General features: G+C 40.3%; 5 protein-coding genes and 4 non-coding genes across 10 annotated transcripts; 5 read left to right on the top strand and 4 right to left on the bottom strand.

The window, feature by feature from the left end:
* Window positions 1-32280: 32280 nt before the first annotated feature.
* Window positions 32281-40385, bottom strand: eif4eb (eukaryotic translation initiation factor 4eb). Its single transcript, XM_071903058.2, has 7 exons — window positions 40286-40385; window positions 38896-38999; window positions 37095-37190; window positions 36862-36925; window positions 34904-35017; window positions 33271-33410; window positions 32281-33164 (listed from the first exon to the last, which is right to left on the bottom strand). Exons 1-7 carry the CDS (start codon window positions 40301-40303, stop codon window positions 33050-33052), a joined length of 651 nt encoding a protein of 216 aa, XP_071759159.1. The 5' UTR covers window positions 40304-40385; the 3' UTR covers window positions 32281-33049.
* A 34-nt stretch (window positions 40386-40419) lies between these two features.
* metap1 (methionyl aminopeptidase 1) lies at window positions 40420-56157 on the top strand. Its single transcript, XM_071903053.2, has 11 exons — window positions 40420-40550; window positions 44481-44532; window positions 44781-44890; window positions 45942-46002; window positions 52037-52128; window positions 52254-52337; window positions 52485-52623; window positions 54087-54218; window positions 54931-55074; window positions 55174-55239; window positions 55787-56157. Exons 1-11 carry the CDS (start codon window positions 40437-40439, stop codon window positions 55951-55953), a joined length of 1161 nt encoding a protein of 386 aa, XP_071759154.1. The 5' UTR covers window positions 40420-40436; the 3' UTR covers window positions 55954-56157.
* A 2868-nt stretch (window positions 56158-59025) lies between these two features.
* LOC139914686 (alcohol dehydrogenase class-3 chain L) lies at window positions 59026-66891 on the bottom strand. Its single transcript, XM_071903054.2, has 9 exons — window positions 66765-66891; window positions 65832-65933; window positions 63169-63310; window positions 62994-63081; window positions 62382-62601; window positions 61137-61397; window positions 60662-60797; window positions 59406-59544; window positions 59026-59123 (listed from the first exon to the last, which is right to left on the bottom strand). Exons 1-9 carry the CDS (start codon window positions 66780-66782, stop codon window positions 59099-59101), a joined length of 1131 nt encoding a protein of 376 aa, XP_071759155.1. The 5' UTR covers window positions 66783-66891; the 3' UTR covers window positions 59026-59098.
* A 2951-nt stretch (window positions 66892-69842) lies between these two features.
* Window positions 69843-76152, bottom strand: LOC139914684 (alcohol dehydrogenase 1). Its single transcript, XM_071903052.2, has 9 exons — window positions 76052-76152; window positions 74528-74629; window positions 74157-74298; window positions 73424-73511; window positions 72884-73103; window positions 72248-72508; window positions 71020-71152; window positions 70539-70677; window positions 69843-70178 (listed from the first exon to the last, which is right to left on the bottom strand). The coding sequence occupies exons 1-9, from the start codon at window positions 76067-76069 to the stop codon at window positions 70145-70147; spliced, it is 1137 nt and encodes a 378-aa protein (XP_071759153.1). The 5' UTR covers window positions 76070-76152; the 3' UTR covers window positions 69843-70144.
* A 9380-nt stretch (window positions 76153-85532) lies between these two features.
* LOC139914688 (serine palmitoyltransferase 2-like) lies at window positions 85533-112760 on the bottom strand. Of its 2 annotated transcripts, XM_071903056.2 has the most exons (13): window positions 112477-112760; window positions 108915-109109; window positions 107125-107279; window positions 106142-106290; window positions 104676-104800; window positions 101501-101594; window positions 100700-100805; window positions 99077-99296; window positions 97316-97442; window positions 90424-90559; window positions 89709-89838; window positions 87783-87803; window positions 85533-87662 (listed from the first exon to the last, which is right to left on the bottom strand). In XM_071903056.2, exons 1-13 carry the CDS (start codon window positions 112624-112626, stop codon window positions 87486-87488), a joined length of 1785 nt encoding a protein of 594 aa, XP_071759157.2. In that variant the 5' UTR covers window positions 112627-112760; the 3' UTR covers window positions 85533-87485. The 2 variants fall into 2 exon arrangements, with proteins under 2 accessions (XP_071759157.2, XP_071759158.2); XM_071903057.2 differs by having other exon boundaries at window positions 87526-87803.
* Window positions 112761-128834: 16074 nt separating this feature from the next.
* trnaw-cca (transfer RNA tryptophan (anticodon CCA)) lies at window positions 128835-128906 on the top strand. Its single transcript has one exon. It is a non-coding gene; the product is annotated as a tRNA-Trp (tRNA).
* A 1561-nt stretch (window positions 128907-130467) lies between these two features.
* Window positions 130468-130539, top strand: trnaw-cca (transfer RNA tryptophan (anticodon CCA)). The gene has a single exon. It is a non-coding gene; the product is annotated as a tRNA-Trp (tRNA).
* A 1455-nt stretch (window positions 130540-131994) lies between these two features.
* Window positions 131995-132066, top strand: trnaw-cca (transfer RNA tryptophan (anticodon CCA)). The gene has a single exon. It is a non-coding gene; the product is annotated as a tRNA-Trp (tRNA).
* Window positions 132067-134079: 2013 nt separating this feature from the next.
* trnaw-cca (transfer RNA tryptophan (anticodon CCA)) lies at window positions 134080-134151 on the top strand. The gene has a single exon. It is a non-coding gene; the product is annotated as a tRNA-Trp (tRNA).
* The last annotated feature ends 10028 nt before the right edge of the window (window positions 134152-144179 follow it).

Genomic DNA, 144179 nt, shown 5'->3' with positions numbered 1-144179 from the left:
AAACGCTTTCTATTTCTTTCGAGCTTTCACTTGTCACTTTTGATCACCGGAGTCATATAGTGGAGTTGAGTATTCATTCTGCAGTTTTCCCTGGGAATCTCACACACCGAGGCCCGACTGTTCTGCTTTGTTCATCTCCTGATATAATGGCGGCATGAATAATGGAATTATTTCACATGAGGGAGTTCACATGTAGATGATTAGTGCCGCAGTATGAGCAGAAAATCCCATAACATATCTCGCATGATAACATCTATTTGCTTGGCTGACCTGGAAAGACACCTCAGCCAACCCAATGATCCTTTTTGCATCCGCCTAATTAATGCATAAACAAATGTGCATGCGACTTAGTGAACTGTGTGTGTTTACTAAGCGTTAAGAGTGATTTACCTGCCATTTGATGTTAATTCACAAAGGGAACCAGTTGTGATGCCATACACTGAATGCACAAAATATTAGGGTCAGTTTTTTATGAAGTCCACTGATGAGGTGAATCCAGGTAAAAGCCATTATCCCTTATTGATTTCTCTTATTAAATCTACACCAATCACAAAGGTAGAGATGTAGAGAACAGAGGCAGATGAGTTAGAGAAGAATTTAAGCTTTGAGACAATATCAGGAACTCTGCAACCCAATATGAGGAAAATGTCCCGAATGTTTTGCACATTCAGTGTCGACAGAACTTAGCTTATTTGTAATGCACAGAATATTCACAACAACAAATACTTAGCAAGCCAAATGCATTTTCCGTTCCAGCATCTGTGGCATTCTGCACACCCACTGCCCACCCCGCCGAGTGCAAAATGTCAGCGGAGTTATCAGGAGGCTGTTGGGGATTCGGAAGTTGAACCGCGCTCTCCTGGGCTAATTAGCGCCTGTGCATTCAAACCTCGCCAATTAAACAGCTCCTTTCTGCACCACTGGCCATGCCTTTCCTCTGAAGCGGTGCCTTGTTGAGCCATCAACAGTGTATCCTGTCTTCCGCCATGTGGCTCGCCGTACGTCTACCGCGCTGCGGGGCTAACGAGGGATGTTGCTTTCCCCTGCAGTCTCTGGATTTAGACATGCCTAGTTAATACTTAAGTCTGTGTTTGTTCATACTGATAGACAGCGGGGAAGGAGGGTGCTCCTACACTGCAGTCTCCTGAACTGAAACCAACACAGTCTCATAGAGTTTCGTGAAATGAGCACGAAGTCGTACACGCAGATTACGCGTGTGAAGATTACGTTCCTCCACCATGACTTGGATTCAGTGACAATAACACAAACTGGATTATGTGACAACAGCATGAATTGGACATTTTCTTGTGTTTGTGAAAGGTTTGGCTTTTCACGAACGACGAGACGGTTAAAGAGTAACTGAACCCCAAACCCAAATCTGTGGTGAAGCCTGACATCTAATGGTGAAAAGTAGGGTACTGCACTGGCCAGCCAATAGCAGAAGGCCAGTTCAGTACCCAACTTTTCAGATTTGGGTTTGGGGTTTAGTTACTCTTTAGGCAAGTAAAACAACTTTGGGTACGGTTAGGGAAAGGCTTTGGTCATGGTTAAGTAAATACTTGACCCTGTAGAAAACATCTTGGCATGAGTTGGGAATTGAACCCAGGTAGTCGGAAGTTGAAGGTAAACTTATTTGCGCCTCCTGACTACAACACCCATACTTCCACCTTGCTACTTGTATGTCAGACTACTTCTTGTTTCTAGTCGTGCCTCCTTCATGTAACCCTTTTGTGGCGGGAAAACGTATTTCTCTCACTTTTCATGCACGGAGCACGTATTTGCATTCGAAGCCATGGTGCTCATTTCAGGAAACCAGGCTCACCGAAACACAAAGGCGCTCTATGGAAGACTTCCAATAAGGAAGACTGTCGTTATCTCACTAATTGTGTCGTCTTCTGTGTATCATTATTCACATTTATTGTACATGATCCTCCTTGCCACTTTATATTCTACCTCAGTAGTATTCTTGTTGAAGGACAGCCACGCAGTAATCATATTGTGTAAAATGCATGCTTGAAGAGATGCTATTTCTTCATTTCAATGGCTGCTTAGGTTTCCAGCAAAAGGAATAATCAGATTTTCCATGGCGTGTCGACCAGCATTACATTTCCCAACCAGTCTTGGCAAGCGTTCTGTAGAATAGCAGATTTTTTTTCTCACCCTCTCTCTTGTTGTTGCTTATAAATCAAAGTGTTACTTGAAGGACACTCACCATATTAGGTTTCTGTCTAATTTTAGTCTCAGGAGGTAGAACTCATCCATTTTTCATGGTATATACCACCACTGATTCATAGGCCCCTTCCCCATTCACCAAAATGAGATTTGTCTCAAAATATTACACCCCCTCTTCTTTCACCCCTTCTAATCGGCTTACCTTCTGCAAACAAGTTACATGTAATGTGCTGGGCTTCAATATTACATGACCATTTAGTACCAAGTTTTAGCAGTTGTGTATGGGTGCCAGCCAAGGCTTATTAAGGCTAGGGTTAGGGTTAGGATTACCAGTAAAATCCCAGCAATCATATTAAAAAAGCCCAAAATAGCCTACAGCACGTACAAGATTTTATTTTAGCACAGAAAAACTCCAAACAATGCAACATTATATGGTTTTCTTTGGTTTTTTAAGGGTTCAGCTATGCACCCCAGCGGCTGCCTCCAAAGCTTTGTGTCTGTCTCAATTTCAGATGGCACCAAACCACAACGGCAAAGAGGCGTCATCGCTTCGAAAGGTCAAGTGTTAACTTACATCTATTCTCTACCTCTAAAAATAAGAGGGGGAAAAAAGGAGCCGGTTGAAGTGCGATGCTCTCTTGTTGTCAACATTTTTATGTTTGCCACAAAACTCGAGGGAGGCATTTGTACTGTCCTCGCAGGGGCCTGTTGCAATTATGTGGTGCCCATATCGATCCGGAGTATTGACTAAAGTCAGTCCTGGATTTTAAGATTCAACAGAGGCTTCTTGGGATTTCAGAGGAAATAACAACAATGAAAACTACTCCCATTGTAAAACAGCAAGGGACCTCATAAAGGAGGCATTTTTATTTACTTTAAGAAGAAAGAAAGAAATAACTAACTACATGCTGCCTCTGTGTTGCCTTGATAAGAATCAGTGAGTACAGCTGCATCCAGTTCTTTGAGCAGAGGTAACACTCACAGGTATAATGCAGTAGGCATTATGTATTGTGATTCTTATAGTAGAGATTTTATACTGAAAAGAACCAAGGAATACAGTATCAGCCCCCATAGCCCTCATACATGAATACAGGGAGCAACACACATTGAATTTCCAACAATGTCAAATATATTCAGCAACTGCTTTCACAAATAAATCACAAGGTCTGAAGATGCCATGAGGTGCTTTCATGTTAGTTTAGGAGTAAAATCATTTGAGTATAATTTGGAATTTTCAGCTGAGAAATATGGAGGCTTATAAAAGACTTTTTACATTTTCAAATATAAGTTCTAAATACAACTAGCATTTACATTTCTGCAAAAGAAGTTTGTGAAGTTTTTAAAAAGATGTTTAATGGAAATATTTTACGTGTAATAAGTCATTATATGCACATTTGTTAAACTTTGCTTTTGACTTACCTATTTAAGTCTTGCTGTATGAGGGGGATATACTGTGTATTTAAATAAAACGGCTTTGAAATTGATTTTCATAACATTATGTTTGTCTTATGCTTTGATAAAATTATAAGATAATAGAAGGCTTAATCTAAGGCAATATTTATAAGCCAAAGTCATTGTCACTTTGCAGAACACATACCTCTATATAGCCCATGAACAGTCTACTGCTGCCCTATTGGCTGCCCTAGGGATCCATAGTCATGACTACTATTTGCTCTCATTTTCAACATTTAGTCTAAAAACACACATTCTCTTCCACTTACAAACTACGACTATTTTGTCTGTATTCAGCAGCACATTTCTAGGAAGTAATTTCGCCTGTTAGCAATTATTAATAGGAATCTGATAAAGGCATGGATGTTGGTGGATCCCTGGAGCAGCTAGTTTTCGAGACAGATTTTTGAACTCGTATGGATGTATGTGTGCCAAAGCTGCAACATGTTCTCCCTGGCTTCAGACTGATTAGGGTTTAAACTGAGGCAAGAGCAAATTAAAAAGCTGGGACAACAGTATTTTCATTCAAGGCTTCTGTAGCTAAAAAAAATCCAAATAACAGATGGAATGCAAACGAATCATTTTGCGAGCTTGGAATTATAAAGTTCTGCTGACTTTGAGTTATTCACATATTCATGATCTTTGACTTTATGCTTGTGTGGTGTTATTTTTTTTTAAATAACCTTTTCGGGTTAAATAAAGATAGATAGTACATAACAGTTAAATCTTTGATGCTCAGTTTTCAGAACTGCACTCCAGATTGAACCTTACTACTGTAATACCTGCACACTGATTGTGAACACAGACTGAATCTAGATCTCAGCTCACATCACCATGTAAGTGCATTCATCAAGCTGAACAATTTTTATTTTTTTTTTACAAAATTTGATCTTATTTTGGAAGAAATAGCAAAATAAAACGACACAATACCGACCGACGGTGTAATATCTGACCTACATAGGGCAGGTTTTCTCAACCTTGTTAACGGGTGAGAAAAAAAAATCCATTCCACCCTGAAGTGACTTTCATATATGCGACTGTTACTTTGACAAAACTCCTCCCAAAGGCTTTTAAATTCCACAGAAGCCCCCTGAGGCATGATTTCCATCCGCCTGAGGAACAAAATGTTGTCTTTCCACTTCTTTTTTAAATCAGTACGCGAAAGAGGAAAGAGCTTTTTCAGCTTTGCCTCAAAAGCTATTATACTCTATGCCTAAAAACCGAAGACGAATGCCGTTTCTTTTTATATACGCTTGAGCCTAAACCCATTTTTTTAGGACACGGACACAGCTGATAATATCATATCAGTGTGTATTGGCGGTCTGACCCTAACTATCGTTTTCCTGAAGAGCCGGTTAGTTAGTGTCGTCTCGCTTTACATCAGACCCGCGGCGAGGGATTAGGCGGTCCTCACTGGCACTGAATAACATGGGAGGATTAACACTTTCCCCTGTCACCAAATCATTCTGACGGATTAGCAATCTCCGCTGTCACTCAGGCGAATTCACTCCGGCTTAAAGTGAATTCGAGTCAGTGTGACAGCTAAGGTGACATTGGAGTTGAAGGGAGCACAAGTGATTTTCGTCAGCCCTTCCGCTCGGACAGTGTCAGTCCTTATTTCCCTCTTTTAAGCCTCTGCTACCTGGCCGCTCATGTTTCTGATGGAGATTAACAGCTTTCAGTAATGTCAGGTATTATCCTACCATCAGTAAATGAGCTATGTATCAAAAGTTCACTGAATTCATTTTACACTTTGAGCACTCAACTGTTCAATCGCACAGATGGCATCATGTTAATATTCAAAGTGAGCCATGCTATCTGCGTAGAAGCTAAAACTTAAAGGGGCAATGAGTAAGATTTTTACTGCCCCATAGCACAAAATGACCATCATATATCTGCAGGGTGTTAATAGGGTTGTTGATCAATACCAATAACTCAACCATTATTTGACCAGCTGCTAAGATTTCTGGCTTTCAAATCTCACTTTTTGGCTCTGTTTTGGAACAAAAACTCCCCACTAGGGATGGGATGATATGTTTATCTCATTCGATACGCGATATAAGTTTCACGTTTCGATACAACCACGATACGATGTAATAAATAAAAGTTCAGTGAGAACAAAGTCTGACTGAATTACGTTTATTTCTGAGCCACAAATCTTTCTAGCGATGGCGTTGGCTGCTATGTAAACAACAATTTAAAAATGTCATTACAAAGTGCAAATAATATAATTTCAATGGAGAACACATGAAATTGTGATTGGCAAGCTGTCTCATTTGTGATTTCTACAGCAGAATAAAATGGAGCTAATATCGTGATTCATTTTTCTGCCCCACGATACGTTTTGTCATATTTTTGTATCGCAATATATTGAATTCTGATATATCATCCCATCCCTACTCCCCACACACTGGAGTTTCAAGAAACACTGTCTTTACTATTTTTGTCAATCACAGGCCACTGTAGTTTAAGGGTTTTATTGATGTTGTTGCAATTCCCACTGCGCGCCAATAGAGTTTGATAAAGGTCACAAATCACTCAATGCCCCTTTAAATACAATCTCTTTCTCAAGATGTAGCAACTAGATAATCAAGTTGCTGCTATCCCTGCAGTGAAAGCACTGGTTTCAGTAGATGTAGATTCCTATCAACAATCCTGACAGAGTCCTGAGGCTCATTGTACCTGAAACAGAAGCACTTCTCCTGTGATTTGTTTACGCCAGAATGCCGAACTTACTTTAATGTAACAGCATCAAATTAGTGTGTGAGCTTACTGAATGCTTGCACAAGATATTACCTGCCTTTTACACCTGATGCATAATTGGCCGACTGCAGGTAGTACAGCAGAGACTGGCAAATACGAGCCCCCTTTGGGAACGGAGCGGGTTCGGACCAGTTAAATGTTCGCTAAAATGCGCCGAAATCCCTTGGCTAACACATTCAGAATAGGACACATGCACGCATAAATATTCCAAAACACTCTGCACAGTCTGAGATCCAGTTGAAAGTCTTCTAACTTGCCAAGAAGGAAATTTTCAATCACTGTGCACAATGGCTAGAAGTTATTTTCACATCACTGTATACCTTGTTCGTTCTGCCTCTCCAGGATAGAAAGATTTCTGAGGTTTGGATAGAAGTTCTACTATTGTTTTAAAACAATGTTGCGCTTTCATGTAGTCATCTAACCGATTGTTAGCCTAAAACGCGCATTCCTCTGGGGAAAATGAAACTTGAAAGACCATCCAGTCAAGCGAGCGGCACAGAAAATCACCCAGGCCCACTCCTTTGTTTGGCATAGTGAAGCCATGCATTTTTATTATGCTGTGGATTCTGTTTCTGTGCAACAGCTAACCCATCTCCACATTATGAACGCAGCAAATTGTACCATTCAGGGGAAAGCAAGCAAATGCCAGAAAATCAATGCGGAGAAGCTGAGGACAAAGGGGGCCTGAGTGGAAAAGCCTGTGTCTTACAGAGGATGGAGATCTAATGGTGGCAGGCAGCCAGTGCCAGTCATTAACACCTCATCTATTTTTCTATCAATGAAGCCCAGAGGAGCAAAGGAACTTGTTACAGCTGCTCTGTTTACTGTATTGGAGTCCATTTTTCAAGAAATACTACTTCTGTGATTTGTACTCCTATTTTTTAAGTATGCAGTCCTACTTTTTAATTGAGTTAGTTACTGTGATAGTTAAATGAGTACAATATGATATGTTATGGCCCAATCCAGACTATGTAAAGATGATATTCTGCGGATTAAAGGTCCCATGTCGTGTAAAACAGGAGTTGGATGTGCTATCTAAACATGGTGAAAGTATCAAAATGCACGGTCGCCAACTAAATCCACACAATCCATATTAGAAAAGCGAGCCTCTAAACGAGCCGTTTGGACTTCCGTAACTTTGTGGCGTCACAAAGGTTCGCTCATTATCATTTTTGTAAGTAATAATAGACTAACAAAGTGTTTTTTTCAAAGCGGTTGAGCGGTTGCCATTGTTTATTACAGGAGAGTTTTCCCTACCTGTAGCCGCCGGGCCGCGGTGTCTCACGTTTCACTCTTGAAGCGGTTAGCCAATCAGAACAGAGGGGTCGTTAATATTAATGAACCTTAAAGACACAGCGACAGAAACAGCCTGTTCTTGGTAAGGCTCAGAGAGATGCTGGAAAATGAACGTGTAAAAATGCATTGAGAGTGTTTTTGGTACATGACACCACACAAACCTCAAGACATAAAATAAAACACTGAGAAGTGGAGAATATGGGAGCTTTAAGATCTGCACGTTTCAGCTGTTCATATTCAGAATTTGGGGCGTGCCTTCATGTCCTTCCCATCCGTTTTTTCCTATTTACTCCTATACTGCTGAGGCATTGCCTTTAAATAGCATGTGGCTTTAATTGAGTTTTGTTTAGGACAACAGAGCACAAAGATTGAATTAGAAACTTGCCCTCGGGACATTAATTTGATAAAAACATAATGACATATACTTTACCAGATCGGAATGAGGCTGTTACCCATTTTTACAGCTCAAACATTCACGGTAAGAATCTGTTTTATATCAAAAATGGGTTTTATATCAGAAGACGAGCTTCTTTCTGTTTTCTTCTCAACTCACTGACAAGCCACTCTCTGGTTGCGTTGCTCACTGAAGGTTGTCTTTTCCTAATCTCATAAATTTGTTCTTGTGCAGCGCCCTCATGGTCACAAGCGCACAGTAAGAGCACTTATGATATTTGGAAAGCAGCACAATGGAAACTGCCCTTGGTCGTCCATCTTTGCACATTGGTGTCTGGCCAATATATAAACATACTTCCATTAAGAGCTGCAGCAGGATTTGGGAGTTAGAGGAACCTAGGCAACCTGTTGGCAGCAGGGAAAGGGTGGGTGCTGCCTCTAACTCTGCAAATCATCGTCCAAAAAGACGGCACAGCTCAGCGATCGAGGCCCTGTCCGTGCTGAAACGCTGACTGCACCCAGTTAGAAAATGTTCTTGGCACCCACCGTGCACCCCGCTAGCGCCATTTCCTTTAACGATCCCTTAAAAAAAGTCGAGCACATGCAGCAAATGGCAGGACGCGTCATGACAGCTTAGTTGCAGAGAGCTGTCAAATGGCTTTAAATATCATTCTGACTTTTCAGACACCAATCAACAGCGGACGGCCCAACTCGTTTCCTTCAAGTTTTAGTTTCTCAACAGTTCATATCCTGTTTGATGCGTCTGGCATTTATTAGTATGCAGATTTCTTGTTTTACATTACAGGGGAACGCGAGACATATCGTAGGGTTTTGGGTATGAGGAGAAAGATGCATGCAACAGAACTTAAGTCAGAGTGAGAATCCGTGCATCATCCTAATTTTTGGGCCCATTTACAGTCTAAACTTCTCGTATTTTGAGGAACTCTTTTAATTAGACTCTTCTCTCTTGAGAACTCTGACTCCAGTAAAACTGAAATGAAGTAGCAGTGATTCTACCTGAGTAGAATACTTCAGCAATCTCTCTTCCTCTAATGAAACCCATGGTGAGTGACTGAGCAATCCATGTCTCTAAATGGAGAAGGGGCAAATTCCATAGTCATCCTCTCCTTGGCATCACCGGTCAGTAATTAGCTTCAAACTTTTCTTTAGAGCAGTACAGTTAAACCCATCAAACAAGTGAAGCTTTGATACGTATTCTCTGCCCTAATCTCTACCAGAGATTTCAGATTTTAACAAAGCCTCTTAGCCATTCTAAACTCACTGTAAAGCAGAGCCTCTAGTTACGTATTGCTTTTATAAAATGGCACCAACACATCTTTGTAATAAAAACAGAATACAAATGTGAAACAATTATTTTATTTGTAATCCACGGTAATTAAATAATAATTTAATATTATTTTTCCGCTAAGCAGTATTGTTCTTGAACAGCAGCTAATCAGCATGGTTGCTAAGCAACACATAAGCACCGATGTGAGTGGTGATTTTCAGCCTCCGCATTAATATTTAAATGAACTGTTAAGTGGACACAGCTGTGTGTTTATTGGGTAGTTTAACGTGTATCAGCCAATCAAGACCTGAGGACTGGAACTGTCTGTTTTATGTTTACTGTGTCAAGCTATACAAAATCCAGAGTTTGCTTGCTAATCCTATAATTTTGTGAAGTCTGCACTTTCAATTAAGTCTAGCAACAGAGCCAGGAGTGAATGGAAGGAGACTAATGAAACTGGAGGGCGCCTCTCCACCATAGGCTCCCTTCCCACCTGGCATTAGCATGCATCTCGCATCTGGGTTGCATCTAGACATTTAGACAAGGATTACATTTACACCTGACATTAAAGCGCGTCTCTGGCATACACAATGAAATTGACTGGCTAAAACGCAGATTACAGCGCACGTCACTTCCTCTGGTAATATTTATATCTCTTAAATCTGACAGTGAACACCTCATCCCATGTGTTCCCCACATCCAGCAGGATCTTGACTTGACAAGTGTGTTACTATCACAGCTGTCTGCTGCCTGCTTGATTTGCATTCAGTTAGATTTATTTCTATTTTGGTGGTTGCTATATGTGGATTGAAGATGCATTTGCATGTACATGTACATGTTGTTAGTAAAGTGACCAAATGTGTCTGTGGTCTTCGCTGGTTTTGGTTATTGGATCTTCAATGCATCTTGGCTGCATTTAGACCAGGATTTTACGCTGTTTTACTCTATCTGATTACAGAAGGGAGGTCACAGTATCACTTTATGGAAAGGTGCTTACTGAAATTGCCGAGTTTATGAGTCCATTAACAACAGAACGACAGTATCACTTAATGTATATAGCCTCTATCTCACAGGAGGTTTTTAATGTGAGAGAGTGATGCTGGCCCACTCACAGCATGCGGAATAAGGGACAGTCCTCATCTGCATTGGATCCATTTCCGACACCGCCATGCTAATTAATCCCCAAAGCAGCTGACAAACACAGTGAGAAGTAATGCTAGCACATTTCACAAGATTAGGGAAATGCAACACACTCAGGATGTTCCCTCGTCAAATTGTCACTGTCCCAACTGCGGCTCTCTGTTCGTTTCCCTCGCTCCGAAGTGTGACACTCTCCAAAACACTGTGTTCTTATTGCACTTCTCTGTGCTCAAACACTCTTTCTTTTACTCCTGTATATGCCTGCTAAATTGCAAAGAACATTCAGTATTAGAGTGAATGCGTTTGCTCGGCATACAAACATAAATGTCAGATGGAACTAAATTTGCCTGGCTCTCGTTAATGCTGCACTAGGCAACATATTTATGTATAAATCCACCCGTCTAATCAGCATAAATCACAAAGAGAGTCCCTTCCTCCCTGAGACTCCTATTTGATTCTACAGACAAGAGACTGTTTCTACTGAGAGAGAATTTGTATTTCCATTATAAATATAGGACTTTTAGGGCCTAAAATTAGATGCCTCACCCAGAGTATGAATTTTGCATTATGTTATATACCTGAAAAGCTTGCGCTGTGTTGGAAGTTGGTTTAACAAGTCTTAGGTCAATGGAGTGAAAAAAGCATCTTCTCTGCAGTTGTCTGTATTTTGGCCAAAGTTAAAAAAAATTCAATCTGAAGCATGTATCTATGTCTGTATCTGTATCTATGTTTTTATTTTTTCAATAAAACAAAAATATACAGTATGTGAATGGTAGTTTTCGTCTTTTTTGTTTAATTGCAGGGTAAAAAAGGGAATGAATTTTCAGCAGAGAAATTTGAAGCAGTCCAAACTTTAAATTAGCTGAGGATGTATTGAAAAATTAACATTGATACATTTTAAAAATAATTTATTTATTGTTTTATTATACAATACCTCTTGCAAACAGATGCTAAATACCTGTTCTGAACTTCTATCATTGTACCTTAAAAAATACCATCTCTACCAAAAAGTACTGAACCTAGAACTGAGACTCAATAAAAACTAAACAAAAACCAAAGAAAAAATAGACTTAAACTACTACTAAACCCACATTGAAAACGAACTACAACTAAACTGAAATTGAAATAAAAACTGGAAACTGCATAAAAATAAAACTAATGGCAAAATTCCAATGACCCTGATTCAGAGACAGTTCTGCATGGCTGCCTTTGGTTCCGCTGCTCGGCGTTGACGCAGACAGAAGGACACAGCCATTGTAGGGCGTGCGGCGGCGGTGATGGCATCATCCTAAATAGCCAGTGAAGCTGCAGCTCTGGCTGCGGACCAACGGCCCCGCGGGCCGGGAGCCTGCTCTCGGACGGAGCGTCGGCCCTGGCATCGGCGCAGAGCGACAGCTGAGTAGCTGCGGGCTCCGCAACTGTAAACGCTCACACACGGGCCTTGTGCTATACCGACTGTTTAATGGCCTTTCTGTTCTGCGGAGTGCTTGATAATGATGACAGGGGCCGAGCGCTGCGGCTATACGGCTCGCTGGGCGGATTGTATTGACAGCGTAGTTACTACGCCGTAGTGACGGTTCCCTGGGAGCCCGGCACCGCCTGCTCCGTTTCCACCCCGAGCAAACAGCGCTGCACGGGTCTGTGCTGTATTTATTCGCTCTGTTATTGAGCATTCTTAACTAGATGGCACCCAGTAGAGCGCGTACCTCCACCAACACTATGCAATTGTCAAGATATGCCAGTTGCACATGTTGGATTTTCACCAAAAGTTTATTTCTTCCTCCACATTAAACGATGTACATATTTTCATGACTGGACCTGAAATGGGACATGATCAGGGCGGTTATGTCTAAACTGGAAATGAGCTCTCCAGTGTCCCCATGTTGTTTGATTGGGCCAACAATGGAGGGTTTGCCTCTTCTTCTGTCTGCTGATTGGCCACAAAGTTTGACGGTCTTACGTGAATCCGTTCAGAAGTTGTTTTTTTTTATGAGAAGCCACGCCTACTGCCACGCCCCCTTTTGTCCAATTGGTATGAAAAGTTAATCAGTTCTTCCTTGCCCCGAAACCAATCTTTACACAAAGTTTCATGCAAATCCATTGATTAGTTTTTGAGATATCCTGCTAATAGACAAGCAAACAGAGATGGAATGGGGCGAAAACGTAACCGTCCATTTCCATTGATGGAGGTAATAAAGCCAGACTGACCACCTTGGATTTGAGTGGTTTTTATTTCTGAAGCCTACAACAGAAAGGCTTTTTGCTCCTTGCATCATTTATGACAGGCAATTATGAGCTGTTTTTATTACCCCGCATGGAGATGACAGGATATCATTATTATTTGGTGTCATTCGGTTGGGCCAGTAAACGTGATATGTATGTTTAACCCTCATGGACATATTTCAGTCTGCTGTGTGTATTGAATGTATGTTTTGTCGATATCAGAGTGATAGAAATGTAATGCATGCTCACAGTCTGCTATCTTCAGACGGCCTGCAGCAGATAGAAGCAATAGAAGATGCTGTCTAAATTTTTTTCACTGGTACACTATGCCTTCAAATCAAAATATCTCATTTATGTCGCACTCTCCCACTCACATACCACAACTCTCCCTTTCCCCGACTTCATTTTCTGCACCAGGTTTACTTTATTTTATGCGTTGTCGTTTATGCATTTTAAATGACATTCCAAAATGCCTCCCTGTTGACTTGTGTCGCCATTTACCCGCGGTTAATCCAATTCAGTTGCGTCTGTCACCTTTTTTTGCTCGTTTCTTTGTTCTTTTGTGGCATCTTTATAAACAGCCCAGGGCTTTTATTTGTGTCGCCCACAACGATCTGTAATTTATTTCCCCCTTCCTTATGTGTTTTTATCATTTTTTATGTGTAACTTAACTAAATTTTGCAGTAACTGGCGATGGAGGGAGGCAGCGGGAGCGAGGTCGAGGGAGCTAATGATAGAATATGGGCCAGATTCAGGCAGGACTCCTGGAGACGCAGGGTTACAACCCTTACTGCTGCAATAAATACCAAAAAGGAGAGGGATGAAGATGGGGGCAGGAGGAGGGTAGGAGCCAGCATGTACTCTTGACATTCTGATATCAAATCTGGCTCTTGGCTTATGTCACATGTAATTCCTCTCCTTTCCTGTCTTCTTTCCTGTCAGTCTTTCTCCTGCACTACCCAATGACGCAGAAACGTCATGTAGAGATACGATAAGCCAATTATTTGACCAAATTTTGGGTTAAAGAGTTTGACTTGGAGATGGAAAATAAGCTTACTGGCATGTTCTTAGCCAGGGGTGGAAAGAGAACCAACATATCCTCAAGTAGAAGGTATTTTGCTGAAATTTTACTTAAGTAGAAGTAAAATTACTGCAGCTAAAATCTAGTTATGTAAAATTAAAAAGTAGTAGTAGTAGTAGTTCAAATGTAGGCTACTCTGAGTAAAAGTTACTGTAGCTATCCAGCTAGCTAGCAAAGCTAACAAACTAGCTAACAACCAGTCAAGCACAAAGCAATAACACTGTAGCCAGATGGATAGCTTTTTGGCTAATGTGAACTAAGCTGGATAGTGGATACATCTGAGCAGTTGATGTTACAGTTAGTTAATGTTTCCTCCACCTGCTTAAACACATTTAATGCAGATGCAATTTATGATTAGTTTCTCATACAATGCTTATGGAAAGGCTACAAAATGTGTACTCTGTAATGGATGTGATTTTAAATGTAGCAACCTACTGAAACCTACTGAAGTAAAAGTAAAAAGACTTTAAAAAAATACTCAAAAAAAGTACAAGTAGCCTACACAAAAAAGCTACTCCATGAAAGTAAAATGTAATTTGCTATGTTCATTGTAACTCAAAGTACAGTGTATTTAACTTGTGTTTAAATGCATTAAGTATGTAAACAAACCTTTTATAGCCCCAAAATACACATTACAGTTTGTCGTAACTCCAATTTTTGTAATTTTCATGTTTTAACTTTAACTGAAGGATTACATGCTTCCTCTGCGTTGAGCAAACTGTACAACTATTTGGCTTATGAGACCCTTTCAAACCCCCATTGGATAAAATGAAAATGCATGGTGGTCAAGGCTGTTTTTCTAGAGATACAAGGTTTTCAACCAACAGCAGCAATATACTGTATAATTCCCAGTTAGCTGAGAGACAGTGTCAGTCCTTGTATAAACAGCTCAGACAATGGAATTCAGAGGGAGAAAATATCTTCCATAATATTAAACCGCTATGTTAATGAAGGCACTGCTTAAACAGAAGGCACCATGCTGCCACTACAGATTGCGGTTTTAAATAATCTGTAAAAGTACAGCAATAGGATTCGAAGGACTGATTGACGTGAACTTTTCTCTGGGTATGGGAACACCACAACGATTTGAAAACACTGCTGTGTTGAAAGCCTTCTCCATTTTACTGGCAATCATAAGGGAGCGTGTCCGCCAGAGACCTGTCTGTTGCTTCATTTTCTCATTTTCAATGGAAAGGATGCGCTATTATGGGTTCTTCACATTGCCAAGAGTCGAGCGTGTTTATATATAGCTGACAGAGTGACAGGCACTTAAAAACATTTTGACTTTTAGCACCTCAGAGGTGTTTTCGGTAGTCACAGGAACCACGAGTAGCGCTTCGTTGTAGTATCTGCTGGGTGCTCAGTGTAAGTTGACTTGCATTGAGGGGACAGATAACCTTATTGGGTATTAATATAATATAGCTGCAAGGGTTCAGGATTAAAAACAACACAGCCCCAGAATGGCCACTTCGCTCTTAAAGGCTCTTAAAACATGTAGCATTTTATCCTCAATAAATCAATAAATAAGAAGCAAGAAAAAGGAAGCGTCTATGGCAGCAACAGATGGCAAATTTCTACCTAAAACTGGTGTAACTCTTTATAGGTGCTGAGTGTAGCATTTTAACATAAATAAATCATTACTACCATTGCCAAATTTGCTACATTAGTGTAATTACTGTAAACAAATGAGATAATCACCGGGAAGATTGGCAGCTTCTACCAGCCTCCTACACTGCACTGTGTGTCACCAGGTTTATGGTACAAAACAGGAGGAGGGCGCTGTTCTTCCAGAGCAAACAGAGCGAAAGCTTTCAGTGTTTCTGGCAACAGCAGATGGTGGAAGGAGGAAAAATCACTTCCAACATGTTTATCCTCTTCAGTAAAGCGCAAAGAAAATAGACGCACAGAGAGCGAGGTTTATGGAGGAGGTTTCTGAAAAATGTTATCTTAATTTTGAGGAATGCTAGCACTAACAATACCACTGGTGTGAGATAGAGGCTACCAGTCGTCTCCACTGGTGCCATTGTTTACATATCACAGTTAATTTGGAAAAAATATATATAAGCCTCGAAAGGTCACATTAAATGGGTAATAAATTAGTTAATGGGATCAGCGCAGTGTGCGGACTGCATATTTTTTCAGTGTATTTTCATTGTGTTTGTGTTTGATGCGCGTGCCTTCAGTGACTTTTCCATTATATGATAAAATGTTTAAAAATGCTACACATTGCACCTTTAAAAAAGAAGCGATGTATCCCCTCATCAACCAGCTCCAACCTTGGGATTCCTGTTCATTTGTGTTTGTGGCAAATTAATTAGCGAATGTATTGTGTGTGTGTGTGTGTGTCTGTGTGTGTATATATATATGTGTGTGTGTACTACCAATATATTGCTTTGCCTTTTATTACTGATATTAGGCTTTTATTCAAAATCAGATCTGGTTTTTGCTTGTCGGTAGCTTTAAGCCAAAAATACCGGCGTCTGTATCGGCCTTCAAAATCCCATATCGGTCAACCCCTAGTGTGTATTTACCGAGAAAGAGTGAGAGAGTGTGTTTGTGTGTGCAGGGGGTGCAACATACCTGAGCAAAAAATAGTCTCTTTGAATGTTCGAGCATAATTCTGCTCTTGTGAATTTCCCACGCACCACTGTTACATCTGAATCAAGTGCTGCAGACGGGGGGACCTTGAGTTTGTTGAAACTGACGCCTACAGAAACCTCCATCTGCAATGCTAATCATACTCTTGCAAAGGGCCCCACAGAGCCGCCTCGTCTTCCCTGTTGAAGCTACAAACCCCAGTCTCCAATAACAACCGAACACTCCATCGCTCGCTGCATAGACGATGCGTCGCGGGGCTGGAGAAAGCCCGCACTGCCCTGTTACCTTCGCCGCATCCATATTCAGCATGAGACCATGGAGACTGAGAGAGAGAGGATGCCGACTGTTATCACCGCCTGACTGTTTGGTGTGGTTGACGCATGTGTGATGTTTCTATCTTATGCCGCCGTTTGTTGCCGGTTTCATGTACTGTATTCATGTCCTTGGCGCTGCGGCTTCGACATCCAAGAGAAATGTCCCTGCAGTGATAAAAAGTTTATCGCATTTTATCTTATTTTATTTCAGGTGTTTTGTGATTCCCATCTATCTGTCACTCCCTTCAGATCCTTTTATCGTCACTGGGTGAAAAAAGCCAACCTTGTATCTCCAAAATGTCAACTTTTGCTGAAAAGTTGACAGTTTTGAGATAGAAGAAAGAAGACAGAAGAAAACAGCCTTTTTGTTAGCTTAACCACCACACATTTTTGAGTTTTTCAGCATATTTGAGTTATTTCTGAAATGGTTTCATAAGCCCAAGGGTCATAGAATTTTCTCCACCCTAACAGGACAATGTAATCCTTCAACTGAAGTTCAAATATGAAATCACCAAAATTGGAGTTGCTAGGTTTTCACATGATAACATGATAATTGTGTTCTTCACTTTTTGAGTTTGGTCTTTCAAACCTCTCTAAAGACTTAGGGCCCAATCACACAGGATGCGTTTTCAGGTGCGCTGCTTTTACGTTGCTGAATACTTCGTGTATTTCTGCGCTAGGCGTCTCGAGCACTAAGTTGAGAAAAGTTCCACTCAGAGCAGAAAGGCGCCCTATGTCACTGTTGGTTTGTTCTTTACTGTCCAATCAGATCAACGGAGAGGCGGGACTTCTGCAGTGACTCTTGTAAACAATAAACATGGAGGGTCAACTTCACAAACTGGAGTTACCACGATCTAAACCGAAAACAGCCAAATTACTACTGTTGCATTCCAAATTTCTGTAACTTTTTACCATGAATTTCTATTGTTTAAAATTCTTGTATAATTTAGCTAAATCACGTTAACCTTACTCTAACTTGCACAATAAACAACAGCTGGCTGAGTGACTGACAGCTGATCCTCTGTGGTTGCCTAGCAACAACAACACAAAAACACAGCGGGCTGCTCTGCTTTGTAGGCTTCAACAAAAAATGTTGGTGCAGCACAGCTTGAGTTGTTCAGCCTTCAAAATGCGTCTTGTGTGACTAGGCATTTATACTGCAACCACGTCATGGGAAACACGGCTTCCTACTACAAAATACCGTTCACGTTGGCTTTCAGCTGGTAAATAGCTTACTACTAGAAAATAATGTTCAAATCAGCTTTCAGGCGGAAAATACTGCTTGGAAACTTCTGACGTCACCAGCAAGAAAATCGTGCAGTTTGGTGAAGGGAATGACGTATTCATTTCAACTAATGTTCATCACATAAAGCATTTTGTGATCACAACTCTTAAAGCTGCAATATGCAACTTTTTCACATTAAAATACCACTAAATAAGTAGGATATATTATACATTATGGGCGTGCCCAGCGGTGAGCTGGTTGTGGCTATCAAGGTGAGGCTAGAAGCCACAGAGCAGGGAAGTCACAGCAACAGCAACGGAGAAAAACAACAGTGAGAAAAAAAAGTACAGCGAAGCTAAACATGCACCAGACAAGACCTGTTCAAAAACACGGTGAACATCAGTATTACTTTTCACAGCTACAGCTAGATAGGTGAGATGCAACCAGATGTCACTCAAAAACATGAAATGAACACGACTTGTTAACACCAAATTACATGTTGGTGGCACGTAAAGTGTTAAAATTCTGTTTTCCCAGCACAAAATGGTTATGTGAAGGAGACACGACTATAAACAGGAAGCAGTCTCACATTGAAGTAGTGCAGTTGGAAAGTCAGGGTGTTGTGGTCTGGGTGGTGGATGGGCGGGGGAGTTTGCCTTCAATACCAGCGACTGCAATTCTCAGCTTCTACAAAAGAAATTTCTACCGTGAGTCAAATTTAAATTTTTTGCATACGTTTTTCTTATTTAGCATGACCAAAGCCTCTCCCTAACCTTAACCAAGTTGTTTTAGTTGCCTAAACTTAACCATAACCTTAACTCTAACCTTAGCCAAAGTTGTTTTAGTTTTCTAACCATAACCTCAACCCAAGCCTTAACCAAAGTTGTTTTACTTGCCTAAACTTAACCATTACCCAAACTTTAGCTGAAAATGCCATGTCTAACAGAAACCAATTCGTGTTATTGTCACGGATTCAAATTTGTGGTGGAGGAATGTAATTTTCACATAATTAGTTTCCACAGCACGTAAATATCTGCATTTCAGAGTTCATGCTCATTCCACAACTTTTGACATAACACATGAGATGTTGGTAGGATGTTAGCCAGTTTGCTATAGGTTTGCTACATGCTAGCTAGCAGTGCTAAATTATCCCACAGAGTTCATCAGACAACTCATCAAGTTGAGAGACAAGTGTTGGGGAGTGAACTTGACCAACTGAGGGGGAGGAGGGCGGGAGTAGCAAACACTTCCTGCCTCAAGGTGAAAAGTTTCATATTGTAGCTTTAAAATGCCATGGTAGGACACAATTACTTGCCAGATTTTTCATTTGTGGTCGACACTACAATGTTTGGTTTGCTGTAAAAGATGAACTCAAGCATATCACCCACTAAGTGCATGGATGCTAAGTGTGAAAAAGCTGATCAGGAGCAACGGCAAACTTCAATTGTGGCATCTTGTCGACTTCAAACGAGTTCAAACACGTGAGCGCTTCCGAGTCCTTGCTTCCGTCGAGTCGTTCTGACGGTTATTCCCATGAATACAGCAAAGACAAGCACCGTGAGTTACTTCCCATCTAATTGCGGAGCTAACGTGAGAAAGAAAAAAAAAATACAGTATGTTTGAGGGGGAGGAAAAAAACAACAATGGGAGTGGTGGAAACAGTCCTACCCTACCTTCCTCCCTCCATTATCTCATTCCCATCCCCCTCTCACCCTTAACGAGGGATAGTTTTCTCCTCGCCTCTCATCTCTCTCCTCCCCTCCGCTCCTCTCCCCGTCTCAAGGGACCAAACACACCCCTGACAGGTTGCCATGGAAACGCCTCACACATGTCTCACAGACATGCACTCACTCTCTCCCTCTCTCTCTCTTGCAGCGGTAACGCCTCTATCCTCTCTCTCCTCCATTAGCATCCCTCTTGCTTGGAGACAGCAGGGGCGGTAGTTCACTCAGCCCTAAGGTATGGCAAAGTCTGTGCACCTGATATCATTTGCCACTAAGAACAACTTACCAAAACCTGCTTATATGCACTACATATCCGCGGAGAAGATATCATAATGTGGTCAGTGTGATAAATTATTAGTCGTATGTCAACAAACTATCAGCTTAGAGGGAACATTGGTCCTCAAAGCTCCTTTCATGGGACTTTTATTTTGTAGATTTGGCTTCCAAATGCGTTTCTGGCGATTTTGCTCGAACTTTGCTCTGCCATTACGACGCTAAAAACTACAAGATCAAATTTGGACTCAATTACCGTAGGCCTGCCATACCCAATTAATGCCAATGGAAGACAGAGAGACACAGTAGCGAAGTCCCTTGGCTGGAGCACTGCTCATTTATAATTCAGTTCCATTGCTCATATGTAAGGGTCAGGAGAAAAGCGAGTAAAGTGAGGGTTTTTTTGCGAGCGCTCATCCGCATGAAAGGATACATCCACACCATGTCTCACCCCCCCCCTCCCTCCCTCCCCAGGCTTTTAGGGATCCTTGTCCACTTTGGGTGGAAAAAACAAATATGAGTCTGTTCTATTGCAGGGCCACTTTAACTCTACAGCACCAGCCACCAACTTCATCCACCGCATGTCTCGTCCTTGCTGTGCAGCTTCATGGAGGATCTTATCGGCCGTACGAGGCGCGTTGGCGCTGGGAGAGGATTATCTGGCATCAACATGTCATCCAATCTAGAGCTGCAATCTATTTACTGTCCATCAATTATCTTGAATGGAAACTACATCCAGGCTCACATCCACAGCCATCGCCATCAAACTCCATTCAGCTCCATTCACCATCTTTCATCCATGTCAATTTTACAATTTTTTTTTTTTTATTCCATTCCATTTTTTTATTCCTGCCTCTTTTCACCCCAGATTGCTGGGAAAAGTGTCGTCATCCACCCAAACTCATCACACATACAATGTATGCACCACATTTTATTCCATCACTCCCAAACTCATCCTCAGCTTTTTTTTTATCTCCATTCATTATTATAGACCTCACAGGGACCTCATCAGGTATTTTTTCCTGTTAATTTAATTGCTTGCATCCTGCCAAATCCTCACACCTCATTCCCAGATAGGGACTACGCCTATAGTCTGCTGTGTAGACTGATGAAACCAAGTGTCAATCTCTTTTCCTGTGAGTTAATAGCGAGTTAATAGGGAGTGTGCTGGAAAAGATTTATATTAATCTGGGCAACAGATTGAAACCACTGGAGCTCAAAATCCTATTAATGCCAAGAGTATTAAAGCTGAGCTATTTAATGCACAGTGTGAAGTGTCACGAGTCTTACCTTTTACCTGCTCCTCCACATGCCAAAATCCATGCTCAGGTTTGCATCACTGAGTGGGTGTCCAACCAAGCACACACACACTCTAACAAAACACACACACATACACACACAAACACACTCACACACTTGCAGCGACTGTGAACGCCGGTTCAAATCCTCTCTCTGAGTTGCTCTCCGTCCACTCTGTCCTCCATGGGAAAAACAATGTTAATAAAATCCGCTATTTCAAAATCTCGTTTTCTCTCAGGTTACCGGGCGGCTCATCCTTCCTGACGGCGGCACGGGCTCCTGTCGGTTTAACGAGGCATCGGCGAAGCGCCGGATGACGGCGGGGAGAGAGAGGTAGAGAGAAACAGAGAGAGAGAGAGAGAGAGAGAGAGAGAGAGAGAGAGAGAGAGAGAGAGAGAGAGAGAAAGCGAGCGAGAGAGAGAGGATAGATAGAGGGAGAGAGAGAGAGAGACATGCGTCAAGCCAGCCAGATACAGCTAAAATGAGACTAACACTAAGGCAATTTTGCCTTCAAAATAAAAGCGTAAAAATAAAAATTTAAATAGCCTAATACAAATTATAATAAAACAGATGTATAATAGCCTAATAATAATAATAATAATAATAAAAATGTCTGGGATCACATGGGAACCCCCATCTAAACCAGTATCAAAACTAGGGTTATATCAGATATTTTTGCACTGAAGGTTCCTATAGCCGATATTTTGTGCTGATATTCAATTAGGCTTTTCAAAATGTTACCATTTTCATGCGTAAAAATTCCAAGGTATTCAGTGTTTCCCCCCAAGGATTTTATTCTTGTCAGGGTGGAAAAGCCCCTGAAACAGCATTTAGACCATGGGGAACTGAAACTCTCCATTGAAACCCAGGATAATAATAATTTTAAGAAGAAGAAGAAGAATAGGCAATATTCATGCATTGTTGTGCGGAATCTGATCAAAATGTCACATTAGTATCAATTCAGGATAAGGGCTTCCCATAGACAACCAGTGTAGTATTGATCAGTTCTACAATAAACATGTAATCAAACTGCATATCATATCAGAGATCATATATTTTTCTAACAGATTGATTTTTGTACATGTATGTGGTTGTGATGCCTTTTGATGATCACTGACTGGTCATAGTTTACCCACCTTACCACATTTACCACGACATCACTGGTATTACTCAAAAAACATTTAAAGAGTAACTAAATCCCAAACCCAAATCTGTGTAAAGCCTGACATCTAATGGTAAAAAGCATGCTACTGAAATTGTCATCTGCTATTTGCTGATCTTTGGTCCCGGTGATGTCACCACCTGTTGTATCTGTATAGAAGTTGACATCATTTGACACAAAAGATCAGCCAATAGCAGATGGCCATTTCAGTAGCATGCTTTTTACCATTAGATGTCAGGCTTTACACAGATTTGGATTTGGGGTTTAGTTCCTCTTAAACACCTGTTCGTCACTAAGGGTTTTATTTTGAAAGTTTTCACTGGAAGTCCTACTATATATTCTGGCGGGCTTGACGCTGCTGAGAGGAGCCTGGGGAGGGATGATGGGGATCCAGTCTCCCCAGTCAATCAGCCTCTCTCTGCCATAACGGTGAACAGCACCTCACCCAGCCCGACCTCGGCACGCAGCATGGGGCGAAAAAAGAGCCGAGCACCCGGGGGACCTATTTTGTTTCTTCCTCCACTCCCCCTTTCCCCCATTTCTACTTTCCTTTCACCCTACTATCTGTGACTTTGCCTCTATTTTTTTTCATCCAATATCAGCTGTTATCCACTTTTTTCACACCCTGCCCTCGTCTTTATTACGAATACACACCATTTTCCCTTTTCCTTCCCTTTTTTAATCTTCTGTGATATGCTCTCCCCCCCTGTAACCAAATCACAGGGGATAGCAGGCTCGCATCATGTGGCACAATGAAGATCTGTGGTGTATGTGAGTGTGTGTGTGTGTATTCTTGCGCTTCTATCCTTGTGAGGACCAAAATATCCTCAGAAGAATAGAGGTATGAGGAGAATCCTTCAAAGTGAGGACATTTTGCCGATCCTGACTTCTACAAGGGACTAGTTTAATTTAGTCTTGGGTTTAGAGTTAAGATTAGATTTAGGATTGGGTTTGGGTTAGGATAAGGGTTAAGGTTAAGCATCTAATGGTGAATCTTAAAGGACAAATCCACCCTAAAACACTTTAGCATTCTTAGAAACAGCTATTGGCAATGTACCGCACATTTCTTGGTCCACTTTGTTTGGTATTTTTCTCATTCCTGTGGATAATTGGCCAAATGGAACAGAAAGATGTTTCTCTCTAAAGCATCAACGGTAAACGTCAGGTTTTGCTGTCAGTCCCTCAGATCCAAAGAGCAAGGGCTTCTTTCTAGAGACCACATTTTGCATCAACAATCACACGGGGAGAAATGCATTGTAGAAGAGGCAGAGAGACCAATTTCTCCACCCACAGTGGCTTCAATAGACCAGAATGCAATGCAGCTGCATGACATGTTTTGAGTAAGGGCCGCAACTCTCACTTTTTCTTGAAAAAGTGGAAAAACTCTCTTGTTCTTACTATGCTATTGCTATTGCTCTCTCCACCTGCATGTATAACCAACAGCTGAATTCAACAAGTTCAGGCCCGTCAAAAGGCATTCTGGGAAACGTAGGAAATCACAAAAAGAAGTAGGAGTCGACAACGCAGGTGGAGCGAAAGTGGGTACACCAAAAAAACAAATTACAACACTTCATCACAAAATAACTCCTGGAATGTATTGAACGTTATAAGTTGACGAAATCGAACAGCGTTAGTCAATAGAAGGTCCTCACAAGTATAGTAATACGAACATGTGTGTGTGTTTTGATGGGGGAGGATGGCAGGAATATTGATTCTGCTGCCTTCATTAGCATGTACCTGTGGGGCTAACGTCTCTATGGGGTTCCGGCTAGACAACCTAACGCTCGGTTTCTCTCCCCACGGTGAAAGACTGGCTTGCCACTTCCCTCCTGCGCTAGCTGACACTTTGGACTGAGATGGAGACCAAAATAGAAGCAGTAAAGACACAACCGCAGACCAAAGAGAAATAGGCACAGCTCTGGAATTCAAGACACCCAGGCTGTTTTATAAGAAGAAATAAACCTGCTGTGTCTTAAGCTATTTACGGTTTTCCTTTTCCTACAATTCACTACACTTACATGGAAATAATACACTAATATCAAGATAAAACATTTCTTTCTTTTCCTGTTTGACTGATTGATGCCTCGTCCTTGTCCTCATCTGTTTTAATCACATGAAATGAGTAGGAATGCATTTGACAGAGAAATCAATCATCCCATTAGCTTTTTCAAACTGACTTGTGACCATTCATTTTGCAGAACTTAAAGGAGTGCTCAGGAATTTCAATCAGAGAAAATGAGTATTCTGTTTTGCTGTTCATTCTCAAAAATGCTTTGTTATTGGTAGCAATGCTTTTGTTCCGTTTCCCATTCAAATAACTCTCTAATCTACAAAACAAATAGAAAAGCAAAAAAAAAAAAGTATAGGCTAATAGAATGCATTCAAAGACCAATCCTTAACAATAGGACATAGGATAACCTCTCCACTGAAGGGACTGGAGAATAAATCATTGCTAAATTGATTTACAGAAGGATCAGTGCTCTTGATATATAAATAATTACAGTAGGACACAGCTCGTTATGACTCATAAATATAAAGTCATGTAAAATGTTGATTTAAATTTGTATTTTGATTTACGATGTTCTCCAAAAATGGTCAAAATCTCATTTTTATGCTTGCCAGAAGGATGAGTATCTCCATATGCTGATGTGTTTAAGAGACTGTAGGATTTTCATTAGGTCCTTGTTGAACTGCCATGTCTGAAATGACTGATAGTAACCTCTATAGACCAGCTGCACCCCCCCACACACACACATACACCCTCCCTCGATGATCTGGGAAATGAAAGATAAAAACATGAAACAGTATATTCCTAATAATAATCAATGCATAATTTGGCCCTAAAACTATTTTTATTTCCCTCCCCCTGTGCCAGCTGTGGTGCTTTCTTCATAAACAAGCCTCATATAGAAAGGGATGAAGGCTGTCTGGGTGGCACATGAGATTTCAAGCAGAGGCAGGAGTATTAACCACTATATCACTGGTCATATGTGCTGTAACATACAGTACACCAGCGCCTGCAAGGAACATTTCAGCATTCCTTTATTTTTTACGCTGTTGTGGTTCGCAGATTGTTCAGGAGAGAAGACCAGAAGCCGGTGGCCCTCTGAAATGACGAGCTGCTGGATTTTCAACATGCATATGCAAATCATTTTACCGCCAAGGCCTGCCTCATGATGACACAGTGACAGTGATTTGTATTTCAGGGGATGAGGATTCAGATCAGTGCTATAAACTGGTTATTTATGGATTGGTGAAAGAGTGAAAACTAGTTTACTGCTAGTTTCAAGCTCACTGCATGTTTTGTTTGTGAAGCTGACCAACAGCTTAAAACCCAAGTATATCCATTGTACATTGGCAATTTCCAGTAATTCCCAACATCTAGGCTAAGCTGATGACAACATCGCACAAATGACAAAAATCATGAAGACCCAAGAAAACCTACTTAGGTCTATCCTTGATTTTTGTCACAGAGGAGATAGCGCCATCTACTGAACAGTAGAGGTAACTGCCATAGATGTAAGTGAATGAAGCTCAATGAGCATCCAAAATGAATGGAAGTCTATGAACATTATCCCCTAAATGGTCCTCCTCATGGGCAAACCAACATGTAGAAGCTCTCCACCTAGTGGCAAGCTTAAAAACAAAGAAATTGATTAGCGCTATTTTGATCAATGGTAGAGAAATAGGTAGGACAAATAACTATACTAAGTATTAGGGAGCTTATTTAGCAAATTCAACTGTGCGGAAAACAAGATAGAGTGTTACCACATCCTCAAATCAAAATGTCCAAAAAGCCAAATCCAGACACTTTCACACCAGCCATGGTGTTTAACAAAATCATGTTTAACTGAACCATTAAGAAAGTAGCAAACTAAACTAAGGTTTAATGGAAATTTGTATACAGAGCAATGAGACTTTGAAATGAGCATAAAATAAGACATTTTGGAACTCTCGTTTTAGTCTTCCTTACTGCAAATGCGTGCGACAATGGTCATAATATGCACTTAAACTGTTCATTATCATTGTGCTCTGAGTATTGTACAATTCCAATTGCACTTTTATATCTCCAGGTAAAACTGTGTACTGTCTATGCCTCGAAGGAGCACTTGAACCAAAACAAAGCCGATTTATTGTGCATATAATCTCACACATTTCAAACTTTTATACGGTCTTGCACAAATGCACTTGTTTGGGAGTCGCTGGGAGATAACAACTATATGAAAAAGTAATCAGAGTGCAGTTCATGACAAGTTTCTCTGTGGTGGGAGTTACAGAAGTTGAATAGTTAGAGGCTGCATCAGTTGGTGAATGCAGGCCAAGTGCTCAAAGGCAGCGACTGACTTCAAAGTGTTTGAGGACGGGGCGATGAAAAACAAGCAGCGATGAAACATGATTGAAGTCAAACAGATTTTATTGCCGCACTTGTAACCTATTGGAAACATTGTGTCTTTCTTGGATCTACTAGTGTGCTAAAGATGAGCTGACACACTCAAAAAATGAACATTGATCCTCTCAGGTATTGAGAAAAAGGTTATTTTATCTAAATACACACAGTTTCAAGAAAATACAGCCAACATAAACGTGTGTGGTTTAATATCAACTAGACTGAAACAGGTAAAATGAATGAAAATAGTTTTGAGTGTTAGCCTGTTATTGGATCCATGTAACCAGATAACATACAGTTTAATTATTTCAGTTTGATGGAAATTCATCATTTAGAAGCTAATAAAATTAACATATTTGAAACACATTGCCATTATTAGCATTAATTGCATCCATTTAAAATCATTGAATTTATTTTAGCTCGAGGCATACTTGAGTTTATTTCATAAATGATAATTTATTTCATACTGTTAATTTAATGAAGTTTTATAAATCTTATACTTAAATTACAGTTAATTAATCCAATTTAATGGTAATTTGTCTTACAATTCAAATGCATACAAAATAGAGCAAAATTATTTTTTGAGTGCAGACCAACTGAAGTGGCTTCTTTTGGAAGGATATTGTTGGGATAAATCATCTTCAGGTTATTAAGTGAATAGGAGTATTTAAGGAATTCAAATTAAAAGAAATTACAACCAAATATCAAATGAAGAATATAGCAAAAATCCTTGTGGAGAATCAATCCCACTGAAGGCTGGGACAAAACAGATTTCAAATGTATTATGGATGATTGCCTCTTTAGGTGAATACAATTATTTTCATCTATTCAAATAAAGACAAAATAAAAATACAATGAAGTAATATCTGTGTACTTTTATGAAGACCTGGAGAACTGCAGTAATAGTTGCCCTGTGTAGTCACTGGAGGTACCCATATTAAATATATATGCATTCATGGTAGTATAAAACGCTTTGGCAAAAGCAACCACCAAGTGGCATATTGCTGTTCGACAAAAAACAAGTACCCACAAAAAGTATGTTTTGCAGGAATGAAGAAAAAACCCTCTCAATTACCCCTGTGTGTTCAAAAGGCACTTAACCCCCAATGGTTCCAGTGGAGCCACCAGTGGAAGACTGTGGTTGTGCTGGGCAGCTCCCAGGTGCTAAGTGATTGAAGACATTGTGTACAGTTCTGTCATTCCAACTTGGGATGAATGAATCATAAGCATTTTGAGTTCTCCACTTCTACTATACGGTTCCCTCCTTGTGTTGTAGAGTCAAACTGCAGATATCCATCCAACAGGAGGATCCTTGCCATTGTTTTTCACCTATAAGAACAAAGTGAAAGAGCCAATAGATTGTGGGTGGGGAGGTAAGTCAGTGACAAAATGTTATCTGTAGGACAATATTTACGTCTGTGAGTGAACACAGCAAATTACATATGACCACTGAATCTGTCAAACTCATTTGTGTTATTATTACTGGCTGATTAATCAATTAGGCTATTACATAACTGTGTGCGCAAAGCCCATTAAACTTCACAAGAGGCCATGCTAATTATTTTCAGTTTATATGAACCCTGCCCGTTGTGACTGCCCCATCCTTTTAATGTTAGATGAATGAGAAGCTCTAAATCTCGTTGATTGAATATCTCGAACTCATTGACAGACCCAATTGTTTTAAAATCATCGTATTAATTAACACAATGCATACTAAGCGTCAATATTTTCAATTAGCCATGGGAAAGAGGGAAAAGGGGCAAACTGGTATGTAGCAACGACTGAAGGGGCAAAAGTATGATTTTTACTGCCCCATATAACAAACAGACCATCATCTATCTGTGTCTATGTGAAAAACCATGTGAATTCAAAACACATGTGCTTTTTGGACACATGTTGGTTTTTATATGTGTGAAATTTCTCATTGACATTGTCACCTGTGAATTGTCTCCTTGCATTTTTCACATGTTAAATAAATATTGACATATCTAATGGCAGGTGAAAATGTGAAAAAAAAAAGTTCACAAGTGGAAAAAAACCCACTTCATCTAGAAATTGAAACTCAACTATTACTTGGCCAGGTGCTGAGATTTCTGCCTTTCAAAACTCCCTTTCTGAGTGAGTACTCTGTTTTGGACCAGAAACTCTCCACCCCTTAGAGTTTCAAGACCCCACCCCCACCCCTGGACCTGCACTTTAAACTGTTTAATGCTGTGAAAGTGTGTTTTTAAAGTGTTTTTTAAAGGAGGGCACTGAGCTGGCAGGTTGTTCCAGAGACCAGAAAGCTCCTTACTCCTCAGCCTGGACTGTGAAACGAGACAGAGGGTGACAGAGGGTTAAAAGCTAAGAGACACACTGTAACTAGGTGCTAGTCCAAGATGTGCGTTAAAAGTGATCAATAAAATGGTAAAATCAATCCTACACTGCATCGGTAGCCAATGTAGTGAAGATAAGATGGGGGATAATATGCTGTCTCTTTGTAGTTGCTGTCAGGAGACTGGCTGTAGCATTTTGGACTAATTGTAATTTGGATGGACATTGGCGAAGACAGGTGAACAGGGAGTTACAGGGAACTGGGGTAATGTATGTGTCCCCCATGGATAGGATCAATACTGAAAACATCATCCATAACATACACAACCCTGCATTGTCTGATAACTTTGGTTTAAGCGTGTTTGTGCTTTACCTTTCATGTGGCGATCAGGATCAGCTATATGTTTGCTATATGTGTCCAGGCTTTAAATGTAATCCACGCACTTTGGATCCACAAGCCCACAGAGTAGGCTAACTGCCCCTCTGATTACTCCCCCCATTCATTTAATCTGGGTTAACAAATCCCGCCATTGATCCATACACTAGTGGGAGAGAAACGAAAGCCTCGACAGACCCTGGGGAAATTGATCAGCCATCTTCTGTGTCTATACAATACACATCAAATAGAATGGTAAGCTGATGAAGCATTAGGCTCCACAAATGACTGTGGCTTACATCACTTAGTTCTAAGAGTATTACATGTTATAATGTCCTAATTACGGCTGCTGGCGACGTACACCAAGCACGATACTGCCTGTCTTTGATCTTAAATCACTAATCCCACTTCTGATGGCACCGCTGTTTTCTATACATTACAATTCACATGCTACAGAGAATCAGAATGAGGTACAGCATGGAGGTAAGGCATCAGAGTAACACAAAAACACAACGTTGTTATTTCTTATTTGATTTAACATTGAGACTATAATTCATCGTGTAGATTAGTTTAAACTTCCCCCTTCCCTTCCACACACACAATATATTTGAAGGATTATAGATGCTGCCCAAGTGGAATTGTTTGCTGTGATTTGCCACTGTCAAAAGCCCAAAATAGGAAATACCCAGACAGTCAGACAAGAGCGAAATGTAATCCAGACAAGGCAGTGCCCTAAATCAATGCCTTTTAAGATGAAAGCCTGTAGGCTGCAGACTTAAGGGTGTAAACAAATCCATCCCTGGACTGGCTAATAGTCTCACAACAACTGCCTGTTTAAATTCATGGTTCAAAGTTAAATGGGGTTGCAGCTCCCTCCAGTGTAAAGTGATGGACAAGATTGAAATCATTACCTATACTAATACCCGCCTGGGGCCACAGAATGAACAGAATTACCCAGAACAGCCTCAAAAACATGTCAGCTCCATAAATATTTGGACATTGGTAACGTTTGATGTTTTGGCTCTGTGTGCTATCGGTTTGGATCCCAAATGATAAAGGTGACTGCGAGGTTAAAAGCTATTCATTTTGTGTCTTCCTGTGCCGGGCTATATCCTGTTGTCCAATTGCTTTGACAAGTCGTCTCACATTGGAGGGTTTGGGATCTTGACAAGGCCATTTGATTGGAAAGCGAGGTGGCCCTGAGGTTATAGAGGCCGCCTGGAGTCTGAAAAACTGTGCCTGGTTCAATTCCCCACGTTAATTGCATTCATGGCTGCCAAGGTTAGTCTCTAACCCCATTCACTACAGTGACCATGTCAGTGGCCTTGTGTTTGAATGTCTGCACAAACAGTGGGAGGTTGGTTTTCATATAGCAAGACCTAAAAAAGACGTTAACTATAACTTAAAAAGAAGTTTATACTTTTACTATTACATATTGATCTTTCTACTGGGGCTCGGTTTTCAATGAATGACAACCTGTGTTGTTTGCTCTGAAGTTTAAAGACTAAAAGCGATCGTTCAATCTTTCATTTCTAAAGATGCAACATTTATTTCTTAAGAAATCCACTCTAAGACAAGATTCAGGTTATTCCTATGATATTGGATCGATCAGTATCAATTTGAACTCATGAACAAGTCTCATCAAAACTTGAAAATCAAGTGAACTAAGCTTAGCGCTGGTTACATACTGTGTCTTGGCAAATACTGTAACAAGTGTAAAGAGTTTTACTATGATAGTTACTTCTAATGTTTTAGCAACACCACTTATCGAAACGACAAAGGGTGTTACAAGTCATTAGTTAAGAGTCTTGGATAGCATCATGACTACTGAGTGACCAGATCAGAAAACAACAAATCTTACTGATAATCTCATGTATTATGTGACAATTGAAATGTACTGATTACTGTAAATGAGTTTAATAAAAAAGTGTGGATGTGTGATAAAAATGTGCTTGACTCTCCATTATAAATAAAGCATTCTAATGACTGTATATTAGATGAGAAGATTTAATGAGATTGTAACTAGTTTGAGTTTGTGATGAGTGTGTCATTTGTGCAGGTGAGTTTTTTTATTGTATGCATTGATTGTAATTGTGGTTATTATAACCACCAATGTGGTTATTGGTCGTAGTCCATTGCGCTTTTGTGGGGGCCTGCTGATTTCATGATGTTGGCCTACAATAAGTTTTGTACATTGGTATGATTGTGGTTATTTTAATTTTTAAGTTAATTAAATGCATGATATTTTCGCTGACCTCTAGATGTCCTGTATTGCATCAGTGGGAGTGGGATGTGATAACTAGAATAATTGTTTGTTGAAATTAGACAATATACCAGATTAGTGTAGCAGGTTATAATGCAGTTATAAGTATTACCATGTTTAAGCATGGCAAATGAAATAAGCTAAGAAGCTGAAGTAACTTTTAATTAAACTGTTAGTTGTTCAAATCGCAGTACTTTGGTTTTACTGAATCAAAGAGCTTTCATGTAAATAAGAGGTGGTGTGGATCCCTCTTTACCTTGCACCAACACCGTTAAAAATGTCAACAGGATACTCGTTACTGGTGGATAAAAATCCTCACTGTTTTCTGTCTTCTAAGGAGAGAGAGTGCAGAAAGGTTTTTTTTCTTCCTTTTTTGTCTAAGGAGAGTGGGTGGTCCTGTCACCTTTAGTATTCTGATTCAGACAGTGGGGAAGAAATAATGGAGAGAGCGGAGAGAAAGCTCTGGCAGAATTCAGCTATCTCCAGGCACAGAAAACTGTTTGATGGTGTACCTAGTCTTTGTTCCTTAGGCTCTGGCTTTAAAATGAGCTGAGGAAAAGTCAGCTCAAGTCACAAAAACTTTATTTAGAGAATTCCTCATTTGTGTTGCTTTCCATTGTAAGGCAGATAAAATTCAGTCTAATAAATTGATACCCTGCAATACAGCATCACTGCGAGTCGAATATCAAATCATTTCGAACAAGGAATGTACAAATTACAGATTGCAAAAAAGTATTCCACAATATAACAGCTACTACTCAATTGCAAAACCAATGTTTTAATTATATTAACACTCAAATGAATATTTGAGTCATGAAATACTCTGAAAAGGCTGATTACTTTCAATGGTTCAAGGCAAATAAGCATAAAACAAAGGTCTAAAGCTAATATGCAGGCAAATTGATATAATAAATTAAAAGGGTTTAATGTCATTAAGGATTACAGCAAATCAATGATGCTGTAGAAAAGGGGAGAGAAATATACATTTTTTGCATTTCAGAATTCCCTGCCATTAAAAAAAAAAAAAAAAAATCAACATGTAATTTCTTTAGCAGAGCACCCAGCACGCTTTGCCTCATCTGCTATTAATACCTGTCATTGTTAGTGTTTTGGAAGTTGCATGTTCATCGGGTGTCAGTGGATTTTCCTGTGGTTTCAAGTCCCGGAGCGGGTTATGATAACATTTGGTATGTAGTCTTGTATTGGGTTCTTTCCAGATTGCATTACGCAGTCTTTGCAGCAAAGTAAACATATGCACCGACAGCAAAGAGGAGACCGGGAAATGGACGAGGCACGTAGGGCGTTTCTCAGACGACAAACTTGTTCTTGGTGGTTGAGCCGCTTTTGGTAGCCGTGTCCGCGTGAGACTGGTAGCCGATAGTCATCTTCATGGGGATCCCCAAGCGCTCCTTGTAAACTCTCCTGTTGACACACAAGAATGACACCGTAAGAGGATAAAGAGCGTGATATCGCCCGTATTTACAAGTGTTTTCAGGTTCCTCTGACTGGAACTGAAGACCTGCCTCACCCTATGTGCGTTACGGCGTCCCGATTCTCGTAGTCCGATGTCCAGACGGCTATTTTATCTCCTTTTGTGCGGATGTTGACCACGGCCCCGCAGACCTCGTCGCTGTAGTCGTCAAAGGCCTCTCCGACTAAGCACAGGAGCTGGTGAAGTGATGGGGCAAGAAGAAGAAGGAAAAAACAGACGTCAAAACATGAAGATTCACATCTTGAAGTGTGATTTGCAATAGTATATCCCTATTCTCATGAAGGCTGAAGGCCTTGGACATTGTTAGTTTGTCACGTTGATCACAATGGATCAAAGAGATTCTTTTGAGGTTCCTGCTTTCATTTGCATCAGCACTTTTATCAGGTTAACAGCACCTCAGCGAACATTTTCAGGGTATCCTGATTTTTTTTTATTCATTTTTCAGCTTTAGTAGGATCAGAGTTGGGTAGTAGTGCATTACTTAGGAGCATGTTAGTAATATTACTTTTCCCAGTAACAAGTAGTGTAACAAATTACTAATTTAATTTAAGAAGTCGGTCACTTTTTTATCTGCCCCTCTAAATATCAAGCTGAGGATGAATTATCCAAAGACTGATTATCCCCAGGGGTAAGCATGCCCCCCCCACCCCCATGAAAACACCATTATAGGAAACCATTCAACCAACATTCAGAGGTAAAGATAACTAAAAAGAATAGAATTACAGCATTTTATCCACATCATTTTTATAAATTCTTACTGCTAAGGGTAAGCACCTTGTCAATGTCTACATTCTTTTTTCTAACTTATCACCAATAAAGATGATGGCCAGAACTGTGACTGAATGTAGACTGTTGAACCAACCAGTTTGACTGAAAAGACTGCAAACCAGACAACAGACTAAAAGCCAGTCACAGAAACAGACTGACAGAACAGGACACACAGATTGGGGTGATCAGTCCTTCAGGTCAGCATCCTCTTCCCTCTCCACAAGTCCATATTAAAAATGATCTATGTTGGCAACAAAACATAAAAACAAATTGCCTTCAGAGATGATGAGTAAGCCCAGGCTTTTAGCCCTGCGGTGGACAACTGGCTACTGTACAGCATCAAAGAAGTCCTGTTTGCTAACGGGCATTCCATAGCTTGCTAGAAATCCGTGCCGCTGTCAGCGAGCTTCACAGCAGCAGGTAGATGGAGCACAGCAACATCGGCTTGACTGGAAACTTAGCAGCTAGCCAATTTTCACCAGCTGCCAGCCGACTGTGTTGTGTTACCGTGTTGTCACACCTGTCAGTCGAGGCAACAGCGGATTGCTCTTACATATGATGGGAACTCTTTCTACTCTGTTCGCTAGTAGAAACACACACACACACACCTCGCACTACTTTGATTTTATAAACCAAAACAATGACAAGAACACTGAACATCAACTCTATCCGGTTTCTCTGATCATTCACACAGAAGCGTACACAAAGCACTTTAGTTACCCTCATTTTTGAAGGTAAGAGAGGATGCAATTGGCCATTTTAAGGGTGTTAACAGTAGTGTAGTCATAGAGATATAACAGTGTTATATCTCTATGAGTGTAGTAATATTAGAGTAGTGGAACTCATTACTGCTCCCAGGAAGCAATAAGTAATACTATAACTTTTGAAATGAGCAAGTTACCGTTTCCAGCCAGAAGCGGTCCAGGTCTAATCTCCTCTGTTGCTTGTTGAGCGTGATCAGCCAGCGTCCGCCACGCTTGTTCCTCTCATCCTCCCACATGGGCTCGATGCCGTCCTGGAGCAACAGTTGAGATCATTACTACATATCCGCACAACAAGGGACCAAAACTTTAATACCCCTTTAATATGTGTGCGGCAATTGTGAGATGTGCACGCAAAGTGGGGACTCGCAGTTCTAAGAACATGTTTAACCGTTTTAACCGTTGCAATGTTTGGTAAAAAGCTACATTCTATTCAATTTTTATGTAAAAATGTAATTAATTTTCTTTAAAATTTTAAATTGTAGTTGGGTTCAGAAGTGACAAACTGAGGTCCCCTGCTAGAAGCTCTGGATCTGCCAGCTGGTGGATATGGAGTTTCTTAGAACAATATTCTGCTAGTTCGACACAGAAACTAGGAACAGAAAACACAGAAAATCATTCTCGCAATTTCAAAAAACCACATTGATCTACACAAGTTACATAGCATATATTGATGAGCCATTCGACTACGGTCATATTTCACCACTGCTTCTTTGTTTTTTACTGCAGCCCCCTCAAATGCTGTGTAATTGGCTGCTGTTGTGCACCCTCCCACCATTCAATTCACTAAACTTCTACCCATACTTCTTATTTATCAGAACAACCACTGAACTCTGACATGTGATGAGTTCAGAGTTCACTCACTCACTTCTGGTTGTGCTTGAATAGCCTCATGGTAAATCAGAACGCTTCTGTTTTAGATGAATATCTATTAAGTGTGAACGATTCAGTACAATATTTTTGTTTTTGCAATAGCCGCGTTTGATTCTGTTCTCCTAATGCAATTTTGTTTATTGGTATGCTACAAATGTTTTGTAGGAAATGTTCAATTTGCTCTCAATTTTTCTCTGAGCAGCATATCAATTTGAAAGGTTTCATTTTTTTTTTCTTATCAAAAATTGAAATCAGAAACATCCCACCAAGTTTGAATATAATGACATCTTAAATTTTTCATACTCAAAAGACCTGTAATTTAACATCTGAATGACATGAAAATTGTTGTGAGAGTTCCATGGACAGGCCTTTGCTAACTTTCCAAAAGGCTTAGAGATTGGCCAAGATGGGGCCAAAATATGAATTCATGTGGTGTGCAAATGTCAGTCCCTTTAAAGTTCACTGTTGAGTGGCATGTCAGCCTGAAGAATTGCTCCCCCTCCCACACCCGTTGAACAAAGAACATCTGCTCCCGTTATTCCCAAAATGGTCACATTATTTTAGGATGAAACAATTTAGTTAAGACCTTTTCTATAATAAAATCATTCGACAACCGTCTGAAATGGTCAACTCCATTTGGAATGCAATACTCTCACATTCTTGCTTGTGCATCCTCACACTGTGTTACTACGACAACCCATTATGATTTTATTTTCTAGTCCTTGATGCATTGGAATTGAATGTGGCTCATTGCTGCCATACAACTATACTGTTGCAATTTTCACACACGTGCAACATGTCAGTGTCCGTCGCTGCTCTCTGGCTAACTACCTAAAATTAACCCAAGTCAAACTTAAAATTGTCTTGGTGAGTAGCTATGTATTTGGTGTAAATTGTAGTGTATTGTTGCAAATAAAAATTGTCTACATTTTTTTGTCAGATCTCATATCACTTACTGTGAATATGTGAGATATTTCACTCTAGTGGGAAGATGTTCATTAAGGCTGGAATAGACTGATATGATCTTCCAATTTCTAAAGGTTCTTTCAACGTCAATGATTCAACTTCAAGTAGAGGAAGAACACAACAATGGAAATGTGGACACTGGAGTGTTAAATAGAAAATATTGACACCAGAGATTGACGTGCAAAAGTTACACAATGCAGATTTAAAGCACACTATGTGCATTTTAACTCGGCATTTCCTGCATAGACTTCAAGCTTACCTTAAAAAGGGAGTAATCACAGCCTGACATGAGGTTGCTTGACAACTGGATATGGTTGTAGAGTCTGAAATGAAGCGAGCTCTACATTAACAAAACATGCTCATTCATCGCTTGCTGATCTTATAGGATTTCAAAAGCAAGGCATATTGGTAATGACATTTCACTGCATCATTCACTCCATGTAATTAGAGGAAAAACAAAAGGAAAACAGAAAGAGATTTATTGCTTCTTACGCCCAGAAATCTTCAACTGTGTCAAATTTAGAGATGAGTCGAAGGTTGGCCTGCCATGTTTTGCTCTTGTCATTCTTGAAGAACCAGAGAGACCATCTGTTGGGTGAAACACAAAAGGGATTTGCATAAAGTTAGCAAGCCCTTAATTAAACACTTGGTAAACAAAAGTAACCCTGGGCCCATGAGCTCCAGAGCAAATGGGGAACTTATGGATGCAGCTGGAGGCAGTTGACACAAACTGTTCAGTAAATCATGCCCTGTCACTCCTATGGTCCAATTAATCGTGAGGCGGTGTCATACTTGTTCAGTGTTTAATCCTCCTATAGCTCCGCGCCTAGCATAAGCTCTTTAGGTGGAAGAATAATTAAGTTAACACAGTGCGACTGTTGAAACCATGATGAAGTCATTTAAGCAGCTAGCCTGTCAATGGTTGTGGGTGGAGGGGTAGTTTCCAAATCCAGATCAAAGACAGGAAAAGAACCAGGGATTTGCACATTGAATAAGCTGACTGATAGATCAACTTTTACCATTTGTATTTTCCTTGATTGCCTTCACCTGCATTGTATATGCATAATAGACTGTCTGTCTATTTTGTATTGGTTTGTGTAAATAGAAAAATCCAATATAAGTAAGGTTTTTGCATTCCATACTGCTTCAGTGCATGGGACATTTGCTAAGTCCTTGTTAACCTGTCTGTTAAAACATTTGGATGCTTGATCAGAAGCCATAATTTGAAGCAGCATGTTATGCAGTCCCTGATGGGACTGGTGACCTATCCAGGGTGTTTTCCTGCCTTTCAATGCATGCTGGGATAGGCTCCAGCCCACCATGACTCTGAAAAGGAGTAAGCAGGTAAAGACGATGAAAGAATGAATGTTATACAGTAGGCTAATGTTGTTTGGACTGTACTGGAACAAGCTTGATGTAGGCAAACCCTTTCAAATCATGTTTGAAATAATACTAATACTCAAATCAACTTATCCAAACCAAGGAAGACCAATCTAGGCATTTTAGTCATTTTGCAAAACCTGCACTCCACACTGCACGTCGGAAATGTGTTGCACATACGACTGAAATTTCACTTTTGATCAATCTTGAGCCTCTACATTAATGCCTTTCCCCATAAGCTGAAAAAGGATTAGCAGCTAAACTAACCACTCAATCGAACTGAAAAAGAAAATGTGGTGTATTGGGGAGAAAGCAATGTCTACTACCTCTGTTTGGGCATTTTGATGTTGCTTTTGTTGTGTGCTGTGCACAGACATTTTTGTAATTTGTTCAGCTTCCTCTTAGTGAACAGAGCACCCATTGTTTTTGGTGAATGGCCACTTCACATCTATGTGAGCCAGTCCATTCAGTTGTGTGGAGGAAGGGTCATTCTATTCTTGAACTATGCCCAGCGATTGAACAAATGTGTGATGCCCAAGTCACCAATTTTTTATGGAAAATCGATGACCATGCGTGCTGTTTTCCAGCCCTGCTCTGCTTCACATCCAGAGGCATGGTATGAGGTTGGCAAATTTGGATGCCGTCATCCAAAAATATTGAAAATGCAATTTTTTATAGCAATTTGAACATACAGGGAGATCATCTAATTTGATTTTAATATATTTTGACATGTCTGTCTGGTCACAAAAGTAATAAGTCCTGAAAACAAAACTTTGTTGCATGACTTTTGGGTGCCATTGAGTGAAGGTGATTCCACTGCCTGAGACCTTTTGACATTCTACCCAATTCATTCTCTATGGACTTTGGACTCGTACGTACTGTACCCACGAAAGGCAGAAGGCCAGACCCTGACCTGTTCTGGAGGGGGTGTTTGATGTAGGACTCTGGGCTCACAATCTCTTGTCCAGTCTCCTCAGCTCCATCTTCGTCACCTTGGGGTGGACTTGGGTTGGTTTCCTAAAAAAGGGGGTAGAGGTGGGACAGTTACAAAACATTGGGAAGTAAGCCTGTGGTCTTTGATTCCAAATATAAATTTAAGTGCCTTCACCTGCTTGAGAACTACTCCTGTACATGATGTCTGATCTCCAACAATGATTTTCACTAACTATCCTGTCTGTTGTGTTGAGTTAGACATAAGTTGGTTAACTTGGTTAAGCTTGCTAGCTTCACCATGAATGGCAGGTACAGCTGTGCTGACAGCATTGAATAGATGTCAAAACTGAACTAGAACCAAACTGACTAACTTCACGTAACCAACTAGTCAGGGGTTTATTGGCATGCTCAGTTGGGTTAGTAACATCGTTAGTACACTTGTATGGTTATAGTTAAAGTCCGTGATCATAGCGTTAGCTTATGAAACACGATATGAACAGCTGTTACACATTTCACTGACTGTAGAAGCTGGCGAGGTCGATTGCCACCCACTAGCGCTAGCAGCTAGCTAATGTTAACTTTTATTAGGCCGTGGTTAGCCCCGAGAAGTGCCTTTGACAGAATATCACGCCAAACTCTGTTAAAAAATCTGGTAGTTGCCTTGCTTAACGACAAGGCTCCATAACGTTACCTGGTATAAGATGACTTAAGACCTTTTGCGAATTGTCAGGAGCCAGTCTTAAGTTCGGCATCCATTCCATACACCAAGCAGCACTTATGCCAATAAAAAAATAACTTTTATGATTGGTTCCCCTCGTATTCCCACAATCCTCTTCCACCAAAGTAATGTTAGACTGTGCAGGGCAGTAACGTTGCAGAGCAGCATTAACCAATTCTAAAAGTTGAGGTGTTATTAAAATAAAGTGCTACTTGGTGGATTGTCCTACACGCCGAATTTACCAAAGGACCCTACAACTTCGGGAAAGTATCTTTTACCAAGTACGTTAAGGTCATTACGTTTACTGACAGCCAAGGTAACATTAAACTATCAGATTTTTTAATGGAGTTTGGCGTAACGGTCTCTCCGCACGAGAGAACGGCAAGTCTCAGGGCCAAGGCCGTGACTAGCGGTAACGTCAGCGTAACTTTGGAGATCTCCATACAAGCATTCCTGTTTTTGTGCTTCGGTCGTGGCACAGAGGGAAAAACTTCAAACGAAGTCAAAACAGTACGTATGATACTGACCACGTGCAATTTTCATTTGAGGAGTTATGTCAAAGTTGTACAAAGAGTTGCCTATGATCTCATGTTGTAATTAAAACAACAGACCCCGCAAATGTTTTGCTATGTTCTTTAGAGAAAGTGCTCACCGGTTCGGCGGTCGCCATCTTACAAATTTCTGTTTAGAAAGCTGGTGCTCATTGGACCGAGCTGTCCAACGTGACGGCCCTGCTTCAGACATGCGTTGTGAACTGCAGCTGGCTGCCTCTCTGCGACTCCACCCCTCCTATAGACGAAGGCATGGCGAGTACCGAGGCAAGGGAGTGTGAAACAGAGGGCTGCAGCAAGGAAGCCAAACTTCAATGTCCCACCTGTATCAAGCTTGGTATTCAAGGCTCATACTTCTGTTCACAGGTACTGTTGCTTTTCCAACTCGTTCAGTTTTAATATTGTTTGTAACCACACACTGGGGCCCTGTGTTCCATCACGAGGCAGCTAACTGTCCAGCTAGCTAGCCATGTGCAGGTGCTTGATAAACCGCTGATAACCTAACAGTTAAGTGTTGACAAATGCTTTCAGTCTGTCTAGACGGGTGTCTGCGGATGAATAATGTAGTAACTGATGGTAACTGATGCTGTCTGTAACAGTAGGCCAGAGGAGTAACCTTACGGCTAACTGCTGGCTGGTTAGCTAAACGACTGTTAGCTGTACGTCACTGGGCTAAATAACACATCTAAGTTGTTTCGCTAGCATTAACACATCACATATTACAATGTACCTGTCATCTAGCAACAATGTTATAAGGTTTCGCGATCATATCCTACGCCGAACGTAACGTTAGTGAATTTGAAAATTCAAGAGATGCAGAGTTATTTTAGCGTGACAGGTCACTTATGGTGCCACGATGTTTGATCCTAGCCCCGATACATTCTTTCCTGTGTGGAGAACCAGTAACCAAAGACGACTCAAAAATCTGCCAGTTTAAAGATGCATTGCTTATCTGCAAGGGTGCATACTTGGTAGAACAGTGTAGAACATGACTCAATGCCTTTTACGGATTGTTAGAAGCTACTTTCCAGTTCGGCATAGAGATGATCTACTAAACAGGGTTTTTTTTCCAATGAAATGTCAACTTTTAGAATTGGTACGCCTGTTATCACCACAGTCTTCTTCCACCAATACACACTGTGGTTGTTGAGGTTTTATTGTGCCGCCTCGTGAATCTATATCCTGAATTTACCAGAAGACCCTAACGATTTATATAAAGGTCTTAAGTCATAGTCTATCAGGTGTGTACTTTTGCCAATAAGCAAGCCAACATTAAACTAGTTGGGCGTGATGCTCACGAGACATGTCTGCACGTCAATTATGAATAACGTTGTGGCAACAGACCAGCAATAGACTAGGCCTACTGTAACGTTAGTTCAGTCAAACGTTTTATAAATAGAGTTAGCTTGGGTGGCAGGTCAAGTAGTTGGGGTGCCACTATGTTTGACTCCAGAGGCATTGGTATGAGAATTGGTGGGCTGTGAGATATTTTACTCTTAGCACTTTCTCCTGAAGATTATAGTTTTTAAACATAAGACTAAATTTAGTTATAATTTAACAGTAAAATGTACAGTCAATTACTTTCAAACCAATGTTTGTGAATTTGAGCAATTCTTCCAAATGTAGCTAGAAACCACAGAGCCAAGGCACTATTCTGCAATGCCTTTGAGAGACAAAATCTTAACCTATTCCACTGAAATTTAAATTGTAAATTCACTTTGTAGACTTTGGAATGCTTGAGCCTTTCCATCGACCTTTACAGCATTGGAATGAAAAGAAAGCAGCAAAGTGTTTGGCATGTTACTTGTTAAGTCACCCATTTTTTTCAAAAGTTTGCCTTAAAGCAAAATTCTGATGCAGTGTGATTGGCAGACAAATAAAATGTACCCATCTCTCTGTGAAGTCATTGCTGTTACTATTTCTTCTAGTTATTATTTCAAGTTATTGTCAATATTGCAAGAATTGTCTCTTGATAGCGCCATCAGGAAACTCTTTACTTTTGCTACTGGCTTTGGGGGGGACAAACATATTGGCTAGCAAACAATAGAGCTGAGGGATAAATGTCAATCAGCTAGTTTAAACTTTTCATATTCTGGTATCCAGACTTGCCCTAGAAATCCAAAAACTCCTTCCAAGCAGACCTAATCAATGTTTTACTGTTAGGTAGGGCTGCACAATTAATCGTATATTAATCGCGATGTCGATATTGGCTTCCACAATTAATTGATTGTGGCCGCGGGCGATTATTCACGCTGGGTTTAGCTTGCTCTGGTGTAGGGCTGCAACAGTTAGTCAATGTAATCAAAACTCAAATTACTTGAATTTTGACCCAGTTTGCCGCTGATCTTTCAAAGTGCGTATAAACTCTTCCATTAGCTTGGATCCAAGTGTAGTATACAATGAAGCACGGGTTACGGGGTAAAATATTTCCTTTTTAATCTCCGACCAGAGACGCAGTACACAGGCAAACGTACTACTTCCTTATTTACACTAATTCTCCCGCGGGTCCTTATGGGAAACTTCAAAATAAAAGCCCACAAACACCCAAATAGACTTCTTACAAAATAAGTGTCTTAGAATACAAATGCCCAAAAACTAAGGCTACAGAGGTGATGGTCCCGGAAAAAAAAACAACGGACCCGGTGCACCGGAATCACAGGTTCAAAGATTTGTACATTTGAATGTTATTTTATTTATAGGTTTATAAAATACATTATGAATGTGAAGGCATTTCGGTTAACTTAAAATGCTCAAGTGCAATAAAACAAAATGGATGAATAATCATGATAAATAATCGTGATCACAATATCGAGCAAAATAATCGTGATTATCATTTTAGCCATAATCGTGCAGCCCTACTGTTAGGGTATGCTCTTGTATGTGACTGCCTTGCTAGTAGGGCTGGGTATTGCTTGGTTTGAACATTTTCAACACTGGTATTGGTATTGGAATTGCATATTAATACCAAACAAGATATTTTTTGCTTTTCTGTTTAGTCAGCATCATTTCAGCCTTTTTTTTTTTTTTATAAAGCCAGCTTAATTGCTTCTGCAAATGGGTGCATGTCAAAATTTTCCTTAAATGTTAATTATGTTATCTGTTTAAAATGTAGTTCATATTGTGATGTTTAACTTTTTTAGACTGTGCCATCTAATGAATCAGTCTGTTAATAAGATGCACTGTGATGGCGTTGAGAATACTTGGAAAGATATACTTGGGTGTGTCAAAATGTACCCTGAAGCAGTGTTTTTTTTTCTTTTTTAGCTGGGTGTGAATAGGTTGTGTGTCTATGAAGCCAGTGGCCATGCACGTGTATGTAGCGCACATTGTTGCTTTTCCCGCTGCAATGCAAAATTGGAATAAACTTGCTTAAGTAAAGAATGTGCAACATTGATAGAAACGATGCATAACTGCAATTTTGTTTGCAGCTCTTTATTTACGGCATGATTACAGATTACCACAAATCGACTACAATCAAAGCAGAATCAAACGCAATCTTTTTTTAAAGCAGCCTGCCTTGGCTGTAAAGCACTGTGGAGAAACCCCGAATACAAACTGTCCCACTGCAGCCACAGTACCTTCACTTAGTCAGCCTTTTGATTGCTCCGCTGCCACATAAACTGCTGATGAGATAGTTTAGCCCACCATGGAGTGCAATTTGCGCTACATCAAGAACAGGAGTAGGCTATTTAAACTTGAATTAATAACCAATCATTTCAGAAGTACCACATTCTTGAACAACCTAAAAAACATGTCTGGTGTCAGCATGGCATTCAAAGGTTCATTCGTTGCATCACCTGACAGCATTGTTTTGGGACCTGGCTGGGTTCTTTCAGAGCAGGTAGGCCAAGTGTTAGAAGGTCAGGTGTGTTGAGGTCCAGCGTCAGGCGTAGCACCCCTACCATCCTGTCAAGGCAAGAATCAGCATAACACCAACTCAAAATTTTTCAATAACACACCATTAATCAACTCCTTGAAACTCAACTTGAAAACGCATTGTCCGTTCATTTTGCCCTGCTTTCATGTGTCAATATTATGTACATTTTACCACTAATATTCAAATTTCAGATGAGTTTCAGTCAAATCGTAGTCGAATTTGATTTTTAGGGGTTAATTGACAGCTCTACTGCCTTTTGACCCGTCACTTGGCATTAAGCTGTCTCGATTTGTTGTAAAACAAAAAAAAGTGGATGATAAATCCTTTTCTTGGTTACTCTTGCTCTCGCTTTCTCTTGCTCTTTGACTTTCTGTCACTGTCCCTCCCCATTTAGAGGTTTTCTCTCTGTTCATTTCCAGGAATGTTTCAAAGGGAGTTGGGGGTCTCACAAGTTGCTGCACAAAAAAGCAAGTATGTATTACTAATCCCACCCTGTCATTCATCATTGTTCTTTTTAGATGTAATGGACTGTGCTGGATGAATTACATTTAATTAGAGCTAGCAAACCATGAAGATACAAGTTGGGATTGTAGGAACCAAGAACTGAACCAGTGCATGCCATTCGATGGGAGGAGGTTAACAGTAGATTGTAGCACTTGACCGTGAACTGACAGAGTGGTGGCAGATACTTTTGGACACCTTGTGTTGTGTTTCATTAGAGGAGGACAAGAGCCAGAATGAGCCTAAGAACTGTGTGGAGAAGGACACCAACACAGACCCATGGCCGGGCTACCGCTACACAGGGAAACTACGCCCTTACTACCCGCTGGTAAGCCCTTGGTTGTTAACGAATGTCATTTCACTCATCATCCCATCCATGATTTATGGTTCAGGTAATGTAAAGTAATAGACATATCACAAGTAAGCATAAAGATTAACTTTCCAATTTATGAGGATATTATACATTGTGGATTCAACTGCAGTGTATAGGCTTGCTTTATATTAGAGTTGCACTGACAGCAATTTTTGAAAACTGATATGAGTACTGAGTTCTTCATCAAGATGATTGGCAGATATGTGTACCGATCCAAGTCCTACTCAATTTACATTGTCATGTCACCGAGTAGTGGCTAATTATAATTACAGGATCACAGTGCTTCAGTTGCATTTATATATTTATTTCATCAAATGATACACTGAACATTGTATAACAATCCTCAATCAAAAAAAAAAAAAATGGTGCTAACATAATAGAGAATTGTCTACATAACATAGGCTAGATGATAGCTTCTCAAATACAGCTTATTGATGGACTCAAACAGCTTATTCAGAATTGTTCAGAGATAAGAGAACAGTTTGGTAGGTTACGCCTAATAAAACAGAATGGCACTTTACAAATAGCAGTGTTACAGTTTTCTCACTTCAGGAGAAACTTGCTCCTCCTGCCAAAGTAACGTTGTCCCAAAGAGCATGTGACTAAAATCGATATAGGGACAGATTTATTTGCCAATCTGAGTACGCGTACTTTGGAGCTGAATCGGTGCCAATCCTGATACTACAGGTACTATCAGTGCACCTCTTATTTGTATGATTGGATCAGACTAGTGGATTGTGTTAAGCTGTCTTTGGCCCCTGGAAGGTGATTATGTTACAGTTGGGCAGGATTCTGGATTCTTGCCATTTGCCAAAACCAATAGGTAAACTGTGTGCACCTAAATCGTTGAATGCTGTTGATTCTCATGTTGCCCATTGCTTTTGTGTCAATTAGATGCCGCTAAGGTCATAAAAATTCTGGCTTGCCTCAGCTGTTGTCATATGGTTAGGCTGATGTGTGTGAATTCCATGTAACCTTTCTGCCCTCTCATTGGCTCCTGGTGTAGACTCCCATGAGGCCTGTGCCCGGTGACATCCAAAGACCTGACTATGCTGATCATCCGCGAGGTAACCACTCTTCCTTCACACAAACACATTTTCAGTTGATGTTTATCCTTCATCAGTAAGGTCACTAGTTGGGTAGTTTAACCATCTTCTCTAAAACTCACTTTCTGAACATGTTACGTGTTCTTTTTTTCTTGCGTGGGAGGACTTAAGCTGTAATTTAAAATGTAAAAAATGTGATTTTCTTGAGCATTTAAAGACTATGTCTCCATTGAAATAATCCCGCCTTTTGTGTGTGGAAAAAATCTGAATAACTGAATAAACACATTCACAAAAACACATAACAGTTGACCACTTCGACACAAGGTCATTCGCTGTCTCGGCAACAGGGCAAGGTAAGTCTTTTGGCGCTGAGCTCATTGACGATGACTGCCAGTTTAAGGACATCCAGTTGTCGCCGTTTGAAGTGGCTTATAGAAATCTGCTACTCAAAGAAGATACAAACACGTGGGGGTGGTTTTACAAAGAAAGTTTTTTATCTGCACACTGTGGAGCTCTTTGCTGCCAAGTTGCCCGAGCTAACAGTGTAGAAAATGGAATCCTACCTATTCACGAATCAAGCTGCTGCACAAACACCCAAAACTGCACTGTGCTCCTTATTTTTACAAAGATTGAATGCTCCTTAAGTGAAAAACTGATGTTTAAAGATGCTGTATTTTCTATTGACTACAATAGCGAACATGAGAGCAGAATTCACAATATTGTCAAAGATTCATTTGTACATACTAGATCTACCATGACGGCACATTTTTTTTACTTTATTTTCATGAACGTTGGAGATTTATTCAGTGAGTATTTGCAGTGGCTGTTTACAGTACCATTTACAGTTTGATGCACTGTGGGCTCAATTTTCAAAAATCTGTGTGAATTGATTGTTGCGGACAGTCTGAAGATTCTGTGTTTAGGTAGGTAGTTTGGTGTCAATTGAACATAAAATGTGGGAGGAGTTAGGTTAGTTTTACAGTTTTTGGGGAAAAAAAACAGTGAATACACTCAAAATTGTCTACAGGCTCCAGTGAAGAAAAGTTTTGTGACACATTGACAGAGTCGTTGTGAAAAGGTCTGCAGGATGTACCACTGATTTATTGCAGGTTTTTAAAATTTTATATTTTGATTGATTGCTGTAGCGCCACCATGAGTACTATTCCAAAATGTAGTGGGTGTCGTTTGGTATGGGACTGGACCTGTGTGCAAAATTTGGTGCATTTTCATTCATGGGAAGACAGTTTTGGTAAGAAGAAGATAACATAGAAAAACAAGCGGGGCCGGCCAGCTCTGCTGCCGGCCCCTAATTACTGTGACTCATTGCTGAGTTATGTGATAAATGATATCGGCCCTTATGGCATATCTGACTGAGAGCTGTCCAGGGTTCTGAATGTAGCGCATGGCATCAGTGACTCGGACACAACCTCAAATGCAACATAGTGTGCAAGACTTTAGCTAGAAATTGTTTATATCCACACAAAAATGTTCTCAAAATCATAATTTGCATATGCATGACCAGTACAAGTGAAACACGGCTTGATTGCTTTGGCAGCGCTGTTATGCACTTCCTACTCACTGTGTGCAGTTAGTGAATAACATGAAAGCTACCAGTTGATAGCAGCCCATTTGATATTGACACAAGATAACCATGGCAATCCTTTTTTGGTAGTGCAGCTGATGGTTTACCACCAACTTCACAGGTTATAGTTACCAAAACCCTGAATTCCATTGGGAATCTCCAGTGTCCTCCTACAGCGCCTACAGTCACCAGTCAGGAGGTTGGAAGTGCAAGAGGTTAGCGTAGGGAAGATTGATTGATTATTTAAAATGAATATCCATATGGACACTTCCTCATCCATATGACCATTTCAGGTCAATCTAGTGATGGTGAGGATCAGGCTACAACAGTATGACAATCAGAAACTATTCCAGATGTATCTGAAGCAAGAGGTAAAGATCAGAAAGATAAGTGTGTAATAATGATTTTCACATATTATAGGCACACTGTTATCTGAAGTCAGCACAGTTCCAGTATTTTATTCATGGTGCATCATTTTTGTCGTATTTGAAAATGCAGCTATTTCCTGGCTGGTAGACTCCTTTCATTTGTGGCTTTATTATCTGTATTCTCTATTAATTTCCATTTCAACCTATTTTTGTGAATTTGTGCCCTCTAAAAATCTTTGGTGTACAACGACCCTGATTGTGAAAACACCCTACTTCCCCCCTTGCAATCAAATCTGTTGATGAGCATAGCTAGTGGTCCATCATTTTGGCAGTTAGCCTCCCAGTATTGATGTGAATGAATCCAAGGAGAATTATCTTGTATTGGGAACAGTGAACAAGCAGCAAAAATAATTGCCACCCGGTGCACACAAACAGAAGTCTGCTTCATGATTCAGCCTCACGGTGATGAACTGAGAGAATAACGCTCAAAATCTACCCGAGCAAACGTAAGAAAAGAGTGTGCATCCTCAGCACCATGCATCCTATAGTGGAAGTTGATGACACCCTATATAAATGATCTGATACTGTTCATTACTACAACAGTTGGTGCCATTGGATTGTCATGGATTTGATAACGCACAAGTACACATTGAGAGCTGCCGCCTGTTGAAGGCCTGTGCCAGAGTGTTACAACATTCTGGACATCTTAAATTAACAGTGCATGAATACGCAGATCAGTCGGTGTGACAAGTTTCACGACAGCCAGGAATATTTGCATACCCAAGACACTTCTCTGTCCTCCAAGCAGACCGAGACCCATGTTACATCACTGTGCACACTGCTAAAGACTCAGAAAATGGACAGAAGAATAAGACTTATGAAATTGAAACTGCAGTGTTTTTTCCCTTGCATTTGAAAGCGGATTATTTCAGCACTAATTAGGCTACTTATTATTAATAAATTCTCAAACGCAGCTCTGTTATTTCTGTTCATTTTTCATTTAGCCTAGGTAAACACACTTATTCCATGGTGCAATTCACCATCTTTTTTATCATTACTTTGTTCTGAAAAGTAAACATGGTAAACAACAGAAATATGATATGACATCCAAACACACAGTCTGCAAATTTATTCATGTATTTGAACCAATATTTAACAAAAAAAATGTTTGTAATTTGAACAATGCATGGATGTCGTCGACTGTCCTGCCACCGGTTTTTGTGTGCATGGTAGGAGAGGGTTATGTGAAATGGCTAGTTGTCATTTGGCAGCTTGTTGGGTCCCTAAAAATTCATTGACCTTTCTAGTGTTAGGCTGGACTAAATCAAATTTTTCTTTTCACAGAATAAACAAGGTCTTACATTAATTCAAAAAAGTTTCCAATGAGTAATATACACTCCTGTACATTTCTCTAAAAGCTGGTTCAAGTCTAGTGTAGGGATATTTTAACCCTGGACTGGAATATTGATTTTGGTCTGTTGAACAGTCCCGCAGTGTCTTACTGCACAATTACTGCCATATTGTGGTCATACCATCCGTCTGCTATTTTTGTGTTAATTAACAGACCTTAATTGTAACCTGGTTCATTTACATGGCAACCTCCACATCCTTATCGTCTGACTGCGTATGACCATATCCAGGTAGTCATGGTTACAGTCTCCTTTCATTGTCCTGTGATGCACATGCAGAGAATAAAGAAAGATTGTGTCACTACAGGCTAATTGCTCCCACCATACCGCTGTTGTCAAGCCTTCGCCAAATCAAGTGTTTTTTTGTTTTTTTTTATGGTTGATTATTGCCATTATAATACACATGAGGTGAACCTCAATGCTACAAAGACATCATGTTGTGCACACTTTGATTTTCTCACTCCTGTCTATTCTTTTCTGAGCAGCAGAATCAGAGTGTAAGTAAGCCAAATTGATTGGTGCTCTCACACTGTAGACTCGTTGGTAGTAAAGGAGGGCTATTTTTGACTATTGCCACACAAACCTGTCTAAAGTCCATGTTGCTAGGCAACTGTTCATGTTCGTCCAGCAATCATCTTGTCGTGTTAATAAATTATAGATGAGTGAAATGTTGATGGCTCCAATGCTTTGGCCAACAGGCATTTCAAAAATTGTCTCATTTAAGCTTTTCAGTCCAATAACAACTGAACTGCATGTTATGTTCTTGGTTATTAAATAATTGAAATTTGAGTTGACTTAATCAGTGCTAAGCACTGATGGACTGCACTGGCGCCTGTGCTGCTTCTGCTGTCCAAATACAATGCTAGTAACAATCTTGCCCTCTTCTCCTGAGTCGACAGTGTGAGTCTAGTTAGTCTGCCTCTAGCCAGGTTTGATGCTATAGTGTAGTCCCTGCTAGTCCCTGCTCTCTAGTACCGCAGGACGCTTTTAGACACTTTTAGATGTAGTTTGTGCGTAGGAATTTGTTTTTGTAATGATGCCATCATTATCACTCTATGATCCAGGATGGTTACTGTGTTTTTTGTTTGCAAATGTATTTGTTACTGCAAAGAAATTCACATTTTGTGTTACTCAGACTTCATTTAAAGGTTGGCACTAGGAGTTTGATTAGGTCTCTTCAATACATCTCAGTGGGATTTAGTGTGTATTCACCTCAGAATGCTTGAGTGCAGTGCTGAATATGTGTTCAAGTTCCGTTCCTGGAATTTCAAATCTCAGGACCCTTGTCAGGAGGACCTTTTAAGAACTTCCACTCAATTAACCCACCATTCCACTGATGTCAAAAATGACAATATTACATTAATACGTAATGAAAGCTCAGCATGAAGTCTGAGCCATGTAGCTGTTACAAATGTGTCATAAATTAGAATTCATGTAAATTGGTATCTACTTCCAATGTAAAGCCCCACTGAAATATGTGAAGGAACTACAGCTTGGAGAGGAAGTCTGAATAACACAGGGTGTCCTTGAGGTAATTTAGTTCAAATGAAATAGGAGTTTAACTGTAAAAAAAAAATTCTAAAAATGTAGATTCATATTTGAATGTTATATCTTATGTTATATCTATATTTTAGCACATTTTAGCAAAAAAATTTGTCAATACCCCAATGTATTTCCAATGTATTTTGAAATGCTCTTGATTCAAGTCGAGCTGAACATATTTTTTGTAGGTGAACATAGGCTACCATAGCAAAGTCTGACTGATCCCTTAATCTATAATATGATACTGAGGTCGGCTCAACTGAAAATTATACATTCAGAAAAGATGATCATGCCCAGGATGTTTTCCTGGGCAGGATCACTTTCACAGTTTTCCTGGGTTTTTGGTTACATTCAAAGCACTGCTGCAAAATACTGCCCATTCCCATTTGGATACCAAAATGCAGTTTGCCTTTATCCCTTTTAACAAGTCGCTTGTGAGTCTCTCATGTATTGTCATTGGAGCAGCTCAAGATTTAGGAACAGGCCTTCACATTATTCCCTAGGTTTTAAGCACTGAGCTTTTTGCTGCAAATGGCCGTTTGCTCTATGAAAGGCGTCTATTTGTCTGTGTTCATCCAAGAGTGCACATCTATTTGGGGGCATTGTGATCTGATGAAGCTGCCAGGGGTCAGACACCACAGCAGGTAACGGTTAACTTTAAGGGTGGATACACACTCGACTCCTCTTACTTAAGAAAATTGGGTTTGAATGGCCAGCATGGTGCTTAATTCATTTAAGGATTCTTGCAGTGTGTCTCCACCCCTTTTAGTATGTTGCATCTGGTCCCACAAAGACTCAGTATTGTGGAACATACATTGCTGCAAAGTCATAAAGACATTCAGGCATGCACACTTAAAAAAAAAACATTTCAGGCCAATCCCTGGAGGGACTGACTCATGTTGCAAGGATGTCGAGATGCTTTTTGCCACCTCGCGACCAGATGATTGAGTTGTAGCTTGTGAAGTAAAGACACTTGATTGGGAGAGTATTAATTAATTCAGCTGTGACAGTCAAAGGTGAGGCCATGTCTGAAGACTGACGGATGACGACAGATGTTTTCCAAGGCCCAATGTGAGTCAGTTTAGCAACGTCATTGAGTATTGACATTTGAATGATTCCACTGGATGTCGTCTGTCCTTGTTTCCTCCCCACAGGGATGTCTGAGTCGGAGCAATCTTTGAAGGGGACGTCGCAGATCAAGATCCTCTCTCCCGAGGACATCGAAGGCTTGAGAGTGGTGTGCAAGGTCAGCGTCGCCTTCTTATGGTCAAGTTTAGTTGGTTTGCTGTTTGAAAGTGAGAACGTTCTCTAAGATTCTTTGCTGTTTTCCACGAAATGCAACTTTATTTTTGACAAGTGTGTTATTTGTAGCTGGCGCGAGAAGTCCTGGACATTGCAGCTATGATGGTGAAACCTGGTGTCACCACTGAAGAAATTGACCACACCGTGCATCTGGTACACACACACACGGACACATGCACACACATGTCCTTAGATTTCATTCGTTCATTCACCTATGTGTCGTTCATTCACCTATGTGTTTTTTTTTTCTTGCTAACTTGTTGCTCCCCTCTTCATCGCCGACCTGCTTTCTCTGTCCAGGCTTGTACAGCGAGGAACTGCTACCCCTCCCCTCTCAACTACTACAACTTCCCCAAATCCTGCTGCACGTCTGTCAACGAAGTCATCTGCCACGGCATCCCGGACAGAAGACCGCTGCAGGATGGGGACATCCTCAACGGTACGCTCACAGCACTGCACACTGTAGAGCTATCAGCATCAACACTTCACACGCAAACGTTGAATAATTTTAGATTTGGAATATGCAAATAGATGGAAGAAAGGTGTCTCTGGTATATACTATCATCTCATAGTTGAGGAATTTTGGCTCTGAGCAACCAGCTTGGCTTGAGAAAGAAATAATTTTGGAAAATATTAAGGGTTTGCAGGAAAATACTTGCGTATTCCAGTTAATTTATATAAAGTTTAAGCATATTTCAGATGTTACATTTTCTAAGTAAAGTTAGAAAAGTATCAGCATAACTGAAGTCTTGCTATGCGCAGCAACAGGCTTGTTGTCATGTCTTGGGTCTTTGTTTTTTTCCTGAAATGTTAGCGGAAGTCATGGCCTTTTTTGGTGAATGAGATAATTATCTTTCACTGCTTCTTGACTGATTGTTATGGCACAGAGATGACACATTACGGTGATTTGCTTCCCATTAGCCACCGTCAGTGTACTTCAACTCCCTGATAAATCTATTTCATCGCTCGTATTTTTAGCCATTATGAGATAAATTGTAGACAATAACCAATGTACTTGCTGTTTTATGTTTCGAAGTGTTGGCAGAGAATGAATTTAGATCACCTCAGTAGTTGGTTATCATGTGCTTCCTCCACAATAGATTAGGCCTGTTTTGTTCCACCATGTATGTTTGTTTCTTGCATGACAAGTGTCTGACATGACCTCAAGAATAGTTTTGGTAGTAGCAATTTTTTTGTTTGATTTTTTTTTTACCATTTTTTGGCAGTTCTGTATATTCTTCTGCTTTTTTGATTAGTAAATATTTTACTCTAGCAAACCCAAGAGTGGGCCCTATACTTCTGCCAAAGTCCCTAAGAACAGCCATGCTAAGTTTGGATGTGGAGAAATGTTTTATTAAAGAGAGTGGAAGAGACTGGCCCTACATGACAAATGGTTGTATTAGCATCCAGAAATGGAGTCGGCAGGAGTTTGGCCAATTTTAGCCCCTTCATGAATATTTCTGGGAGGGAGATGCCTTCCAACAGCCACTCCCCTCAGAGCATCTGATGGAGTACTTGCCAACAACTCTTCTCTCGCAGCGTGGTCCGACAAGACAAATCGTTTCATTAGCCTTTACCAATGGGGCTTCGCTAGTCAGGTCCTCCGTTGTCTGTATTTCTGCTTGAGTGTGCTGTGTGCAAGGTGCCCAATTGCCTGCTAACAATTGGAATTTCATCTGTAATTTTAAATGGGAATATTTACTATGGTCTTACAAATGGCTTGATGACCTGTGAATTCATTAAAAATGAACAAAGGCTCGACATAGGTTACCTCTTCACCTACTGCATACAGACAAACATATTTTTTCGGCAGATTAATCATATATCGATATTTGAGATTTCCAGTTGAAGTCATGTAACAGAATGACTCTTGCACATTCACCCTTTCACTCTCTTCCGCAGTGGACATCACCGTCTACCACAACGGTTTCCACGGAGACCTCAATGAGACCTTCTTTGTCGGCGAGGTGGAAGAAGGAGCCAAGAAGCTGGTCCAGACCACCTATGAATGCCTTATGCAAGCCATCGACTCTGGTAGGAGCAGAGGCTTCATTTTCCTGATAATGCGCCCACACAGAACGCTGTCCTACACGGCTTTCAAACGAATGCTACGCTAGTGTGGACGTTCTGGTAACCCGACCTCTCTGGCGCATTGCTTTTGTATGTTTGTACTGTCACTTCAACTGTTCTGGTGATGCCTTTTGCTCTATTGGATCTGCAGATGTGAGACTTTCCAGTCATAGAAAGTTGATGTACAGTGTATGGCAGCCGGGTTACAGGTGTTTCCTGTCCAACTTGTATGATCACCACAACTCTAACTTCCTAAAGTAATACTGTATGTGATTAATGACATTTTACAGTAGTAATTGACCATTTTCATGCCAAAACAATCAGTTTTCCCTCTGAATTTTCTTGGAAAAGTCACTGAAACAACATTAAGACCATCGGACACTAAAAGTCCTAATTAAAACCCATAATAATAATGATAATAAACCATTTCTACTATAAATATGTAATCAAACAAACTGCATCATATCCATATTGGAGGTGGATGACATTGACTGGATGATATCAGATTTGTAATAAAAGGCCAATTTTGGCCCAATATATCGGCAAACTGATATATCTGTGTAACTGTACTTTAAATGGTTAAGATGGCTTATCGAGCTACTGTAATTTCTTCTGTCCAAGCCTTGTTACCTTCATGCTTTCTTCTTTACCCACTGGTCTTTCGTCTGTCTTACAGTGAAGCCTGGCATTCGCTACAGAGAGCTAGGCAACATCATCCAGAAGCATGCTCAGGCCAACGGCTTCTCTGTGGTACGGAGCTACTGTGGCCACGGCATCCACAGACTGTTCCACACTGCTCCCAATGTGCCACACTATGCCAGTGAGTAGCCACATACCCTCCGGGGTCGGTTTTTTCAAATCTCTGGAAGTTGCTGTTGAAATTCTTTTCTTGATTGCTTGATTGATTTCATTTTACCAGAAAACAAAGCAGTTGGAGTTATGAAGCCTGGCCATGTGTTCACCATTGAGCCCATGATATGTGAAGGTAAGTGTAACTGCCTTTGTATGTACCAGTAATGATAATTGGCATCATCATCTTCATTTTGTAGCCCTATTTAAAACAGTTCACAAAAAAGCAAACATCATGCTTCTGAAATATATTAAAACAAGTAATGGCACCACAAGATAAAAAAGATGAGAATAGAGGGTTAAAAATAATATTAAAAAAAGAAAAGGATAAAAGACATCACATTAAAGCAAGCCTATAAAAATAAGTTTAAGAAGTGATTTAATTGATGATAGTGATTCTGCTAGTCTAAGCTCCTCAGGCAGGTGATTCAGAGCCAAAAGCCTGGTCTCCTTTAGTCTTCAGCCTAGACTTTAGAACGAGGATCTGAGGCTGCACACTGGCTCATAGGGGGTTAAAAGGTCTGTGAAATTGCTTGTAACTTTAAAAGTGATCCGCACAATCTTGAAATCAATTGTAAACCTAACCGGTTACCAGTGAAGGGATGGCAGACTTGGGAGTGTTTCTTTACACTGCTCTGTTTAATTGATGGTGTGTAAGCCAACGCCGCTGCGTGTCGTCTCAGGTGGCTGGCAAGACGAGACGTGGCCGGACGGCTGGACGGCGGTGACCAGAGACGGGAAGCGCTCGGCTCAGTTCGAACACACCCTGCTGGTGACGGAGACCGGCTGCGAGATCCTCACCCGCCGCCTGGAGGACAACGGCCGCGCCCATTTCATCACCGAAATGTAGGCTGGGCCGGATCGCACCGAGGACTGGACTCACCAGACACTATGACAACCCCCCCAACCTTTGGATCTCACACACACACACACACACGCACACACACACACACACACGCACACACACACACACACACACACACACACACCTCAAACAAGAGGCACCTGTGGCTCTCATTGTTCTTTCAATTAAATATTGGTTGCTCAAATGTAATGGAAGTACTTGAATGTGTCTTATATCAACTGTGGATTGTTTTATTAGTGAAAACTGTATTCTCTGAAGGAAAATGAAAGTATTTATGAAATTGGGTTTGGCTCAGTCCCAGAGGTTTGACTTAGGACCTGATTTGGTTTGACTGTTGAGGTGTTGGACTAGACATCAGGTGCCTGCTTTGACCTCTGACCCCTGGGGCTATGTCACCCAGAGCTCTTACTGGCTGGCTAGTTGTTGTCAAGAGTGTGGAGCTCAGGGCTAATTTGACTAGCACATGTTGCGTTGCTTCTTTTCTCTCACCCCTCTCTGCTAGCTTAATCAGACTCATGAATTGACCAGAGATGAACTGAAGAGAACCAGCTGTACTACAAATGATAGGGGGCGGGGGGTTCCAGGAAACAGGCTCAACAAGTCGCACAACCTCAGCAACTGGCATTGATTTTCTTAAAATCAAGAAAACTACAGCTGACTACCATACACTCCCAATAAGTCAACTTGATTGAAGTTTTGGCTTTTAAAGCACCCTCTGGCAGCCATATTGGAAGTCCTCAGATCTTGGCTAAGCATAGTATCTGGTTAGCTAACATCATTGTCTTCACACATTTGATTTGCAAATTAGCTAATATGACCAGTAGAAGCTAGCATTAAGGGCTAGTAGTCACATGATACATTAACATAAACTGGTTTGCTAAATTAGTCTGCTGGCTAGTTGGCTAGCTAGCTAGGTAGCAAAGCCAAAAACCAACAGTTTGTTCAAGTTAACTTCTCAAGCTACAACTCAGTGTTTTGGAGTAGAGATTAGAGCTAAAGACAAGAGTAACCTACTGAAAACAAATTACCATATCGGACTATTCACTTTTACTTACTGAATGGACCTACACTCACACCACAAATGTTTTTCAGGTATCTTTCTTTCTGGTTGTTATATATTCAGCCATAATTTCCGCACAGCCAATTCTTCAGTCGACCTCCAAGATGGCGTCAGCTATTGTTGCTATGAGATTTGTGACGCAACTACAAAAGCCTCTGTAGATATCCAAAACGAGAATGACATTGAGCCCAAAGTCATTCAAGTGCTGAACTTGTTAATCCTGCTTTGAGGAATCCCCTTTCGGTGTCATGTTTCAAATAGCCCTGGTGTAGCGTATTGAGCCTTAATGTGTGAATTTAGGATTTAAGCTTTGCCGGATATCTCGAGGCACGTAACCGATGTTTTCTCAATCCAGTCAGTCACTATTTACTTTGATATGGGGATTTTCTGGTATGAGCAACATTCAATATTTCTACATTTTCAGAGGACTAATGTGATTAGTTTCTCTGCCATCTTTTTATTTCTTCTTATGGAGTAATAAATGACTCTTCTGTAGCGCTGCGTGGGTGAGTTTGTACTCAGACAGTTTGGTGATCTAAATCCCAGTGTGGTTTAATTCATCAGCCTTTCATTATTGGATATTGTAACCCAGGTGCCTATCAGGCTTGTTGCCTATTTGGTTTCAGTGGAGTACACTGACAGCCTAACAAGATGAACTTTTCCAGCGTGGCCTAGCAAGGACAGATATGATTTTGATCCAGTTTTATTCACTACAAGTTAGACTGGTGTGACTGAATTAATTGGTGAATAATTAGAATTCACAAAGTGATAGTGGAGGCAGTCACACAGATGAGTGATATTCACAAACTTGCCTGGATATGCTGGTTCAAAACTTTGATGCAGCTTATAAAGCATTTAGTCAGTCAGTTGATTTCTGCTTATTGGAGCACTCTCTTTTTTAATAGTTAAAATTAATCAGTACTGACTGACTAAATGCTTTGTCGGTTATATCAAAGTAGCTTCCCAGACTCACTTATAGTCTAGGACCAGGGTAGTACATTGATGGGGTGAGTACAAATTTGAATTGTAAATTGTGTGTTGTTTTTGTGGTTAATTAATCCCATCAAGCTAAATGGACCCACATTCATTTAAGCCATTCATTTCAATATTTTATTTGGGTCTTTTTCATCCCCGCACCAGAGTCCTTGATCTGTTTTTGCCTCACAGACATCACATCAGTGATACTAGAAATATTGAACATTAAAAGTGTTTTGTGTAGTTTGGTTTCCACAGAAGGGCATGAACTGAGCTGAACATGGCTGTTGGCGTGTTTTAACTTTCACTTAAAATTCAGTTCGGGAAGTGGATTTTCTTCAAAAGTTAAAAGCCTTTATCCAAGGCTGTTATATCCAGTCTGTGAGAGAATCGAGACTGATTTCTCTCGTCAGTTGCAGTTTGAGTCAGCATTTGTACTAGTTGGAATTGAATCTTAATTGACCCCAACCTGGATAAACTAAAATTTCCATAAAAAGGTGCGTTTTGTACGTCATCCTTATCAAAAAATAGCTCCGTGTCTCTACCCTTTTGACCAGGTCAGACCATTTTCCTACATAAAAGATTAAAACCAGCCTTGTGCTCAGAGCCTTCAGGGAGAACCATCAAAGGATTCTTTTTTGCAAATGTATAAACAGGCTAGGCCTAATCTGCAGTGTCTCAACAGGAATTAATGTCTTCACCGTGCTTTTCCACATCTTCATGAGGCCTCGATGTCTGTGCTGCTCGTTAAAAACCAATCAATCTGCGATCCTCGCTGATTAAGAACTTGCCGACGCTGATGCTGTTTGGTTGTTTGTGGCTGTTTCTCGAGTACTAGTATTGTATTATTCATTCAGTCCAGATCAAAGAATATTTTTCGCTCTGAATAATTTTGTTTTGGTTCCTCTTTTTTTTTTTTCCCCTTCTCACAATGTTCTATGTATAATATGTTCCTGCAGGGGGGAAACACTGATCAAAGAGATGTCTGACTGTGCATTGTGCAAATAAAATTGACTCAAACAGGGAATTGAAAGATTATTTATTGAACTGGGCGGAGTGACGTCATGGCTTTCTGCGCTTCTCTCAGCTCTGCGTCTAGAAGTTGAGGACGACGCGAATGCTGGATGAGGCAAATGAGACGTGACGTTATGGATGTGGCACTTCTCAGGCCTAAAATATAATACTGACACACATACTGCTCGTCTTTGAAGGACGTGCAGCCTCTCAGGGGGGCGCATTATAAAGCCCTGTGTTACACCACTCGACACATCTCGGTTTTGTCCTCAACAGAGGGCAGCGGTGACGCACGCAGCCTTTGACAGACACCACTCGGTGGGACACGAGAAGGCTACGCACATTAACATAACAAACGGCTCCGAATGCATCTGAAAGCGAGGCTTACCATTTCCCGGCGTGCATGAGATCAAAACCGTCAATGATCTTTTCAAAGGGGAGCGTGTGCGTCACAAACTCGTCCACCTTCAGCCTCTTGTTCATGTACTCCTCCACCAGTTTGGGGACGCTGTCGATACTCTTGTATCCTGGGAAAAGTGCAGACTTTTAAGTGACCTCATTTCATTGGGGGTATTGCAAGAAACCTTTCATCTGCCACAAGGTAACTTTTCAGGAACGGAGAGAGAAAGACGAGTTGATTTTTTCGGCAACACTTTCTATGAAGCCAGTGTCTATAATACATTATAATCATACTTTTAACACATTATAATGCCATCATAATGCATTATAAGTATAGTTATAATCATGCATAGACAGTTATAATGTTTTATAACATTATAAACACATTACTTACAATCTGTTATAAAGCTTTTTCATTACCACTTAAATGAAAAAGCTTTATAACAGATTATGAGTAATGTTATAAAACATTATAACTGTCTATGCATGATTATAACTATACTTATAATGCATTATGATGGCATTATAATGTGTTATAAGTATGATTATAATGTATTATAGACACAGGCTTCATAGAAAGTGTTACCTTTTCTCTTTGTTGCCTATAGGTTTCATTCTTTGGAGGAACATCAAACTCTGGGAAGAGAATCACACTGATATACTGGGGGCATGGTGGATACTAAATGCAACTCCGTTTCCCCTCATTTCATCAGAAAGATTGAAACAAAAGATAGCTCAATGTGAAATACTGAAAGACATTGCTAAACTGAAGCCCTTTAACCCCCTCCTTTACTTTAAAGGGAAAGGGGTGTTTATGCAAGATGTGCTTAGTAAAACTCAACTGTGCTTCTCAAACAGAGAGAGTAAAAATACAGTCTATGAGTTTGAGGTAGAAATAATTGGTGGGGATAATTCATCTTTCTAATATTGAGGCGGACATGTCTCCCCCCCAAATCTCTACCTATGCCTATACATTTTTGACGGTTGACTTCAATGCATATTTAATGGTTTGGCATCGAGCCGGAATCATTAAGCATTTTGCGGAATACTGATTTGTTTGCTTCTTAGAATTATAATCTGTGACTATCAATACTAAATTATTGATGGCACATTATTCACAAAGTGACATGAGAAAACGCTAAAATCTAACTAATGGGGAGATTTGAACGTCATGGGAATCACTTGTCTGATGAACTGTCAGACTATGAGGAATTCTAAAGACGAACTCCTTCTACTGAAATGTACCTCCGAAGGCAGTGCCTTTCCACGTGCGTCCTGTCACCAGCTGGAAGGGCCGGGTGGAGATCTCCTGTCCGGCTGCCGCCACGCCGATGATGACGCTGGTACCCCATCCCTTATGGCAGGCCTCCAGTGCTGCCCTCTGCCACAAAAAGACCAAAGATATTAAATATTGGATAAAATATTATATTATATTAAATATTGGATATCGGCCTAACCCTAACCCTAATCATGACCCAAGAGTCTGCATTTTCATTCCAACCAAACACTCTTGGGTCATGAGGCCACATGGTTAAGAACCACTGTACCGGATGACAATCAGCTAAAAAATACCTTTAAAGATGATCATGTTCTGTGTGGTCCATTTAAATTTTTTTCATATCCACGGATTAATTATTTTAAGTACAGAGCTGGTCAACAATGTGAGATTACATTATCTGTGTCATCGTAATCTTCCACTCTTGATAATAATTCATCTCACCATGATCCCCACATTGCCCACACACTCAAAGGAGTAGTCCACCCCTCCATCTGTCATCTCTACCAGAACCTCCTGGATGGGCTTGCTGTGGTCCTTGGGGTTCACCGTGTCGGTGGCTCCAAACTCTCGAGCGGTTTTAAACTTGTCAGGGTTGAGATCGACGCCGATGATCCTGGCTGCCCCGGCCGCCTTGCAGCCCATGATCGCTGCCAGGCCCAGCGCTCCGAGACCAAACACCGCACAGGTTGACCCCGCCTCCACCTGAGGGGCCGAGCAAGGCGAGACACAGTTACAGGTCGGCAGAACTCTGCTGCTCACATACAGAATCCTGGATAATACACAATAAATCGCACTTTCTGTATTTATATAACAAAATTCCAATAAATAAGAAAATGAAAACACAATGTGAAAGAGATAAATTACAACGTAAAACAATGATTATGTGGATGTTAGGACCTTATGTAAAAATTAGGCTCAACAGGTATTAGATTCGTTTTAAACATGTTGACAGATTGTGAAGCCCTCAGGTCATCAGGCAGGCAGGCAACATCCTCAACATCTGGCCTTTATGGAACGCAATGGAAGACGTCACTTGGTATTGGCGGATTGGCAGAAAATGGTGAATGAGGACCTCCTGTGGCTGCCTGTTCTCATCCTCTGCTTGGGCAGTTAGTAGCTCCCTTGTCTTGGAGTCCGTCCAATTTCCAGACATTTTTGAAAACAAAACATTTGCTCACTTCGCCGGTTTTCAAACTTTCAGCTCTCTGCTCCAAACAAATGCTGCCATGAGAATGAAATACATCACCCCAGAGTCTCTTGTGATTGGTTCCCTCGCTCTATGTGAAAGCGTATTACGCAAGACCATCGTAACCATTTGCAAAGGAAGATTCCTGGGAATTTCACTAGGTCTTGAGGGGGGAAACTGACAGATTAACCTTTACGGAATATCGAAAGTGTGAAAGGCGCTCATTTTTGCCTGTAACTCAAAAACATATAAACAGATTTCCATGAAATTTGGTGGACAGATAGGCCTTGGGCCAAGGAACAATTGATTTGATTTTAGTGGTGATCCGGATCTGGGATTTCTGCCATCGTTTTTTAAACCATAACTGTGAAAGGAATTATGTCTTTGGGTGTAATAAGCAAGTCTAACAAGAACAGCACTGATAACATTGACACTGCAATGACCAGTACCATACATATGGAAGAGAATCACTATTATTGGTATCTTAGCGGATAACTGACCTTGGCAGTGTTGAGAGCTGCTCCATAGCCGGTGGTGATGCCACAACCCAGCAGGCACACCTTGTCTAGAGGAGCCATCTTGTTCACTTTGGCCAGAGAGATGTCAGCGACCACGGTGTACTCAGAGAACGTGCTGCAGCCCATGAAGTGGAAAAGGCTCTTGCCCTTGCAGGAAAAACGGGTCGTCCCATCTGGCATCAGGCCTTTGCCCTGGGTCAGCCTGGAGACCAGGAGACAGAAGCACAAGATCTAACAACTGTCCGGCTGAGGCAGTGGTATGATCTCCCATAATGGGTTCCAAGCACCTTAAAGCTGCACTAGGCAAGGTTTTTATGTAAAAATACTGACTGATTATCAAAACCAAGAATGCCAAGTCGATACTTGAGTCCTTGTGGAGAATGTTCTTCCCAAGTTGTCTTGGAGCGTTCTTCTCATGAAGGTAAGCACAGAGAAGCTTCCTTGCAATTTGAGATGGTTCACATTGCGTGCATGATTAATTAAGACACACAGCTGTTAATTTTCCCAATTAATCGAAACCCCGTACCTCTTGCTGGCATTTGGACCCGCCAACATGCAAGGTTACCTAGTTCAGCTTTAACCCAGGACATTTACCTGATCTTTTGACACAGGTTGGTTTTGGGATTCTTGCAGAACTTGCACTCTCCACACTGCGGGACGTACAAGGGTATGACCGTGTCTCCTGAAAACACAAACATGGCATATTCTGTTCAAAGCCATTCCGGTGCGAACATTTACACTGCGAGCACTAATTGTCCTGTCAACCTACCTGCTTGGAACTTGGTGACTCCCTCTCCAACACTCTCCACGATGCCGGCTCCCTCGTGGCCCAGCACCACGGGGAAAACTCCCTCAGGGTCCGAGCCACTCAGTGTATAGGAGTCAGTGTGGCAGATCCCTGTGGCCACAATCTGAAATACAGGATTGTGATCTGATCCATATCGAGTCCATTTAAAATGATCGGTGCGCTCACTTCATGTGGACAAGGAATGAATATCAGCTAAAATAGACGGACGTTTCAACAGTTCAGGAATCAAATGTGATTAGTTCTCATTTAAATTGTCTTTTGATAGCAATATTCACCTTAAATGTATCATTTTAGCATATATGGCATTAATTTAGCACATTCATATTACTTTATGAACTGCACGTGAAGTGGCCAAGAACTGGAATTAAAGTACACCATGACTCTTGAAATGTGGGTCCTTTGTGATTCTTGCCTTGAAAGGTTTGAATATCTCAGACTGTAGTTTGGTGTTATTTTTTTCTAAGGGGTGAACCAGGAAAGATGAGGCTCTTCCTCAAAGAGTATATTATATCATGGTGGCGCAGCTTTTCATAACAAAGTGGTATTTTCATCAAATGTGCTGATTTTGTTCTTGTTTCTGGCATTTAAAGTAGATTTTCAAAAACTCTGAACAAAACAGTCTGAACTAGTCTCTAGGAACTCTAGTCAACAGTGAGTTGTACACTTGAGAATGTAAATATGTAAGTGAAATCAAGAAACTCTTAGTAATCACAAAATGTGACCGGGAACTTGTAAAAATGATCTAAAAGGTGCACAGTACACCTTACTGACGTCATTACATGCTGTAGGGTATATATAGTAGTCCATAGATTACAGTAATTTATCTATTCTGAGCTGCAGTTATCTCTCAGGCAATGGTCACCATTGAAAACCTCACAATCTGTTGTTAAACTGTTAACTGAGTTTAGACTATCTCTGCCTCCACTGTTATCCCTTTCAACACTAATGACCATCTTTGTCACTCATGTAAAGACATGTTAACACTCCGCTATTGAAGAGTTCAAGGGTTTCTCCATCTTTATATTGCTACTAACTGAAATCTGACTGGATGTCTGCCTTGGTCTTCCATTCCCAGTCCTAAACCCACATTACATCCCACTGCTGAGTCTGTGAGTTTCTATCAGCTGTTGTACTACTGCATAATTCATCCTAACACCCACTTCAAGTTTGGTGAATACATTTACACTCACATGTAAGTTTTAAATCATGCAGTTTTAAGATCTAGAAATATTTAACAACAAATTAGTATTCCTCAAAGGGCAGTAATGCTCAGTTTAACACCAGAAAGGCCAACAGATTTTGGGGGTCTAAGAGAAGGCCAACAAGCTGTCAGTTTCCTTTCCAACACTGGTTTGTACAGAAATTGGGTCAAAGAAAAGTCTTTGAGGGACATTTTGAAAGCAGAGATTTTTTCAATTCTAAAATTCATAACAGCCATCAATTGTCCATGGCCTGGCCTTTCTAGTGTTTAGAATTCATTTTTGTGGTGTAGGACAGTCTCAAGGCTGTGAGAGGGAATTTCTGGAATAAGGTACATTTTCAGTTTCAGAACTGATAGCACTGCTCCCCATTTGTGTATAAAAACTAAAAACATATGTTTGCAGGTCCACAAAATCAGTCTTCAGTTTATTGCCTAAGGAGCAGCTCCAAATTTTATATCTTGATGATATCACAGACTCACAAAGTGTTTATCTAGTTTGGAAGAGAATTGTTCATGTTCACAAATATTGGACTATTCTAAACCAATGCATATATTAAATTTTAAAGATATACACAAGTGTTTGAGAGATTGTCCTCTTGATCAGCTTACCCAGTAGATCATTGGCTCCAGTCCTCCATGCTAACACTTTAGCATACACTATGTTAAGTGACAGTAGGCTCCATGCTAACACAGCATACACTATGTTGAGTGATAGCAGACTCCATGCTAACACTTTAGCATAAACTATGTCCAGTAATAATAGGCCACTATCATTCAAAGTAAAAAGGCCAACCTTTTAGTAATAAAATGTTTTTAGTGTTTTGTATTATATAGCCTATAGATTAATACATTTTAAAAGAAATATCATTAACTCAATATAGCTTTTTTTGTAGGTTTATTTTTTGAACTATTTCAGGTGAACAACCACCATTCATCCACTGTGCAGTGATTTTTAGCTGTATATTACTTACAGTTACTTACCATTTAACTGTACAGCTGCTACAATTTACTTGTTTCTCACTTTTGAGATTCTGCTACATTCTCTCAACACAGTGTATGCTAATAAAGTGAATCATTCACCAGGGACACATGGATGATTTTGGTGTCTGTGTTCTCATCATTTAGCAGGTAAGTTGACCAATGGACCAATCTCCCAAAAACTACGTGTATTCATTTAAATTAAGAAGTGCTTCCCTCTCGTAATGTATTTAGTAACTGTTTCTCCTTCAAGTCACATTCTGCACACTAATGGCTCCTGAGAGTTTCCTCTGATGTGCCTTCAGGCAGTTCCCCTCTCACTGATGTGTCACTGAGGTCACTCCAGTTTTTTATGACTGATACCCACCAAATCTTATCGAATCAGTAAAAAGGAGTGTCAGTAGCGAACACACCTTGCCCCACCCCAACCTTTGTGATCCATTACCTTGACGCGCACCTCCCCAGCTTTAGGAGGTGCCACCTCCACCTCCTCCATCACCAGGGGTTTCCCAGCCTCCCATGCCACCGCAGCTCTGCATCGGATCACCTACAACACAGCATCCCACAACTTTACAACTGTAGTGTATTGTAGTGAGGCACTACTCAAGATAACAACTCTCTTGACGTTGCACCCATTAACCTCAGGGTGGGGGATAATGGAATGTTAGGTTAAGCAGTCTTTGAATGTTTGTCAAGTTAAGTGAAAAAGTGTCCTACAAATGATTCACTAAGAGCCAGATGATTGATGTGTAGACATAACAATGGGAAAGCTGTTTTATTAAACCAACAGTACACACTCATCAATTCGCTGTCAACTCAATTCAAAATGTCAAGAGAAACTGCACTTCATTTGATAATGGATTCAATGACAGAATATTCATGTTCTTTATCTCTCAACAGGCTGGATATGACATTGAAGTGAACTGAACTTTGGATAGATGTCGCCAAGAGACATATTATTTATCCGGTTTTGTCCTCCCTTGATTATACAGATGTGTTGGAACAATAAAGACTTTTTTGAAACAGCATTTACGCAAATAGTCTAGTATTTGACAAATGTCTCCCAAGAGTCACACAGCTCTCGGACAACTCTTCCTGTTTTTTGTCCCCCGTAGATTGCGTAAACATGGTGGAACAGTGGAATTTTTAAACAGTTCTTACACAATCACTAATATTCTCTCTCTATGTTCCCTTCTTTGCTGCCCAGATAATCCTCCCTCTTATAAACACTCCTTCCTTCTGTGTAAACACAGGACCGAACAGGAGAAAAACCCTGACGGTCCCACCAGTGTTTTCACATTCAGATTCATTGAAACCTTTGCAGCAGAAATACATTACTCTACTGTAATTCCATGTAACAAAAGGGCAGCATGCTTACCTTCCCAGCGGTTGCCATGTTGTTTCACAACCAGACCCAACAAGGTTAGGTTCAAGAGGAGATCTTATCAGAGGTAAGACCTATCACAAAGAAGGGGTCTGCCTGTAGGTTTTCACTGGGCGGTGTCCAAACACTTCCTGCTGTCTTCAGCCGGTCGTGTCCCAATACTTTCAACTGTCTTCATTCCTTTGTCCGCTACCTTTTAGCATATGTGAGGGAGGGTGTTAAAAATAAGTAGAAAAAAGTAGAAGGAAATCATATAGGAACTAGATATTATCCATGCATATTCTTAACATTTCAATTTCTCTTTAAACTAAAGACATTTCATGTATATTCTTATTTTATTTTAGTTTGTTTTAGGTTTTAGTTTAGTTTTAGTTTTCCACAAAGTCTCAGACAAATTTTTATTTTTATGTCATTTTATGACAATGTTGTTTATCACCTAGTTTTCATCTTAGTTTTAGTTTTAGCTTAGGGTAATAACTTTAACTGGGGTCTCATCTATAGAGAGTTCCTAGGATTAAATGTCATCTTTGCTTTGTAGGTATTAAAAAAAAACCAGTTTCATTATGGGAATTGTAAACCTTGAATATGACCTGAGAAAGCAACCAGCCTCCACTATAGGAGCCGGGCTCTGTGCATTTGTTTGTTTGGGTGTGACTCTTTTTGCCATGCACACTAGTGTAGAGCAGTGGTTCTCAACGTGGGGTCCGGGGACCACCAGGGGTCCTTGGGGGGCCCCCAGCAAATTGATGAATTGTTAAACTTAAGTATTATTTCATTTACAATAAGTGAACACAATTAGAGAATGTAGAAGAATGGCTGTTTTGATCATAGTTTCTCTGTTATCTCTCTACCTACAATACAGATAGTCAAGGAATTCTGGACAAAATCATATCTAACAATAAAAATATTCTCAGATTTGGGTCCGAGAGACAAAATCTCATCAAATGGGAGTCCGTGGCTCTAATGCGGACTAAACTAGGGTCCTTGCTATGAAAAAGGTTGAGAATCACTGGTGTAGAGTATTTATGCATTTACTCTTCTCTAGCCCCTGCTAGACTCTGAAACAACATTTGACTCTCTGGCTCTATGCAGAAATGGCTTCAGCCCTCCCTCTCTGGTGGAATGGAGTATGGTTCACTGGGAGGCTGCAAATCCAGTCCTGGGCCCCGTCCTCTTCATTGTATACATGCTCCCCCTCGGCTGTGTCATCAAGAAGCATGGGATGTAATTCCCCTGCTATGCTGACGACAATCAGTTATACAGAAAAACTGCCCCATGTCCTTCTGCTGCCCCATCGAATCTCAGCATCTGAATTGAGGTAAGACAACTTCCTCCAGCTGTTTTACCTTGTTTTTAACTTTTTCTCTGTAGCACTTTGAGATTTGATCAAATAAGAACTCAAGACAAACTTAACTTCAACTTAATCATATGTATAAAGTTATGAATGCCCCTGGATATCTAAAATCTAAAATTGCTCTGGCTCATAGCCAACATTTCTATAATACTGCTCTGCAAACTTTAAGTCCTGCGTGATCCCAATGTGAAAATCTGTGCAGGCTTTGCTTCTTTAGTATCAGTTTGTGGAACTGTCTCCCCTGCAAATCAAAACCTGCCAACATTTATAAAGGAAGTGACAACATTACAAATTGAGAAGTGGACATTATTAGGACAATTTAGGCAGTGCCATGCACTGTATATCCTATGATATTTCCATCATGTGTTTATTGGGTTTTGTGTTTTATGTCAAGTTATTCTTGCTTTCTTCCATCAAGGACCACAATGGAAATATGTGTTTTAAGTAATAGTTTCTTGTGCTATCATCTGGGGTCAAATACACATCATTTTGAATCATGTATTTTTCTATTTCCCAAACCAAAGCTAAGCTAGGCTAAATTAAGCTAAAACAGTGATTAGTTTCTCCTGTCTGGTTGGAGGTGTGCTGATCAGTGGTATGCGGTGTAGACTTTGGTTGGAATGAAGATCTGCAGACTCTCGGCCCTCCATGGCACATGGTTTGAGACCACTGATATAGTTAATCTTATCAATATCTCAGTGGTTTTCAATCCTGGTCTTCAGGACTCAGAGTCCTGCTGGTTTTCATTCTAGCCATGTAATCAGGGACTGATTTACACCTGGGACACCAGGTGAATGCAGTTAACTGTAATTAACTAGCTGATAGGATAGAAAACCAGCAGTCTGGATCCCGAGGACCAGGATTGAGAACAATTGAGATATGATAAGATTAAATATCAGTGGTAACAAAGAAAATATGTATTTGTTTTCATCCTGACATCCTTTCAAGAGCTCACTGATTTTGAAAAGTTGACTGGGATTGCAACTATCTGCTTAATTAGCTCGAGAGATCTTTTTCTCCTCAGACTAATAATCCTTATTAGTCTGAGTTCTGTAGTAACACTTGGACCAAAGATTTCATATTCTATTTTCAGTTTTTTTCTTTCGTCAAGTTTCTTCAAGATAGATTTCTGGATATGGGAACATACAGACCATCATTCAATTTTATTGGAATACTATTTTCCCTTTCATATGACATTAATTTGCTCTTATGCCGTGCATGCGCGTGTGTTTTCATGTGTAATTTAATCATGACACTGAGAATTACTCTGCAGTTTGAATGTGAAGCCACTTTGATGTGTGAGGGTGTTTGATCCACCCTAGCTTCTTTTGTGTCTTAGAGTCTGACTTTCTCTGACATCCCATGGTTAGCACTCGCAGTTTCGACTGGAGAAAATATTAAAAACACATATTCATCTTCATATTATAGGCGGCCTAGAAGCCATATGATGACTAACCCTAACCAAACCTTGAAAAAAACTGAATTGTTACAGAATAATTGATTCCTATATTAGTGAGGTAGATGCACCACTAGAGGTTGCTATTTTAAGATGAAATCGTTGATATTTTCAGATGAAAATATATTTTAAACTACTATAAAGATTATGTAAATCCAGTTGAAATCTTTGACAATGTGCTGTTCAGTTTAACCTCATGTATTGTATGCCTATGCCTAAAAAGCAACACAAAAAACAACAACAAAGAAGCCATAGATCCCATCTGTTCATTTATTTGGGTCATAAACACCTTGACAATTTTAGCTTTTACTCCATTTTGGGGATATTGCAAAATAAATGTTTGATGTTGTTTCTCATCATAGCCCTGATGCTGCACGTTTAGCATCGAGTGTTCAAGGTCATGCATTTGTATTGAGCATAATTTAATCATTAATCTCTTCATTATGCGCAATCTCCATGCTTCTCTGTGGCATTTACATGAATATTGCGTTGCAGATACAATACAGCAGCTGTTTTTTCTGAATGCCTATGGGATTATTGAAAGCAACACAATGGCCATCCATCTTACTGTGGAGAAACGCTCACAATTGTCCGGATGCTGTGGAGCAGAAACAAAAGAGAAATTATTTCATTAGGATATACACAGTGGTTTTCAATAGCTCCCTGAAAAGAAAGATGTGCATTTTGTTGTGAATTGCAATATGGGAGAGCTGGTTTGAAATATGATTTGAAATAACTTGCCCCCTAGTTGTGCAGCCCCCCCACCCATCTCCTGTACCAGACGGGCTAAAGCAAATGTTCAAAGCCATTCCATGGATTTCAGATAATAACTGGCTGAGGTGTGGAGCTTTCTAAGTAAATATTGCTTCTATAGACTAGCGCTTATAAATTCTTAATCGGTGGATTTAGTGAGTCAGAACGTTGAGTCATGGGAAAAAAGAGAAGAGTGTAAAGTTACCACTGGCCATGCTTCATCAGTTCAATGGCATCGTTGACCTGGTCCAAGTTCATGTGATGGGTGATGAACTCATCCAGCTTCACTTTCTTGTCTAGGTAGGCATTTACCATCTCGGGTACGCCGTCCTTACTCTTAAAACCTGATACACAAAATACATAATAACATTTACATTTTCTGAATTTAGCTGACACTTATCCAGAGCGACTTACATTGAGAAAGCAGGTAGGGGTTCGGTGGCTTGCTCAAGAACATATTGGCTTCAGGTACAGGATGGTCTGTCTATCCACAACACTACCCTATTGTGGTTTAAGCAAGAGGCAATAAAACCAAATTGAGAAATAAGTTACCACAATCAAAGGTTAAGTAAACTAAGGAAGCTGTGTACGTTAAAACATTATGACGTCTATTTCCCTCACACTTACAGATTGGACTCTTACATCAGTCAGTGATGATGGTCATATTTGACTGACAGGTGTCTCACCTCCAAACAGGGAGCCCTTCCACGTGCGTCCAGCGATGAGCTGAATGGGTCGGGCAGCGAAATCATCCATGTCTGTCCAGCCAACCAGCACACTGACACCCCAGCCTTTCAGACAGGACTCCAAGGCACTCCGCTAGATCAGGAGAAAAAGCGCAGGGTCAGTTACAGAAATGGATTTGTGACTGGAAAGTTCGAATCCCTAACCAGCTGGGGAAAATGTGGGAGGGGAATGAGTAGTGCTCTGCCCTTCCCTCAAGACCTACTGTCGAGGTGCCCTTGGGCAAGGTACTGCTGGGCAGCTCCCATTATGAATGTGAGTAAAAACTGTATGAACTGTGAAGCAGGGTCACAGAACTTGAATGGATAGAACGGTCTTTCCCATTCAAATCAACATTCCAGGACGGTCGGAGCGGCGGCCATTTTTATGTGTAACGTTGGGCTAGCTTCCGTATAAACTGACTTACGTCAAGTTGCTGAGGTGAGAGGTTTTACAGCACTGCTTTGGAGTGGAAAACTGGCATTGCAGCTGAATTAAGTTGTCACTCATGCCACCACTAGGTGGAGCTCTTTTACAAGTTGCTGCTGTAGGGTAGGTCAAACGTTTTGACATCTGTGCAGTTAATGGAAGTGGTTATAGCTGAGCTAATCTGTTTCAGCTGATGTCCATTAGCTGTTTGAAGAACTTTTCTTCTCCACTAAAGGTAGGCTAAACTATGTTAGTTTATAGCATTTAAGGGGCTATATTAAGTTAAAGGTACCTGTTTTATGATGCGTACCAACTAGGTTTGCTAATATGCTGATTTTGACGAGAAGAGCTAATGAGAGAAGCGCAATCTTTGATAATGCTACATTAACCTCATCACAAACAGCTGCTTTCAGTTGAGTTTTGACAGTTTGCTAACAGACACATCTGCGCAGTTCTCAAGCAAGAGTAACAGGCTTTACAGCCTTAATGCCCAGACCTGCGTTGTCACCATAGCAACTAACCCTTAAAATCCATAGTCTGCATTTTATGCTGTACTAGCCAAATTACCATAGCAAATAGTGGTACCGTTCTATCCATTCAAGTTCTGTGAGCAGGGGCTTGCCACGAACAGAGCAAGTGAGTTCAGTTGACTTTCCTTGGATAATTATAATGAATCTTCTTGATGACAGAGAAATGAGAGGAGTGTAATTTCTATTGTGAGACTACATCAAAGCTACATAGAAAGTCCTCTATCTCCCTCACCATGACTCCCACATTCCCGACACATTCCAGGGAGAAGTCCACTCCTCCATTGGTCATCTCTGACAGCACTTGGCTGATGGGTTTGCTGTGGTCCTTGGGGTTCACGAACTCGGTGGCGCCAAACACCTTGGCCTTCTCAAACTTGTCCGGGTTGATGTCCACAGCAATGATCCTCTTGGCTCCCGCGGCCTTGCAGCCCATGACTGCAGCCAAACCCACGGCTCCCAGGCCAAACACAGCACATGTGGAGCCTGCTTCCACCTGAAGAGAAAGAGATTAGGGTCAACACTGCACTGTAACGAACACCATTCCTCACTGACCACAGATAGTCATGTTTATATCAGATGTCTGACCAGAGAGATCATTCCAGTGTGGTGTGGCAGGATTTTACTCAACAGTCTGCAGTGAAACCCGCCTCACTCTGCCTTAAGGAGCTGCTAACCCACCTAGAAGAATTTCATTAGACTGGTTCTCAATGGAGAGTTTTAGTGTCTCATGATGGTCTAAATGCTCTTTCAGTGACTTTTCCATTGTTTTTAGCACAAAAATGGTCCATTTTAAAGATACTCTAATACCTGCCCAAACTATTGGCCTTCAAAGTCCATATTGGTCTAACCCAAACACATATTCATGCACCTTGGCGGTGTTGACAGCTGCTCCATATCCTGTGCAGACCCCGCAGCCGAGGAGACAGACTTTGTCCAGAGGGGCTGCTGGGTTGATCTTAGCCACGGCCATTTGGTTGACCACGGTGTACTGGGAGAAGGTACTGGTTCCCATGAACTGCAGTACCTTCTGGCCCTTACAGGTAAACCTGCTGTCTGACTCCGACATCACATCGTAACGATCACTGGCCCTGCATAGGAGAGTTGATTAAAGTGAAAATCCAACCTAAAACTAAATTTGTGTATCCCTTATCCAGAGGTGTCAAGACAAAACCTAGAGCTGCTCCACTGACAAAGACATGGAGAATTAAATTGGAGGATACTAAAATGTTTGTTTGAGAATAAAAAGAGAAAGTTTTGTCCCAATCATCAAGACGGACTTTAGCAAATGCATACATATGCAATCATGCTTGATTTGAGCTGAAGCAAAGCAGTTGTGTTGAGTTGAATGAAAAAATAAAGTTGAAGAGGGAGAGCAGATTGGCTGGACATTAATGCTTAGTGAGCTTACCATCCGTTCTCACACAGGTTGGTCTTAGGACTCTTGCAGAAGCGACATTCTCTACATTGAGAGATGAACAGAGGAATCACCTTGTCTCCTGAAAGACAGACAGAAGAAATGTTCCCATACAACTGTCAAGCGAATTTTAAGCAAACTTTTGGAATGTTGCAAAAAATACAATGAATTAGGTGTCTTTCCATCAGCTGGGAGTAAATAGGCTTCCTGAATACATGCACGAGAAAAATGGAAAGTCTTTTAGTTAGTCTAGTTTGTCTAGTTTAGTTAGATTAGTCTTGGGCATGTTGGTATTGTTCTTTAGTGTTGGCTAATGTTGGTCATATTTCATGCTGTCTCAAGACGTAAACAAAGAAATGCACTTGGCAATAGTTTGATGTACCAACTAATGTTCATACAGCAGCACCTACATTTTTACACCTTTCAACAAAAAAAAAGTGAGCGTATAAACTTTTAGCAATTTTGTGCCATTTTATCAAAATCTGCCATTTACATTCAGCCATTCAATACACCATAAATTGTATAAAAATACTTGGGTGGCCAGCTAATGAGTTTTTTTAGATCGGAAACATCGTGGATAAGCAATTATATAATTTAATTTATATAATTTTTTGTATGATTTTTGTCCCAAACTAAGTTCCAGTGCAATTGTACTTATGTCTGGTTTGTGTGTTTTCGTTTATGTGCGTATTTGTACATGTTTTTCCGACTTGATTATTATCAAGACCTGGCTGGAATTCGGTGACTCCGGGCCCAACGCTCTCCACGATGCCACCTCCCTCATGGCCCAGGACTGCTGGGAAGCCGTCTTTGTGCTTTCCCTCAAACAGGTGGTACAGGTCAGTGTGGCACACCCCGGTTGCCACGATCTGCACCCAAGACAATGGAAACACTGATGGTTGTTCTTGTTGTTCTGTTAGGTGGTATGCACCTCATGCTTTCTTTAAAGCTGCACTAGGCAAGATTTTTATGTAAAAATACACCCGACGTATCAGCATAAATTACAAAGTGGGACTCTAGATGCTAATGTAGGTAATGGAAGGTCCTCACAAGTACAGTAAGTACCCAAATGTGTGTGTGTATGCGTATGTCTCTCACCTTGATGCGGATCTCGTTGGCCTGAGGAGGAGCTACTTCGATGTCCTCAATCACCAAAGGCTTGTTGGGCTCCCAGGCCACCGCTGCCTTGCACTTGATAACCTAAGAGAGAGTCACATCACAGGAATCAGCATCAGATCTGAATAAAAATACTGGGGGCTTCCACAGTTTAGCCATACTGTATAGTGAAACAATTCACTTGCTGCACTATTCCCATTAACACAACCAAAAAACATGTGACAACAAAAAAATTTCTCCAGGGTCAGAGGTTTTCAAAGTCTGAATCAGAAGGCCTCACTACGGAAAACACTGAGATAACTGGACAACTTGGTCATTTACATAGGGAGGTTTTCACAATTTTTTTTTATTATAGATTTTTTTTTAAATTATTATTATTATTATTATCATTATTATTATTATTATTATTATTATCATTATTATTATATTACACAGCAGAACATAGTTATTTCACTGTTTCAGAATAGTTATTTCTGATATCATCTGCTCCTGGAAAACAACAAACATCACATGAAAAGCAACAGTTTAAAGTCCATGCATAAGTCATAAAGCAATACTGAATTGAACGCTATAATTGAGTGTAACAATAGGCTTGGCAAATTCAGCATCCCAGACTGAAGCAGTTGTTTTCACCCTTGATATGGGCCACATAAACAAATGGTTTTGACTTGAATTTCAAATTTAGTTCCCCTGAGGTTAGTGTCTGTTTGTCGAACTTAAATGAACCCTTGGGCTTCTAACACTATCTTATTTTTGGCTTACTAGCATCCCATCTCTGCCAATATCAGCAGTTACGCAAGGCAGTCTGGATACTTTCAAATAGTATGCCAAGCCAAAACAACATGGTAAATTTCATTGACCTCAGAGAGAAGAGAAATGGAGAGAGAGGAAGAGAGAGACAGCTAGAGAGCAGTAGCGATGAGAGAGAGAGAGAGAGAGGGGTACTTTAAGGTTACGAGACCATTTGATTTTGCTATTATGTAACCTAAACCACTATTCATCCTTATTTTCTTGCACTAGACTTAAGTGCAAACTTCCAGAAGAACTTTGACTTAGTTTGGTTTGCTTGATTTTGGGGCAATAGTTAAACATATATGTGTCAAATAATCCTTACATGTGCATATTTGTAACCAGAGAATTCAATTGTCATTGTCAGTGGTAAACCTAGTACTACACCCATCCACTGAATCATCATGCACACACACAATGAAATTTAAATCAAGTTTTCAAACACTATAATATCACTTAAAAATCTGATAATATTCTTGTGAAAATTTGTATTAATGTGAGATCCTTTTACATTGCTATCCATTATGTTTTGCTTTATTGTCTAGTACAGCATCCCCATATAGCTTATGGGGATGCTTATACGGCGTCTGTACATGTATAACACAAATGTGTCAAACAGATAATATTATGTGAGGCAATATTCCTGCACATATCACAAAAAACTCCACAAAGATCAAATGAAGCTCAGTGCACAAGTGTTGATGATTGTATACTTACCTTTCCAGCAGTTGCCATGCTTTCTTGCTGCAAAGACAAAGAGTTAAGAAAGAAGAGAAGAGTTGGGAAAACAGAAGCTCCGGGACAGGAGTGAGACGAGGAGTGAGATGAGGAGAGGATGAGCGGTCTTCGACTTGAGGTTTAAATACTACTGCAATACAGAAGGGTTAAACAAACATCCAGAAGGGGAGGGACTTTGGACGCTTCTGAAAGTGCTATGAGATGACCATGGGCTATCAATACCGCTACAGATTACTTTTTCAGTCCACTACAGATAAGAACACTTAACACTCCTTGTAGACCCTTGTAGTCCCTTTTTAGACATGAAGGGAAAGTTGATTCAATATTTGCAGTCAGGTTTGTGGGCTGAGGGTTCACACCCACAGAGCTACATACAGTATATTCACAACTGGGACCTGCCCAGTACAAACACAGTTTTAGCATGATTTCATAATGACTAAAGTTACCCCTGAGTTTAACTGATTTCCAGGTGAGCGTCATGAAAAATTGGGGTTAACCGTGTCCAGAGCAGGGACAGCTAACCCTGGGTTAAAGTCGGGGATGATGCACTTTGGTGAAGACCAGAGTGAACCGCTTATTAGCCAAGAGATGGGAGACAATAACTGTTGAGGGAGGGGATAGAGGCAGTCATCCAGTATCTCCACCCAGATTTTTAAGCTACTGCATAAGCTGTGTCACTAAACTCCAACTGCATCTGGCACCTCATGGAGGTCCATTGGAGAATTGGCTGTGCACAAATAATGGCTAAACAACCAGGCAAACAGAGAGATACCTAAAGAAGACTGTTGTTGTGCGAATGTAGGCCAATTCAGTAATGTTTTAAGTAAAAGTGAATAACCAAGATAAGGCAGATTTGTTTCCGAATGGTTACTGTGACACAGTAAACTGTCTTGTCTTTAGCCCTAGTCTCTACTCCAAAACACTCTGAGTTGTAGCTTGAGAAGAGTCAGCTCAGTTAACCTGAACAAACTCTTGTTTTTTTTGTTTTGTTAGCTAGCTAACTAGCTTGCAGGCTCAAGAAACCAGTGTTAATGTTAAGATGCGACAATAGTCACTACTTATGCTAGCTTCTCCTAGATATTGTAATAAACCTTATGATAAGGGTTGAGGCCAATTCAGTAAAGCCGAGCAGCGTTTGCTGCCACCACCTTTAAACCGGTATGGTCCAGAGTCAGAGGTCTGAGGTTATATCCAAAACACAACAACCACGTAGAAAAATACAATGCTTTATTACAAATTTATATTGTACAGCAAGTAGAGCGAATGGCACGGACAACTATGGAGACGACACCGGCCCCAACTACACCTCGCCCCCACTCGATGCAAACCCCAGTTATCCACTACACACAAGGAGATTCAGTGTTAAAGCTATATATCACTAGCCTGGTAAGACCATCCTGATCACGTGACCTCACATTCTGTTTCGCTCCACGGATCAGTCTGGACTTCTAGCCGCCCACATCGATTTCAGTGGGTGGGAGTACTCGCCTTGACAGACAAACTCCTTCAGTCAATCAGCGAATCCAAATTCAAATCCAGTCGGAAGAACGGCGAAAACGTCTTTTCCGCCGAGAAACTCCGCTAGTGCATACTCTTGTTCTTGTTTAATTGTTGTTATTGAGTCTATTTCTGCAATAACTGCACTTATGGCTGTGTTTACTCTACTAACGTTAACGTTACCGCTCGTTGCTTCGGGAAGACGCCATTACTGTTTTGGCCTGTATTTCACGTCATCAACTACGACGCAGTCCCTGATTGGCCCGGTTACATTGTAATTTCAAGAAATCGATGTGGGCGGCTGAAAGTCCAGATTGATCCGTGGAGCGAAACAGAATGTGAGGTCACGTGATCAGGATGGTCTTACCAGGCTAATATATCACTACAAACAGGCACACACTACAACCAACCGTGGACGGCCTGTACAGCTTAGACTGGCAGGCAGAGACCTTCAATGACGTGCAACACACTGATTCAGAGCACACATGGACCAATGGATCAACAGACCGAGGGCTGTGCGGTCAGCTAACAGAGTCCCACCCCAGCTATCCAACCACCTCCCACCTGCTGTAACGTTATTTAAAAGTTTAACCAAATACAATAGACAGGACTAGAAGACACGGACTAAACAATTAACATACACCATTGTTTGTTTAAAACTTTGGGCTACTTAACTCCCCCGGCTGACAAGACCCTCCCCCGGGGTCTGAGCTTTGGCGCTGGTCCGACCTGGCTCTTCTACAGCGGGAGCCTGTGGGGGAACCATCGGTCCAGCGCGGAACTGGAAGCACCCGGGCACGTACAGGGAGCCTCCACACCACACTAGGGAGCGGCGGGGCACTCCTAAAATCCCCGGCCTGACTGCACTTTTCCTACCACTGGAACGTCTCTCCCTACACTATCTTCGCCGCCGGCAGCAGCCCTAACCGACTGCGAACGGCACCCTCCCCCGATATGAGGGCAGAGCTAAGCTTGGCTGGGTGAAACAAACCCTGTGGCGTCCACCAAGCACCACTCCCTAGATCTCACTGCCGGGCGCCCGGCTTTGTCCTTTGTCAGTTTCCCCAGAGTCACTGACCGTGCCCACAATCAGATGCAGGTGAGCTCAATTAGTAATTAGATTGTCAGTCAAGTTCAGCAGGGCAACTAAGCCCATATACCCCACATACTCACTACAATATTCTGTAGCTAGTGTGCAACTCCGGTGTGTTTACAACAAGACAGTAGGGCTGAACAATTAATTGAAATTTTATCGAAATCGCAATATGGCCTACTGCAATTTTCAAATCGCAGGAGGCGCAATATTTGTTAAAGGCGAAATGTGTGTCAAAATACCATTTTACATGCTGCAGAGATGTCCTGGCCTACACATCATATTCTACATACTTAAGAAAACATCTTTGTTTGGTACAGATCCCCGCAAAAATCACACCATAATCATTTTAATATGTTTTTCAATGAAAATGAGAATAATGATGTAAAAATTATCATTCCCTCTAATATCGCAAATCATATCGCAATTGCAATATCAGTCAAAATAATCGCAATTAGATATTTTTTCAAAATCGTTCAGCCATACAAGAGAGTAACGGTTGACCAGACTATGGTTAGCTAGCTAACAAGCTGACATTATCTAAACACAAAATCAATCAGATATCACTGGCAAAATGAATCAGTTCCCAGTCAAAAAAAGTATAGAAATTAAACAAGTCTATTGAATTCTGTTGAGACGGCCAAGTTGTATGTTTAGAAATGCAACCAGTTCACAGATTTGTTGCCAAAGGGCTGAGGACCTCCAGTAGCCCCCTATATGAAATCCCCACCCACCCTCATTTTCAAACACTCTCCTTACCTATTCCCTAATCATCTTTGTGTGGGCTATTTCTGCTTCTGACGTCTTCTCATTGAGGGAGTGGTGGCTGTAAACACGTTATTTACAATGCAAAAATAATTTAAGGTATGTCTAATCTAATCAAAGGCTCAACCAATCCTCTATACAATGGGTATCAACAGTCAACACAAACTTCAAACGTTTTGTGTATTTATTGCCTTCAGGCCTGAAAGGCAAGGACGTGCACAAGGCCGGGCTAAAGTTGCCCGAGCAACAGCCCATTTGCCCTCTTTGGCTGAGCTGCCCCTCTTGAGGGGAAAAAAATAAAACAATTTTGCTGTTGTGGCTGCATAAATACGAGTAGCCCTTAACTGTTCAAGTTAGACTAAATTAAATCGCCATATCATCCAAACTTGTATTACTTTTTGATAGGCATGCCTCCGCAGGACACAGAGATGGGGCGGCCCCAAGGAGGTTCTATATTAACGGCGGCCCAGGTCACATCACGTTAGCGATGCCCGATGCCCGATGCCCCCTGTCATGTGACACTGTGTTATTGTTGCCCCTGTGTGACGGCTCCGGGTGAGTCTTTTGAAGTTGTGGAGATGATTAACTACGATGGTAACGTTATATAACCAATGGGATGCCCTGTGAATAAAAATCTCCACATATGCTTCCGAACAATATTGCCTTATATTATGCTATCACATGAACCAATCTTAGCTAGCTAGCTAGCTAGCTAGCTGGCTAACATATAGGCAGCAGGCTACATGCAAGATAACTCCTCAGTTACGACCATTACATTAAGTGTGCGTTCTGGGGATCTGATGGTTTTGACTGTTGAATCATGCTAGATTAGATATTGTTTACAGTCAATATGAAGCTACGTGTGGTGTGCGAACAGACCAACCTAACGCCACGTTAGCTTCTTTCTAGCTTGTGACATGAGCTGCTAGCTATGTTCTTGAACATGCTTCATTCAGGTTGTGATGAATTTTCAACCAACAAGCACATGTAGCTGATAGAAGTCGCCTTATTTTTCGCTATGAGATGATAACTTGTAATGTTCAAATTGGTTAAAATGTAATGCATGTTTTTTTTTTTTATGTAATGTTAATTTTGGGTGCTTACAGTAGGCTACAATGCCTTCCAAAAGGAGGAGACTACAGCAGAGAGAGAAAGAGCTGAGGGATGCAGCTAAGGGGAGCGCAAGTTTGCAGAGTTGGATACAGACTACCAGCAGGCCAGCAGGTGAAGCATTATGATAGAAATGTCAAGCAACCATTTCCTACATAATTTAATGTGAAGTAGGCCTATTTTCTCAGAAGCATTTTTTTTAAAAGTTGGAGTAGGCTAATAACTAACTAAAAACGAATATTTCAATCAATGATAAATGCACAGTATATTATATCTGTGCATAGTATTGTGAATGAGTTTCATCTTTAACATAATGTTAAAGAGAGTGCTTTTCTGTAGGGGGCTAACCCCAAAAGCTCCAGTTCAGAGAGCGGTGGAGAGCCTGGTGATCAAGTAAAATACTTCTAATAGCTATAGTGAAATATGGGATGGTAAGGCCAGAAAATATGTTCATGAAATCCTATATGATATTTTGTAATTGTTCTGTATTCTAGTATATATTTTTTACATAGAAAACTAGATATAGCCTACTCCAGTCTAATTCCTGGGCTTCACCAGGAATCATTGAGTCAAGCCACTGTCAGCATCACATCCATGAAAATTAAACTGGCTACACTAAAGTGTTCAGTTGTCTTAGTGCATTTTTTGCAGTGAGAAGTATATATAAGGTACTTGCTATTTTAAATAGTAGTTCTACCATGCCCAAGCAATTTTGAATGGAAAATGGTATTCTTAATTCTGATTCTAATAATTCAATTTAAGATGAGGCGCAACCACAAGGCTCCAGACCAGAGAATGAGGGAGAGCATGCTGAGCATCAGGAGACACATCAGACAGGTACATATGAGGGTGGTAATGGCCGAGTGTGAGAGAGTTACTATAAAAGGCACCTAAAATGGGGGGAGGGGTGTGCCCTTTTTTCAGGTTAGAGCAACAGCCCCTCAAAATGTCTGTGCACGTCCCTGCTGAAAGGCTTTGGGAAAGTTTGGCTGTGTAAGTGTGCACACCCCTTATAATTAGGGGTCCAAGGCAAGCATGCAGTGCTGGGAACCTTATTGTGATTGTTAGGATTATTAGGGGTCAAAGCCCATGCATATTGTTTTGTAACTCTCATACCAATTCCAATTGGTATGCCAATTGTACCAATTGATGCCAAACTTTGTACAAACATCCGGGCATCCTAGATCTACAACTTTGCCATCTGGACTATCCATGTCAGCAATTTGATTTCTTTTTGGTTTTTGTATTTTATGCAAAACAGTGTAGACTCTTTCAATTTCCAGAAAATTGTGTCTAACTACATAACTGGCCAGAACTCCATGGCAGTTTGCTCAATCATCGTGAAACTTGGTAGACTTGTAGAAGGCAAAATACCTGCATTTGACAGAATGCAAGTTCTGTGGCCACAAGTGCAACATGCTTTAAAGTTTCAACCCATAGAGAGCAATGCAGCAGCAATTTTCTGCCTCATGTGATTTAGTAATGATTTACTCTTTAATGGAGAGCACTATAAAGTCATATGAAGTGGTTAACGCTTTGAATCATAGGCTGCAGAACAAGAATACTTCTCCCTATAGTTATTTTCTCTTGTTAAAAAACAACAACTTGTTAAGCCTGTCACTTTAAAGCTCACAAACATTTGACAACTCTAAAGTTTTGCATTTTGCACAGTAAATAGTCTATCAAATTAGTCAAAAATACCTTGTTGCAAAACGGCCAAGCTGCTCCCAGCTTTTATTATAAATTGTGAATTAAAAATACAGTCTCACAGTGTGTTAAAAACAAAATCACACAGGTTCCAAAAGTTTTGTTTAAATATTTTAATGACCTGCTGATATCATTAACATGAGTCAAACATTACATATTAATGATTTGCTGATATGTGGCCAACAGTGCATTTTTCTATGATCAAATGCATGACAATTATATGCACTATTGCACTATTGGTACCACACCAAGTTATGTATAGAACACATCGTGTGCATCCAATACCGTCCACAATTATTGTTGAAGACTGTAAAAGATGAGCAATACAAGTTATGAGCTATATGCTATGGTCAGAATATTTAGAAAGTCATTTTCTTCAAAGGCACTATTTCAGAAAATAGCCATTTCTGATGTGCAATAACTTTCATTCTAAAATCGTTGGTTGTCTCAACTATTGGTACTCTAGCACTCTTTCAACAAAAGCTGCCAATAATAGTGACAACCATCATTCCAAGGCTTTTCTATAGTAAAAATATTCTTCTGAACAACTGCGTTTGAATTAACCAATTTACCCTTTGTACAAAATATTGGGACCACCTCCCTAACGTTGAGTTGCATTCCTATTTGAACAACCCATTTCTTAAAAATACACATAAAAAAGCCTTGAGATCCTTCTTTAATCCTTAAAATAATCATCCTTTTACCTGTCTGAGACTGAAGTGGATTTAACAGGAAAATCAATATGGGATCCTAGTTTTTACCTGGTCAATATAGTTCATGGAAAGAGCAGGTGGTCCAAATATTTGGTACCCTTGGTGAAGTTTCCCAAATTTTCCAAGCACAGAATGCAGCTTTGTTTGTCCAATAATTATGGAGGGCACTGTAAAATCTGATTTATTTTCAAAGCAGTTGAATGGCCACTTACAACCCTGTTTGGTAAAACAGCATTCATTAAGACATAGGCCATAAGGTCTTGGGTTTTACATCATTACTCTTTCATATTAAAACTTTTTTTTTAATGCCTGCCTTCAGTATCATTTGAGGATTTCCCTGTGTGCAAACAAGAAAAAATAAAAGTATACAAAAAGACATTCTCTATCCATTCGAGTAATATTGTAACTCTTTGCCTTTGAGGAGAAAATAGCCGATGGACAATCATTGGTAATTGCGAGACACAGTTTTGAGACAAAGTGTTTATACAGTAAGAAAACTAAATAGATTTTTATGAGTCACTTTACACAAATATCTCCCATTTATAGTAAAAGGATAAACAATGATAAAAAGAGAAAATAAAAACAAGCTGACAAAAAACCCTCCCTTGTCCCCGAATGTTAATCAAAACTTATTCTGGAATGGAGTGAGTTTAGGTTTTTCATGACAAGCCACCTAAATAGAGTGTAACAATGTATATCACTGAGCACCATTGGCTGTGGTATAGCAGCTTCAATGACTAATTCTTGCTGTACATGCATTAGTACGAGGATCTACAAAGGGTTAGAAAATACTTGTCAGTAGTGCTTGCACTGAAGAACATGCGAGTGTGACCGTCGTTTTCCCCAAGCTCAGTAAAATGATGTCATGACCAACCAACAGCTCGATAAAGAACATTAGGCAAAAGTGCGGAAACGCGGCATTAACAGCCGTGATCATGCAAGCGGACGCGCACTCGCCTCCGTTCACACTGCTTCTAGTGAGTCGTAATGTTTGACAGTCACAGGACATTCCAACAGTAGCTAGGCAAAACCACTGCAGAGGTGTGAGACACATCGACCACAAGCTAGCGCTGTTATTGTTTTACAAGGCATTAAAGTAATAAAGAGGCTAACAGACAGTGGTGAGGTTATTCTTTAACTTAAGGAATATAATTCACAATAAAACAATGGGTGTAAATCAGGAGATAACTGAGGACGTTGAATCAATCCCTGGATTAGTTCTCCAGACTAGTTCATGGTTAGTTAATAGAAAATAGTTTGGTTAAATATTCTTTTGGCATACCAAGCAAGTCTAGCCTGGAGATGAGATTTTTTTTTTAAATATTTCAATGGCAAAATAGTTAAAATTTTTACACTTCCTGACTAAATTGAACCCATTTGTGGATGACAGGGTCTTAGGCGGGGTCTTTGCTACATCAGGTTAGCACTAGGGTTTGGCCATTATATTGGCCAAACCCTATATATCTGGCCGATGTCGGCCTTTCAATAAAAATCAGTCAAAGTTGCCCAATGCTGATGCAGTGGAGGTGAGAATATGATTTTATTCAACAGCTTCAAGGGTGTCAGTCTGTAAGACCTGCAATAGAACCTGCCTCACACTGTCTTAAGGAGCTGCTGACTCACCCAAAATAATTATAATAGAGAGTTTTGGTGTCACATGATCTCAATGTCAATTTCAGAAGATGATATTGAAATTCTGGCGGAAACACTGAATCTTTTGGGATGAAAAAGGTTGGTTTTAAATATACAGCACAAAATACCAGCTATTGGCAGCTTCAACCGAAAAATATTAGTATTGGTATTGATCCTCAAAAACCCATATTGGTCAGTTACCACAAAACACTGAGGCTCATCTTGGCTCCTTTGTGAGTCCATAGGACAAAGATGACCTAAGTGATTTATAGAATCAAAACGCTGACATAAATGAGAAGTTATGTGCACTCGCAGTCTCATTTGAAAGACCTTGAGGAGTAAAAGACTTTGAGGAGATCTATAATACACGAAACAGTACAAATCATACACACATTAGTCAAGAGAAGAACATAAAATCACACTTTAAAAGGATAATGCCAGTGATTTTGACATGTAACATAGCTGCGGGAAGTAGAGGTATTACAGCACCTATTACCCCCGGTGGCTGATAGCAACAACTGTCCTTGAAAGTTCTAAATAAATTTAAATAAACATTAATAGAATTGGCTTCAGTTGAAAATGTTAAAACTTTACTTGTCTAAATTGATGTGTGAACCGAGAAAAGATGAGAAGGTACGAACAGATGAAAAGAGTACATAAAATAATGTCGTTTTGGCTAGGCGCCCCCTAGAGGTTAGTGGTAAAAACAGTCTTGGGTCCTCCTAAAAATAATTCTGTTGAATTTAAGCATCGTTTCGCCAGGTAATGCAACAACATTCAAACTAATTAAAATATCAATCATGCTAAAAGGGCAACTATTCAAATTAATAATTCAGTCATTCAACAAAAGTGTCAGTGTTGAAGAGAGCATTTCTCCTACTTGTATTTTTACAAATATCATGGATACAGTTGCACTGTATAGACTGATGCTTCAAGAATGAACTTGATGGATTGTGTTAATTCCATGTACAGTTAGTGGAAGAAGGTATTTGCCATTTCACACAATCAACTGCTAATATAAGCTTCCTGACACCTCCATTTTGTAACTTGTATTGGTGAAATGATGCTCTGGCTATGGTGCATTATTTGGTTGTAGGATTACTGTTTATTGTGTGGAGAGGTTGTGGGCAAGTTCCTTTGTAGCTGCTGCTGATGTTAGTTCCTGCGGGTCTATTCAGCCTCTCATGGATGTGTTGAAAACCAAATAGTGGGCAGCAAGGCTACATTGAAGTGGAGGCACATGAACTGTGCAGACAATTTGCTCTCCAAAGTGTACATTGCTATTTAATGTAGATTTGCTGACTAACTTGATTGGGATCCTGATCAATAACATGGTGTTTGTCATTGTTCAGTCATTTTCCATTTTGGCACAACTCTCTGTTGAGGCGAGCAGGCATCAGTGCATGTTCTTCTGTTCGAGTTGTGGTTTGTATCATTTTCAGTGAGCATGACTGTTTGGCTTTGATAAATGATATAATGTTCTGCTCAGTAATTCAGCCCATTGTAGCAAAGCATCAGACATTTTAACCCGTCACCTCACCTCCCCAAATGAAAACATGTCATGAGTTTGATGTTATTATAGTACACTTATTGCATTGATAGGGGTCAATATCTAGTGTATGACAGCTTTTTCTGCGATTTAGATATTTGGCAACTTTTTTGTGGTGCTTTATCACCACCATGGGCTTCCATGGCAACTAAAAATGTACCTTAAAGAGTATCTAAACCCCACCCAAATCTCTGGGTGGGATTTAGTGGAAACCCAAACCCATATATTTGGTGAAGACTGACACCTAATGGTGAAGAGCAGGGCACTGAACTGGCCATCTGCTATTGACTGGTCTTTGTGCCAGATGATGTCACCTTCTATAGAGTACTCTATTGAAGGCTTCACCAAAGATATGGGTTTGGGTTTCAGTTACTCTTTAAATATTCTAAAAAGAGAATGAAAATTACATGGCAAATACATTTGATGAAAAAGCCATGCTAACGTCTGTCATATTTTTCCTGAAAGGTTGCGGGGAAAGGGTCCACTTTTAACGTCCGAAACCACCTCAGACAAAACTAGAAGGCACTCGGTAGAGCGCAAACCTCCTCCAACGCTGAACAATTCTCCAACTGTCAAGGCTGCAGCCTCCGTAACGGTCTGTTTGTTTAGCATTTGTCTTCTGGGTTTGATTTTCAGACAAAAGATCACAAGAATGCAGTTTACCAGACGACTTGGAAGTCCCGGATGTCGGACCTTCCCCACCAGCACATGAACGCAGCATAATAGTTACGGCTAATTGTCTAATGGCGGAAATCCAAGAGCTATCTGTCCACCAAATTTCAGCCAAATCCATTTGATACTTTTTAAGATATCGTGCTAACAAACAGACAGACAGGGGTAAAAACATAACCTCCGTCCAACTTTGTTGGTGGAGGCAGAAACTGGAGACTCTTATGGCCCCATGTAAACAGTCCAACATCCAGTGCTTTATAGCTATGAAATTAGCATTGATCTGAAAGGTACTGGACAAGGAAGGATGGGACAAGTCCAATCATATTGGATTTTTGATTACTTTTAGGGGGAAAAGATTCAAAGCACTCTAATTTTACTCCAATAAAATTGCACTTTAGACTGATTCTATGAAAAAATCCCAGCAGCTTACAATTTCAGTGAGCTTTGGAAACTTCTGTTCAGCTCACACACATAACCACAAATGGTATAACACAACATAGGCTACAATCATAAAAAGCAAATCAAGACAGACATACATCTTTTCCAGAACGCTACATTGCCACACAATAATACCCAACAAATATGTCTTAGACACAAACATGATTAGAAATCAGAAATAAAAAATAGAAAACAAAGAAGTGCTGTTAGTTTTTTTTCTTCTGTTTAACACAAGTTCTATGCGTTTAAGTAAGGCAAAGTAGAATTAGGTGACAGTTTAAGTTTTTTTTTTGGTGATATCATGGCAAGCTTGTGACAAGGGGCACCTGTGCACGTTTCGGTTCTCGTTCTGGGTGGAAGACTTGCGATCCGTCTTGATCTGGGTTTTTTTTGGGACGGTTCCGATCCACACCACTTTAGAAGAGGAGCAGGTCATCAGTCGTCAATGTCTTCATACACATTATTGTCAAAGGGCCGTCCCAAAGACGGTTGTATTCTGTGTCTGGAGTACTTGAGTTGAAGGAGATCTCCTACCTCGCTGATGACACTCAGTGCCTGTGGACATGGACAACCAACAGGTGTCAATATGAATGACAATATGTGGCTCTAATACATTTAAAGCTGCACTAGGCAAGATTTTTATGGAAAATACCTGTCTTATCAGCTTAAATCACACTATTCGAGATGCTGTAGATTCACCCTATTTGCCCAATTTATTACTAAGTTTACTCACATCAATATTACATAATTTCTGGGTAATGAAGTCCTTCAAACTTTAAACAAAATCAAACCATTATATTCTAGTGCTACTAGGGGGCGCCAAAGTGCGAAATTGCCTAGTGCAGCTTTACAGAAAAAAACAATGGGAAAAAGCATCAACAAGGTAGTTGGTTGCTAAACCAATCGAACAGAACAAGCAAAGAGAGACAAACACAAGCTAAACCCAAACTCAATTAGCTGTACCATAAAACACACCTAGCTTTGACATTGAGTGTGTGTGTGTGTGTGTGTGTTCTTGTGCTTCTATCCTTGTGAGAGTAAGTTTGAGTTTTAGACCTTGGGAGTGAGGGCATTTCTGTGATGTGAGGTAATTTTGGCCAGTCTTCACTTCTTCAAGAGGTTAGTTTAGGTTGGGGTTAAGAGTAGAATTAGACTTAGGTTTATGTTAGAGTAAAGGTTAAGGTTAGTTTAGGATTAGGACTTGGGTTTAGGTTAAAGTTGATTTAGTATTAGGTTTAGATTAAGGTTAATGGTTAGGAAATGAATGCAGTCAATGGAAGGTCTTCATAAGGACAGAAGTACAAGGATGTGTGTATGTGTGAGCTGACAAAACTGCAGAAGCTCACCAGTGGATGAAAGAAACACAGGAATCGATGTGACACATCAAAGAAAGACAGAGCGATACAGAGTAAAAGGAGAAATTGTGACAGCATGACAGATACAAATGTCACAACACTCCCCCTCCCCATCGTTGCTCCGCTTATTTTGAAGAGCAAGAAGAAGAATAAGAGCCAATAACAGCCCTTGATAACCCAGGACACCGAAGGTACATGGTGTGCACCTTGGCCGATTGAACTACTGAGACACCCTGACTAGATGAAAAATCCCAAAGTATGTTCTCACATCATGTGACATTATCTAAATTACTTTTATACGAGGAGAGGATTGATTGAGGAGAGTGTAAGTTTAAAACCGGGGACTGGAAGAAGAAGAGGAGGCAGGTCTGCAGCGAGCAGCTTTCAGCAAAGTTAAACGAAGAGGCCTTGGGGAGAAGCAGATCAGTCGGCATTTTGATGTGTTGCCAACAGCGATCCGAGCGCCGGGGACTGCATTTACATAAACCATCACAAGGAGTAAAGGCGATGGACAGTGAGCGGAGGTTTAAAGTCCACAGACTCTGGGGACATACAGTAAATGCTGCACAATAACCTGGGCAGCAGACTAACTGGCTCTTCATGGCGGTTTTTATGGAGTCGCATCGATTGAACTTTTCCTTTTGCGGTACTCTATTAATCCCAGAGAGGGGGAGATTGGTTTTTTTACTTGCCCCCTCTATAGGGATGCCAGACAGCAGGTTTCAGCCACACAGCTGGTAGGGATTCACTGTCTTAAGTGACTTAAGCAGACATTTGGGGTCATCAAGTCATTCCTCTTTTTCAGTCTTCAGGGTCTTTACACCAACTTAGAGTGTCTTCCATAAACTTTGCAGCACAACCTTGAGCAGAAGCGGCACCAGCCTTGAAGGCTAATAGTTTGCCCGAAGAGAATGTAACTTCCAGCCAAATCCACTACAGAGCCAATTTCTGTGGAAGCAGTGAACTATTTATCCAACAAGGTAGGGTCACTGAGTCTGTCTTTGGTCTTTTTGTCTATGCTATCAAACTCTCAGAAATCAGAATGACAGATCTTGTTTCTTATCTATATTAGGCTAGCCTTTCAGTAGTGAAGGTAATTAGTTACCCTGTTGAGCATGTCTTTCGTGTGGGCGGCTGAGATGCAGAAACGTGCTCTGGACTCGATGATGGGCGTAGCGGGGAAGCCCACCACCACCACCCCGATGTTCCTCTTCAACATCTCCCTGCCAAACGCTCTGGTGGGAGGCAGAGGGAGGGAAAGAAAATGGCATGAGGGCAGAAAGACAAGGCGATTAGGCTTAGACAGATATATTGGCCTCTTTTGAAAAATCACATCTGGTCCAGTCACCACTGATGTAAGTATGATACAGTTTAGTTTGATTACAATTTTATTGTAGAATTGATCAATACTACACTGGTTGTCTGTGGGAAGTCCTTAACCTGAAATGATTCTAATGCCACATTTTGATTAGATTACACACAAGCAAGATGTTTCAATATTTGTTGTAGTATCCTGGGTTTAGGGTTAGGGTTAACAATCTGGGGGAAACACTGAATGATTTACATTTTTTGGTCACATTTAAAGATTTCACAACTCATTTTGGAATGAAACTTGCCATATTCTCTAGTATTTATAGTTTCTAACAAATGAGCCAAACATGACATCTTTGTAATCAACAAATATCATTAACCAACCCTTTCACTCAGTACACATCTTGTGACATTATGCATCACATCATTAACTTAAGTGCAGTCCTTAGATCCTCAAGGGGGTAAAAGTGTTCTCCAGTAACAGTAGCTGGTCAAAGTCAGAGGCTCACCCTATCTTGGCTGGCATGTAGAGCATCATGGGTACGACAGGAGAATCGTTGTTGCCATAGATGATAAAGCCCATTTCTCGAAGCCTCTTGCGGAAATAGAGTGTGTTCTCTGCCAACCGTTGCACCCGTTCAAGGCCTTGGGATGACAAACAGATGAGACACTGTGAGACATTAGAGACTACAGCAATGTTTATAAGATGTCCATATACAGTATATGCCGATTCTTGATTACTACAAAGTTAAAGAGTAACTAAACCCAAATCTGTGGTGAAGCCTGACACCTAATGGTGAAAAGTAGGGTACTGAACTGACCATCTGCTATTGGCTGGTCTTTGTGCCAGGAGATATCACCGCCTGTTGTACTCTATAGAAGGTGACATCACCTGGCACCAAAGACCAGCCAATAGCAGATGGCCAGTTCAGTACCCTACTTTTAGGTGTCAGGCTTCACCACAGATTTGGGTTTGGGGTTTAGTTACTCTTGACCAGAATGTTGTTGGTTTGAATCCCCAGACCAACTGATAAAAGCTGTGTGGGAGACATATTGCTCTCTCTTCCTCAGTAGCCACTGTTGAAGGGCCCTTGAGCAATGCAGTTGAACAGCTAGAAACTATCAAGTGAAAATGTACCACACAGTTTTATGAAATGTTCACAAAGGACCTATCACCAATGACCATCTAGTTATTGTACAGTGAGAGAGTTGTTGGTTACACATCAATTCAAATTACTGTATTTTCCATGAGGAACCTCATTTGTGCAGTGTACTGACAAGACAAATAGGAAAACAAAACAACCATGACATCAGCATCAGTCATCAACATAATAGATAGTCCTTGTCTGCAAGCATAATGAAAATACTACAAAAAACAACACAATACTACTGCAATCCTAGGTGCAGTAATAGTGCATTAGTAGTAGTAGTAGTAGTAGTATCAGCAAAGTGAGATAGTTTATGACCCTGTAAGATTGTAGAAATTTTGTACACTGTAAAAACTGCAATTTAGTGAAATCAACTCATCTTTAATCATTAACTCAATGTACATATTTGCGTTTGTCAATTTCAACTTTTATGGGCTAGTTATCAGCTTAATGACTTATAATCATGAGTTCATGTCTTGTGACTTTAAATTATGAGTTGAAAGGACATCTTACAAAGCATTCACTAAACTGATCATATTAAGGTTTATTAAGAAACACTATTAGCTTATGAGCAGACTTCCCAGTAAGCATTTTATTAGGGTTAACTCTCCAGAAACTCTTCCTTCTTCTGGTTTGAATGAAGTTATAGGATGGAGACTTGTTATGTATCTGGGTGTGGGTTTTGTATGCGAGTCAGTTTCTGGTGAGAATGAAAATAATGAGAACCATGATGAAAATTGGTATCCAGTTCAATCCCTACCCCCCCATTTCTCTAGATTTTGGAAATGAAGGTGAAGTGGCTGTTCTCTGTTAGACCTGCAAGTAGTATCCACTTCCTCCACTTGCATCAGTGCAGAATCAGCTGCATACTTAATGCCAAATGGTGTAATAATCATGTGAGACATGAACAACTGACACTGAAACCTCCTCACTAGTGAAAGAGTAAATAACACTGCAGTTCATCAATTAATGGATTCAACTAATAAACACTTGTCAGCATGACTGGACATTTGCTGATTGAAGGTATTGTCTTAAGTTCACTCACTTAGTTTTACTACATTAGAACAACTCATGATCTTTGACTTGAATATGTTTTGCAGTGTAGCTAAAGCACAAATAATTTTCAACGTGACACATTAGTTTTGACTTAATGGTAAGTAGTTTTGACGTAACAGGTGGCCAAACGTTATGTTGTTTCAGTATTTATTGATGTGTTATGAATGTATTATGTTGTTCTTACAAGCATGGTAGCTATTTAAAGAAAATCTGTAATGAATGTCTTATAAGTCTAGTTAGCACAACTCACTACTGAAAGATTACCAAAAGGGTGGAATCAGTAGTCATGAATGTGCTATGTCACTGTTATGAAGCTCTTGCATCTTGCATTGTAAATGTATTATAGCAGAATAAAAGTATTACCAGTTTTAGCAATGCTATTTGTTTCTCCAAATCTGTTGTGGATTGTTGAGGCAGACAGGGAAACTTCTCCAATAGTCAGCTCCATGTTTATCTTGTCCAATTAAATTCTAAAAAGGAGCTGTTATATATGACCTTTCAGAGTTAAACAAAGACTATTTTGCTTCCCAAACATGCTCTCTTTACTGTGATCTTTCTTGTATAACCAGGTTGAAAATGTGTAGAAACAGAGGGGAAAAAACACAATACTGTGAAAAAGGCTGAAAAGAGAAAAATCCAATTATCCAGGCGCCATGTGGAGATCATGTTTTGGCCTCTCTAATTTCGCAGCAAACACAGAACTACACTCCCACTTTACAGCACACACACAAGTTTAGGTCAACAAAGCACTTATCCATAAATCATTTCTATTACATGCAGATGTTTGCTGGGACATGCCAGTCCCACAATCTGTTCTTCTAACCAAATAAATGATACATACCAGACAAACAGGGGGCAAAATAAACTAAATCTTTATGGCTACAAAATGCTGCACAGATCAAATTTACCATCAAAAAAGACTTGTAGGCAGATTGATCTGGACCAGCCTTCCAGTAATGAAGCCAAATGCATAGCTCAACCAATCAAATGCCAAGCAAAGATTTCACAGCCATCCTATCAGACAAAAATAACTTTAAATCAGCTTGGGTGTCAGTTGCAGTACTGTGTGGGAGAAAGTTAAAGCTCCCATATTATTCAGTTTTCATGATTTTGTTTTCAAATGCACTATGGCTCAGGATAAGAATAATGTTCTTTATGATGTTTTGGAAATAAATGTAGTTGAGTTAAAAGGGTATTTATTGAATGAATTTGAAGACCTCACAATACTGGACCCTGATTGGCCGAAAAGCAGTGGCTCCTCTAATTCAAATGAGGTAAAACTGCTGAGTGGAGGCTTTCCAGTTCAAATACTGCAGACTGGCCTGATTGGATGGATTTCAGTCTTTCTTTAGTGAGGGAGCCAATCAGGACCAAGTCCAGTTGCAATGCATTTACTTAGTCTGAAACTGCCTGGGAAAAAAGGATAGATTTTTGAAAAAGTAATAATTTGAATGTAACCACTCAAATATAATTGAATTTTAACAATATCTTCATTAAACATCATTTGAATTCCTATAATAGAACCCCTTTAAATTCAGCTTCTGGGGCAGCAATAATGTGAAACATGCTGGCATGATGCAAAACTACTAACTAAATAAAATGATGAAACAAACATCATTATCGGCTTCATCCTCATCATGTGATGTCTTTGAAGGAAGTTCAGTTATGCAAGCTGCTTGCTGTCAGCCAGCTGAGGTTAGCTAGCTTAATGTGCTTGGCAAGCTGACCAGCAGCCAGCCGGCTTTCCTTTCCTTCCCATAATATTTCCTCCAGATCAGTGCTGATCTGCGTTCCAGTCACATTGGACGGCAAACTGTGGCTGTGTGCGTACAAATATCTGCACCTCCTCCACACAGTACAAGTCCCAATAGTAGAAATATTGGACGGTCCTTTGCTATTTAATTTTATTCGACCCCACACACACACATACAGATACACACACACACACGGAAACAAGGTCTAGAGGATCTTGAGCAAGAGATGAGCATAGAGTTTCCAGATGTTGGGACCGATTCCTCCTCACTTCCTACGCTGAGGACGTGTGTGTGTGTGTGTGTGTCTCTAAAAAAGTACAAATCATCACACTGCTTTGGACGTTCCCCCATTGACATCAGTTCATAGGTTTCTGAAGGTGAATTTTGACACCATAGACACACACCTCCACATATTTTCCAAAGCCTTGAAATTCAGTTTCTGACACCGACATATAGTCACACACACACACACCTGGCAAGACCTGATGTCTCATTTCACCGCAATGGGACCCAGGCTGATTGGAGAGACAAGCAGAGACTGTGACAATCACACACACACACACACACACAGACTCACACACACTTTGCTATTATTTATTCCTCATTCTCTAAGGCAAGACTTTGCAGATCCGCCTCAGGAATTTCTGCGAAGATGGGAAAGCCTAAGGAACATTTCACTCTCCAAATGTTTGGAATGTGTGAACTGACTCCAGCTGAAACACACTTCAGTGAAAATAAATCATAGTTCCTCCAGTAGTGTGATAAAAAATGATCCCACTCAGACTACTTTGACCAATACACATGCAGAGATAAGCCATTATTAGGCTAGCCTACTGAAAGTTTGTGACTTGAGGTTATAGGTCATGTTAATAATTAATAACTCTATGCTCTACATGTCTTTCCAAGCTCAATAGATCTGCCAAGTTAGTTGTAAAGGTGGAAGATGAATCAAGTGTTGCCGAAGACTGATGGAAAAACTATGTAACAACTGGCAAACTGACAAAGAGAAACCCAACATGAACTGGGATCAGTTCATGTTGGGTTTCTCTTTGTCATTAGCCTGAACTCTGATATTGAGTGTTGGCCACTAGATGGGTCCAGTTATGTTACTTTGATTAGATAACTAGTTGTTGGTTTGGAGGCCTGATCAGCTAAAACTGATTACACTGCAAAAAAAGCATCCATCTTAACAGGTCATTTAGTCTCATATTCAGCCTTCAAATCTTATTTTTCTTAAACCAGAGAAAAATTGTGCCAGTGAGGAGAGATAATGAAAAAGAAGATAATGATAAAGAAAATGACACCTGATTCTACAAAATTCTTGAAGCAAGTTGATTTGCATTGGAAACTCCACTGGCAGATTGTTGTCTTATTTTAAGAAAATTCTGATATTTAGGACTCAATAATAGACTACATGACTTGTTAAGATGGAGATTTTTTGCAGTGTTGAGTTATATTAACGTCATATCTGTAACAGTGTGATTTTATAGACACTGAACATTGCGCCTGGCAAAGTTTGGCAAAGCAGTTTTGTTGAGGTGGGCGACTTTATGCAACAGTTAAACTAAATTTACTGACTTGTAACATAAAAGAGGTTCTGAGCCTACAGAGCTAAATCTACAGGATAAAAAGGCTACTGGGAAAACAAAACCTAACATGAGAGAGATTCAAGCTGAGTTGACTCAGCAAGAGCAGTTGACTAACAAGAGCACAAGGCAACACTTGCAAAGCATCGACTAGTCGCTTAAATCTATTTATCTGGACACTGTTAAGCAATTAAATCTTTTTCCCCCCTATGGACTTTATTATTTTGCGAACCAATAGTCATATTCCTTTTCAGCTTGAGGTCTTGTGTTACTTTTGGGTTTCAGTGTCAAATGTATTATTATATTAATACATTACTGTGAATGTGTTGATTCAGCGATCTTCTATAACACACTGTATGCACACTGTACTCTGCTAAATGAACTATGCAATTTGAGATTAGAGAAGCTGAAAACAATGAGGGGTATTCATCCAAACTTAAGCCCACATTATGAAACTTTGCTACCAATGCACTTACTGTATATTGATCTCAAAATGTTTTTTGTCCATTTCTTAACTGTCAGTGTAAGAGGTGAATCTGAGAGGAATGCATTAGGTAGTTTTAGGGTCTGTTATAGGTATTTCAGCGATATTTGTTACCCTTTATCTCTGATTGGATGATCTGATTGGATAAACGTGTGTGTTGTATCTACCTGTGATCCTCTGACAATAAATCACATTTATAATCATATTAGAAATTCAACATTATAGCTCCAACGGACTTACTATAAATACAAATCTTAAGGAAATTGTTTAAATAAGCCACTGTATGTGATTACAGCATGCATTTTAGTGTTGTATATGAATGTAATTAACTTAATGAATAACATCTGAAAAGTCACAGTAAAATGAGCTGATTTTTGAACTGCTGTATTGTTTTTGCAGCAGTCTGCTGTAATCAGTGTATACAGAACCAAATAAAAGTCAATGTCAAACCCAAATACTATACAGAAATACACTATTGAAACCCATGAAACTCTTGTCTTATGGATTCCCTAACCCATCTTTATCTCAGTTGGTTAAGCAGTTTAAATACAGGCCATAAATATGAGCTGAAAATAAGCTCTGCAAAATACACAGCACCACTGAGGCAGTCTCATGAATTAGACCAGCTTGCACTGTCCCCTTGTGGCAAGTGGTGAGAAATACACCACAACCAGCTGTGTAAGATTTGAATCTGTTTAAACCTTCTCAACAATAACAAACAAAAGGATACCACCAAGTCGGTGAAACATGTAGGTTGTGTCATCAATGGATTGTTTAGTAAAAGAACACATTCACTTCAGTAGATGTGCACAGCATGGCCTAAAGTTTTTGTTTCAAAATATCTTCTATATTTTTGGATGATAAAAATCAAACACTACACACGAGAGATTCCTAACTGAAACTACGACCCCACCGCAAGTTTAATATAGCCACACTCCTTATTTAAACCTGTTTTTAGCATCACAATGTCATACAAAATCACTTGATTTTGATTACAAATTAGCATTTGTACAAATTTAGAAGGCGGAGGACATTAGTCAATAGCGCTTAATGGCATTGGAGTCCAGTTCCTGAGGTTTCAATGAAGAAGAAAAAAAAATAATGACACTCTCACTACTACACTGTATGTGAAAATGCAGCGGGTGGACTTTTCAGAAGAGTTTGTCCTGCTCATTTTCCCTGCAGGCTTCCATAGTAAATTAGACAAAAGAGAGTCCACTAAAAGTGCAACTTGTTGGAGTGAGCCATTTTTTTCATTAAAACCCCAGGAACTGGCCTCATACTTTGTTTAATATGTTGTTTAATATTACATTAGGATCTGAATCTCAGTCGGGAGTCTTTATCAGAATACTGTTGTCCCTTTGTGAACTCACCTATCGTGGTGCCGTCCTCTCCCATAATGCACTTCATAGAAGTGATGATTTGCTCCACCACAGGAGGAGACATGGAGGTGGCGTAGACCGCACTGTGGGAATGGGAGCGCAGGTACTCAATCAGCTCCTAGACCCAGCAGATATGCAGGATTTAAGTAGATATGCACACACAACACTGCTCTAACAGCTTTAAATTAAGTCTTTAGGACTCTTTGGTTTGTAACAAAGAGTTACACGATGATTTAGTTTTGATTTACTGCCTGTGTAATGAACTAAGAGTAGACACCTCTCTCTTCCATGGAAAAAATGAGGACTTAAAGCTGCAATAAGCAATTTTCCGAAACACTAGAGGGTTACAGAAACTGCAACACATTTGTAAATAAAGCACAGCAAAGCTCCTGCACTACGGGGGCCCCTAAGGACAAACCTAGCAAAGCACCGTGCATAAAGGCTAACAGCTAAGCTAACCGTACCTACGGAGAAGTGTCACCAGTTTCACTTTGCCAGAACTTTCTCCTGCTTAAGGTTACATGTCCCACAATGAAGTGAAGAGGTAGGTAGCAAGTTTACTAGCTTAACAAGTTTACTCGTTCACTTCATCGATTCCACCATTAAATAATTTTTTCAGGGATGGGAGGGGGAGAGCGCTGCTTTTAAACAGCGAGGGAGGAGACAAGCTAGTTTTAAAAAAATGAAAAGCTGCTGAATGGGGCGGGAGGAGTTTCGTTCCACAGCGAAATTTGACAACAAGCTTTAGGAAAGAGGAGAAAACAGCAACACAGCTGCTGCTGTGTGGATACTGGTTTATATCATTATGTCTCAAGTAAATCTCCACATAGCACACATTAGCTTTAAGATTGGTTATAGGGTCTGATGTCGCTTATTGCAGGTTTAAAGCTAATTTAAGTCCTCATTTTTCCCCCACATACACAACTGTTTCAACTATGGTCCATCCATATCATTTTGCTTCATTTGAAAACCATGCACTTTATTAACCATTTATTTGAAAACAGATTAACGGCATAATTGTAAGATATGTACATAACTTCATGACATATTCCTGAATTCCTGATTCCTGCCTTAAGTCAGCTTTCTTTGAGACAAACTTTGAGAATGCAGGTGAAGGTAATGTGATGACATGTAGGTGACAAGGAGCTGTATTTCTGAAAGCAATTTCACAATTTTCTCATTTACACTCATTTTAAAGTGGTAAACTGCTGCAAAGCTGTTCACAATGGAAAGTTATGTCTTTGATTCTGCCACCATCATTTTCAGCATTCCCTGGAGGCAAAAACAATTCTTCGTCTTGCAGGTAGGATTTCTTCTAGCATCCAAAACAGTCCCACATATTTCACTTAGAAAGATACAAGTAAGCCTTCTTTTGATGACTTGATGTCAATTCAGTGATATCTCAGGCATGTAATGGAATGGGGTAATTATGACAGGAATGCAGTGCAGATGCACTTCAAGGCTGTGTACCCACATGGCTGGCATGACAGGCGTTTTCTATTCCTTTATCTGACAGCTTTTGCTTTGTCGCAAAATTGATTTTTTTATATAACTGATACTGTACATTGCGATCTTAGGTTTTTCTAACATGCTAAACATTCTTAGTGAGATAACGTTGCATAAGTAACACTATTGCAACGTCTCACCGGTTACTGTTACATTCCTAGTGCCTACCTACTACTATCTCTCCTCTTTTGCAAGTTTTTCTTCATTACTCCACCTGCAAAAACGAATGCAATGCTCATTCCTCACCCTCCTCCCTGCGATGTATCCCCCTGCGGCGCCGAAGCTCTTGGTGAAGGTGCCCATCATGACGTCCACGTCGCAGGGGTCCAGGCCGAAGTGATCCACCACGCCTCTCCCCCTGGGCCCTAGGGCCCCGATGCTGTGAGCCTCATCTAGATAGAGGTAGGCCCCGTAGCGCTTTTTCAGGGCAATCACCTCCGGCAGCCTCACTATGCTGCCCTCCATGCTACAGGGAGGAAAGAGGGATGGAGAGTAGTGTGACAGCAGTGTCAGTCACTACGTTTACATGGACTTATTCTAAATACCGCTTGTGCTGCAAAAAGCCGCAACTACTCAAATACGCAAATACTCCGATAGAGTCATCGGAACAACAGTGAGTAACCAGCTGAGTGACCAGTCCTCTTGATTTGCCTGGTTATATGTGTTCTATGTTTAGCGTGATTTTATATATTTATTGACTTTGTGCAGCACTTTGATCAACCCTAGCTGTCTTTAAATGTGCTTTATGAATACATTTGACTTGACTTTGATGTGTGGATGGTAAACGAGCTTGTCGGCCGAGAAAAGTTGGCCATAGCTGAACCTTTCATGGCCATCTGCGTCCAATAGCCTATCAGATTTTCGCGCTTCCTTGCTTTCCAACCAATGTAATTTCATCTCATCAACAACAGTTGTGTTTGGCAAGTGAAAGATGGATGAGAAGCTAATTACAGCTATTCCAAGCTTTGTAGTTCTGTGCGACCTTTAATTGAAAGACTACAGGAAAAAAACGTCTCAAAAACGATACTTGGAGAACAGTTGCATCTGTCACTGGGATAGATGATAAACTCTGAAATCATGTTATTGAGTGTTGGATTTTTAATGCTGCCTAATTAGCGCTTGCTCAGTGTATTTCTGAGCCACAAATCTTTCTAGCGATGGCATTGGCTCGCTAGAATGTAAACAACAATTTAAAAATGTCATTACAAAGTGCAAATAATAATTTCAGTGGAGAGCTTGTGAAATTGTGATGGTCAAGCGGTCTCATTTATGATTACTACAGCAGAAAAAATGTAGCTAATACCGCGATTCATTTTTCTGCCCCACGATACATATTGCCACATTTTTGTATTGCGATATATTGAATTTCGATATACCATCCCATCCCTATACAGAGCCAATTCAAACCAAAGTCAAAATGACTTACTGAGAAAATTTGATCCCCTTTGAACATTCTGAAACATTTACCAATACACAGGATCTGATGAAATTACCACCTGTGCTATTACATTAAGCACAGTGCACATGTTGAAACTGGCATGGTAAGGGGGTTAGTATGGGTAAATCATTGGGGTTATCAAGTGGGAACCTCCCATCGCAGAGGTATTGCTGCATTAGGACAATGACACCTTCAGGACGTTAACTATAAATGCTGGCATCCTGGTATGTTCAATGACTACCGCCCTCATATCCGCTCTCTGCACTAATAAAACCTACTCTCACCAACACATTACCCTGCACCAACCCTTGGCTTGGTGACTAATTCCACAACCTTGAAACAGGTTGCTCAGAAGTTTAGAAACCAGTCAGATAACCTGAATTGCTTTTCTAAGTTTTAGTATGGCATCTGTGTAGAAGGAGTGTGGTCACCTGTAAATGCCCTCAACCACTATGAGGATCTTCTTCCATGGCCTGTGAGTTCTGGGCTGGCCGTGAACTATGGCCTCTCTCAACAGCTTCTCCAGGCTCTGCATATCTGACAGGAGGACCAAACAAGAGCAAGGACAGAAAAGTACAGCTCAAAACTGGCTTAATTTACTCAGTTTAGTTGGTATTACTCATTTTCCCAAAGTGCACACTTCACACTCTCAAATGCATGGGTTCAAATATTGGTTCATGCAATGCTGTCGTGTCCCAACTTTCTGTTCCTCTTAACGATACTGCAGAAATAGTAACTAAAATGGAAATAACACATCTTATGATCAGCGTGTGTGTGTCTATCACCTACTGTATGGTCAGTGGGTGGGGGTGTATATCCTACGTTGTGTGAATGAAAGTGGTGAGTTCAAAACCACCACAGACTGACAACATGCAGTATATGGAAGGAAAAGGGCAACATTATTGGTCTGCATACATAATTGACAAAAAAACTTATTATGTTGGAGTATACAAAGAAAGGGAAAAGAGCATGTGATAGAGACATTTAGGAAACACTGATACATTTGGTACCATAGAAGAGAGAACTAAAGAATGGATGGATGAAAATAAAGGCAATCTACTGAAACTGAGGGTAGGGATAGGATGGACCAATAAATACAGACAGAAGATTGGAAGACAGAAGACTGGAGATGAACACGAGGATGTGGGTGGACAGAGAAATGAACGTGTAGATGCAGGTAGGAGACAGAGATAGATAGCTGGGTATGGACCTATGGCTGGTAACAGACTCACTGTTATGTTTGAAGACTCTGATGGTGGAACCGGAGAGTCTGGCTCCCAGGACCAGAGAGGCATGGTTCAGTTCGTCACTCAGAATCAGACAGCCCTGCAAGACAGCAGACCTGAGTTCAACTGAATTTACAAATAAGTTTGTTGTTAGTCAACTAAGGTAGCAGATGGATGGTGTTTGCCACATAGGATAGTAAAATGACCACCAGCAAGTTTAGATAGTGAAAGGAAAGTATCCGAAAGTCAATTTTGTACATATTTTGTGAACCAGTTGGTCAGTCTGGGAATTGTTCTGATAGTATTATTGTGTTTGCATGGGCAGGGGGCTGAGTTTGGACTTGGAAGTGATGCGTGATGAGGGTGTGTGACAGTGTTTTGTCTGACTTGCAAATTTCTCAGACTTATAACTGCACAGATGATGGATTTTGATGAATTTCATGCAGATGTAGCCTACATATAATATAAAGACGGTATTCCAGCATGAAAGAATCTAATCCAGGATTGCATCTATTACTATCAACACATCTCCTCAGGGTGATTTGAGTGGACCTCCATTTGAGCAGAGGACTACACATCAGCAGGAGGCCATCGTCAGCAATACTCTCCTGAGAGCTTGAGCTGCAACATTACAGCAGGCGAAGGCGGACCTTCTTCCAAAGACCATGCAAATGAGCGCACCTTCCCTGCTTGATATGGTGGAGCACCGTCTGAACCCTGATGTCAGCCTTCTGCCTGATGCAGGTGGGCATCATTGCCATGCCAGCACTCAGCTATCAGCAATGTCCACAAACCTCTTTCACAGGTTGCTGAAGGGCTCACTACTCAGTCTCTTTGAGGAACAAAATAACATCCACCCCTTACTGACACAAAAGTCACACCTAAGGCCAGCGGACATCCAATGAAGAAGGAGATCAAGGAGACGCCTGTTGATGTGACTCCACCTCTCAGGAGGGTAAGACAGAGGTCCTGCAGGAGGCGATGAATAACCAGAAGACAAGAAGGAAGGAAGATACCAATGTCTCTGTGCAGAGAAAATATTCTAGAGAATAAAAAGGTAGTCATGACTGAGATGCCATCTCCAGGGGATGAGGTCTACTTCACAGAAGGACTTCTGAAGAGAAGATAGCCATGAAAGAGTTGAGGGCTCTTCAGGCTCAGTATACAGCAGCATCCAGGAATGGAGTCCCACAGAATGCTGCCCCTCTGAATGGACATTCAATGAAAGAAAGTCCGGCATCAAATCTTGCTGCAAATTGATAGGGAGATTGCTGTCTACTGAATGGAAGGATGGGGCAGAACCTGATGTCTCTCACATCTTTCCAGGCTGTGGCAATGAGTGACGTAGGAAATGTTAGCGAAAACCAGTCCCAATGTAAAGCCACCTTTCCATGCCCTTTCCATCAGCTTTAGTTATGGATTGGCCCCATGAGTCCTGGATTGACAAGGAATTTTAACGTGTCTCTTCCAATAGCTATATGAGACTTGATATCTGACATAAGAGACCATGAAGATGAGCAAAACAGATTTAGTGTAATTTAGTGTAAAGATGGAGTATTACCAAACCATCACTGTCATTTTGCAGCCTTATTCATAATGCCTGCCCTGTATTAAACAGAGTTGGGATCTTTTGCATCTCTCATAGACCAAAGAAGGTGTGATATAATCTGGCCAAGACACAGCAGGAAAGTTAATAAGAGTGAAGCTGACAAGTGGGTGGCCAAGCCTCCCAGAAGACCCTGTCAACTCTCTCCAGCACCAGCATCCTGTGGAATGTTCCTGGTACTCCTACTCACACCAACACAGTGGATGTGTTTTATTAAAAGACTTACTTTAGTCGACTAAGAATATTATTATCCAATCAAATATATAACAAGTACTTGTAAATAATATGCGTTGATTGAATGATTAACAAAAGTATCTGTTAAATTATCTGTTTTTAGATAATTGTTTCAAAATGTTATCAACATCACTAATAATTATATGAAAGCTGCAATTATATGCTCAGCAAGGTTTATACTCTAATCATTGCATCAACGCATGCAGTCTAATCACTAACTTAATGGCTTCATTAACTATGGTGAGATAATTACATTGAGAATTTCTCAGAGCTTTTCATCATGCCAAAAAACACCGTACCAAATACTTTAAAAAAAATAGCTAAAAATGTTCAAGCATACCTCAGTGGCTCTCAGTGTTAATGTACTAATCAGTTACTGTGTGTATTCTGCTGCTAATTTGACAGTTGTATTAAGTGACACACTCCTAGAAAAAAGGGTCACAAAAATGCCAATTCCACAATTGGCCAAATATCGGCAGCAAAAATAATATTGATACCGATATTGCTTTTTAAAGCTGATACCAAAAGTGAGCTGATATATCGGTGCATCTCTACAATTTACCAAATATTGCTGTTCTCAATAAGTATTCAACTTTATAAGATCACTCCCAGCCATTGAAGCACTACATAGCATGGAAATCTGGTATTGCACTACAAGGGGAGCCGCTGAGTGACTTTTGTGTATGTTTAAAACTTCAGACTTTTCAGCATTGAGTTTGCATCCATCATTTCAAAAAATAATCGAAAGCAGCAGTCTCATATTTGTCAACAGTCTAAGCCAACTAGGTGGTGAAATATCTACTCACTGATATACTTTAACAGCAACACAACAGTACATCTCATGGCTGAACTTATGTTAACCTTCCACTCAGACATGCAGTGGAGCTACCAATCGCTTATACCAGCAGGAAGAGCTTCCTCTTGATATGCGGCCAAAATGTGTGTGTGTGTGTGTGTCTGTATGTTAGGTGCTGGAGGTGACCTGTGATAGCATGGTGTTATGGAATGTTTTGCTGGAGTGTAGAGTTAACTGTACTCTACACTGGGCAAACAGGTCTGCTAGGCAACAAAGTAATTTCCATCGATGGCACACAGATAAAAAATTCACAAGTGCACACATGAATGCAAACATTTATACATGTGTATATAAAGAGAGAAAGAGGGAGACAGAGACAGACAGAGGAAAAAGAGGAAAGACAACTGTGACAACAGGGAAATCTGACCAGTAAGAAAAGAACTAGAGATGGAAAGAGCAGAGATAAGTAATGGAAGGGGAAAAAATTTAACTGCAAGGACAAATCACAGCTGCACCAATGAAACACAGATCATCTCTGGTCCTACCTTGCCAGTCAGCGCTGGTATGTTCATGGAGTTGGTGGCGAAGCCCATGCCGAAGGCCATGGCTGACTCCACGCCCAGGAACTTAGCCACCAGTTTCTCCATCTCCTCATGTCTGTCCAGGTTACCTGAGGCACAGACATGGGTCACCGATGAACACATACTGACCTCCTTTTAAAAGACAAATGTGTGGTGCACCGCTGTTTTCCCATAGTTTGACATTTTTATTGTTCTACTGACGTCCATTCTCATCACAGTGTTCAAGGCTGTACTCTTGACTTTAGTGTCAACTGTGCTTTAATAGTTCTGGGAGCTAGGCTATGCACATTCTAGAGTATACCACAGAAACAAAATGGTTCCTCATGGAACCATTACAGGTTCTCTGAATTTAAACTGTAACTGAAGCAGATGCAGGATTAACTTGAAAAATGATTAAATCAAGTACAATGCTATTGATTATACAGAAGCCATATAACCATGTTACAGCTCAAAAAGCGTGATTTAGTGCTGATTCGCTCTTTAAAGACTAGATCCAAAATGAAGTAGGCATTCCTCTACTGGACTGCTGTTGCCCTACTGGTTTTGTTCCTGTAGTGATTAAATCAGTTTTGGTATGACCAAGCATGCCACACATGCCCAACTCACCCATTAGAAAAAGCATTGCCTCAACCGCAATTTGGGCAGATAAAAACAGTGGGTCACGCACTGCACTTTAACGACATAATGACTAATGTCTAACTATCAAACACTTGACCTCCACAACACAGCCAATGCGATCCATACTGACTCTTTATGATCAGAGCAACACCCGCTACCAACTTATATACTGCTACTTTCTCCATTTTCATTCTGGTTGTTGTTAATTGGTCGGTTCACCAAAACATTTGTTTCACATCATGAGAGCTCCTCTAAAAAGTTTAAACTTTTACAACTTTAGAGAGCCCTCTGCCTAAAAAGAAGCCACGCATAGTGCTTTTTCCACTTCATTATCACCTTCTTCATTGCTGCCAGGAGATGCAGTCAAATGCTATTCAAATAAACCTATTGTTGCCACCTAATCTGTTCTTCACTTGGGGTGTGAGAGATTAAAATATCTCAACGCCACAGAGGCACACTTTGTCAAGCTCCTTTAAGCTCACCCAATGGACCTGTTTCTAACATGCATCTTTGATGCACCTCAAGGTTCTTCTTCCCTTAAGAAAACCTAATATTTACTGTGCAGGAGGTATGAAGGCAAGATCAAATATTAAACAAAGCTTAATGATATTTGCATTGCGCAAAAATTTGGTATCTAGAGGGAAGTCAGTATGTCGGTTTCCACTGCTCTCCCAACAAACAGACTGGTCTACGATGCTTTGTTTACCACAATGAATTCATCCGTGCAGGTTTCCGCTGCTACGGCCAATCTGCGTTGCAGTGATAGTCATGGCGGTGGGTGTGTCTGTGTGTGCTTTGGTGTGTGTATGTACCCATCTCCTGCCTGGTGCCAGCCACTCCCACGCCGTACTTCGCGGTGATCTCGGCTGCGGCGTCGGCACACGGGCCTGTATTCTCGGCGAAGCCGAGGTAATTATAGGAGCCCAAGTTGATCACACCCGATATGACCCGACCCGTGTAGCTGAACGGGAGCGGGGGATGAGAAAACAGGAAGGGAGAGATAATGAGAGAGAGGAAACCATCGGTGACAGGGAGTTAATGTTCGTGCAAATTTATTCAAATCGTTACCATTGGTTTAAAAAAAAAGATTAAACTGCAGTGAAAGGCCGGACAACTTCTGTCTACAATGTAATTTATAAGTGACCACATCAGATTTGTGTGTTTAGACAGTATAATCATTGGTTCTCATAGTAATGATGTAGGTGTGTGCACTAAGGGCTTTCTATCCAACAAATCTGGGAGCTAGAAACAAGCTAGTCATCACCCTAAGCTGTAAAACAATAGCATCAAGCCACTGGATGTTTTGTTATGTAGTCAATCTAGATAACTAGAAGCAATTTATTCTCTCACTTGAAAGACACTGAGACCAAATCACTATTAACGCTACACAAGAAGCATGTCCTTGGAGTAACAGCCGAGGCCAAATGACTAAAACATCTTTAGAAATCTTTCACTTAGCGGTAATTTCCTCTTTTGCTTCAGTTGTCTTTTGTCATGTTGCAACTTCTGGTTAGTTCTAACTAAAGAGAGGGTGTGTAACTTTCCCTGCTTACTGTTACTGCAGGCTAGTAACATTGTCCAGTCCTTCATCTGAAGGAAATGGGTCACTTTGCTTGACATTTGTACGAGATAAGAGTGTTAGCACGATTAGGAATAAACCTCAACAGGGACTTTAGACATACACAGTCCACTTCCCTTTGCTATTATGTCCTCCTGCTCTGCCCTGTGTCTACTGAGGTCAACTTATTGAGGCTGACACTTGTTACAGACTTGAATAAAGATGTGTCTGTCTCACTCAAAAGTCCAGTTGTAGTCGTGGGAAACCCGTTCCACCAGGTCCATCTTGGCCCCCGGGACGCTGCATATGGGCCGGTTCCAACTATCCCTGATCCGCATGTAGAGGTTTCTGGTGTAAAAGTTCTCAAAGTCCTGATAGAGAGGCACAAAATCCTAGAGGTGGATGGAACGGAGAGAGCACGATGAGGGGGAGTAGACGTGGAGGTGGATGATTCAGTGTCAGTGAACGTAGGAACGGTCTAAAACATGGCTCCAATGTTTGTCTTATTAGTATGAAAACTACAAGCAAGTTCAATGAACTGCATGCCATCCATACTCTTGGAAAGCTGAACTGGAATTTAATCCTGCTAGATATGTTTAACACTTAGCTTAACACATGACTCAGGGAGTGTTCGCTTCCTTTCAAAGCAAGCAGACGGAGTTCTTGGGGGAAACGTCCGTGGGATATCCTCAGGGTGATTAAATGACTTCCCCGCTTCTTTCCCCACTAGCTTCCTTTCCTCGACATGACCAAATATCCCAAAACAATGGGCTTCATTTATCAGACATTATATAACGAGTCACTTCAGCCAAACAATCTGATTGGTCAAGGACGTGTTCCAAATGTGGTGATAACTCAAAACCCAAGTACTTTCTCTTGGTTTTGTACACTACTCTGAAGAAAAGCCTTGCCACCCTTGGAGGTCTTTTGTCCTATTATGATAGCTTTGGTGATACTTGGCATGTTGTACCTAGTTTGGATTTGAGATTTTACAATCTTTTAAAGTGGAAATATTGATAAATGGGGCCCCCAAAATCCTTCATGGTCCGCTAAGTAATACAGCATATGTTCAAATATTTTTTCTGTTTGCTACTGTAATATCGCTTACAGGTGACTGGCCTTTTAAATAAACATTCAGCTTGAGGCGATACTGTTAAAAATGTCTGAAATATCAAAGCAAGCACCATAGCTTCCAGTGGTGGGAAGCTGCATTTCAACTAAAAAGTTGGCATACTGAGTTCAGTCCTCTGTGGTCTGCAACTGTAAGTATCACTTCGCCTGATTCTCGTTAGCAAAACATCACAAGTGCATTTTATCATCAGTTTGTAACACTAAATAATGCTCTATATGAGGCAGCAGGCAACACAAAAATCGGTTCCATTCCTGAACCTGAAACACATCTGGGACAGGGCTTTTGCTCAGGGCGTTGTCTACTTACATTGCGCTGAACAACCAAAACAATCATAACATCCAGTCATATGTAAGCACAGTATGCTGTCTTCATTAAGCTGGTGTCTGCTGCTGTTGAGGAAATCGCTTCACTTGTAGGATTTATCACTTTGTTTATCTGATGAAGTTATAGAGAAGCTTTCTCAAGCGTGAAAATGCCAGCTGCAACTACTTAAAACAATGTAGCTGCCAAAAGACTGGCAGCACCTTTTTAGCCTGAAAAGCATCCAATCAGAGAGGGCACCAAATGTGTCTTGCGTTGTTAATGGAAAGGAACGTAAAGTTATGGGAAAATGGGTGCACCAAAAAAGTAAATTACAACACTTTGTCACAAAATAATTCCTGGAATGCTCTGAACATCACAGATTGATGATATATAACAGTGTAAGAGTATCCAAGGGTGGATTTTCCCTTCGGCTTCTCAAAGTGGAGGCCAAGAGGAGCTATGCCATGTTCTGTTGGAGCGAACAAGGGAACAGATGAATAAAACAAGACTTGACACCACAGTGTTTCTGAGGAAGTCTAACAAAACGGGCATTCCCTGCCTCACTATATCCTTCTATCGGACCTTCTCTTACCTTTTGTTCCTCCCTCTCCCTGGCGATGTGGCACCTTTCAATCTTCCAGTGGCGAAGGAAGTCGCGGAGGTAGCCGAAGACGGTGAGGATGCCGTAGCCCATGTAGGTGAGCACCGCCACCAGCATGGGCGTCTGCTCGAACGACTCGTCGAAGGGACGGCTGTACAGGCCGCCATGATGCGATGCCGCTTGGACCTGGGCACCATGGAACCAGGAGATGTCAGTGTAGCAAAACATCTGGGACTTTATTCACTCACTTTGTAAAAATCACAGCACTTGGTTCCTATGCATCAAGTTCCAAAGAAAAAAGTACTAATTTGGTATCAGATATAATATAGTAATTCATGAACTTTCCTATTATAGTTGACCTTCATGTATTTCTATGGTATGAAGTAAGATTGGAAAACATTATCAACATTCAAGAGCTACATTTGTCTTTGACCGCAAATATCTGTTGAAACGATGAAACAATTTAATTATTTTTTACAAATGTTACGTTTTTATTTAGTTTCAGTTCTAGTTTTAGTATTTTTGGTACGGATGATATTTTATGATGATAAAAGGTATGATGATAGAAATTCAGAACAGATAATTTGTAACTGTTTGCAACAGGTATTGTGTAATATACAAACAATAAATCATAAATTATTTTTAATATTTAATTTACATTACTTTTTCTATTAGTGTTCAGTAAAAACTGCCGAAAATTCCAAATTATTTTGTTTTAAAAGTAAACAAGATTAAGTTCAGTTTTAGCTTCGTCACAAAGTTTCATTTTTGTCTTTATTTCAGTTTACAACAATGTTTTTAACACCCAGTTTTATCATTTACTATAATAACCTTGCTATAAAGATATGCCGTTGAGGTATCTGTTGTTGTTTTTGTTGTAAAAAAACAGGCCCACATATGATTGTGTATTTGAGCTATGAGTGTGTGTGTGTGTGTGTGTGTGTGTGACCTCCTCTCCTTTTATCCTAATGAAAAAGCTAGCGGCTAGCGTGCGTTTCTGCAACTCACTTAAGAGCCGACTTCACTGTGTGGCCTTCATATATACAGCACGTGCGAGTGGGAGGAAGATAAGGAGGCCTCCCAAGTAATAAGTTATGGTTTGGTCGTCCACTAACTATAATGTAAGGCAAACATTGTGTCACTGCGGCCGGAGGAGGACGATTTGAAAGTCAAATAAGGGACGAGTTGGCTGTGTGAATCTGTGCACTCCTAGCTGGGAGATGTCAGAATTACAGCATGAATTTTGAAAATATGCTGTAAATCATAGAATGTTTCAGACGCAGATCCGCTAACGAAAAGCAGGCGGTGTGTTTCTGCAGCACTGTGCGGGTTTTAAACCACAACATATGGATTTGAGGATACACACCATTAACTTCACATCTCCATTTTGTTTAGACAGTGTTTTTGCAGTGGTGAAGGGGTAGAAAGAGAGAAAGTCATTGTGTTTTACAGGCACACACTACACTACACTACACAGGCCTTATGTGCTCATGACTATTAGGGACTACATGTGACTGGTCATGCCTCTCTCAAATACCTTAGAGACTAGCAACGCTGACATCCGCATGAACCGCGATCAGCTGAGAGTCAGTCACCAGCCGCTCGATTTCTTAGCCTTATGAAACAGGGGAATCAGGGGAAGGAACTGGTCCTGTGTCGAACACGACTACCCACAAGGCCTTGCTTCCACATGGCCGGTGAAAAGAAAGGTTTAGGCATCCCGCTTGAAACCTATCAGCCCTTATTTTCCTTGAGAATCTCCAACTGGAGGCGACTACAGTGAGTTTGTTTTTGCCAACAACTACTCGACTGAATAAGATGCCGACGTCAACACAGCAAATATCCATGATGGCTGACAATCACTGTAAATTGTGACCTTTTGCTCATTTTGTTGACCTACAAAATTACTTCAAAATGCATTTCTTGGGAATTATTTTGTCTGAGTTCTCTGCAAAGTACACTATTCTATAAAAGTGGAAAAGTACAACTGTTCAAAATAGTTCCCTAACACCCCTCGATGCAATTTAAAGATGACATCTGAATCACACTTTCAAATAAATTCCTAAATTGATAGGAAATAAAGAAATTTCCTTTTCACACTGATATAGAACAGTAGCACACAGTAGGACTCAGACCAAAATTACCCAATAAAGCAACAACTTTGTAGAAATCACAGGGTGTAAATGCGTTTGTGTGTGATACTATCTAATCATGCAGCCACAGAGGACACATTAATTGGAACAGTTACAGAGGGTACACCCAAGGGTGGAAATTTCATTAGCCTCTTTGGAAAAAGCTGTTTTGCACTATGCTTGCTGTCTCAATGGGCCTGAACTGAACAGGTGCATTGGTGCAATGTTTACTCCAGTCTATCTAATCACCAGCCAAACACAGCTTCATACACAGTTTTAAAGAGAACCCACCCACTTTGAGAAATTAGAATTTTTCCAAACTTTACAGTAATTTAGATGACAACTGACAAATTTGTCACTCTGAGAAAAAATGCACCCCTGAAAATGAGCCAAATAAGTAAAGAGAATACCATATTTGCTTAAATTAATAATATGGCTCCATTGAGTCTATGATGTATAATTTTAGTAGGAATCATGTCAGCTCTTGCGAGAATACTCATCCAATATACCTGTAATCACAAATGAAATGAAGGCTTGTGTACTGTCACTACTGGTTTCACTGTAGGCTACATTGCAGTCTGTAAGATAAACATACTGTCGACCAGGATGAGATGCAGCTTGCAAACTTGCTAACAGGCCAGGCAGAGACAGGCGGACTGTACCAAGCTGTTCGACTGGCTTGGTTGGTTCAATTCTCTACAGCTTCTGATCTGACGATAACTGGCCCCGATGCGTGCTGTGCTCTCTTGTATGGACAGGACAACATGCCAAACTCCATTAAAGAACTGTTAGTTTAATGTGGTTTCGCTTATTGGCAAAGGTACATATATCATAATAAGAGTTGAAGCCTTTTCTAAATTGTTACGCTCTACTGTTGAATTCGGCATACCTATAATCCACAAAGTAGCACTTTAATTCCATAAAATCTCAACTTTCGGGATAGTCTCGGCTCTTTTTCTAGCAATCTTCTTCCACCAGGATACAACAGGGGGGCGGTAGCGAGCAGGGTGAACTAATGTGAAAAGTTGCGATTTTATTGAAATTAAGTGCTGCTTGGTGGATTATATGTATGCCGAATTAAAGAGTGGCTCTTAATGATTCAGAAACGCTCTTCAATCATATTTTCAAAGGTACGTATCTTTGCCGATAAATGAATTCGCTTTAAACTGCCAGATGTTTGAACGGACTTTGGCGTCAAAATAGAAGAGTGAACGGGACGTATCGGGCTACATGACAACAAACTGTCAACTTATCTACAGCAGAACGAACACACGCGTAGAGCAGCAGGCCTGTGGCGTTTTAACACGGGAATAAATGACGGTAATCTCAGTAGAAGCATCGTCTGGGTGTCTCCGGGTCCAGACAATAGACGCTTCCCCGGCTTCACCCATCTCTCCTCCCCGTCCCATCCCGGGCCTCACCTCCTCCTCCTCGGGGTGGCAGTGCTGCTTGGGCTGCTGATGGCAGCGGTGGAGGATCTTCGCCAAGCCGTTCCTCTCCGGTTTCAGTCCGTTCTTCACGCGCTGACACACTTCTCCGTTGGCTGGCTTGGTCGCCGGGCTTTCAGTCATTGCTGGCCAACGATTGTGGATCCGCGACGGTAACTTGCATGTAGGGACACGGAGCCTGCCTGCGGTGCAAAGCGGTGACAGTATCCGAGCTGGGAGCGCGAGCGTTTACAAATACACTAAAAACTCTCTCACACACTCTCACGCACACACGCATACACACACAAAACACACACACAGTAACCTGAAATTCCAGACGCCCAACACCGGAAATCAACGCCCATAGTGACTGGTGTGAGCCAGTAATATCGGTGCCCGCAAGAGGGGGCGTGGCTTACCGGGCTTCACATGTGCAACGGGAGTGGTCCGGTGTACGTGAACTCTAGTCACCTCTTACAATGTTTTGGCCACGTACAGTAGCCTACTTCAAAACGTGGGGGGAAAGGGGAAAATATTTGTTACATTAAAAGTAAAACCAAACCGAAATCTGCTTATCACACACTGCTTCATTTCGGTGTTTGCTGAATAAACATAACATAAATTATTATTGAAATACTAGAATAAAGTTACTACTACTACTACTACTACTAATAATAATAACTGTAACAACAAGTTTTAAAAACAATATTTCTAAAATCGTTTAACAATCAAATAAAAGCAAACATACTCACAAAATTAATTACAAGTAATATCAAGATGGAAAAAGGAAACATAAGAATAGAGGCTATAACCAATATAATCAGTTCAATAATAAGATTAAAATACATCACATAAAAGCAAGTTTATGATAGTAAGTTCTAAGAAGTGATTTAAAGTTATTTATTGCAACAGCAAGGAACCTTTTTTTTTTCTTTTTTTTTTTTTTAATCTGTGATGGCTTCCCTTTATGAAATCGTTCATGGTGTTTGTCGGGCAAGGTCAGGATTTGAGACAAAAGTTGAACATTTGAGAATAAAGTCAAAAATATTTATAAAATAAAATAAAAATTTTGAGATTAAAGTAAAAAATGGGAACAGTCAAGATTGTTTTTTAATATTACAATGAAAGTAACATTTTGAAAATCAAGTCTAAATTTTGAGATGATGTTAAAAAAAATGTCAAAATGTTTCTTTATACAAGGATATTATTTCTCTTTGAGCACATAAACACAGTTATAATGAGTATCAGGACTATGAAACCATACAAACCTAAGTGAAGACATTTAGATCTACTTTTAGGCATTAGCTAATGCTTATTAAAATTGATTACAATGAGTATAACAACTTAATTTTGTCAACATTACAAGCAACTGGTAGTAAGGAGTGAGAAACGAGAAATATTATAATAATAATATTATAGAATGATCAGTTTGTGGAGCAGTGCAAGGTAAAGAAATAAGAAATAAGGGACAGAGAGAAAATGCATTTTCAGTGCAAGAATAGGAGGAAGATATGGGAGAGGGGGATGTAAAGTGTTTCTTGAAAATATGTGTTTTCAGGTTATGACCTAAGATATGGAGTAATTCTGTTGTCTGGATTGGGGTCGAGGGGTCACCCACCAGTCCACCATTGGGGAGGCATGAGGGAGGGAGTTAAAGGAAAAATCCACCCTAAAACTCTTTAATACTCTAAAAAAAAGGGCTTCTTTCTAGAGCCGCCATTTTGCACTGGCATTCAACAATCATACAGGGAGAAATCCATTGTAGAAGAGGCAGAGAGACCAATTTCTCCACTGACAGTAGCCCCAATAGACCAGAATGCAATGCAACCAGAAGACATACTGCGCTATGAGTAAGGGGTCATTCTGGGAAATGTAGGAAATCACTAACTGAAGTAGAAGTAGATGAGGCAGGTTGAGGGAAAGTCAATACACCATAAAAGTAAATTACAACACAAAAACTAACTCCTGAACGCACTGAAGATCACAGATTGATGATATCTAACAATGTAAGAGGCTTTTGCAGACTTTATAAGAATCTGCACATAGCCTGAGTAATTTGTGAGGGCTGCCAGGAGAGAGTTAAAGTAGTCCAGTTGGCTGTCTAGCACTACACTGCAATCCTTGGAAGTCGGGGCAGGAGTCCCTGTGGTGTTGTCAGCAGTGACAGAAAGGTCCTGCAGGGGGCAGGATTTGTCAGAGAAGATGCAGTTTGTGGCAGACCCTGAAGCACAGTGGTTACATAGGATATATTGCACCGCAAAACACAATAACACAACAACTCAACCTGAATGAAGCTGATCAATAATGACACCAACAGCCCCAAGGCGCTGGGGATTATGGATTCTTACTAAAAGCTGAAGCTATATTGAATTACAACAAAATACGACCCAAATATAAACAGATAATTTCATAACATTAATGTGTGCTGATCTAGGCATGGAAAACAGGCACATTGTAAACATGCCTGTGATCTCATGCAGGAAACACTTGCAAGATTATTTTGCTGAAGACTTAATTATGTTTATGAACACAGCACCACAAATGAACAAATTGAATCACAGTGGAGAATCTTAAAGGGACATGAACCACTATTTTTCAGCTAGTTAAACTAATTTCAGCTAGGAATTGATGTTCAAGCCAATTTTATAATGACATTACATACATGCAGGTATCTATTTATACTGTAGAACTATACTGTGCTATACTGTAGAAATCACAGCTGGTTGCTCCATCTAGTGGTTCAAATGACAGTGATGACTTTCAAAGGCTTGGAGTGTCCTTGGTGGGACCCAGAGTACTGCTGGTTTTCTATCCTACCAGCTAGTTAACTGGTTAACTTACTCCCAGGTGTAAATCAATCCCTGATTAGATGGCTAGAATGAAAACTAGTAGGAGGGTCCTGAACCAGCATTGAAAACCACTGACCTAGAACAGTGGTCTCCAATCCAAAGTGCCATTGAGGACCAAGAGTTACCAGGTTTTCATGCCAAATGCACAGTGCATCAGCTGATTTCACCAATTAGCACACCTTCAACCAACTGAAATTAGCTGCTGTAGTATTTGGTTGGAATGAAAACCTGCAGACTCTCGGCCCTCCGTGACACATCAACAATGAAATGTCATATAGCTAATACTGCTGTCCCTGTTGCCAATGTCCATGTGTCTTCCTCCTGACCCTAATAGGAGCTAAGACAGGAGCTTTCTACTTGAAAATGCCATTCATGTCAGGTTTCATTTGGTAAATACTACTTGGGAACTCGGGGTTTGGCGGTGGACCTGGATTTCTCTGACATCCTGAATTCTGATGTCAAACAACAAGGAAATACCTGCAATCAAGTGTAGGGAATGATAGGCTATACTAATTTCAAATAAAACAAACAAAATGATTTTCATCACATTTTGTAATAAGAACTCTCAAAATGCCATGGCAGGGCACCACTACCTGCTGCATTTTTCATTTGTGGTAGACATTGTTATATTTGGTTTAACATTAGGTGATTATCAAATCCAACTCCTTGTAGGGAACGTTCTTCCTAAGTTTTCTAGAGAGAACAAACTTCTCAAGAACACAAGAACATCTTTCCAGTTTGAGATGGGCTGTGTGCTTAATGTCACGCCATCACTTAAGACACAGGGGTGTTTGTTTTCCCAGCTGTTGCTCTGTACTATAGAGTCTAGACTGCAGCAATGCTTATTTGTACCAACTAGTGTGAACATGATACATTGTTCCCACAATGAATCTTGGGACTTTTTTGGGCCATTTATTCTTGTTGGCAGTGTCACCACCTTATTCTTGATATTCTGATGTGAACTTCTGGGATCTTTATATTCTTTCATCGTTGGCATGCTTTTGTTTGGAATCATACTTCGGCTGTTAGATATAACGTCAAGTCTGCAGAGAACGTCAATCGTGGCGTTTGACAACTTCAAATTAATTCAAACACATGCTTTGTTGCTTTGAGTCGTCAAGTCATTCCAAAGGTTTTTCCCCACATGACACGAATGCAGCATAATTCCCTGCTTTGGAGACATGCCCTTGGTTGTTTACATTTTGCGTAGGTAGGAGTGAATAGCAAAGACACTTAGTTTGTGTACCTAATAGAAACAGACGCTCAGCTAGATTTTAGAAGGCAACATCTGTCTTCAGTACTGCCAAATCCAAGTGTGATTTTCATTCATTGTGTCCAACTCAAATTTGATTTGCCCCCATCTTGACTGGAACACCTCATTGGGGACTGTTGATGGTGTCAACCTGTTAGCAAGGAGTGTGTTGAATCAGAGAACATTAGAAGTTACTTTCAGACAGCAAGTGAGAGCTGAGGAAGCAGCAAGTTCACTGCCTTGGTGTTTGGTTTTGTTTGAATTTGGTTGATGTTAAAGAGTAGAATCCTGTTGCGCTAGGTTCAGTAGAGACCTTATGCATTGGATGTACAGCAAACATTAAAGTAATTCTGTACATGCTATAACAAAAGCGTCGTTGCTCTGCATACATGCATTTGTAACTGTGGTAAGTGGGGTCAAGCATTGGTCAGAGGGGGAGAGAGACACTGAACCGCCTGGTGAGACAAGAAGTGCCTGAACCTTGTTAACCCTCTCCAAGTTTTGTCCTTTTGTTTTGTCAGTAGGTTGTCAGAGATTGGAAAGAGTATGCTGCTACTCTTCAAAGACCAAGAATGCTACAGTGTGAGATTTTGTTTAATGTGTGTTCATTTCTTTGGCAAATAAAAATGATTTATTTGTTGATTCCCACCCTGTTGTCCGTGTTGCCTCTGTGCAAGACCCATGTAAATGCCACAGTAATGTTATATCTAAACAACTGAAAATGTGACAATTGATTGCCCAGTGTAAGCCCTGCGCCATGTCATCAAATGGAAAGAAAAATGATTAAAATACAGCCTAAAAGGTTCTTTACTTTTTAGACCTGGAATGCAAACTGAGTAAATCTAATCTTTCACCCTGCCAGGCTAACTAAAACATGCTTGCCTAGTTTGACCAAGGAGGGAATTATACCAGTAAAATATATATATAAAAAAAAAAGTCTGGCTCAAACAAATTATTTTTCAATTAGTTTCAACAGACGGGCAAAGTTTCCCCTTAAAAGGTGGTACATGTAGCATTGTTTACCATCAATATATCATTGTCATTTAACTTTAATAACTTGGTATAATTACTGTAAACAAATGAGACCATGGTTGAGATGATTGGTAGCCTCTATCTCACACTCGTGGTATTGTTAGTGCTAGTGTTTCTCAGAATTAAGCAACTTACATTACCAAACATTTTGACTGTCTTTGCTTTTAATAAACAATATGACATGGGGTAAGTTGATATTACTGCTTGTTTCATAATTTGATTCAGTTGTAAATTTACATCATGCAGGGCGCTTCATATTGTTGCTGCCTGGGAAGCTGATTTAGAGAGTTTCTGTGTAAAATGCAAATCTGCAGTACGCCTCATTTAACAACTCTATGGAGCAACTGCCTCTACAGAGTATTTAGCATACACAGTAAGGTGTAAACAGAAGAAGAGGATTCAGCAATCAGAATAAATGTAATGCTACATTCCCAACATATAGCAAAGACAGTAGATACAGGCTTCCTACTTGAAAATACTGTTCAGCTCAGCTTTCAGGTGGTAAATCCTACTTGGTAAGCCTACATACTGCATTGGTTGCATTGATGTTACCAACAAGGTACTGTTCCCTTTATGAAATAGATATAAAAAGCAAGTGAGTATGGCGTCTATATTGTACCTATAGCCTATTGAAATTTCTGGATCCTATGAAGCCTTTACAGCAGGGAATGCTGTATTTGTTTCAAATAAAGCAAACAAAATGGACAATTTTCATCACATAGGCCATTTTGCGAGCACAAATGCCAAATGTTTCATTTGTGGTTGATACTGAAATATTTGGTTTGCTGTAAAACATGATCTTCAATCATCTAGTCTTGACGCCTTCAAACTAGTTTGAAGTCCTTACAAGACGCCGCTTTCAACCAAGTCCTTCTGATGGTTATTCCTATATATGGATGCAGCATTGCTACTTTAGAACTGCATGTTGCCTCTAAAGCTGAGTCCATCAGTTTGACTGGCAGTAAAATCAGTGCATTTGACTGGTTCAATCGTACCTACGGCTGATCTGGATTAACTACCTTTTGGCACAAATGTTCCTATCCTGGCACTCTCTCCATTCCCCTAATTTGAATTTCACAGAATGGCCACTAGATGTCAGCAGGCAACCAGAAATCAACAGAGGCTCTCAAACTCTAGTCTCCCTGAGTCTCCCCATCTTCAATTTATGCCGTACAGGCATACATTGCTATGCTAAAACACATGCAACAACAAAAATGTTCTTAGATGTGGTTTCCTTGTCTAATAACTGGGGTGTATATGTAACACTCCTCTTAAATTGAAATACCATGTTATTCCCTCCCTTTCCTCTTTCAAATACCAATAAGCATATAGCACACACACACACACACACACACACACACACACACACACACACACACACAGACACGCGTCCCTACACAAGAAAAAGCAATTTCCTGAGAAATACAAAGTGGTATCAAGTATCTAGCACGGAGTGACAGCTCTATAACAGGGGATAGTACTCTGCATTATGAAACAGGTCCTTTAATCACACTTAATGCCTAGCACTTAGTGGCGAATGCAGGCATACAGTGTCCAGTTACAGGTATCAGCTGTGTAAAATCGATTTGTAGGCCAAGGTCAAGTGGTGTGGCATGTAGAACAGTAGCTTGTAGATACTGCAGATACACACAGGCCAAGGTAGCAGTCTGCTGACAGTGGAGACAGACACATATATAAAAGGAAACATAGCTAACATCATGACAGCTTATCCAAAATCAATGTTAATATGGATACATTGAGAAGTGGTTGGCCTATGCATGTGAATCTATGAGTGGGAGACAAGTCAAACATCCAATCCCTCTCTGTTCGAATGACCCAAGTTTATGGAATGCAGTGCGTTTACATGTGAATATTTAGATGGTAGGACACTTGACTTCACTAAATTTTACCCAGAACTGCGGTTTACTGCTTACCTACAAAACCCAAAGGTATTGGATAAAAAACGTGATCAGTTCATGTGTGTATCAGAGACAAAAACTGACTTTTGGCGTTTTTAATTAAACATCTCAGAGGAAAACAGAGGAAAAAGTAACTGAAATTAGCTTAAAATCACCTTAGAGACACAAAGAGTATGAGACAGAGAGTGTGTGTGTGTGTGTGTGTGTATGTGTGTGTGTGCGTGCGTGTGTGCGTGTGTGTGTGTGTGTGTGTGTGTGTGTACCTGTGTGCCCTCTAAACTCAGCGGGTGGCAAATGCACTGATCCCCACTTCACTTATCACCGGACTTAACCGTGCGGGTAAATCTTATTCTCTCTCTGCCTCTTTCTCTCTCTCCCCCTCTCTCTCTTTCTCTCCTTCATATCTCTCTATTCCTCCCAATATTTCTCTATTCTCTCAATCCCCTTTCTCTTTCTCCTGTCCCTTTTTCTTATACCCAAAAGAATCACAACTCCATTTCAGCCTTAACGAGAGCTGCTGAGGGATAGGACCTTTTTACTGGGGGAGAATTTATGTGGACACACACACACACACACACACACACACACACACACACACACACACACACACACACAGTACGTGCTTAGTAAGTGCTTTGTATGAAGGCAGTAAGCCCTACTACAAGCATAAAAATAAGACACATAACATCAGAGCTGGTTGGAACGAGTATGTAGCTAAGCATCATGCTGAAGCCCGTGAAGCCTTTAAATCATGGGCTATGGCAGGTAGACCCAGTCAAGAAAATGAGCAAGCCATGAGGGCTTGTAACAACGCATTATGTAATAACACCGCATTATGTAATAACTCGACAAAATGTAATACATTTTCACTTCATTATGTAATAACACCCGCATTTTGTAATAATCTGCCGCATTTTGTAATACACAGCCTGAACGCAATATGTAATAAATTTCCCTGCATTTTAGTTTTTGTAGTGACTTAAGAATCGGGGTGATGTGGTCTGACCTTTTGGTCCCTGTAAGAACTCTAGCAGCTGCATTTTGAATAAGCTGAAGCTTTTTGATGGTCTTTTTGGGGAGCTCTGTCAAAAGACCATTGCAGTAGTCTGCTAGAAATAAAAGCGTGAATGAGTTTTTCCAGGTCGGCTTTTGACATGAAGTCCCTGAGTTTGGCTGTATTTGTAAGATGATAAAAAGCTGATCTTGTTACTGCTTTTATGTGGCTATTTAGACTAAGATCAGAGTCAACTATAACGCCGGTCTAATTTAATATTTGGGAAGTTTAATTTAGCTTAATTGTTAAAAATATAACGTGTACAGATGAAGACATCCATTTTGGTTGGTTATTACATAATGCACTGTATTATTACATTTCATCATAAAAAAAGTGCAACTCCCGCATTTTGTAATAACCACCGCAATATGTAATCATTTATTACAAAATGCGGGGAAATTTATTACATATTGCGTTCAAGCTGTGTATTACAAAATGCGGCAGATTATTACAAAATGCGGGTGTTATTACATAATGAAGTGAAAATGTATTACATTTTGTCGTGTTATTACATAATGCGTTGTTACAGGGCTGATTCCATGGCTAAGAAGCTGCTAAGTAATAATGCTATTGATTTTTGGAAAGAAGTGAGAGATCTTAACAACTGTAAAGCATCTTTACCATGCATGGAATTTCTGGAACAGACAATATTGCTGAGTTATGGCGACAGCATTATAGTACCTTATTTAACTGTCAAAAGTGATTTGTATAAGGCAGACAAAATTAAGAGTAATGATTCAATGGTGATTATTTCACATGAGGTGTACCAAGCTATGAACAAGATATCTGATAACAAAGCAAGTGGTTTAGACCATATTACTGCTGAACACCTTAAATATGCCAGTTCGAGGATAGCTCCTCTCCTTGCTATTTGTTTTACTGGCTTTATGATTCATGGGCTGTTCCCAGACTCAATGCTGTCTGTTTTGTTAGTGCCAGTCATTAAGGATGCAGCCTAGATAACTACAGGCCCATAGCTTTAGCCAGCATACTGTCAAAAGTCCTACAAAGAATCCTGCTGGATAGAATAAATGAGTTTATTAACTCCACAAATAACCAGTTTGGTTTTAAAGTTAAACATGGCACTGACTTGTGTATATATGCCTTAAAGGAAATTGTAAACAAATATAGAGGTCAAAACTCATCAGTTCTTATGTGTTTTATTGATGCTTCCAAGGCTTTTGATCGTGTTAATCATAGAAAGTTGTTTGTTAAATTGAGTCAAAGAGGGGTGCCCAAATACGTTGTGAGAATTCTGGCTTACTGGTATGCCCACCAGACTATGCAAGTAAAATGGGGCAATAGTGTCTCAGCCCCATTTGGGGTTAGCAATGGTGTCAGACAAGGGGGAATTTTGTCCCCAGTTCTTTTTAATCTATATATTGATGATCTGTCCAAGCAATTGAAAGCCTGTAATATTGGGTGCATGATTGGTAATACTTTAGTGAACCATATTATGTATGCAGATGATCTTGTGGTATTTAGTCCATGTAGCGCTGGTCTTCAGCAGCTCCTTACTATATGTACTGTGTATGGTGTGGAACATGATATCAAATACAATGCCAGTAAGAGTGTTGTCTTGATCTGTAGAACCAAAGAGGACAAATGTCTAAAATTTCCTGACTTCAAATAGTCTGATAATAATCTTGGGGTCTGTAATAAGGTAAAATATCTTGGACATTTTATTACAGAACAAATGACAGATGATGATGATATATATATATATAGACAATGCCGCAGGATGTATGCACAAGCAAACATTCTCTCACGCAAGTTTAGTATGTGTACAGATGGAGTGAAGGTGTCTCTGTTTAGAGCATATTGTACACCACTCTATACTGCACACTGGTGGTCAAACTACAAAAAAGCAAGCTTACAGAGACTTCAAGTAGCTTATAATGATGCCATGAGAATATTACTTAAAAGACCTAGATGGTGTAGTGCAAGTGAAATGTTTGTGGCTGCAGGAGTCAATACTTTCCAAGCTGTTTTAAGGAATCTCATGTATAAATTTATCTGCCGGCTTAATAACTCTGTAAATGAAATCATCTTGGTTTTATCAAACATAAGGTTTAGTACTATAAGCTACCAATCCCAGCTGTGGAGACATTGGTACAGTTGTCTCTTTGTAAGACATTAATATATATTTTAAACCATGATCTTTTATTGATCCTTTGTATGTAATTCATTGTATGTTATGTCCTGTTTTTTATCTGGACCCTGAGTCTTAAATAAAGTTTGAATTGAATTGAAGTGAATTACACACACACTCTTTCTCTTATACACATGCCCACCAACTTCTCACACATACCCAAGAAGGATGGAGGGAGGGATTTATTGGGGTTTAGAAAGAGAGAGAGATAAAATGTGTGTGTGTGTGTGTGTGTGTGTGTGTGTGTGTGAGAGAGAGATTTAGAGAGACGAACGAGAAGGACAGGAAGTGCTGACACAGGTTGTGTGGGGTCTCTTGGACAGGTTGGCAGGGCCTGTGCCAAAACGTCAATTATCCGACTTTAACAAGTTTTGCTGTCAGCATGATGGGAGAAAGTTTGTGTGTGTGTGTGTGTGTGTGTGTGTGTGTGTGCGTGTGTGTGTGTCTTACCTTTACTAAAAGTGCTGACTCAGAGGATGACTGCCATTAGATCCATCACAGTGGAGATCGACTGACTGGCCGGCGTTGCAAACCGTCACTCTCTTGTGCTTGTTAGTTACTTTTCTATGTTTTCCTTTGTGGAATAGAGTTTACCTCGCTTTTCTAGGCCGACATCAATCTAAATGATGTCGATTCATAGTTTACATACGTGTGATATGTGTCATGTATCAGCATTTATACAAGACATGCTCTTTAACTTTCATTACTGTCTGATTGCCTTTTGATTTAATGCAAATAATGACCAAAAAAATTCCATTTTTAAGTTAGGTTTGACTTCAAGGACATTAACATATTCTCTCAGTCTAAATACTTTGGTATTGGTTTCAACAGTGGCTTGAGAAATGAGGGTTTGTGTATCCAAATGACTTCCTTCCTTCTCTCTCTCTCTCTCTCTCTCTTTCGCTCATTGATCAGCCAGCTTTGAGAGGAATAGAGTCCTTATAATATAATAATATAATATAATATTACTAATATAATCTCTTTTTTTTCTGTCCTTTTCTTCTGTGACAATTTCAAATTTTTTTCTCACTAGTTTCATTTTTTTCTCTCGTTCTGTGTGTTTCGTCCTTTATGTCCTTCACTTTTCATTTCTTTTGGTGTACGTTTTCTCCTTTTTTTCTTCACATGCGGTCTGGTATCCTCTCCAGTTTCCTATTTACTTTGTTTCCTCTTGTCCATTTGTTGTTCACAGTTTTATCCTCCATATTTTGTCTTGTATTTTTTGTTCTCTTCCATAGCGTTGTTGTGTTGTTCTGAGCTGCGTAGTTCTTCATTACACTGGAGGTCCATTCGGCAACTGAGATCTAGAATTTGAAATGTAAAACTCTGAAGTGCTGGTCAGTTATTGATCCAGGGCTGAGCTGTTGTATCTGCAGTATATCAAACTAGAGATGTTGAGACATGAGATAGTCTGACTTCATGGATATTTCATACGGGGGGAAGCGATTTCTGCTCATCTTCCACAGCTGATCTATAACCAGTGTTGATTGGTTTCTTCTTATTTCTCTTTCTAGCTAACATGATCACTCAATGGTCACAGGGATCTAACCCTTGACCTCCTCACTATTACATGCTTGTAATGCTGGTGATCTACTGTAGTAAAAGAAGCTTGTGCTGTTAGATGCTATGGATAATAGTTCTAGCTAAATGCCTAAAATGGTTCCTCCTCTCTGTATATACTGTTTTCCAGGAAAGAAACGTAATGGCATACTATGAAAATATGAATTAAAAAGAAAAAAGAAAATAAAAATGTTTTTGCATGTATTGCATTTTTCACTTCATTTTGTCTTTAAAGGTTTCTATGTGTTGTTTCTGGTCCAATGCTGACCTCTAGTGTTCAGCGATGTCATTACAGCAACAAATCAAGGCTTCAACCCTCAAATATAAGTAAATAAACTTTTTATAGTCACAAAAAAAACATCACAGGATTGATTGTATCAAAAGTTGAGTCAATCAGTCTGAGAATGGAGAAAAAAACCCAAATCCAATGTATCAAAGTATTACCAATACCAGGTAGTGAGGTGACTGTTTCACACTCAAATTGAGGCTTAAGGCTTTGAGTTATTGTTATTGCCTGAACTTGAGATTTTTCTATCTATTACCTCAACTGCACTCTAATTGGTTTAACCCACAGCATTTGCAGCTGTGCCCTGCATTCAAGTAATTGTTAACTTTTACTAAATATGTGCTTGTTTTTCATCCTTTTCTGACGTAGTTCCAGTAACCTCACAGCCCAAGACGAGTCAGACAGGAGGAGGATGCTGTGTCCTCCCTGGAGGCGGATTTCAATTAGGGACCTGAAAGACAGCGCAGACACCAAGCACCTTGTCTCTGTTACAGGAACGGTTACCTCTGTAAGCTGAAGCATGCACACTTTTTACTTGGGTGCTGACACTCGGTCCACATTACTCACACAAGGCCTTTCCACAGTCGCTTTCTGTTGTAACTTTCTCTTTGCGTTGTCCCATTCATGCTGTTTTGCTGTTTGTTACCTACTCATTCATTACTCAACTGTCCCTCCAGGTTTCCAACATGTACTGCAGAGGAGAAAGCTCTCTCTCTCTTCTTCCTGTGGACAGAGAAGTGACCATACCCAACACCGATGAGATGCATTTTGTGATTCAGGCTAAGTTGGGTGTATTTTTTCATAAAATTCTTGTCTAACGCAGCTTTAATCATATTTGACTGTTTTCAGCAGCTCATAGTTGACGTGCTGAACAATCATTGAGCCTGATGCCCAACCTACTTTTCATAGTTGTCGTCCTTGTCTGAGGGGGAGGAAACCATCTTTCCAGAGGATTTGTGGCAGGAACGATGCCCTTCAAGGTTCAGATCCAGTTTCATGGAGCAACAGTGACTGCAGGGACTCCCTTAGCATGTAGTGTGCATTTCTGTGGTTTTATGCAGTGTGCTGAAGGCCCTGGAGGAGCCCTTCCACTGCTCATGCCAGACTTGTCTTGCATCCCAGGCAGCTCCATTTCACATCAATGGGACTGGTTTCAGAAAGGGGTCTGAATACACATAAGAAGACGTATGACAAATAGACAACAGCATGCCTGCACACACACCACACACAAACACAAGATTTAAAAACTGTACGGCTGCGGTGAGATTTTAGCCAGTAGAGGTCAGTATAGGATTGAATAATGAACTATAGGGAGACTGGTAGAGGGAGAGGGAGGGGGAAAAGAGAGATTGTTTACATTGTGTGTTCCCAGTAGGCGCCAATGAATCAGAGGGTGCACAATGCTCTGAAGCTTAAAGTGTGAATGAGTGAGTGTGTATCTGTATCTGTTATGATTTTTTTCTATTCATTTTACCTGATAATCTGTTTTAGTTCAGCTTTGATCTTTTCTATTTGATGTTCGTTCAGTTTTGATCTTTTCTAAGTGACGTTATATATTGAGTTTGATATTTTAAATCCAAAATGTTAGACTTATCAAAAATTATTTTGTGAAGTCCAGTTACTTTATGCTACTGTATAGTCTACACTGAGAACATGATCTAAACTGTTTAACCTGAAATTGTTCGGTGTTTAAATGTATCACATTTGTGTAAGGTGCTATTTGCTCTATTATGATATGATAGGGCACAGCAGTTTATACCACAGTAACTATGGTAGATACTGTATGAAACTATACTTTAACACTGCAGTAATGTTTTCAAAACACTGTATCACAATATACAGTGGTGATGTACAATACACTGTAGTAAATACAGCCATTATTCTTACTACAGTAATTACTACAGAATGCATAATACAGTACACACTATAGTACTTGCTGAAGTACCTACTATAGTGTAGTAAAATGCACAAAAGCACTACAGGCCATACTAGTAAAAGTACTGGAGTAGAATGAGGTCATATACTATAGTAATTTCACTATAGTGTATTGTAGTATTTATTTATACAGTATATACGATGATGCTGAAACCATTACAGATTCAACACAATTTGAAACCATTACAGTCATGGAAACCATTACAGCCCATAATGGAAACCCTTACAGACCATCAAAAACCATTACATCCCATAATAGAAACCATTTCAGACCAATAGAAACCATTACAGTCCATAATGGAAACCATCAGAAACGACTAGGAACCATTACAAACCATTAGAGACCAGTACAGCCCATAATGGCAAGCACTGATGATCAGTGTCCAAAAACACACTATAAACCATTATGTTATGGACCTGATGTGTTATAATGGTTTTTAATGGTTTTTGATGGTTTTATCTATTAGAAACCATCATGATTCTTCCAATGGTTTCTGGTGTTTATTTCAGCAGGAAAGTTAGTGGCAATAAAGACCAAGTGAGTTATAGCCACTGTATTTAATAGACTAGTCATTTTCCATAAGTAATAACCAGTTCTCGAGTGCAGTGTCTTGCAGTGGATGTTTGAAACCCATAAACTTCACCAGACTTCTTCATATCTCTTGATTTAAGGCTCTCTTTGCAGCCATTTTCCATTTCAGTGTGTATGTCCATGAGAATTCAGCCGTGACTCCGCTCGGCTCAAAATGACCCTGAGGCAATATGCAGTGTGTGGCTGGGGTACATGGGAAGTAAACAAGGATCTGAGTTATGAATCTAGTTTGAAATGATTGTGCTTGTGCAAAAGGCACTTCAACACTGGGGTGTTTGATTTTACCATTTTTTCTCCTTACAATAGAACTCTAATACTCAAATACTTCCTATCAAATGCATTATTTAGGCTTTCAAAAGGCAATCTTTAGCTCACTGTCCCAATATACAGGTTTTAAAAAGACAAACTCTTGCTCGCTATCCCAATACTTCCACTTAAAGAAAACAAAAACAAATTCACCTCACTGTTCCAGTACTCAGGCTTTAATTGTAGGTCAATGTCCCAATATTTCTGTTAATGATTCAGACTAGTCGGTGCACGGTCCTTTGTCCAAAAAGTCTATTTAAAAAATGGGTTTGCACTCCACAGTGCAGATTTTTTAACAACATGTAACAACATTGTCCTCCCGCTGAAGGCTACATGTCCCACAATGACAAGTGAAGAGGCAGGTAGCAAGTTTACTAGTTGAAAACGTTTACTCGCTCGGTTTATCGATTCACCATTACCAGAATTTTTTCAGGGAGGGGAGGGGGAGAGAGAGGAGAGGAGAGGAGCTAGTTTTAAAAAAAGCAAAAGCTACGACTCGGGCCGAGCGTGACAACAAGCTTTAGGAAAGAGGTGAAAACAACAACACAGCTGGTCCGCGTGTGTGGCTATTTGTTTATATCATTACGTCTCACAGAGATCTTCACGTAGCACACATTAGTTTCACGATTGGTGAATAATGATGCATTCAACTTTCCTAAACATAAATATATACTGCATGAGTAGTCATAAACTGAGTGTTCAATATGCAAAGTACTGTATGATGAAAGCCGAGTCAATGCTTTCTACCCAGTGAAGTGCCACAAATCAAGCTCATCAAAATCAGAGCATTTTCTGAGCTCAAAGACTCAAAAGCCACTTCTGAATCCCTGGACAGCTAAATTCTACCAACATAACACTGATATCTTAAACCTAACAAATGTATTTATAAAGTTTATATTAATTTTTGTCAACTGTTTGTTTTGTCTCAGCTGATTAGTGAACCTGTCAGTGATGTAAAACAGACTCAGTGGCGTCTGACTCCAGATCAGAAGGTTACGTGTTCAAATCACGTCAGGGTCAACATTTGTACACACACACTCACACACACACACACACACACCTTGGGTTCTATATCGTGGAAGGCAAAGTATTTGAGTCAGAGTCTATCATTCTCTTGGACGCCCTGCTGCATGAGAGAACGAGATGAGTCCAACTACCTGAGGGAGAAACAAGAAACAGAAATGATAGGGATGTAAACAGTCATTTTTCATTTCTGTGAGCACAGGCATAATATGTATGCACAATGCGTACCTGCGTGTGTGTGTATACTTAACCGTTGTTTGTGTGTGTGTGTGTGTGTGTGTGTGGTAGGTCTACCTGCTGTTGATGTGGGCCTCCACCACGCTTTGTCAGATGTTTGGTTTGATGTTTGATCTGTTTCAGCTGATCAGTGAACCTGTCAGCGATGTAAAACAGACTCTGTGGCGCAACGGTAGCGTGTCTGACTCCAGATCAGAAGGTTGCGTGTTCAAATCACGTCAGGGTCAACATTTGTGCTTCTGCTTTGGCAGCTCACTGTATGTGGAACTTTAGGACTCAAAAGGAAACATTCATGTAACTTTGTGGTTCTTAAGGGTCAGAACTATGTATGTATAACACTGTATGTACAACTTCATAGATGCAGCACTATATGCACTCGGCCAGACTTGAAAATTCACTTTTCCACTGAGATTGCCTGTGCTGAAAATGCATACTCATGACACATGATGAATATTATGTATTTCAACATTTTTGTCAGCTGTTTAGTTTGTCTCAGCTGATTAGTGAACCTGTCAATGATGTAAAACAGACTCTGTGGCGCAACGGTAGCGCGTCTGACTCCAGATCAGAAGGTTGTGTGTTCAAATCACATCAACATCAAACTGTGTATGTGTTACACTGTATGTACAACTTCATGGATGCAGCAAAAGGTGTTAATTTAAGAATTTGAATGTTATCGCTATGGTCTGTGACAGTGAAGTCAATATTTGTGAACAAGAGGAGTTCTTCCAAAGTGAATTTGTACACCCAAGTGAGCTCTGTTCTATAGCAGTATTAACAATTCTAAAGCAGAAAATATACTACTGTTCTCAGATAAAACCCAGTGTGTTCTCAGTCACTTTATACGGTGGCCCTGAAGTGCAAAACACAATAACATTTCACAAAACAATTGTTAATTTGTTTTGTGAAATGTTGTGTTTTCGGTTTTGTTGATTTGTTTTTCTGAAATGTTGTTGTTTTCATCACATGACATCACAGGTTCTTAGGTCTGTGGATTCTGGTCACAAAACATGAATTGTACAGCTGATTGATTGGCATTCTGTTTTTAAGGTCCCATATTATGCAGTTTTCATGATTTTGTTTTCAAATACTACGGCTCAGGACGAATTTGAAGTCCTGACAGGCAGAACCAACACAGTACTGGACCCTGATTGGCCGACAACAGCAGCTCCTTTAATTAAAATGAGGTAATCTGCTGAGTGGAGACTTTCCAGTTCAGACTTTTCCAGTTCATGCGTTTACTGTAGTTTGTCTGAAACTGCCTTGTACAAAGAATGGATTTTTGAAAATACATCTGCAAACACGCGCATATACAAACACATGGACACACACACACACACACACACACAAACACACCTTGGGTTCTATATCGGCAAAATATTTGAAGCTGAGCCAGAGTCTGTCATTCTCTTGGACGCCCTGCTGCATGAGAGCACGAGATGAGTCCAACCACCTGAGAGAGAGAGAGAGAGAGAGAGAGAGAGAGAGAGAGACAAGAAACAAGAAATAGAAATGATAGGGATGTAAACAGAGTAATTTTTCATTTCTGTTAGCATAGGCATAGTATGCATGCATGCACAATGCATACCTGCATGTGTGTGTATACTCAACTGCTGTTTTGTGTGTGTGTGTGTGTGTGTGTGTGTGTGTGTGTGTGTGTGTGTGTGTGTGTGTGTGTGTGTGTGTGTAGTAGGTCTACCTGCTGTTGATGTGGGCTTTGTCCACCACGCTTTGTCAGCTGTTTGGTTTGTCTCAGCTGATTAGTGAGCCTGTGAGTAATGTAAAACAGACTCTGTGGCGCAACGGTAGCGCGTCTGACTCCAGATCAGAAGGTTGCGTGTTCAAATCACGTCAGGGTCAAAATTGTGCTTCTTAACGCGCAGCAGATGTGGATCTGTGTGTGCATAAAGGTAATATTACTGAAGTTAAAGGACAAAGTTGTGGTGATTAGTTACCATGTTAAAAATAACTCTAAATAGTAGTCCTGGTGTTTTTCAAGGATTGGCACTGGGTCTGTTGATTTCTGTAACCGTTTCTAGTCCAAGTAGTTTTTTTGCTAGCAACAAGTTAAACACTTCAGCGCATATAATTTGCGTCACCTGCTGGTGGCGTGGTGTAGGTCTCCCCCCAGCAGACCTTCTCCCTCTCTCAACTCTCTCTGTCTCTCTCATCTGAGCACACCGCCACGCATATCTTTGATTTCCACATTTTATACTGTAGATAAAACTAATCATCAGAGTGAACTTAGAATAACAACATTGGTATATCAAATAGAGAAGAGTCATTTAATTGTTTGGTTGTTTTAGGATCATTAGTTTTCCTGCAGAAAGGTTCTGACAGGAGGCTCGACAACAGCGTTGATCCTTTGCCTCCCAAAAGAACTGATTATTTAAATAAAGGTAAAAACTTGGAACATCTTAAAAAAACGTGTGGAAGCGGTGAGGGTTGCTAAGCAACGTACAGACTCAGAGTAGAAGCCCGCTGCCAGTGAGTGACACAAATGACATGCGCTGAAGTGTTTAGCTTGTAGCTAGCAAAAATACTACTTGGACTAGAAACGGTTACAGAAATCAACAGACCCAGTGCCATTAGAGACATAAATATACGAAGGTAAAAACAGACCGACTTTGAAAATCCTGCATTAAACGTAGACTGTGACAGAGACGATTATGTGAAACCCAATTCATTTTCCCTACGGAGAAATCGCTATGGAACTGTGAGCCATATTTGGGCAAGGCTGACGTCATTCGACTTACGAGGTCTATTATTCAGTTTTCATGATTTTGTTTTCAAATATACTATGGCTCAGGATGAATTTGAAGACTAAAGGCTGTTTTATGTTTATAAGACAAGTGTGGACAGGTGTCTTACGAAAAGTGTCGGACGACACTGAGGCATTTATGCACAAACGACGTATCGAGAGACGTCTGCACAAGCTGTCTCAAACAAGCACACAAACACACTCACACAAACACACACACACCTAGACTGATATTCATCTTGATTCTTTGGCAATATTGTCTGTGAACTGTCATGCCAATAAAGCACATTGAATTGAATTGAATTGAGAAACAAGAAATAGAAATTATAGGGATGTAAACAGAGTCATTTTTCATTTCTGTGAGCATAGGCATAATATGCATGCATGCACAATGCGTACCTGCATGTGTGTGTATACTTAACCGTTGTTTTTGTGTGTGTGTGTGTGTGTGTGTAGTAGGTCTACCTGCTGTTGATGTGGGCCTTGTCCACTACACTTTGTCAGCTGTTTGATCTGTTTCAGCTGATCAGTGAACCTGTCAGTGATGTAAAACAGACTCTGTGGCGCAACGGTAGCGCATCTGACTCCAGATCAGAAGGGTGCATGTTCAAATCACGTCAGAGTCAGAGCTTGTGCTTCTTCATGGTCAGCCTCCTGTATCACTATGTCTGTAGTTGGGCTTTGAACAGTAGGAGTTATGTATCTTTGTAGTTCTTCATGGATAGAACACTATATGCACTCTGCCATACTTGAACATCCGTTTTCCACTGAGGTTTCCTGGCTGTTGATGCATTTTTTTGGACGTTTTACTGGTCATTTTTATTTGTTTTTTAAATGTTTTTGACACCGTAAACACCTTGCTACTTGTTTCTTTATGATGACTTCCAACTTTCCAACTCGTAATGAATATATAGGCTACTGCATGGCTTTGTTCATGTAGTAAAATGTAGCTGATTAGTAAAACAGTCATGGTTGTTAGATGGAAGATGGTAGAGAGGTTGGCTACTGGGCAGAATCATGTTAAAGTGTATTTAGAGACCACATCAATCACACTGATTCCAGTCTACCATTGTATCATTATAATGTGGATCTGTGTGTGCATAAAGGTAGTAATAGGCAGGATTGCCTGTATTTATAAAGTTTATCTTCTTTTTTGTCAGATGTTTGGTTTGTCTCAGCTGATTAGTGAGCCTGTCAGTAATGTAAAACAGAGTCTGTGGCATAACGGTAGCGCGTCTGACTCCAGATCAGAAGGTTGTGTGTTCAAATCACGTCAAGGTCAAACTGTGCATGTGTTACACAGTGCTATGTTCAAAAAGTTTATTTAAGAATTTTTATTACCTTTAAGAAAGTTATCACTATGGTCTGTGACAGTGAAGTCAATATTTGTGAACAAGAGGCATACTTTTTATGTCCAAGTGAGCTCTGTTCTATAGCAGTATTAGCAATTCTAAAGCAGAAAATACTGTTCTCAGATAAAACCCAGTGTGTTCTCACAGTCACTTTGTACGGTGGCCATGAAGTGCAAAACACAATAACATTTCACAAAACAATTGTTAATTTGTTTTGTGAAATGTTGTTGTGTTTTGTTAATTTGTTTTGTGAAATGTTGTGTTTCGTGATTTGTTAATTTGTTTTGTGAAATGTGTTTTGTGATTTGTTAATTTGTTTTGTGAAATGTTGTGTTTTTGGTTTTGTTAATTTGTTTTTCTGAAATGTTGTTTTCATCACATGACATCACAGGTTCTTAGGTCTGTGGATTCTGGTCACAAAACATGAATTGTACAGCTGATTGATTGGCATTCTGTTTTTAAGGTCCCATATTATGCAGTTTTCATGATTTTGTTTTCAAATACTACGGCTCAGGACGAATTTGAAGTCCTGACAGGCAGAACCAGCACAGTACTGGACCCTGATTGGCCGACAACAGCAGCTCCTTTAATTAAAATGAGGTAATCTGCTGAGTGGAGACTTTCCAGTTCAGACTTTTCCAGTTCATGCGTTTACTGTAGTTTGTCTGAAACTGCCTTGTACAAAGAATGGATTTTTGAAAAAGCAATACACTTTAAATTCAACCACTCAAACAAACATAAAATATTAACAATGTCTACGTGAAATATCTTTGATCATATATGTATATAAAACTGAACACCTCTGATAGTATTCAGGGACGAAAAGACGAGAAGGTGTGAGAGAGGGAGAGGAAAGAGAAGGAGAGGCAAAGAGAGGGAAGAATGGGGAAGGAGATAACGGGAGAAGGAACAGCCAATACAAGGTCAGTAATCAGTACTGCAAGGAGTAAAAAAATGATGTGGTGCTACACGCATACATCTGCAAACACACACATACACACACACACACACACACACACACACACACACACACAACACACCTTTGGTTCAGGCAAAGTATTTGAAGAGGAGCCAGAGTCTGTCATTCGTGTGTGTGTATACTTAACTGTTTTGTGTGTGTGTGTGTGTGTGTGTGTGTGTGTGTGTGTGTGTGTGTGTGTGTGTGTGTGTGTGTGTGTGTGTGTGTGTGTGTGTGTGTGTGTGTGTGTGTGTGTGTGTAGTAGGTCTACCTGCTGTTGATGTGGGCCTTGTCCACCACACTTTGTCAGCTGTCAATGATAGAAAACAGACTCTGTGGCGCAACAGTAGTGCGTCTGACTCCAGATCAGAAGGTTGTGTGTTCAAATCACGTCAGAGTCAAAATTTGTGCTTCTTCATGGGCATCCTGCTGTGTCATAATGTCTGAAGTTGGGCTTTTAACAGTAGGAGTTATGTGTCTTTGTAGTTCTTCATGGATAGAGCACTATACTATATGTACTCTGCCAGATGTGAACGTTTGTTTTTGAAATGTTTTTAACACCTTAAACACCTTGCTACTTGTTTCTTTATGATGACTTTCAACTTTATATACTGCATGGCTTTGTTCATGTAGTAAAATGTAGTTGATTAGTAAAACAGTCATGGTTATTAGATGGAAGATGGTAGAGAGGTTGGCTACTGGGCAGAATGGTTCATGTTAAAGTGTATTCAGAGACCACATCAATCACACTGATTCATCATTATAATGTGGATCTGTGTGTGCATAAAGTTAGGAATAGGCAGGATTGCCTAAACTCAAAGTCAAAGGACAAAGTTGTGATGATTAGTTACCATGGTGAAATTGTGGCAATAACTGAAAACTGTGGTCCTAGTGATTTTATTCAAGGATTTTAGGCCTTCTGTGCTAAATGAAATTATTTTTTTGCAATGAACTACCAATTAAAAAAACAGTTTGCATGTTTGCAAAATTGCAAATTCACTGAAGGCCCTGAATGTGAGTGGAGGGTGAGGAGCGTGCCTGAGGTGAGGGGATCCTCGGTCAGGTCGTAGATCTCCTCAGCCGAGTTTTCACGGCTCTTTAGGATTTTGAGACGAGAGATGTTAAGATGTTAAATTGTTTTATTGTGATTGTGAATATTGGACTTATTTCAACTGGAATCCATGTTTAATAATTCATGCACTTGTATTCTTATATTTTCACCTCCCACTTGCAGGTCATTTCCTGGCTTCTTCAAAAAATGAACAGGCAAAAGTTGATTTTCTCCCTTACAAACCACACCAGGGAGGCCTAAAACCTTAAAGCCATTCAGCTGTATTTAGTGAATACATTTTAGTGAGTTGAGCCAGGCAGGGAAGAGGTGCCTCACGTTGACAGACGATTCAAGCCATGCAATGGTAGTATACCTTGAATGTAGTTGAATAATGCTAAAAGCTTTACATGGTAGACATGCAGTTAACATGAAATCGTAGTCACAAGATAAGCGTGACAATTAAACATGCACACATTTTTATGTGTTTTTTGTAATTCTTTGTATTGGGTTTTTGACTTTATTCTAACCCTCTTCCCTTCTATGTGTATCTATTTAAATCTCTCTCTGTATATGCAGGTGGCCATAGTAGAAGAAAAAATCGGTCACCATCCCGCCTGACGTAGAGGGTTATACAGGAAGACTGATCCGCAATACCTCGGGTGCTGGGAAGACCATCCTGTACATTGTTCCACTGCAGCAGGACCTTGATCTTACCCCATTGCCATCAGATGCCATGGAATTTCAAAAAATGCCAAAGGCAGCATGCCAGGTGTGCAAAGAAAGCATGCCACTGCATATTCTGGCATTGCACATCAAGAGTTGTCTGGAGTCTCAGTCTACAGCAGAAGATAATGAGGTGAATGCATATGTCTAATATTTCTGAATGGTTTGTGACTATTTGATTGATGTCTACAGTTGTGGCTTAATATTTTGCAAGACTGGCAGAGTGAGGGTCCAGTTGCTCTCTGAGACAAAGCCACCTGTGCACCCCGAAATACAGTTCTCAGATTGTGAAGAGGTAATAATGTGAATCTGCAAACTGCATGCAATTTCCGATGTGTTCCTAGATATTTTCTGCCAGCAGGATAGGAAAGAATGCCCTATATGTCTTGGCTGGTTTCCATAAAATTGATTCCAATTTGGACTTCTGTCCCAATTTTAACCCAGAGAGAAGTGAGCTGTGTGAGAGAAAAACTGTCTTACTGATATATCCAGGTAACTTGTGCATTATTCATCTGTTTGCTTAAGACTTAATCTTTCATTTAAAATGTATTGTTTGATGTTGCTGTTTTTAATAGTGAAGGTGATGTGCTAGCAAAGTGGATGCGAGCAAAGATTTTAAGATCTGCATCACCAGGGACAACCTTGTCCAAAGAGACTTCATGCAGTGGCAAAGACAGAAGAAAGGCTCCCCTGTCAACAAACTCAATGTGACTTTAATTGGAGAGGCAGGAATTGATACTGGTGCACTAAGCAGGACCGCAGGAGAAGTGTTTGCAGTCAGCCTTGCTCAGGGTGGGCCAGCACCGCGCTTCTTTAGAAATTGAATTCAATACTCTGCAGCTGACCAAAGAAGATGTGGATGATCTTGAGTACAATGCACTTATAGAAAGGGTGAGTACCTGTGCTGTGAATATCTGAAAAAACAATTCAAATGGTTATTTAATTATGTGATTTTTATTACTGGCCCGTTTGTATTTTGTTTTGTATTTTTAGGTGGAGGCAGCAACTGAGTTGATACAGTTCACAGACGCTAAAATTGCCGCTAAAATTGGACAGAAAGTTTTCCAAGGAGACATTTTGAAATGATATTTTTCTGATGCAAGCAGCCTTCATGGCACACTAATAGTCAGTATTATTAAATACACTTTGGACCGGGGCAGTGATGCCAGTAACTGGTTTCATGATTTCTGTTTCAAGAGAATTCTATAGTGGCTGATGGTTTTCTATTCTTAGAGGTCGAAACAGGTTTTTTTCAGGGATACATCTTAAATTTGTTTAAAGGATTGGTACAATAGAATTTCATCATTTTTCAGTCAGATGTAACATGCACTTCAAATATCAAACGGCTTGTGCAGCCTAATCCAAGTGCTAATTAATCACAGTTGTGTGTAAAAAAGCATATATTTCCATTTTTATTCAGAGCAACATAAGTCTTGGAAGCTACTGCATGAGCCTTACAATTATCATGCCCCGCTACACTCTCAAGCACCACTGTACTTGTGTATGACTTGTAGGTAGTTGTATACACTTAAAAATGTGGAATTACACCTTTGTTGCACTAAAACGATGAAAATGTGGTTTTTGGATGATGTGACTAAAAAATTGCACCATATTTTCAAATTAATGTGGGGTGAGTGGAAATTGACAAATGTTAAGGTGAGCCATTGCTTTAAATGATGTTGCTGTAGTTGTCCTCTCCTGCATGCTACAGTGCAGCTGACTCCTGTGCCTCAGCAAATTAGAAATGGCATGAAGGTCTACAACCTTCTGAAGGTGACTGGGAGGCACCAAACAGTCCGCTCACACGTTTGTCCTCAAGGATGATGATGAGACAGTAAGCATGCTGGATATTTCATCATCCAAATTCTGTATACCTCCTATAAAATGACAAGGTTCAACGATACAGAGCAATATATGGTGGCAACTGCATGTGCACTTTAATTTCTATTACTTTTTTACTATTATTGCACTGCTTGCTTGTTTTTAACATTCTGTTTTGGAAGAATACATGAGTGTATAAACTGAACTTTGGGCTTTGTTGTTCTATCTTTACTTAGATTTAATCACACTTTTTTCTTTCCTATATCATCAGCTCATGCCTGATCTGAGTGAGAAGGGAAGGCCAAGGCAAGCAAGAGAAAATGCCATCAACTTCCTCCAGGACGTCCTGTAGGACCTTGAAATTGCAGGTTTGACTCTTGTCTGTACCTATCACCACAACCTGAGTAGAGCACAATCAGATTAAACACATGTGGCACGCATCTGGTTCTTAAGGTCCCATATTGTGTAAAACGGGATTTTCCTTGCCTCTTTGATTATAAAGGAGTTGGATGTGCTATCTAAACATGGTGAAAGTATCAAAACGCACGGTCGCCAACTAAATCCACATTTCCAAAGCGGTTGAGCGGTTGTCATTGTTTATTACCGGAGAGTTTTCCCTACCTGTAGCTGCCGGGCTGCGGTGTCTCACGTTTCACTCTTGAAACGGTTAGCCAATCAGAACAGAGGGTCGTTAATATTAATGAGCCTTAAAGACACAGTGACAGAAACAGCCTGTTCTTGGTAAGGCTCAGAGAGATGCTGGAAAATGAACGTGTAAAAATGGATTGAGAGTGTTTTTGGTACATGACACCACACACACAGCTTTGAATGGACAGTAAACCAAAAAATCAATATTCCAGCGCACACCAGGATATTAGGATTGACACTATTTTATTAACACATTACATTAAAAACAAAAAGGAGCGAACTACGCGTTTCGCATGTTGCTTCATCAGATTCGCTCTGAATTTTGAATGGACCTCAAGACAGAAAATAAAACACTGGAAAGTGGAGAATATGTACGCACACACACACCATCAGCTACAGTAACCTCCCACAACACTGAAATATGCAGCTGTTCCACTGTACTGTATGCACACACATACAGGCTCGCTAACACTGATCCATCTACTCACCTCTTCCATATATGTGACAGTAACATCTGTGAAGCTTTCAAATCAAGCTCCACAGCAGCTGCTGCAGGGTGGGGTGTGTATAGAGGACCTGTGTATATGTAGAGAGGGAAAGAAGAAGAGTTAATTTTTTAAAATGGCCTTGAACTGAGTTCTTTGGTAATTAGTTCTCTGGGGAATGAATATTCTCTTTTCTGTTCTCTCTCCTTTCTCTGTCTCTCACTCTTTCTTCTCTCCCTCTGTGTCTCTTTCTCATTCTGCCCCTCTCTCTTTTCCCGCCTCTCTCATCACCCTCTCTTTGTCTCTCCCTCTCCGTGTCTCTTAGGAGGGAAGGAAAATGTTTGGAATAGCTCTCCTTTCCTTTGGGAGCGTTTTGTAGAAAGTCAACCGACGTGGCAGAGTTGGAGAGGAGAGGAAGGGGAGAGGAGAGAAGAGGAGAGAAGAGGATAAGAGATAGAGAATGAGAGAATGAGGTGACGAAAACAGCTGAAAAGCGAAGAAGAGAGGTGAGGAGGCGAGAACGAGAATAGGAAAGGGGGGGAAATGGAGGATGAGAGAAGTGTACAAAGATGAGAGAGGAGATGGAGAAGAGATGTGACGAGAAGAACGGATACAAGAAAAGACAGGACAGAAAGAGAAGACAAGGAGGAGCAAGAGAGGGATAAAGAAAGGGATGAGAGGAGGGTTAGAGTACCAGCTGCCATGTTATGAAATATGTAAAGACACCAGATGGTTGATAATTGCTGTTAGAAAAAAAATAGTGTGGGAAACCACAGGCAATTAATTGACACTGTACAGACACAGACTACACATGCACACACTCACACATTACTTCAGGCAAGTACATACTAATACATGGATGCCCATTTTGATCCAGTGCTGTGCTCTAGAAGGCATTATGTTGGTATGCTGGCCCAGGAGCTGGGAAGTAGGGTTCAATCATAGACTGTAAAACAAGATGGACGTAGTGAGTGTGACGTCACACATTGGCTTCTTCAGGGCCGTTTTGAAGCCAAAAGATTGGGTTTACGAGCGCCGCCATGTTGACATGTTTTGGAGCCAGAGCAGCCAAAATGAGGCCGAGAGTTGTCCGCAGAGCCACAGCGCCGCCTCACCTGTCGATCGCTGGACAGGCGACCTGTCAATCACAAGGAAAACAACCCTGTTTTATATCCACTTTATCCCGTTACGCAATGACGCAATTATTTTGAAAAACGCCATAAGGACACACATTAGAAGAAGTGAAAATTAGCTACTGAGGCCATAACCTCGTCGAAAAAGTGTATTGACTTTATATTTTTAGCAGAAGTTGGGCTGTGGTCCCATTGACTTGCATGGTCACTTGGGTTCAACCAATAGGGGTTTTTGAAGGCAGATACCTGTACCGGTTTTTAGGATTGAAGCTGCTGATATTCAATATCTTGCATCATATCCATCATATCAGAGGTAGATGACATATCTACTTACGGGATAGCCTAGACCTGATGCAACATATAAATAAGGTTACACATAAACATGGTAATATACTTGACTTACTAGTATCGCGGGGGTTGAGCATTGATAATATTTCTGTCTGATGTCACTGATCATCTCTGATCATTACTATGTGCTCTTTGATGCTCTTTTAACTATAGCCAGGCATACAATGGATTCTTCACTTAAAAAGCGGCATCTAGACGCTACTGCAGAACTTAAATTGTCTGAGCTTCTAAGCTTACTATAGTCCAGGTAATTCTGTAGATGAAATGGTTGATGCATTCAATAGTAATCTGGCTAATGCACTAGATGAAGTAGCTCCACTCAAGACATGTGGTAAAACATCACCATGGTTGAACAGCTCTGTTCGCGAGCTCATAAGACTTTGTAGACCAGCCAAAAGAAAATGGAGGGAAACTAGACTTGAGGTACACCGTAGCATTTACCAGGATTCCATAGTCACAACTCATTATTGCAGAGAATGCTAACAACTCTAGAATATTGTTTTCCACTTTGTTTACCACTGAGAACTTTGTAAGATCGTAGCTCAGAGCAATTCCTCCACCTGCCATCTTGATCCTGTTCCAACTGTATTCTTTAATAGGGTTTGTAACAGTATCTGCAACTCTGTCATGAAAATTATAAACACATCCCTAGAGACTGGAGTATTCCCCGATGCATTCAAACTGCTGTTGTGAAGCTTCTACTGAAGAAATCTAATTTAGACAGTGGAGTTCTGAGTAACTACAGGCCCATATCCAATCTGCCCTTTATAAGTAAGATACTTGAAAAAGTAGTCTTCAGCCAAATGATCAACTTTCTAAATGAATTTGATATACTGGAGATGGAGAAGTTTCAGTCAGGTTTTAGAGCCAATCAAAGCACGGAGACAGCTCTCACCAAAATAGTTAATGATCTAAGACTTAGTATTGATACAAATAAAGTCTCAGTTCTAGTTCTTCTAGATCTTAGTGCAGCATCTGACACAATATTGTCATAAATCGTCTAGAGGAGGAAATTCTTTGTTAGTCTTGGGGATCATGCATCAGACAGGTATGACCTTTCGATGTTGCACAAGGAAGCAAAGAAGTCTTGGTCCACTACTCTTTTCCCTGTATGCTTCCCTTAGGTGACGTCATCAGAGTGCATACTGTTAATTTCCATAGCTATGCTGATGACACGCAATTATACATCTCTGTCGAGCCCTCAGATGCAAAGCATAAGTTCCCTGACCTCCTGCCTATTTGCAATCAGTAAATGGATGATTAATAACTAACTCAAACTAAATGAAGATAAAACCGAAATACTCCAACTACAGACTTGGAAATCTCTTACTGGGCTTCCTAAAAAGTCAGTTGGCAGGTTACAGCTAATCCAGAGCTCTGCTGTTAATCTCTTAACTAACACGAAGAAAAGAAGAGAGAGCACGTCACTCCAGTTCTAGCTACACTACACCGGCTCCCTGTGGCTTTTAGAATCGATTTTGCAGTCCTTTTACTTGTTTACAAAGCTCTTCATGGCTTAGGCCCGGCCTGTTTTGCAGATTCTTTACTACCTTGCGTCCCTGTACAAGCCCTCACGTCCTCAAATGTTGGCTTGTTGACCGTTCACAACCCCAGTCATAAAAAGACTGGGGAAGCAGCTTTCTTCAATACTGGAGTATGATAAAAGAATATTTCTATTTTTTATTATTAATTTTATCTTTCTTTCTTTTCTTTTTTTTTCTGTCATTTTACTAGACAAATTACTGTTTTAATTTCTGTCTTGCTTTTGCTTGTATTTTTGATTTTGCTTGAACATTTTGCTTTTGCTTGTAATTGTTTTAATCCATTTATTTTATGAGTTGCATTCTATGTATGACTGGTGCTATAAAAATAAAGTATTATTATTATTATATCCATTTATTAATGAAAGGCCAATATTGGTCCATTAGCTATGCTGATCGGTGTAACCATAGAAGGAATGTTTTTTCTATTGCAATTGTAGAAATTGTTGGTGCCCATTTCTCTTCCAAACTGGCTGTATTAGTTCCACAGAGCACTAGCGTTTCAGCATATGTGTTTCAGTAGACACAATCAGATTAACATGTCTTTAATTGCGGTAGGAAACAGCCTGAAAAAGCTATATGGACTGTTGCACTGTAGCCTGAAACAGACACTAATGAGGACACTAATTGTGTCAAGCAGCGGTGGTGCATAATTTTGGCTAAGTTTAGTTTCAAATTCCAGTGCTGAAATACAATACACAACCGGAACGCTTTTCCCAGTGTCCTTGATACTAGACTGAACAGTGTAACAGCTAAAGTATATCAGCTGCTTGGTATGTTACAAAAAGGATCAGAAAATGCATGTGATTGAAACATTACTTCCTACATTTCAATATCCATGTAAATGGGTTGAACTGGTTGATAAGGCCAAGTTAGTCTGTGTGTAATTGCTGCAGAAGTTGAAGCACACTCATGCATCACAATCTTTCCATTAACTCAATGAAATTTCCAACGCTCATTACACATGAATTTCTCGGAGGAAACACATTTACAGTCAAAAAGATGAGTTTATTGTAATGGAATCTGCAAAACACTTTTGTGAGCTATGAAAACTCTCAACTTTCTATGCCTCCCTCTCTTCTACTGTTTCCTCCTTCCTCCCTTTCTCCCTCTCTCTCTCTCTCTCTGTTTCCTTGCCTCTCCCTCCATCCCTCTCTGAACCCCCTTAACTTGCTAATGAGGGCATGACCATAATGTTCCCCCCTCTATCAATGATAGATTACAGTGATAACTTTAATAAATTTTAATAGTCAGGACTTCACTGATATTAAAAAGCCGATCTCTGCACCTATCGTGCCCCGGAGACCAGACCTTTAGTCGTTTGAGAGAAAAAGAGAGGAATTGAAGTGTGGAGGAAGAGTAAAGACCTTTACTTTGGCTCGCTGTCTCTCTCTGTGCCCTTTAGTAAATCCACCGCGGCCCCCATATAAGGGATGTTACATTAATTATAACCAGGGATATCCCATAGGCAGCCCAGGACAGCCTCTGCACAGCTATACCCACAGAAAGACCCCGTCGACCTCCCACCCCGCCCCCACACCCCCATGGATATTACACCAAATATATGCAGGCATGTCCCCGGACAGTAATTGTACAACGTTAGGACCCCTTTACCCCTCATAATGACCCCTCTGGATATTACATCAATTTTATTCAGGCATATTGTAGGACAGCCTCTGTATGAGCCCTTAAGATACTAATACTATGGTCACTAATTACAGTCAGGCATGTCCCAAGGGCCGTTTCTGTATGCTTTTGGGACCCCCTGGAATGACCATCTGGATGTTAAGCTAGTTCTAGTCAAGCATGTTGTAGGGCAGCTTTCAAATGATCATGTCAGATACGGCTGGGTAGCATACTAATTTTATTCAGGCATGACTTACACAGCCCTTGAACAGTGTCAGGACCCCTGGCACTACCAAAGACCCCTCAGGATATTATATTAATTTTATATAGGCATGTCTCATGGCAGCCTCTTCATGGCCCCTTTAGGTATTAATAACAGGCCGCCAACTGGCCATTGACTTTCTGGAATATCATGGAATTTTGCAAGGTGTGTTCTAGACAGGGAAAGTCAGGGAATTTTATTAATTCTCAAGGAAAGTCAGGGAATATCAGGCAATTTACAAATGGGTCACTTTACAGGAATGCACCAGTTTTTCAACTTAGTTCACACATTTATTGCATTACATGTTTTTCAGCCCAACTGGAGTGGAAACCTTGGGCCGGATTCACAAAACCTTCTTAAGAAAAATATAAGAAAATATTTCCTTAACTTTCTTCTTATGTTTCTTCCTAAGAAAAAACGTACGAAGAAATGGTATTCATGAAATAAAAGTTCTCAAATTTGTTCTAATTAATAATAATTAATTCAGGCCCTATTTTGAGAAGTTCCTAAAATTTCCTCTTATGTAATTTCTTAAGATCTAGGTATCTTAAGAACACATTGGTGAATCTGGCCCTAGACTGTTGACCACTGTACAACTTTTCTGAGCTGTAAATCAACATCAACAGTCCAGGAAGGGATCACATCTTTAGGCCATTGAAGTGCTCTAACTTAGTCATGGGAAAAGTCATGGAATTTTCCATCAGGGCTCTGGTGGGAACCCTGGAATAACAGAGAGAAGCATTTTGTGGCAGCAAGTGTATTTTTCTCACATTAAGCCAACCTCAGTGCTG

The sequence above is a fragment of the Centroberyx gerrardi genome, chromosome 17, assembly GCF_048128805.1.
Source record: "Centroberyx gerrardi isolate f3 chromosome 17, fCenGer3.hap1.cur.20231027, whole genome shotgun sequence".
NCBI classification, from domain to species: Eukaryota; Metazoa; Chordata; class Actinopteri; order Beryciformes; family Berycidae; genus Centroberyx; species Centroberyx gerrardi.
The sequence above is the reverse complement of the archived record's forward strand: the minus strand, read 5'-3'. Positions and strand labels throughout refer to the sequence as shown.

Bases quoted from the DNA above. Each gene is read 5' to 3' on its own strand.
- eif4eb (XM_071903058.2), bottom strand. The intron at 37,191-38,895 runs GTCAGGGTCTGG...TTCACCCAACAG, and splicing joins AAACACCCCCTCCAGAACAG to ATGGTCTCTCTGGTTCTTCA. The intron at 36,926-37,094 runs GTAAGAAGCAAT...GCTTCATTTCAG, and splicing joins ACAGTTGAAGATTTCTGGGC to ACTCTACAACCATATCCAGT.
- metap1 (XM_071903053.2), top strand. From the start codon at position 40,437: ATGGCGAGTACCGAGGCAAGGGAGTGTGAAACAGAGGGCTGCAGCAAG. The intron at 52,338-52,484 runs GTACACACACAC...TTCTCTGTCCAG, and splicing joins TTGACCACACCGTGCATCTG to GCTTGTACAGCGAGGAACTG. The intron at 52,624-54,086 runs GTACGCTCACAG...TCTCTTCCGCAG, and splicing joins GGATGGGGACATCCTCAACG to TGGACATCACCGTCTACCAC.
- LOC139914686 (XM_071903054.2), bottom strand. The intron at 62,602-62,993 runs GTAAATGTCCTG...CCTGGTCTCCAG, and splicing joins AACCTGTGTCAAAAGATCAG to GCTGACCCAGGGCAAAGGCC. The intron at 60,798-61,136 runs GTGAGATGAATT...TTTTTGTGGCAG, and splicing joins TGGGCAATGTGGGGATCATG to AGGGCAGCACTGGAGGCCTG.
- LOC139914684 (XM_071903052.2), bottom strand. The intron at 74,299-74,527 runs GTGAGAGACATA...TCTTGGGTGCAG, and splicing joins CCAACGAGATCCGCATCAAG to ATCGTGGCAACCGGGGTGTG. The intron at 70,678-71,019 runs GTGAGACACCTG...TTTGTGTATCAG, and splicing joins GAAGGGCTCCCTGTTTGGAG to GTTTTAAGAGTAAGGACGGC.
- LOC139914688 (XM_071903056.2), bottom strand. From the start codon at position 112,626: ATGACTGAAAGCCCGGCGACCAAGCCAGCCAACGGAGAAGTGTGTCAG. The intron at 99,297-100,699 runs GTGACCACACTC...TCCTCCCTGTAG, and splicing joins GTGGTTGAGGGCATTTACAG to CATGGAGGGCAGCATAGTGA. The intron at 97,443-99,076 runs GTGAGGAATGAG...TGCTGGGTCTAG, and splicing joins GATACATCGCAGGGAGGAGG to GAGCTGATTGAGTACCTGCG.